This window comes from Canis lupus, chromosome 3 (genome assembly GCF_048164855.1).
Source record: "Canis lupus baileyi chromosome 3, mCanLup2.hap1, whole genome shotgun sequence".
Taxonomy (NCBI): domain Eukaryota; kingdom Metazoa; phylum Chordata; class Mammalia; order Carnivora; family Canidae; genus Canis; species Canis lupus.
The window spans coordinates 46,107,138-46,249,885 of NC_132840.1; the positions used below are offsets into that span (position 1 = coordinate 46,107,138).

General features: G+C 51.1%; 2 protein-coding genes across 13 annotated transcripts; one reads left to right on the forward strand and one right to left on the reverse strand.

Annotated features, from left to right (window-relative positions):
• Positions 1 to 8,532: 8,532 nt before the first annotated feature.
• Positions 8,533 to 72,442, forward strand: LOC140630479 (lysine-rich nucleolar protein 1-like). The gene is given in 11 exon segments (XM_072820764.1): positions 8,533 to 8,785; positions 9,202 to 9,410; positions 9,551 to 9,655; positions 13,553 to 13,711; positions 19,995 to 20,326; positions 23,013 to 23,174; positions 43,824 to 44,058; positions 47,148 to 47,290; positions 53,688 to 64,932; positions 64,935 to 66,560; positions 67,861 to 72,442. Coding segments are annotated over 2 exon segments (1,362 nt in total). The 5' UTR covers positions 8,533 to 8,785; positions 9,202 to 9,410; positions 9,551 to 9,655; positions 13,553 to 13,711; positions 19,995 to 20,326; positions 23,013 to 23,174; positions 43,824 to 44,058; positions 47,148 to 47,290; positions 53,688 to 64,911; the 3' UTR covers positions 66,276 to 66,560; positions 67,861 to 72,442.
• Positions 72,443 to 88,180: 15,738 nt separating this feature from the next.
• KCNJ12 (potassium inwardly rectifying channel subfamily J member 12) lies at positions 88,181 to 131,792 on the reverse strand. 12 transcript variants are annotated; one of them, XM_072820777.1, is made up of 5 exons: positions 110,732 to 110,871; positions 103,952 to 104,125; positions 98,550 to 98,671; positions 96,572 to 96,835; positions 88,181 to 92,088 (listed from the first exon to the last, which is right to left on the reverse strand). In XM_072820777.1, the coding sequence occupies exon 5, from the start codon at positions 92,030 to 92,032 to the stop codon at positions 90,710 to 90,712; it is 1,323 nt and encodes a 440-aa protein (XP_072676878.1). In that variant the 5' UTR covers positions 92,033 to 92,088; positions 96,572 to 96,835; positions 98,550 to 98,671; positions 103,952 to 104,125; positions 110,732 to 110,871; the 3' UTR covers positions 88,181 to 90,709. The 12 variants fall into 12 exon arrangements, with proteins under 12 accessions (XP_072676878.1, XP_072676870.1, XP_072676869.1 ...); XM_072820769.1 differs by lacking the exon at positions 96,572 to 96,835 and adding an exon at positions 103,157 to 103,321; XM_072820768.1 differs by lacking the exons at positions 96,572 to 96,835; positions 110,732 to 110,871 and adding an exon at positions 130,758 to 130,774.
• Between the last annotated feature and the right edge of the window lie 10,956 nt (positions 131,793 to 142,748).

A 142,748-nucleotide genomic window follows, 5' to 3' on the forward strand; every position in this document is an offset into this window, starting at 1 on the left:
GTGCGGGTTTCTCTTATGGGGACTTTTAAAGGACTTGAGTCCCAGAGGGCCCTCCTGCTTCTGAAAGGTGGCGGGGGGCTCCGGGCAGGGGCCTGGGCGTGGAGGAGCGACCCCCTTGGCTGCAGGGCGGTAGCCGCGGCCTGGGCAGGTTCGGGGGCAGGGTCCGGAGCCCCTCGCGGTCGCCCGGCGGTTCTCCAGGACGCGCTCCAGGTTTCCCGGGGCGGCCCTCGCCAGGGGAGGCGCGGAGCCCCCGGGCCGGTGCGGGCTGGGCTGATGGGGACCGGGTTCCCGGGCAGTTCACACGCGGGGGCCTGGGCGCCCGGGAGGGAGCGGGCGGTGAGCCGGACTGGGAAAGGAGCCTCGCCCGCCCTGTCTGTGGCCTGTGGACTTGGGAAAGGTGGGCCTGGGTCCTCTGGGATCTGGGATCTGTGGACAGCAGGGTTAGCGAGGCCTGGCCAAGTTGGGGGGCGGGAGGACGGAGGAATCGTGCCAGGGCCTCCACCGTGGACCTTGTGGCCAGACTCCCACAGGCCACTGGCGGTTCCCTGTTGTGGACCGCCCCCCACCCCACGCACCCGTTCAGATTGTGTGTGGGGGTGGGGTGCAGAGAAAGAGGAGTCCAGGTCCTTTAGAGCCGGTTATCTAGCTGGGTCTTCCATCAGAAGAGAAATCAGAATGAATTGTGGAGGAAAGGGGAGGTTGCATTCTGGTCAGGTTTCATTTTGCAGTGGGTTCAAGCAGTGTGTGTGTGTGTGTGTGTGTGTGTGTGTATTTTTTACCCCTCCCATTTCTTCTTTTATAAACCACCCATTCTGTAGGTTACTGTTTTCCTCCTTGAAATAAAAAAAGTTGAGAATGTATGTGAATTAGGGAAATTGGAATTCACCCCCCCCCCCCCAGAGATATCTTTTATGATGTTAATCGTCCCTAGGCCCAGAATGTTCTACTTGGCCTTCAGCAAGGAATGGAAATTTGTCCCCCCACCCCCCACACCCAAAGAAAAACACCCCTCCAATCACCAACAAACAACCTGGATTAAAACAGCAAATACAAATAAGTAGGTATTTTGTCTATAGAATGCCAGGTCAAGCATTCCAAGTCAGGATGTATGGAAATAGAAGGGTGGGTGCCTGCATTTTCAAAGATACCATTTAGCTGTTTGGTAGTCTGCATTCTGTTTTCTTCGACTCTTTTGAACAGTTCTCCTGTATTTATGGTGCTGAATTGATTGTGAGCCTTGGTATTTGGGATAGAAATGATCTTTTTGGTGTAAAGTAGAATGCAGTGTCTTTTGAGCTGTTCTCAGAGATTTTGGTTATCTTTAGGTTTTCTCACTACTGCTCTTTTAAAATTATTTTGAAATGAACTGTTTTCTTTGCTGTTGATCATCCCTGTTGTTAATTGCAGAGCAGTTTTCCTTTTAACCAGTAAACAAAACCATACGTGGCCATATTCAATTAAGTGTTTTCATTCATATTAATGACAAAATAAATTGAGTTAATGTAAGACTTGATTTGCTGTGTTCTCCCACCCACAGACCTGTATTTAAGAAAATTCAGACAGATGGTGATAGCTGAGATCCACTCAATGTATAAGTTTTGTCTCTGCTGAAAAAGATGTGTAGAGATTTGGAACATCCAGATTTTTACAACATTTTTTATTGTTTTCATCTAAATGTTAGTAAAGACAATCTCTCTTTACCTGTCTTTTGAGATAAAAGCCTGAGCTCAGTAGACTTTCTATACCCTTGAAACATGATCAAATACATATGTAGTGAAGAAATAATATGAAAAAGTCTCAGTTTTCGAAGTCGTGGCCACAATTTGGCTATCATTTTTAGAGCTACGTACAAAGTAAGTTATAGTGTTGTTGGGTGGATAATAGGTAAATATAGTTAAAAACACAAACACACAGAAATTAATTGTGGGAAAATCTGGGATTTAAATCAATACAGTATTTAGTGAGCCCATATTTTATGTCTGTGACGCTGAACTCAGCACTCTAAAGAATCAGAAGTGAATTCAATATATGGTGTTTTGATGTGTTAATTTAAAAAAGTACTTCAAAATGATATTGGCAATGTATTCTATTAAGACATAGGCAACAAATTACTGTGGTTCAGCTGATCTTGTTCTGGGATTATCTAAGAATACTTATAATTTGTTTATACTCGGCATGTAAAAATGCAAAAACAGCTAGTATGTTTTAAAATACGCAAAGTTGCTTATTAGTATTATATTTTAACAAAGTTCTGCAGTTTTGTGATGTTCAGTCCTTCCAGGTGTCAAGGAAATAGAAACGCGTATTTTTAACGTTTCTTTCAGGTGTATGTTCCTGAAAGCTTAAAATACTTAAGGGATACTATTAGAGGATCCCCAATGCCCTTTCTGTCCTAGATAATTCTAGTGACCAATAAATAAATAAGTAAATAAATAAATAGCAATTTGCAAATTCAGTTCTTTAGTTAATAAATAGTCTGGTAGAAATAGGGAGAACATATGTCAACTTTGCATCCAGTAACACCCTTATAGTTAGGAGTCTGTCAAGATTTCCACCATGAAGCCTGGTGTTCGGGGTTAATAACTCACTTGCTTTAAATAGATTCAAGCTTAAATAATAAATAAATAAATAAATAAATAAATAAATAAATAAATAAATAAGTAAATAAATAGCTAGCTAGCTAGCTTCGAGCTGGGGGATCCCTGGGTGGCTCAGCGGTTTGGCGCCTGCTTTCCCTCCAGGGCGTGATCCTGGAGACCTGGGGTCCAGTCCCATGTCGGGCTTCCTGCATGGAGCCTGCTTCTCCCTCTGCCTGGGTCTCTGCCTCTCTTTCTCTATCTTTCTCTCTCTCTCTGTCTGTCTCTCATGAATAAATAGATAAAATATTTTTTTAAAAAACACTAATAAAATAGCTACAAGCTGAAAGAAACACAATGCGGAAATTTTAAGTCCAGATGTATATTTTATATATTTTTTTAAATTTATGTTTTATTGGTGTTCAATTTACTAACATACAGAATAACCCCCAGTGCCCGTCACCCATTCACTCCCACCCCCCGCCCTCCTCCCCTTCTACCACCCCTAGTTCGTTTCCCAGAGTTAGCAGTCTTTACGTTCTGTCTCCCTTTCTGATATTTCCCACACATTTCTTCTCCCTTCCCTTATATTCCCTTTCACTACTATTTATATTCCCCAAATGAATGAGAACATATAATGTTTGTCCTTCTCCGACTGACTTACCAGATGTATATTTTAAAACTAAAAATGGTGCAAGGCTATTGTGCTGTTTTAAGTTAGAGAATACTGGACTATATATTTACTCGTATCATATGTGTTTCTGGCAATGTTAAAGAAAGAACAAACATTTTTAGATATATGATCTATTACTCATAGTTAATTCTGTATGTTTAATGATACCTTTCAGTATTTGTCATAAGTCGGGTTTCAAAATGATAAAGTAAGTCTTATTTGAAAATAATTTTCTCAACATCATTGGCCATTTTTCTCTTCAAAAACAAGTATGTGACTAATAAATATTTGGCATGAGTGAGTTGTATTTTCCTAACATATGTAATGATCAGGTTTTGTGTTTGTGTCTTTTTGAAGGCAATTATTCCTAAACAAAGGAAAATAGATTATTAAACCTATTAAAACTTTATTAGGCCTGCTATGAGTTTTTATGAAAAATTATGTAAATCACAATAGATTTCAAGTTGTGTGAGGACAGATACATTTTTGTGTTATGCCTAAGTGTAAAAAAATTAAAGTTAAAAATTTTAGCATCGAATATATAAAAGGTAGTTGCAACACAGAATTTTAGGTGGAAAATAAATATTTAAAAAATTTTAAGGAAAACTTCTATTTGGAATCAGGCATGGCTAAGATGTCTCTCCTATTCTCCCATTTGACATTGCTGTTTGTCTCCTTTCAGTATTCCAGAACAGGGGATCCCTGGGTGGCGCAGCGGTTTAGCACCTGCCTTTGGCACAGGGCGCGATCCTGGAGACCCGGGATCGAATCCCACGTCTGGCTCCCGGTGCATGGAGCCTGCTTCTCCCTCTGCCTGTGTCTCTGCCTCTCTCTCTCTCTCTCTCTCTCTCTCTGTGTGACTATCATAAATAAATAAAAATTAAAAAAAAAAAAAAAGAAAATCAATATTCCAGAACATCCATTGTTAGATGGTCTAAACCAGGTTGACACATGGCATGTAAATTCCTGGCTTGTATTGAAATAATTTCCATCAAATGATTCTTTGACATATATTTTTTAAATTGTAAAATGGTATTTTTAAAAATATTATATTTATTTATTCATGAGACACACACACACAGAGGCAGAGACACAGGCAGAGGGAGAAGCAGGCTCCAAGCAGGGATCCAACTTGGGACTCGATCCGGGGTCTCCAGGATCAGGCCCTGGGCTGAAGGCGGCGCTAAACCTCTGAGCCACCCAGGATGCCCGTAAAATTGTATTTTATATTACGTTCATTTTTTTTCTTGACAATTCAGTTGGGTTTCCCTAAATTCTAGGTTAAATTCTAAAAATTAGCTATAGCCTTTGTGAAAACTTTTAATAGTTTACTTGAAGTTATCTTTAAATACTTACTGTAGGAATACAATTTTCCCTTTTTGCAATTGTGCCCTTGCATCTTTTTTATCCAAAAATAGATTTGATCAGATTTTATCTTGAAAAGGAATTATATTTCAATTTGCTGCAAGTACAATGTGCCAAATGATATTGATCTGTAAGAGTAATTGATTGGTTAAAATTAGACTTCTGCCCATGGAAATGTCAGAGGCGATTTTAATTTCTATACAATAAGACCACAGAAAGAATTTTAAGGGTCTGAGCTAAATCTGTATTGCTGCTCTTTTAGAGTAATTCACAGATTTAGTCATAAGGAGTCTCATACAAAATTTCAGTAGATTCTAGGGTTAAGTGTCCTTTTACTTAATTTTGTACAAGCTATGCAACATGTGATTTAAATGCTAGTTCTAGTGAGGTGTGCTAAATAAAGGAACTTCTTTCTCTGTTCTGAAATGTTAGAACACAAAATTACTTCCCTCTTCTCCATGAATTTTCTTGAATTGGTAGGCTACATATTTTATTAAAGATGTTTTATTTATTCATGAGAGACACACAGAGACAGGCAGAGAAAACAGGCAGTGAGAGAAGCAGGCTCCATGCAGGGAGCCTAATATGGGGACTGGATCCCGGGTCTCCAGGATCACACCCTGGGCCAAAGGCAGGTGCTAAACCGCTGAGCCACCCAGGGATCCCCGGTAGACTTTATATTTTAAAAACACCTAGAAATGTAATTGTTAAGGTTTCATCACAAACCATTCTTTGCAGAAAGGAACTTTTGTGCTGGATAGTATGGAAACAAATTTTAATGTGTGGTTACTCATAAGTACTTAAACGGTGATTTTTGACTGCTCTCTACCCTTTAAAATGTTTTCCATTGCTTGGGTTTGGTACAGATGAACTGTGTAAAAATTTCTTGATTCTTTTGGTGTTCTTTTAGATAAACACAGTTGGCTTCAGAGATCTACTTAAAAAAAAAACTCTCTGACATATGATTATACTTCTGATTGATATAAAGTCAAATACAGTACTCCCTCTTTTCTTTTCCTCAGAAAAACATTACGCATCTGATTTGGTAGAGTGAATAGTAGAAAAAAGTCAACATGTTTAGTCGTTAAAAATAGAGTTCAACCATAAGAGGAAAAGCTGTCACCACATTGTGTGAGCATTTCATTTTTAGGGTAAGTTCTAAGCCTCCTAGGACACTCACACAATTTGTGATTATCTATTTGTTTTGTTATTAAGTGTAATACATAAAGCATACCAATATTTAACATGGTCAGTATTATGCTCCTTAAGCAAAGAAAGGTGGATTTGTGTATTTCACTCTTAGGGATCTTTTCTTTCATGATTTCCCATATTGAATCGATTTTCCTTTTCTTCTAACAACAACAAAAAAATCCATTATGTTAAAAATATGCAGTAAAATAATGTCCCAGAGCTCTTGAAAATCTTTATATTGGGGCAGATTTCCTTTCTTTTTTCTTTTTTAATTTAGCCAGACAGAAGTGAAACCCATCAGCAGTCATTCTTTATCTCTCAGCAACACCAAAAAAGATCTCAAGTCATGAAGAATTACATGTCCGATTGAACCCTTTCAGGATTCACAGTCAAAGCCCATTTTAGCACACAGCAGACTTGGAACCGAAGGGTTGTTTTTCTTTCAGTTTACTTATTTATTAAATGAAAATCATGTTAAATAATACCCACATTATAGGATTGTACTGACAATTAAATAAAACAGTAAGTAACAAACACATACAGTGCTTAGCATATGCCTGACACTGTTCTAAGTGTTTTCTATATGTAAACTCTAATAAAAATCATCCCGGGAGGTAGGTACCATTCTTATCCCCATTTTCCAGTTGGTGAAAAGGAGGCACAGAAAGGTCAAGTTATTTGCCCCAGTTTATACAGCAAATAGGCAGGGGAGCCAGGACCGAACTCAGGTAGCACGGCTCCAGAGCCTGTGTTTTTGACCACTCTACTAGCATTCTCTTCTTTTTTTTTTTTTCTCTTCTTTTGTTTTCTTCAATTCTTTTTTATTAATGGCTTAATTTTTATGTATATACATATTTTTTGTTTACTTTCATTGTACTTTACTTTTTTTCTCTCTTAGTTGGGGATTTAAAAAAAATTTTTTTATTGGAGTTCAATTTGCCAACATATAGCATAACACCCAGTGCTCATCCCGCCAAGTGCCCCCCTCCCTCGGTGCCCATCACCCAGTCACCCCAACCCCCCGCCCACGTCCCCTTCCACTACCCCTTAGTGAAAGGGGCACTAGTAGATTTCTAATACCCCTATTTTTACGCCTTGTTCAATTCCCAGAGTTAGGTGTCTCTCATGTTTTGTCACCCTCACTGATATTTTCACTCAGTTTCTCTCCTTTCCCTTTATTCACTTTCACTAATTTTTATATTCCTTAAATGAATGAGACCATAGAATGTTTGCCCTTTTCCGATTGACTTATTTCACTCAGCATAATACCCTCCAGTTCCATCCACGTTGAAGCAAATGGTGGGTATTTGTCATTTCTAATGGCTCAGTAATATTTCATTGTATACATAGACCACATCTTTATCCATTCATCTTTCGATGGACACCGAGGCTCCTTCCACAGTTTGGCTATTGTGGACATTGCTGCTAGAAACATCGGGGTGCAGGTGTCCCGGCGTTTCGCTGCATCTGTATCTTTGGGGTAAATCCCTAGCAGTGCAATTGCTGGGTCGTAGGGCAGGTGTATTTTTAACTCTTTGAGGAACCTCCACACAGTTTTCCAGAGTGGCTGCACCAGTTCCCATTTCCCACCAACAGTGCAAGAGGGTTCCCCTTTCTCCACATCCTCTCCAACATTTGTTTCCTGTCTTGTTAATTTTCCCCATTTTCACTGGTGTGAGGTGGTATCTCATTGTGGTTTTGATTTGTATCTCCCTGATGGCCAGTGATGCGGAGCATTTTCTCATGTGCTTGTTGGCCACGTCTGTGTCTTTCAGAGCTGATTGGGACATGTGTAGAAATCAATTATCTTTTAGTTTTTTAAAATGTTCTCTGACCAAGTTTAAGAGAAGAGCACTAATTTTAAGGTCTGGAAGACCCGGGCTCAGACCCTGCTTTTTCCCCTCTTATTACTACTTGTATGGTTGAACTTGTAAGCCTCTGTGGGCTTCGTTTTCCTCATTTGTGAACTGCAGGTGATGAACCTAACTGGATAGGATTAAATGAGATAATATGTATGAAGTGGCTGGCACTAGTAGATTTCCAATATCCATCTTTCCCTGTGTACTCCTCTCCCCTACTTCTTCTGTCTTGCCTTTTTCTTTTCTTTTTTCTTTTCTTTTCTCTTTTCTCTTTTCTTTTCTTTTCTTTTCTTTTCTTTTCTTTTCTTTTTCTTTCTTTCTTTGATACTGGCCATCAAAAAGTATAGCCAAAGGACTTAAAACTATATATACCAAGTAAACAAATGATGTGTGTCTTCTACATATTTTAGGAACTTGCATGATCTGGGTTGAAAAGAAAACCTATTCACTAGATTTGACAAAGACCTTTTCTACATTAAGCCTTATATATAACCTGTTCCATATTAAGCTTTGAAAAGATTGCATTAAACTCTGCATTGCTGCATATTGTTTAAGATTTGTGTTTTGATTTAATACCATCAAGCTTTCAGTACGGGGAATAACAGTCTCTGACCAATAAACAAAGCAGGGATCCCTGGGTGGCTCAGCGGTTTAGTGCCTGCCTTCAGCCCAGGGCATGATCCTGGAGTCCCGGGATCAAATCTTGAATCAGGCTCCCTGCATGGGAGCCTGCTTCTCCCTCTGCCTGTATGTCTGCCCCCCCCCCTCTCTCTCTCATTAATAAATAAAATCTTAAAAAAAAAAAGCTAAACAAAATGAGCTGTTTCAAGGTCTGGTATAGGAGCAGGTGAAGTGCACAGGCTGGCCTGAGATTGCTGAAGGTTTTATTGAGTCACTGGCACCCACCTTTTGCTGTCTTGTTACAGTTTGCAGCTTTGACCTTCTGACCTGACTAACCGTTGCAAATCTAACTGATTCCAACTGTCAGTGAGTCTACTGTGTAACAGTCTGGATCTCCTTCTGGAGAAGGCAAACATCCGAATCTGCTACCAGACTTCTCCCTGTCTTCTTTCCCCCACCTCCCTTCATCACCTTAAGCTCATTAATTTGAAACATCAGATGTAATATTTCAATGAAGTGCACTGTGGGCAAAAAGCATCAATTCCTATTTATGTGGGGAGATGTCATGGACACTTAGCAAGCAATAAGTCACTGTCAGGGAGTTATTTCAAAAAGATTTAACAGCAAGGATGTCTGTTAGGGAAGGTGTGGGCAGGGAGGAGAAGAACTCTGTTCCAGTAGTGATGAAATCATCATACCACAGGCACATTAAGGCCAGGACAGGAGACATGGGCTCCTGTTAAAATGATTCCCATAAGAACCTTACTCTTTCATCCTCTTATTGTAGTGCAGTTAAGCAAACGAAGTGCTAAAGCCATGTGAAGTAAATAACCTAATCAACAGTGATTTACTCTTGTTCTCTCATGGGGTCATGACCTAATCCTAAATAAAGACTTCTAAAATTGTCTGTGTTTAGATGTGTTCCTCATGTTGGAGAAAGCTGGACGGATGAGAATCCTCCTCAAGTGGACCAGAGTTTTTATTTTCATTACCACGGTGGCTACTGAGCAGCTTTTTGGGGGAGTTGGACCTCTCTTGTTTAGCCCTGCAGTGAAGACGAAGATCTGTACGCTCAACAAGTTTAATCACTCCCTAAAGTGGTCATCGGAGGCCTTCTCGTTGAGAGTAAGGAGCCCTGTCTCTTGTCTTTGTTTCATGACCTCCTCAGAGATGCTTGAGAGCAATTTGGAATGTCTCTGCTGCTCTGTTATCTCGGGTGCTGTCTTTTTATATTCACTGTGGATTTTCCCCTTTTACATCTGCAGGCAAGAGTTTCACCTTGACCATAACTGTCTTCACAAATCCTCCCCAAGTGGCCAGCTATCACAGAGCTATTCAAGTTACAGTGGATGGGCCCCAGGAACCCAGAAGTAAGTACTTGCCTTCCTATTAGAGCCAGTAACAGGGTGTGTGGAGACCCTATGAGGAATTTATCCCAGAGCTGTCAGTACTACTTTAGTGAAAACGGTTTCTTTGCAGACTTTGCTACCTACGTGCGTTTTGATCAGGGGACAGTTCACAGAACTTCACACTTAGTAGGAGATCAAATTACATTTTGAACTTTGTCACAAAATCAATAAGGCCTACCCAACTCGGGGGACACAAAGGGATAATTATTGTGCAAAGACATTCTGCTCATCTGCTGGGCACAGCAGACAGGGCAGGCCAGACCCATGAGAGCTGAGGAAGGAAACAGCAGACTGAAAAATCTTGAGTCTAGTCAAAAAGCTTCTGGGTGTGTTTCCCATGGTCAAAGAATGTGTTTTACCTTTGTAGCTCCCCCACTCAATTCCCTTTATAAAGAGCACAGTGGTTAATTACAAAGATTGTATTTTCCAATGATAACTTTCTTGATTGTTACAAGTACACTGTTGTTTGATCATGTTGTGGTAATTGTTATAGTTTCTTTTAACAAACCAGGTGTAAATCCGCCTTTGTGTGTTTGTCTGTCTGGACACCCAGGAGGTTTATGCCCGAGTTGGTGTAAGACAGTACACATAACCCACTGGGGCTGATACGCATTTTCCTCTTAAATCTAAATTGAGATTGATTTTCTCCCCCCCTTCGCTCCCCGCCCCCAAAACCGATTTGATCACATTTGGAAAATCAGCATTTAAATGTATTTGGGGATTAAAGATTCTTTGATACATATGGCATGCAACCTCCTGTGCCAGTGGAAGCATATGGAACTCTACCTTTGATGAGTGACATCAGAGTCCCAGCCATTGTGTTTAGAGTTTTCTTTGGTTTGTGGTAGAGGTACAGCTTGCAGAAATATTTGTTATATGTAATGATACACCTGCCTGGACAGGCCGAGTGGCCTATCTTCTCTTCCCCTAAAACTGAAGGAAAAGGACTGTCAAATTTTCTTCTCCCCAAGTAGCGACATCTTTTAGCAGCGAATGAAGGGTGCCTTGGGTTCCTCTTGCCAGTATCTCTTTTCACAAAGGCTCATTACTTGTCTGAACTGGGGAAGTTTCCTGCCTCAAAAGCCAGTCTTTGAGGCTTTTCTTCTCTCCTCCTTTCATGTGTATGGCTTCTTCTAGGTTCACAGTGCTGGGTCATGGCTGGCTCTGTCAGGTTGAGAATGTTCTACTAGATAGAGGCCACACACGTGTCTCTGGCCGCCCGAGTCTCTGGTCATAAGAGCCAGTGGTCATGCAGTGCAGGTGACTAGAACAGAGCAGGGCTGTCTTGGCTGGTCTGGGGCTTTGGCTGACGTTCTTGGACTTCCATAAATCGGGGAAGATGCCTTGTGATGGAAGCCACATGTTATCTAATTGGTCCTAGAGATCCTGAAAAGGCAGGGACATCCATTTCAGTCCTGCATAAAGCAGGACAGCAGTCTTTTAACATTTAGTATTATTAATACTTCTCGTTTAAAGATGTTTCCTGCTGATCTCGGCAGCTTTTCTCACTTCTTGGAAAAACCATAATTTTGTGTGTGTGTGTGTGTGTGTGTGTGTGTGTGGTGTGTGTGTGTCTTTGTGTGCCTCTGTTTGCATATGTGTCCATTCAGGAGTTGAAGTTCAGAAGTTGATGGTTGGGAAAGGAAACAGGAAATGGTGGCAAAAGATGAGGAAGCAGGGTAGCTTTTTTCACTCCTCTGTCAAGTGACTTTACCTCCTTCCCAAAAGGTTGTTGGCAGAACTAATTAGTTGATAGGCTTACTGCCCTGTAAAGGCAGAGAAATGCTCTGCAAACATGGAGGGTTCAGGGTAGAGGGACAGATGATCTATGTGTGACCTGAGTTCAGGCTCTGGTGTCCAGGGTGGGAGGGGGAGCAGATACAGATCTTGAGTGGCACCACTGAGTAACATTTTTCACCAAACAAAAAGTGTGTGACAATATGATATTATTTCTCTGACTTTGTGAAGTGGCTTGCCAAACTCAATGCCTGGATACAAAGATGGGTATGGTGTCAGGAATATTTTAGTCCTATCACCTTGAGTCTCTCTACTGGATTATTTCCTTCTGTTCTGCTCTTGGGCATCCTGGGCATTGAGGGCATAGCATTCTTCCCAGTATTGTTCTTTAGATTTGAGAGTCCTGGGTGTGAAAGATGCCCGGGATTTTGCATTTTCTTCAACTCTAATAGGATTTAGATTGGTGCATCAACAATGTTAAATGGAGACTCCTCCAGAATGTGGGTTGGCAAACGTTTTCTATGAAGTGCCAAATAGTAAATAATTTCAGCTCTGTGGGCCGTATCTTCCCTGTCATGACGACTCAACTCTGGCGGTGTAGCTCAAAAGCAGCCAAAGCCAATACATCAACGAGCGGTTGTGGCTTTGTTCCAACAAGTCTTTATTTGCAAGAACAGGTGATGGGTCCGATTTGGTATGCAGGTTGCAATTTACCATCCCTTGCTCTAGATTTCCAAATGGCTTATGTTATTAACCCTTAACAGTAGGGGTTGAGAGAAAGGCTTTCCTGACCAGAGAGAAAAAGTCCATATAATTGTTTTCACCTTCTCTCCAGCAGAATTACAGAATTACAATTCTTTAAGTAGTGTTTGTCACAAGATAGTATCTTTGTGTTTATTGTAATGGTTTGATGGGGTTGAAGATTTTATATCATTGATTCCTGTTAATGGCATTTTACTCCCTCCTCCAGAGATCAGAATATATATTGAAAAAGCTACTTTTGGTAGTTTAGCTATTTGGACAAGGACAAGTTCTGGATTAACTGGTTGGTCTTTATTCAGCCAAGCATAGTGATGAAGGGTGTGGGCTTTGGTGTCAGACTGTCTGGATTGAACTCCCAGCTCCACCACTGACTAGTTGTGTGGTGGTAGGCCAGTCACCTGGCTTTCCTTTGCCTCAACTTCCTCATCTGTTAAAGTGAAAATAATAACAGTATTTTCCTCATCAGTTGCTGCAAAGATCTTAAATGATGTAATGTATGTAAAATATGTAACACGGTGACCATCACGTAATAAGTGCTCATTAAGTGTGAGTTGTTACAGCATAAATTCCCTTCAGTGTCAGGAGTTTGCTGTAGCATTTTGCTTACAGTATGCTTCCAGGAAATAGGTATCATCTAGGCTCTGCTCCCTTGTGTATTATTATTTTTAAGTGTTTTATTTACTCATGAGCGACACAGAAAGAAAGAGAGGCAGACACAGGCAGAGAGAGAGGCAGGCTCCATGGAAGGAGCCCGATACGGGACTCGATCCCGGGGCCCCAGGATCACGTCCCAGGCCGAAGGCACGCGCCAAACCGCTGAGCCACCCAGGGATCCCCTATTTTTTTCCTTGCAGATGATTTTATTCATTTTTGCTCATTACTAAATGACAGTAAGAAGTGTTCGAGACCGTGCCTTGAGCAGGTATTCCTGCTGCCTGGGGACAGCTGTGCAGAAGTGATGAACAACATAATTTGTTTGCAGTAAAGAAAAGTCCAGCAGAGGATGCGATGGCACTCGTGCCCCCTCTGAGGCCCTGCATATCAGCACCTCTGCCAAGACTTGCTTTCACTCAGAAAGCAGGAAGGTGTCACCCGTCTATGTTGTCTGTCTCTGGCAGATAAACCTGTGCAGTCACATCACGAACATGATCCTCACTCATTACAAGATTAGAAAGCTCCCTGTGGCATCATTGATGGTTTTTACTTTGGTCTTTTGCAGTTGTGATTCATCTCAGTTATAAAACCTCCCTTTAAAGGAACGTAGCCGAATAGCCGATGACTTCGAGAACCTTCATCTTAAGTAGTGTAAACATGAAAATGCTGCACGTCTTTACAAATGCCATTTGTTTTCTTTGCCAGGTCATCATTTTAAGACATGACATTATACTTAAGATCCCAAATTTGTAAAAGTCCTGTGTTTCGGCAAGGCGTTTTGACCTGTTGGCAAGTGAGCCCTGAAGGACAACTGCCGTAGGTTTGCCAGCAGGAGAAGTCAGTGTAGCAGCGGCAGCAGCAACGGTAATGCATTTGGATGCCTAACTCTTTCAAACATCAGTTTCTATTAGGATCCTCTGTTCCACGTGTGCCCTTAGTTCCAACTGCAGTCTGACTTAAAGAGTTTCTACGGGAAGGTGAACACTTGGTTAGCAGTGTCGTGGTGGTGGTACTGAGTTAGGGAAGAGGACTGATGGAAAAGGTATTATTGGCTGTGCAGAGGATGGAAAAAATAAATCCCCTAATGTAGTCAGGATCCTTTTAACGCTCTTGCTGTTTTTTTTTCAGTTATCTATTGCTAAATAACAAACCATCACAAAACATAATGGCCGAAGACAACGACCAGTTTATTATTCCTCATGATTCGGTTGGGCTGCCTAGGGTTCATCTGGATGGGTTTTCTGTGGCCTTGCTTGGGGTCTTTTGTGTGGCTGCAAGAAGATTGTGGCTGGTGTTGGAACACAGATGATGGTTTCACTCTCATGTCTGCTGCCTTGGTGGGATGGCAGAAAGGTTGGGCTTGGCTGGAACAATGGGACAGCTGGGCCTTTGCCCTTCTCCCTGTCGTCCTAGAGCCTCCCCTCCCGCCCCCCACATGGCCTGTCCATCTGATCTCTCCAGTACGAGCACAGTCTGACTTCTTACATGGCAGGTCAGGGTTCCCAAAGGTGTAATAATGGGAGCTTTTAGGCCTTCTTAAGTCTTCTTAAAACTTAGAACAGCCATGGAATGACTTCTTCCATGTACTGTTGGTTAAAGCAAGATACACTTAGTTGCAGCCTATATTGCAGGAGAAGAAACCCACAGAGACATGAGTGATGGGGGCAGTGGTGCATTGGTTCACCGATACCATCAACTTCCTTAAGTGCTTAGATGGCAAATATCATTTTTGCCACAGGAGAATTGATATTTGTTGAGGTATCGTCTTCTGAAGGGTCTCTTGACTTTTTAATCTGGAGGACATTTAAAGTTCTGCATGGTTTTCTGTCCAAAGTTTACAGAGTGTGTGCAGCACTCAAGAGGGCAGGATATATGAGGCTAGGGGTCAGGTTTGGCCACGGTACTGTGATGCTTTATCATCAAGGGAGGAGGTCAAGTCCTGTCAGCTTCTTATCAGAGTTTTAAGGAGAGAGCTGAGTCTCCAGCCAGTGCCCTCTGGTTACATTAATTCACAATCACAGAGGTCTTCTTCCCTGCTAAGATCCATGCAAAAAGACAACCATCAAAATCACAAAGGCGTAACCCTACTTTCCTACCTACCTCAGTTTCTTTAAAAGAAAAAAAAGTTCTGCAAGGTGACTCTCAGTTTTAATTCTTGTAAGTTCCTTCCAAATGAGGGATATTTGGTAATTATCAGATGAATTAAGGGTGAGTGTTACCTTGGGTACTTGGTATTCACAGGTGAAATGGAGGTGCACCAGACCAATACTCCTATGAGACATGAACATTTAATGTTTGAACATAAAGAGGTTATTAGCCTCGCCTGGCAACATGGCAAGTCTGTAGCAGAAGTATTTTATGAATCCTCAAATGGAAGAGCCTGGAGGTTTTATAGTTTATATCATCCAGCTTTGGAAGTTCTCAATTGCTAGCACATCTGTAAACCTGATAACCTGACAGACAAGAGTGGGTGTCAAGTTTTTGGGTGCTGTGCCCCAGGGAAGCAGATCACAGTTACTCTTTAAGGAGAGACCAAAGCTGTCCTCTGTGTCCTTCCTGCTGGGACACTACTGTTCAGTATTGACCAGCTAGCTCCCTGTCCTAACCCGGTGGGAGAAGGAGGAAGCCCTGAGTCTTCTTTTCCTGGAACACTGCCCTACTTGGCTGCATTGTTTTTAAAGATTTTACTTACTTATATGATAGATTGGGGAGAGAGAGAGAGACAGAGAGCAGAGCTCCAGAGCAGACACATGCATGAGCAGGGGTGGGGCAGGGCTTGGGGGAAGGGCAGCCGGAAAGGGAGAGACTCTCAAGCAGACTGTATGCTGAGTGGGGAGCCCAACTTGGGGCGCGATCTCAGGACCCTGAGATCAGGACCTGAGCCAAAATCAGGAGTCAGATGCCTGACCGACTGAGCCACCCAGGCGCCCGCCTGCTCGGCTGAGTTCTGACTTGGGTAAGGGCTGGCACCTAGGCATGGAAGAGGCTGTCTGGAAGGGCAAGGGAATGGGTCTATTTCTCAGACTGCCTCGGCACCCTGGCTCACTCAGCTTGTCAGGCTCAGGTCCTCAGCCAAACTGGTTACTTTCCTGCTTGCGCATTCTCACCTGTGCATCACAAGATTATAATTCTTTGGAGATAGTTTTATTATTCCATGTTCTTAAGGCACTTCCAGCTGCAGATATGTTACCTTATGAACCTAAGTTAACAGACTTACATGAAACAGGGTGGTTCTGGGCATGGCATCATCTCATTATTCTCTAATTCTGTTGTCCCTAGGTCTGCTTTTTCTAGCCCCGTGGAGGGTGAAGAGATTGGAGGGGTTGGCTTCTTCTCTTCCTCATTCCAGTTGATTTCAGTGGCAGCTCGCCTTCATCCTCCACCACCCTTCATCACAGTTGCGTGAAAGAATAGGCTTATTGTGGTGGTTGGCCCTTCCCTCTGCTTATTATGGACAGTGAAAGCTTGTTTAGAGGTTGACCTAATGTGAAAGGCGGGGAATGTGTAATATGTGTTGGATGGAGGGCTAGCAGAAGAATTATTTAAGGTCACTGGACATCTCTGGATGCAGTTCTTGGCATTCATAATCTTTCTGTCTGTGAAGATAACTTGTGAAAATCTTCATAGGTCTTGTGCCACACTCCTGATGCCACAGTCCTTAGTTCAGAGCCTTAGTAGAAAAGCCGGTTACTTCTTGCCTTGGAGACTTCCCCCGGTTCTTCATGTGTCTCTGAAGCGCCCAAGGAATGCAAATTATGGGTAAATGACATGTTTTGATATTTACAAGTCAGCAAATACAGCCGTGGTTTGGTTGTCATGAATATTAATCATTTGGTCGCTAGTATCTAGAGCATTGTTGAAAATCTTTGACTTAAGGGAATAAGAGCAGGTCAAACAAAACAAAACAAAACTGTCCCCTTTCCTTACGAAGGATGGGGTGGGGGACAGTCAGAAGCGCTGCTACTGCTAGAGGTCATGTCTGGTGGTTGGTGGAATGTGCTCTTGAGAAGAGCAGTTTTAAATCTCTTCCAGTACGTTGTTGTTGTTGACCGACTGTCAGGAGCTGGGAAGATGGCCAAGAAGGAAATGACACATGGAGAGGCATTTTGTGTTGTGCAGCATTCTGTGGAACTGATGCAAGGCTACGTGGCCCGTTGACACATTCCTCTGCTAGCCGACTGCACGGCAGTGAGTTACTGCAGCAGCACATGGCATGCTGTAGCAAGGAGCTATGGCCCTAACATCGTTTCATGGCAAATAAGCACAGCCGTTAAAACATGCTCTTGTCCCTCTTCTGCACTTTTTCCCCCCGGCCTCCCAGTTCTGAGGACTGCTTTCTCACTGCATCGGACTCGTGTTAACAAGAAGGTGTGGTCTTCACAGTAGGAGCACATTTTTCATTTGCACATGTTCCAGTTGATACATTTCCATCTAAGTATGGCATGGCAGGTTTTAGGTGATACGTGTCCTAAAAACACATATATACTTGATCCAGGGTATCAGTGGTCTGTGTTTTGCTACAAGTCAGAAATCGTTCATTCTCAAAATAGTGATAGGGAGGTGAGAGAGAGAAAAAAATTTTTTATATTGATTAATTATTAATTTTTTTTTAAAGTTCGTTCCAATAAAGAAAGCTCCTGATAGATCACTGAACTGTCTTACTTCTATTTTGTTTATGCTATCACAGTTTCTTGTAGAGGAACTAGACCAGATGAGAATGAATAGTTTTCTTAAAGATAATAGAGAAAACAGATTGTGTTGCTGCTCTTTAGGGTCATATATTTGTTCCTACCTAGCATATTTGTAGGATGCATTTGTGATGTGCCTGAAAGCACATCTTGTGGACTTCACATAAAAATCTCAAAATTTTTTATTTTTATTTTTAAGATTTTATTTATTTATTCATGAGAGAGAGAGGGACAGAGACAGAGACACAGGCAGAGGGAGAAGCAGGCTCCCTGCAGGGAGCCCGATGCGGGACTCTATCCAGGACTCCAGGATCGCGCCCTGGCCAAAGGCAGGCGCTAAACCGCTGAGCCACCCAGGGATTCCCCCCCTCCTTTTTTTTTTTTTTTTTAAGATTTTATGTATTTATTCATGAGACACACACACACACACTCGAGTTTTTTATTTTAATCTAGGCAGGTATGGACAATAATTGCTTATGATTTTCATGTACCCTTTGGATATTTGTCCAAATTAATTAGGCCATTTAGGTCTAAGTTAATTCAAGGTCATATGCGACAGTTCAAACAGGAGACTATATTTGGGGCGTGATACTTTAGTAGCAAAGGGAGGGCTCCCTGTTCCTCTCCCCGTTTCTCTGCTGCTGTGCACTGGTGGCTAAAATCTATTTGCTGGGGATCCCTGGGTGGCTCAGCGGTTTAGCGCCTGCCTTTGGCTCAGGGCATGATCAAGTCCCGCATCAGGCTCCCTCCATGGAGCCTGCGTCTCTCTCTCTCTCTCTCTCTCTCTCTCTCTGTCTCTCTCTCTCTCTTTGTCTCTCATGAATAAATAAAATCTTTAAAAAATAAAATAAAATCTATTTGCTAATAGACAAGAGCACTTCATTCAGATTCAGAGCTAAGGCTTAAATCCAAACGTCTGGAAATTGTAACTCAGATTTAAATTCATATTAAGTCAAGAGAAGTGATGTGTAATCCTGTTTTGGGAGCAGGTTTTGGGAGATCAAGGGAGAGTGATTAATGAAGCCCTGAGCCTGAGAAAGTAAACAGTGATTCAAGTGTGCAGGGAGGACCTCAGCCAGCCTTGGAGGTGGCCACTGCCGACTTGACCCATCGTTGCCAGTCAGCATTCGCAACATGGATTTCTGATGCTTTTCAGGTCTGGCGTACTCTTAGCAAATGCAGGATTCTATAATTTTAAGGTGTGAGTTTTTGGTTTTTGTATTTCTGTATTTGCTCTTTTGGCAAGTGTTCCCCTTTTACAGGATATTTCTAAATCAGTTCTGTTCTAGATACGTACTGGCTTTCCTCCTCTACTAGTTTCAAAATTAACATGTAATTTCTTTCCTTCTTTTAGTAGTTACCCTTACCGTTTTAACATATATATCTGTCTTTTTAAAACTTTTTTTATTGGAGATCAATTTGCCAACATAGAGCATAACACCCAGTGCTCATGCCGACAAGTGCCCCCTCAGTGCCCATCACCCAGTCACCCCAACCCCCAACCACCTCCCCTTCCACTACCCCTTGTTCATTTCCAGAGTTAGGTGTCTCTTATGTTTTGTCACCCTCACTGATATTTTCACTCAGTTTCTCTCCTTTCCCTTTATTCCCTTTCACTAATTTTTATATTCCCTAAATGAATGAGACAATATAATGTTTCTCCTTTTTCCAATTGACTTAATCGCTCAGCATAATACCCTCCAGGTCCCTCCACATCGAAGCAAATGGTAGATATTTGTCATTTCTAATGGCTGAGGAATATTCCATTGTATACATAGACCACATCCTCTTTATCCGTTCATCTTTCGATGGACACCGAGGCTCCTTCCACCCTTTGGCTATTATGGACATTGCTGCTATAAACATCGGGGTGCAGGTGTCCCGGCGTTTCCCTGCATCTGTATCTTTGGGGTAATCCTCAGCAATGCAATTGCTGGGTCATAGGGTAGATCTCTTTTTAACTCTTCGACGAACCTCCACTCAGAGTGGCTGCACTAGTTCACATTCCCACTAACAGTGCAAGAGGGTTCCCCTTTCTCCATATCCTCTCCAACATTTGTTGTTTCCTGCCTTGTTAATTATCCCCATTCTCACTGGTGTGAGGTGGTATCTCCTTGTGGTTTTTATTCGTATCCCCTGATGGCAAGTGATGGTGCATTTTCTCATGTGCATGTTGGCCATGTCTATGTCTTCCTCTGTGAGATTTCTGTTCATGTCTTTGCCCATTTCATGATTGGATTGTTCGTTTCTTTGCTGTTGAGTTTAATAAGTTCTTTATAGATCTTGAATACTAACACTTTATCTGACACGTCATTTGCAAATACCTTCTCCCATTCTGTAGGTTGTCTTTTAGTTTTGTTGACTGTCTCTTTTGCTGTGCAAAAGCTTCTTATCTTGATGAAGTCCCGATGGTTCATTTTTGCTTTTGTTTCTCTTGCCTTCATGGATGTATCTTGCAGGAAGTTACTGTGGCCGAGTTCAGAAAGTCCAGAAGCGGACCCTCCACTTTATGGTCAACTAATATTCAACAAAGCAGGAAAGACTATCCACTGGAAAAAAAGTCTCTTCAATAAACGGTGCTGGGAAAATTGGACATCCACATGCAGAAGAATGAAACTGGACCATTCTCTTACACCAGACACAAAGATAAACTCAAAATGGATGAAAGATCTAAATGTGAGACAAGATTCCATCAAAATCCTAGGGGAGAACACAGGCAACAGCCTTAAACATTTTAAAGCACAAAAGTTCATTAAAGACCAAGTCCTCTTTAGACTTCTGAAAGTAAAGTGTATGTTAACCATTTACAGTACTGTACTTTTATTCAAATCACAAACTGATAAATGTTCCCTGACATTGAATTGGATGGAATTTTCCTATGTATCTGTTGATACAGGAAACATCAGACAAATATCCAGATGTATTTAATTATTTTGACTCAGTATTGTCCTACTTAGACAGCCTTTAAATATACTGTTTCTGAATCGAACAAATAAACAAGAAATAGCTGAAGCTGTCTTGATTTATGGAAAAACCAAGAGGCTTTAAAAGAGGAATCATTTCAGAAAGAACCTATGTCTTGTTATCCTCATATTTATTTTTAGAGATAAGCCTACATTGACTATTCAAACATACGGATCGTTTTTAAAAAAATAAGCTTTTCATTTTCAGAGGTTAATAGGTGTTAGGGAAATAATTTTAAATGTGTTCCAAATATATTAGTGCCAAATCAGGTGTGTTTTAACTGGGGACCGCCCTTGTGTCACCAAGAGATTTTTTCTTTTCTTTCCTTTTTTTTTTTTAAGACAAGTATCAGTACTTACTGAGTGCCTCCCTGTACTGGTCCTCTCTTCAAGGTTTTCTAGTGTAATTCTCACATCCCTGTGATTCAGAGATAATTACCCCCACCTCATTAGAGATGGCTCTAGAAGTCTCAGAACTTGAATCTAATTCTGCACATTCAAAAGTCCCTGAATATTCTAATATGCAGTGCTGTCTTGTGACTGGCTGTATTGAAATGTGAGCATCTGCCTTTGGCTCAGGGCATGATCCTGAAATCTGGGATCAAGTCCCACACCGGGCTCCTCCTGGGGAGCTTGCTTTTCTATCTGCCTGTGTCTCTGCCTCTCTCCCTCTGTCTCTCATGAATAAATAAATAAAATCTTTTTTAAAAATGTAGCAAAACATTTTAGAATTAGCAAAAAAAAATTAAGAAATGTGCTTATGATTCTGCTTGATTAGCCCTCTGATGAGAATAAAACAGTTTGAAATATACACTGGAAATATATAGCAAATTTACCTTTTTTTCTTCTGTAGACTGAAGCCCTTTGATAAACTGTAAGTGGCTTTATAACTGGCTTTGAGCTTATGCCTCCCAGAAACCCCATGGAGACACATCAAAAGATACTGTTAATGCTCAGCACTTAACCCTAACAAGCTGGCTGCCCATTATTTTTATTATTACAGTGACTGTAGGTAACACTAGGCTGTATTGCAAACATGTGGCATCTTTAAACCAGATTCCAATAGGATTAAAGACACATCCCTGCTCTACTGTTTTGGGGTTTTTTCTTACTGTCAGAAACTCATATGCTTAACATTGAAACTGGATAGTGATGGAGCTTTTGGGGGTTTTTTTGTTTGTTTTTTTTTTAAGAGAGAGGTGGGGTGGGGGGAGGGCAGAGAGAGAGAGAGAGAGTCTTAAGCAGACTACCCCTCAGTGCAGATCCCAACACAGGGCTCGATCTCACAACCCTGAGATCAAGACCTGAGCCGAAATCAAGAGTCGGACCTTTATTTTATTTTATTTATTTTTTATTTTTTTATTTTAATTTTTTTTAAGAGTCGGACCTTTAACCAATGGAGACAGCTGGGAGCCCTGTAGCTTTTCAGTTCTTAATGGCAGTTGACTTTGAAATTAAATTAGTCTCTTTCTTAAAAGTTATATTTTGGGGTAGCTTTAACACAAGAATCCTAAAACTGGCTGCCCTCCTCCGTGTTCTCACATGCTGCTCCCTCTGTTCTCGTATCTACCCCCAACCTCCTAACCCCATTGGTAGAAAGTGCCATCCATTGACCTCCCTGGAAAGAAAATGAAATCACAGAAACATGTTCTTTATAAACCAAAAAGCACATCTGAAAGATAGTAGCTGGATACACAACAGGGAAAAAGTACAGTCCCCTGTTCTTTTTTTTTTTTTTTAAGATTTATTTATTTATGATAGACAGAGAGAGAGAGAAAGAGGCAGAGACACAGGAGGAGGGAGAAGCAGGCTCCATGCTGGGAGCCCGACCTGGGACTCGGTCCCAGGACTCTAGGATCGTGCCCTGGGCCAAAGGCAGGCGCCAAACCGCTGAGACACCCAGGGATCCCTCCCTATTCTTTAACCAAGTTGATTGTTCAAAGAAATTCTAATTAAAAAAAAAAAGTTGGGGGATCCCTGGGTGGCGCAGCGGTTTGGCGCCTGCCTTTGGCCCAGGGTCCCGGGATCGAATCCCACGTCGGACTCCCGGTGCATGGAGCCTGCTTCTCCCTCTGCCTATGTCTCTGCCTCTCTCTCTGTGTGTGTGTGACTATCATAAATAAATAAAATAAAAAATAAATAAAAAATTATTTAAAAAAGTTGACAGTAACATGTGTTCATTGAAATAATATGAGAAGATACAGAAAATAAATCAAATTCTACTTGGTAAAGAGAACTGGAGCAGATTTTTCAAAATGCTGTTAGACTTTCTAAATAGAAATCCCTATGTGTGAGAGAGAAATAGTCCTTATGCGTGGCCCATGTTGTCACATTCATCGAGCCTGGAAATCTAGCAAGGTTTGTGCCATCCAGGGCCTGAGTGGGTGGGGCACAGGAAATCAGTAGTCCCTATGGATTCTCCTTTTTCTCTTGCTTTATCCTCTCTCAGTTTTGGGCTGCATGTTCTAAGTCCATAGTGGCCAGTACTCTAAAGGTGTTTCTTCTTTTTCCCAGATGCCAGACAGGAGCAGTCTTCCCTGCTGTGGTCCTATGACCAGTCTTATCCATCCTACCTGAGCCAGAGGACATTCCCGTCAATTCACTCCACCACCCCGCTGTCTTCCACGGGGGGCATGGGGTTTCCTGCCATCACCGACGTGCCCAGGTGCATTTCAGGTAAAGACCATACTTTAACTACAGACCCACTCCTGCGCTGGGTGAGGCTGGGGTTGCAGGCTGGGCCGAGGCTCACGGTAACTCTCTATCAGCGGCGTGTGGGCAAGGGGATGACAGCTGGCACACCGCGTCCTCTGGATTACGAGGTTATCAAGTACTTGAACATTTTAAGTGAAAAGACTGAAAGCCTGCCAGAGCTGGCATCATTTCCTTAAGATGAAAGTTAATGCCACCGAGCTTTCGTTCTGCTGAATTGTGTCCCCTTCGGTGGGCGCGGTCTCCACCTTCTACTGAGGTGGGCCTTCTCCTGAGGGTCTTAGGCCAGGCCTTCCTCTGCTTGCGTTCCTTTCTCTTCTTGATGTCGCCTGTAAGCCAGATTACAGACTGAAGGCACGGCCTTCCATTTCTAGAGCCTCTGAAGTCCCACACGTCCGAGCTGACTCGTTTGCGAGAGAACACGTGCGAACTTCAGATCTGTATCAGAAGCTAGTCATTTTAAGTGTGCTGAGGCCTGGACAAATCTTAAAAGATTCTTCTGAGAATCTCTGAGGAATTTCAGTTTCTTTCTGTGCCCATGGACCTCTCTGATGCTTTCGTGAGGTCTCTTAGAGAGGTAAGATACGTGAGTTAGAGATATAAGGGTAGGGTCATATATGTTGTCTGCCTTTTGTTACTCTAAGAGAGGCCAATGCAGGTTGTATGGATGATTTTTTTCTACAATTGTAGGATTGTTTTTTTTTTTAATGTGAGACAGAGAGTTAAGAACTGTAATCTTTTTAAGGTTACATGTTTTTTGTTTGTTTCAGCAAATGGTCTTGAATTTCTTCTTGCAAAATATTTAAATACCAAAAATTCCACTTAATCAACTGCACAGGACTATTAAAGATGTCTCTTTTTATGACTCTTAGTCCCTAAACTATATTTCCAAAGGTCAGCAGAATAGGCGTTAGTCTAATAAATAAAGTGACTAAACATTATTTTACTATTACCACAAACTCTAGAAAGTGCCAGTGGAAAAACCCCAAATGATCAGTCAAGGCCTATCAGGAGGGGTTGCTTCCTTCATGTGATTTCAACCCCAGCTGTCTTTGATGCAGTTCATTTTTAAACATCTCTTCTGACTGAGTTTCTATCAAGTCCCCCAAGTCCGGTTTTGAAACCAGCAGCTTCAATAATGTGCCAAGTATATGTGGACATTTATTTTCACAGGACCACTCGTAACTCACAGGAGGGAGTGACGCCTTAAGAGAGGTTAAAAGGAAAGCTCCAGGAATTAATACTAATAAACCAGAAAGTTAAAGCAACCATAAGAAAGCACTAGAACATCTACTTTTTGCTACAGAACCATTCCTTTATTAAGAGCCACCTGTTTGATAGACACACCTCTGCCACAGCAGCCACAGGCAAGTAATTAAGTTTAATAGGAGCCACTCTTATTTTGAAGAAGTTCTCTGTTGAAATCCACAGAGGGGGCAGTTATTAAATTTAATAGGCCCTAAGCAAAGGCAAGCCCTGTGTTGCCAGTTGAATGTTGTTCAGTTGTCTTCTCTGTGTTCTCTCGACTGTGATTGGTTGCGTTATTTTGGCATAGAATATGCCAAATGTTGAAATGCATCTGGCTTTCTCTAAAGATAGGCTCTCTGCTGACACGAGCAGATGATGTTTTGATCTTATTGTTGGGGAGAAGGGGGTGGGTGTCCCAAGTTCAGGGCATACCTGGACCTTGGCTTACTATGGGTTTTGAGTTGCTGGTGCTGAGGACCCAAGAAATAGCTTCCATTCTGACCCAATCAGTGGGGGTAGTTGGCCTGACTCACAGGATTGACTGAACTTGGCTGTGTGATATTTGCTGTTACTTGTAGTTAGACGGGAGGTACAGAAGCTCAGCAGGAACCTGCCTACGTGGCCCGACTCTGATTTTACACGTGGTTCCTGTCAGCTGTGTTCGTGAACATTTGTTTTTTGATACATGTACAACCACCCACATGTGAAGAAAAGATTGAGTAATGAAGGGGCTTCTGTGTACAGAAGGACGGCAAAACATTGCTACAGATTTTACTGAAAGATTTGCTACAATCCCTTTCATTTCCTAAGAGAAAACTTGGGAGTTTGAACCTCGCCTCACTAAAAGTTATTAAAGTTAATTTTTTTCATGAGACGGTGGCTTCTGTGGTTCACATAGAAGGAGGTGGAGGCAATTTGACTAAGGGAACCTGAGTTTTAGTTTCATTGTCAGTGAAGATTCTGTGCACTATCCTCAGCTGTGTGTGTCCGTTCATTCCTTGTGCCTGTGTGGGCCAAAGGGAACAAACTACCCAGAAGTGCCCGCCAGCATGTGTCAGAATTTTGTGCAAGGAGTGAGATGATCTCTGCCCAGGGGTTTGCTGCTCTTGGGACTTTTAACAAAGTTAGCCTTATCTGATCCATGCTAGTGGAGAAACCACTGAGTCATTGGCTTCAAAATGGTAGAAAGATACTCTCTATATATGTTTTTAAATTGATACTTCATTTTTTTTAGAGGAGGTTTAATTAAAAGCGTTTAGAGAAGTTTTAGATTTGCAGAAAAATTGAGCATAAAGTAGAGCTGGGATCTTAACTACCCCCCCCCTCCACTCCTACCCTACTTGCCCGGCATTTTGTCTTATTATTTACTTCTTGCATTTGTGTCTTACATGTGGTACAATTGATGGACTGATATATTGATATATTATTCCTAACTGAAGTCCGTAGTTTACGTGAGCATTCACTCTCAGTGTTGTGCACTTCTCTGGGTTTTGTCAAATGCATAATGCCAAGTATCCACCACTACAAAGTCCTTCTGTAATATTTTAACAATAATTTCGTTGCCCTAAAAATTCCCTGGACTGTACCTGTCGGTCCCTCCACCCCTGGCCCCATAGCCCCCAGGCTGTGATCTTTTACCTCTCTCAATATTTTTGCCTTTTTCAGAATGTTGTACAATTGGAATCATACAGTCTGTAGCCTTTTCAGCCCGGCTTCTTTCCCTTACTTTGCCATGTGCATTTAAGGTCCCTCTATATCTTTCCATTGCTTTGTAGCTCACTTCTTTGTACCACTGGGGACTGTTCTATTTTAAGGATGTTATTTTTTAAAACATCAAATCTGCCCTCCCTGTGCGTGGGAATACCCCACCCACCCACCCCAGGGCCCATTTCCTTTCGTCACTGACTGTCAATGATACCTTCTTTTTAAGAAAGCATTTCATGCATTCACTCCTGGAGAAACACTTCCTCTGTCAGAGCAGTTGTCACAAAACATGACTCAATTCATGGTTTCTGTACTTCTGGGCCAATTTTTAATAAATATTTTTCTTTGGTTTTGTCTATAGACTGCTTACTAAACAGTACATTTAGGTGATGATGCTTTTCAATTCAAGTACAGAAGAGACCTAGCTTAAAAATACCAGCCCAATTTATCTGGCCACTTTGCTGCCCTCCCAGGTAAAGGATGCTCCTTTTCCCTAAGGATGGCTGGCGTTCCATAAGTACACTTACCACTTCCATGCCAGCCGCCAACCCTTTTTGCCACTATGTGTCTCTGCCTCTGTGTGTGTGTGTGTCTCTCTCATTAATAAATAAATAAAATCTTGATGAAAAATACAATGCATGATTTTGGTGCTGAGCTATCAGGTTGCAGCTGTGCATGCTTCTATTAGAAAAAAAAAGAGATGTAAATCACTTATCTACGTTTCTTTTGAAGGAGCTAGAAAACTAGACACCAAGGTGGCTCAGCGGTTGAGCGTCTGCCTTCAGCTCAGGCCAAGAACCTAGAGTTCCAGGATCATGTCCCATGCATTGGGATCCCCAAAGGGAGCCTGCAACTCTCTCTGTCTATGTCTCAGTCTCTCTCTCTCTCTCTCTCTGTGTCTCTCATGGATAAATGAATAAAATCTTTAAAAAAGGGAAAAGGAGCTGGAAAAGTTATCAAGCAAATAAAACCCAAGTAGGTAAACTGAGGAAAAAGAGCAGAAATCAAGTAAATAGAAAATAGTTAAACCACGGAGAAAAAAATCAAAACACTGACTTGGTGAAAAATGCATAAGCTGGGTAAAGCCCAGTGGGTTTGGGGATCTGGAGGTGGCTCAGCAGTTTAGCACCTGCCTTTGGCCCAGGGATGGTCCTGGAGTCCCCGGATCTAGTCCCACATCGGGCTGCCTGCATGGAGCCTGCTTCTCCCTCTGCCTGTGTCTCTGCCTCTCTCCTTTCTCTCTCTCTCATTCTCTCTCTCATGAATGAATACATACAATCTTAAAAGACACACACAAAAAAAGAGCCCAGTACATTCATAGCGAAAAAAGAAAAGTGGAGTCATGAGCACCCTGCAGAGTGCCAAGGTACCCGCCCTACCCCCTTTTCAGAGATCCTTCCCTCTGCAAGGGATCTGGGAAAAGCTGAGGGTGGCGGTCGCGGGGTGGCCACACGTCAGCAGGATCATTGCCATCGCGGTCCCAGGGCTCGGGGGCCCTCCCGCAGAATCCCTGCGCCCCCGGGGCCTCGTGCCCGCGCCCCACTCTGAGGCGCCCCGGGTTCCAAAGCCGTATCCTGGCGACGGGCCAAACGCTGCTCTGGGCCTTGGGCCCCCACGTTGGCACCTGAAGGAGAGCGCCGGGAGCCCAGCTCTGCACCCACGGCCTCCGCCCGGAGCCAAGCGCTCGATGGGCACCTCCCCGGGCAGGCTGCGCCCCTCAGGCACGGCCCGGCCCCGCGGGGTCGGCCCCTGGCAGCAGGGCTCGGCCGCCTGCAGCCCGCGCCCGGCGCCCCCCGACCAGCCTTGGCCCGCAGGGGGGCCCGGCGGTCCCCGCGCCGGCGTCAACCCCGAGGCCATCCTCCAAGCGTCCCGCGACCCGGTCTGGGCGCTCGTCCCTGGCTGCCGCCGCAGGGCACTCCGTGATCCTGTGGACCCTGCGCTCTCTTCTGGGGCTCATCGCCTGGGTCCGCAGGCGCGGCGGCCTGCACAGGGCGAAGCTGTCAGCCCCCCAGGCCCAGGCGTCCCTCACCTGCGCATCCGTCCCGGGCAGACTCCCTGCCTATGTGCCGCAGCTGCGGCTTGTCACCCCGGGGCCAACGTCAGCACCCAGCTGTGCCCAAGATGTCTCCGCAGGGAAGACGGCGTGGAGGGCCCGGGAGGAGCAGGAGGACCCCGCACTCACGGGGCCCCCAGACGCCCGGAGAAGGTGCGCTAAAGGCTCCGGGGCAGCACAGCCAGCATTCGGGCCCTTCAGGGTGGACACAAGCCCCCGTTCCTTTGTGCCCAGGCCTGGGCCTCTGCACAGAAGCCTCCCCGCACAGGGATCAGACGACGCAGCTGACAAGGAGTCCCACCCGGCCGGCAGGAGCTCCTGCCGCCACCGAAATGCCATCAGCAGCTCCTACAGCTCCACCAGGGAGGTCCCCTCAGCGCAGAGGAGGAGGGCTCCAGCCACAAGACAGGGCTGGCCGCCCCCCACGCCCCCAGACAAAGTCAGCCCAGACAGCCCCTGGCGTCCCGCGGCGCCTTCTGTGCCTTGCCAGATGGAGAACCAGCGCCAGGAGGAGGCGGGTGCCACCACCGGGCAGAAAGAAACCTGCAGGAACCGCTCACCCACGTCTCACTGCTCCAGGCCCCGAAGACGCAAGATGCCTCTGCTGCCACACAGGCCAGGGGATCCTGTGCGGCTGCCGCCAGCCCCTGTGCTCGGCTTTCGAGTCACCGCCCAGGACCTAGACGCGGAGAAGAGAGCCGCCCTCCAGCGCATCGACCTCGCTTTGCGATGAGGGGACATGGAGGGCATCTCGAGGGGCGACCTCACGTGCCCTTGCAGTGCCTTGCCCTGGCCTGCTGCACGGGCTGTTGTACTGCCAGCTGTCCCCCCAGCCCCTGGCCTAAGTGCACAGCGGGCGGAGCAGGACTCCCCGCGTCCCCTGGCTGTCCTGCCGCCTGGTGGAGGGGCTGTCTCTGTGCCGCCTCTGTCTCAGGGGGAGCCCAGCTCCCCTGGCGCCCCCTCCTCCCTGTCACAGTCCCTGCCCCCAGCCCCACGCACCTTGCTGGCCTCTGCGTCCTGCCCGGGATCGGGCAGGGCTGACCTGTCAGCCGAGGGCCGGGACCCGTCCAGGCCTGCTCCCTGCTCTGCATCAGGCCTGGCGTGTGCACTGAGCAGCCCAGCTCCTGGCCGGCCCATTCCCGCAGCTGCTGCAGAGTCCCTGCCCCCCTCCAGGGTGAAGCCCGGCGCGGACTCCCCTGCGATGGGAGGCGAGGGAGGGGGATCTCTGCCAACCAAGCACTGGGTCAGTGGTTTCACAGCTGCCAGCTGTGCCTTCCCCACTGCTACCAGCACGGACTGCTCCAAAACAGACTGCCCTAGCCCCATGTATGTCGACTGTCCAGCGTTCAGCTCCCAGAGCTCCCCTCCCACCGTGGGTTCTCGTGTCCCCCCTTCCAGGAGCCTGCCGGTCACTTGCGCCGTCCCTTCCAGCCCCTCGAGCAGCACATCCGTAGGCTTGGCTCACCAGCCAGCCTCTGACGTCCAGGTCACCCCCATGGACTGCACTCCCCCTTGCATGCCTCTGCTCTTGGGTCCCCGTGGCTCAAGTGGGAGCTTCTATCCACCTGCCCAGGCCCTTCCGATGCCCTCCAGGGACAGCATGGGCTCAGTCACAGCCAGCACTGGCCTGCACGCACTGGGGCTCTGGAGCCCCAGCACACCTGTGAACCGTCCCTGTGGGAACCCAGGAACCCCAGCTCAGTCCACACTCGGGGCCACGGATGGGCAGTGTCAGGGAGCCACCACCCTTTGCAGCCCTGTCCCCTACGGACCACGGGCAGCTCGAGCCTCAACCACGGCCCGGGCCCTGACCTCTGCTCTAGGCCAGCTCTCCTTGGGCAGCGCCACACAGGAGGCTTTGGGGGGTTCCTCACCCACATCCTGCACCTCGGGCACCCATGCTGGCACCCAGCCAGGCTGTGCTGCCACCCCAGCTGTCGTGCCCCCTGGCACGGCCACCGCCCCTGGCTCTGTGACCAATGCTGGGCCCGGCAGCTGGCAGCCCTGCCCAATAGCCGGCGCCACAAGCTCAGCCCCGTTGACCTTCGGGGTTGCGGCAGCCCCCGCAGGCCTGGGGAGGCGACAGGCTGCCCCGGATCAGAGGCGCAGCTTTGGCGCTCACAGCGTTACACCACAAACCAGCAGGTCCCCGAGCAGCACACACCGCTCCGGGGACAGCTTGGGCCTGAACACCCGGGGCCACCCTCGCGGCAGCACCCCCAACACCACCGCCCGAGCCAGCACCAAACACAACCCTGTGTCTGGAGGCCCGAACGCCCCTCCTGTTAGTCCCAGCCCGAGGGACCTAGCCGCTCAGAGGCCCCCGAGGCCCAGCCCAGAGCCCAGCAGCACTGCCAGCAAGGCCACCTGCAGGGTCGCGGGGCTCCTGGGCCCTACTCCTCGTGGCGCTGCCTCTGTGCTGAGCACAGCCAGGAGCAGCCCTGCCAGGTCGAGCCCCTCGTCAGCTGCCCCGGGCTCGGGGAGTCGCAAAAGAGCTGCGCCGGGCCACAAGTCATTTCCCGACACCTCGCAATCCACTCTTTTGGGGTCTAGGACGACTGACTCAACCCCTCAGCTGACCCTGATCATGCTTAACCCATCCCCAGATATTTTTTTCTCTTCCCAACATTTTATGTATTTCTTGGTGAGAGACATGGAGAGAGGCAGAACCCTAGTCACAGGGAGAAATAGGCTCCTCGCACGGAGCCCGATGCGGGACCGAACCCAGGACCGGGATGACAATCCCAGCTGAAGGCAGATGCCCAACCGCTGAGCCACCCAGGCATCTCTAGTCCACCCCTCCTACACCCCATTGCCACCCATGGTCTTTCATGTTCCTCTGCTTCCGGCCCACAACCTTGTGCTCTTTGTTTCTTTCTTTGTTTCTTTCTTTTTTTTTACTTATTTAAAGATTTTATTTATTCATCAGAGAGAGAGAGAGGAAGAGACACAGGCAGAGAAAGAAGCAGGCTCCTTGCGGGACTTGATCCTGGGACTCCAAGACCATGCCTGGGGCTGAAGGGAGGCGATCAAATGCCAAGCCACCCAGGCGTCCTTACATGTATTTTTTTTAAACGTGAAATTATTCATGAGAGACAGAGAGAGCTGCAGGTACATGGGGGGCAGGGAGAAGCAGGCTCCGTGCAGGGAGCCTGATGTGGGACTTGATCCCAGGATCCGGGATCTCACCCTGAGCCAAAGGTGGACGCTCAACCTCAGAGCCACCCCGGGCGTCCCCAGTCCACACCTTGCTCCCCATTGCCACCCACGGTCTTGCGTGTTCCTCTGCTTCCCACACACGACCACATGCTCTACTTCTATCTCTAGACACACCCGACCATACCCGTCTAGGAAATAGGCTAAGACAGGACAGATTCTCATTTGACAGTTCTGGTACTGAGGACCGTCCTTGTTTGCTGTGGTGGTGGTGGCGACACGAAGGCTCTCTGTCCACAAACGGTGCCAGGTCATGGGGAGATGACGCAGGAAGGAAAGGACCGGTTTCAGTTTGCAGACATTTGTACATCTGATCAGGAACGTCTCCCACCAGTCAGTGACCCGGGTGTTTGGGGGTGAGGGCGGCAGGACGCCTCGGATGAGATTTCCAGTGTGCCCTTGCCTGGCTGGAACCTGAACCGGAACCGGTGCAGCCTGGGTGGTTCCAAAAGCGCTGTGGGGGGGAGGGGGGGCGAGCGGGTGTCCCCTAAGGGGCAGATATCCTCGTCCCACGGAAGAGGAGAAAAACATTCCCAAGGCCCCTGTTTGGCGCCCGTCCTGAGTCGGGAAACGCTACTGACCCAGGTGGATCCGGAGCAGGCTGCATTGCAGCCGCCCTGCGGTCCCATATTCCTCACACACGACTCACGGGGGTGCCGGTTTCCGGCCCTGCCTGCTGCCTGCCTATCTCTGCATCCAACTTGCAACTTTAAGTCTGTGAGGTTGGAAGCTTCGGCTCTCTGGGTCTTGCTAGAACCCAAACATAGAAGGACGCTTGCCATACGATACCACGTTCAATCAAGCATCTGTGAAATGAATGTCAGGAAGGAAATTCTCAGCCTTGAACGTTTCTGGGCCCTGCTCCCACGGCTTTCACACCGACCCAGGTCCAAAGGCCTCGGAAAACCTCAGCACGAGGGCTCTATTTCTGTCCCTTTGAACACAGGTTGCCTGTCTGCTTCCCTTGACACTAAAGAAGCAGGGAGCCCGGGTGGCTCCGTGTTGAGCATCTGCCTTGGAGTCACGTCGTGATCCTGGGGTCCTGGGGCCTGGGCTCCAACATCGGGCTTCCAGCGGGGAGCCTGCTTCTCCCTCTCCCTTTGTCACTGCCTGTTTCTCATGAATAAATAAATCCATGATCCGGGATGAAATTCGAGACTCCTGGATGGCTCAGCGGTTGAGTGTATGTCTTTGGCTCAGGGTGTGATCCCATGATCCGGGATCCAGCCCCACATTGAGCTCCTTGCATGGAGCCTGCTTCTCCCTCTGCCTAGATATCTGCCTAGGTCTCTGCCTCTCTCTCTCTCTCTCTCAAAAATAAAATCTGAGAAAAAAAAAAGAAATTCCCTACATTTGGACTTGTAGGTCACCTGATCAGAAAGATGCCTTGTAGGACAAGACCCAAGAGGTAGTCCAGAGAAATAAGGATGGACCAAAATTTTACACACCTGACCCAACCCCCCACTTCCCAATAGTCAAAATCATGAAGAAGGGGAAAGCAGGCCAGGTGGCCACCAGAAATTCAAAATCCACTTCTCCTCTCCAAGCACAAGCGCCAAAACCAATGCTCAACTCACTGCCAGCTCTTCCACCTCTTTCAGAGGCTGAAAGGCAACCACAGATGAAGCTGTTTGCAGGAGGAAAAGACAGGAGCAGGCAGACGTGGGGGCAGAAGGGTGGAAGGTGATGGATAAGAAAAAGGAAAAGAGGGGCACCTGGGTCACTCCGTGGTTGAGCGTCTGCCTCAGGCTCAAGGTGTGATGCTGGGGTCCTGGGGTTGAGTCCCACATCGGGTCCCTGTGGGGATCCTGCTTCTCCCTCTCCCTGTGTCTCAGCCTCTCTCTGTGTCTCTCATGAATAAATAAAGAAATCTTTAAAAATCAAAGAACACAAAGTTTAACTCTGCCTTGGGCCTTGTGGGCAGCTCCCCTGGGGCCTCTGCCTGAGCCCCACCATCCCCCAGGCTCCTCCTCCCCCTCCCCTCTCTTCCCCCCCTTCCCCCCAGTTTCTACAGCACTACAGTGGCTGGAGTGGTCAACTCCTCTGCCATCTCTGGTGCCTCCACTGCCATCACACCCCCACCTCCCCACTTCAGGCAAGGAGCAATAATCACCCTAAGCCATTGGGCCACCTTCTTCTGAGGTTCACGTTGCAGTACCTCCCAAATCAGTAGGCAGGAAGGAGGCCCGAGGGCTCCCTTGGACTTCAACCACCCGCTTCAGATTTTCCCACGGGAGCCTGACAGTGGGAGTGGGGAAGGAACATCGATTGACTTTTTAGAGGACATAGGGGCATTAGAGGACATTATACAGCTTTCAAGCCAATTCAAGGTTGTTGGTTGATTTTTCAAAGACATGTCCTTGGAGCTATCAAGGTCACATATCATACAGATAACCAGCTTTATCTCCCCCACCCCCACCCCACCGTTGGGGTGGGCAGTGGGATATGCTATGCTCCCGTCACAGTTTGTGAGCCTGTAATGGGGCGGTCAAAATAGACCCCTCCATCACCATTAGACAAAGAAACCACATTTGCTGTCTTACTAGAAAACAGGCAGAGAAAAGATGAGAACTACTTATGCCCTTGTTCCACCCAGACTGACCTGGATGCTGGAGGGTCTAGGCCCAAGGGACAGCCCTACTCAACTTTGCTGTAACACCTCAATGGATTAGTTAAATTGTGCCTGTTATGATTTGTCCACTGAAACTACTTAAAATGGTCGATTTTGTCTGTCTCGTATACTTTTCATTGTTAAGAGCAAATAGGTTTTAAAAAATGGTTTATAGGTTAAACCTTTACAGGAGTTTCCAAAATCTTTGGTGACCTGAAACTTTGAAGGTGTGCTAGGTTAATTAATAACTTGGGTTAAATTCATCGGATACCTATGTCTGTCTTTTCAACAGAAGGTAAAATACTAAAGCATAAGTCCCTAAGACATCGAAGGTGGTTTTTGGTTTTGTTTCCTTCTGTTTTCCTTCCCCCCTACCCTTTTCTTTTCTCTCCCCCACCAATTTTTCTTTTTGTTTTATTCAGGAAAACTGGAGATACCTGGGTATGTTAGTAAGCATGTCTCATGCTTTCTTAAAAATTGTGTTATAAACACATACACACACACACTGTGTTTCTAAAAACTATGACATGAAGTCATACATTTGCCAAGCTAAAGAATTCTGGTAAGATAGACAGTGTACTGCTGGTTCTTACTGACTTTTCACCAGAGACTGAGGTTTCTAGGAGTTAACAGTCTGCCACATGAGACGCCTGGGTGGCTCAGCGGTTGAGCATCTGCCTTGGGCTCAGGGCCTGATCACGGAGTTCCGGATTCATTCCTGCATTTGGCTCCTTTTGGGGAGCCTACTTCTGCCTATGTCTCTGCCTCTCTGTCTCTGTCTCTCTCCCTCCCCTCCTCTCCCTTCTCCTCCCTCTCTCTCCTCCTTTCCCCCTCACACAGTGCTCTCTCTAAAAAAAAGTAAATAAGTACAATTTAAAAGAAGTCTGCCACATGGAATCAAGACTCCTGGAAAATGATAAGGAAAGGAACTTCGTGTGTGAGAAGGTAGGAGATGTGTAGAAGAGGTACAAGGCATGAGAATACATTTTTTGTTGAGGGAAAAGAAAGTAATCCTGTCCCAAAAGGAGCCTGGCTATTTTTTTTATATATGTTTTAAGCTTTTATTTACTTATTCATGAGAGACACAGAGAGAGGCAAAGAGAGAGGCAGAGATAGGAGAAGCAGGCTCCATGCAAGGAGCCCGATATGGGACTCGATCCCGGGACTCCAGGATCATACCCTGGCCTGAAGGCAGACAGACGGTCAACCGCTGAGCCCCCCCAGGCATCCTAGAACCTGGCCATTTAGAGAAAGAAAGCTCAAGACTGACTCTGAATGGAACAGGACATCGTAGAAGGTGTTTCTGAAGCCCTCTTTTTGAGATTTTAAAAAAAGGCTTTATGTATTCATGAGATACACCGAGAGAGAGAGAGGCAGAGACACAGGCAGAGGGAGAAGCAGGCTGCACAGGAGAGCTCCGATGTGGGACTCGATCCCAGGACCCTGGGATCACACCCTGAGCAGAAGGCGGACGCTCAAAGGCTGAGCCACCCAGGCATCCCTGAAGGAGAGCTCTTGAAAAGGAATTGATTGTATGCATGGTCAGGACAGACTGAGATTGGGAGAAGTGAGTTTTACAAGGACACTGGCATAACATCGAGATTTGGCTCTTCTCTCTGTCAACATGACTAGGTTTTCTTGCATTGGTAGTCTACTCTTGAGAAAAGATTGTGAACAGAGAAATAAAGACTAGGTTTGTTAGTTTGTTTACTCGTCCAGAACAGGAAGCTTTTAAGATTCGTTTTTATCTGGTCTTTACCTACGTAACAGAGTGAAAACTTCTCAAAAGTAAAGGAGCTGCATTTTGGGGAAACTCTATAACCTGCTGTAGAATCTCCTAGGGCCACCTTGGCGAAACAGATACTGAAGTTTTCAGTTTTGTAATGATCCGTGATTCTTTGTAGGCACCTGCCTTGAAAATTCTGAGATGTTGGTTGGTTTGACCGGCTGGGTGGCTGACTGTGTGGCTGGCTGTTTGCTTGTTTGTTCATTCATTCATTGATTTTCAACAGATTCCCAAAAGTCAGACCCTAAATAGAGTCTCTTGACTAATATATATATAGTTTACCTGCTATGTGAAGTCACATGAGAAGCATTGTCAAACAGATAATAATAAGCCCTCTTTGATTCTATTGGGTGTGTGAATGCGGTCAGTGTTCCAAAAGCAAAATGAAATTCCTAAAATTGTAACATGTCCTGGTACAGTGCCATTGCTCGACGTTCGAATTGTTAAAATGCTGTGTGTGATAGAAAATGATCAAATTTTCTTCTCAACTGCATTATAATGAACTCTCATCGGGTCATTCACCATGTCCATTGTTGACCGCCCTGTCCTTTACAGGTGTGGTTCTGATGTTCTTGCAAAAATATGGTCCACCTGAGAGGGAGGGGCAATATGGCGGAAGAGTAGGGTCCCCAAGTCACCTGTCCCCACCAAATTACCTAGATAACCTTCAAACCATCCTGAAAATCTACAAATTCGGCCTGAGATTTAAAGACGGCAGCCCTGGTGGCCCAGCGGTTTAGTGCCGCCTGCAGGCCGGGGTGTGATCCTGGAGACCCTGGATGTAGCCCCACATCGGGCTCCCCGCATGGAGCCTGCTTCTCCCTCTCCCTCTGCCTGTGTCTCTGCCTCTCTCTCTCGCTCTGTGTCTCTCATGAATAAATAAAAAATAAAATTAAAAAAATGAATAAAGAGAACAGCTGGAATGCTACAGTCATCAGAGTTCGCGCTTCTATCAAGGTAGGAAGACGGGAAAAAAGGAATAAAGGAACAAAGGCCTCCGAGGGGGAGGGGCCCCGCGAGGAGCCGGGCTGAGGCCGGGGCGAGTGTCCCCAGGACAGGAGAGCCCCGTCCCGGAGGAGCAGGAGCTGCACCATCTCCCCGGGCGGAAAGGGGCTCGCGGGGAGGTGGAGCAGGACCCAGGAGGGCGGGGATGCCCTCGGGCTCCCGGGGACACTAACAGACACCTGCGCCCCGGGGAGAGCCCCACACTCCGCGGCCGAGCTCCCTAAGGGCTGCAGCGCGGGCGGCGGGACCCGGAGCAGCTCGGAGGGGCTCGGGCAGAGGAAGAGGCTCCGGGCGGAGGGGGCTGCGCGGTTCCAGGAGCAGCTCGGGGGGCTCGGGCGGCGGCTCCGCGGAGGGGGCTGCGGGGCAGGAGCGCGAATCCAACAGCGCAGGCCCCGGAGCACAGGGCGCCGGGACACAGCCCAGGATCCCGCCTCCCCCGGGACAGGGAGAGGCCGAGGGCCCAGGACAGCGAGGACGCTCCTTTCCCAGCTGAGCAGATCAGCGGCCCCGCCCCGGAGCCTCCAGGCCCTGCAGACGGAGTAGTTCCTGCGGGGGCTGAATCCAGGTTTCCAGAGCTGCCGCAGCCACTAGAGTTGTTCCTCCTGGGGCCTCACGGGGTAAACAACCCCCACGGAGCCCCCACCAGGCAGGGGCACAGCAGCTCCCCCAAGTGCTAACACCTGAAAATCAGCACAGAAGGCCCCTCCCCCAGAAGACCAGCTAGACGGACAAGGGAAAAAGAAATTATTGACCAAGCAGCACCGGAAAGTTCCAGGGGAAGTCAAGGGACTTACAGTATACAGAATCAGAAGATACTCCCCCTTGTTTTTTTGTTTTGTTTTGTTGTTTTGTTTTGTTTTTTGCTGTTTGATTTCCGTTTGCTTCCCTCCTTTTTTTCTTTTTCTTTTTTTTCTCGTTGTCTTCTTTATTCCTTTCTTTTTCACTTTTTCTTCCTTTTTTCTTTTTCTTTCCTTCTTTCTCTTCTTTCTTTTTCTCCTTTTCCCAGTACAACTTGTTTTTGGCCACTCTGCACTGATCAAAATGACTAGAAGGAAAACCTCACGTCAAAAGAAAGAATCAGAAACAGTCCTCTCACCCACTGAGTTAAAAAATTTGGATTACAATTCAATGTCAGAAAGCCAATTCAGAAACACAATTATAAAGCTACTGGTGGCTCTAGAAAAAAGCATAAAGGACTCAAGAGACTTCATGACTGCAGAATTTAGATCTAATCAGGCAGAAATTTAAAATCAATGGAATGAGATGCAATCCAAACTAGAAGTCCAAACAACGAGGGTTAACGAGGTGGAAGAACGAGTGAGTGACATAGAAGACAAGGTGATGGCAAAGAGGGAAACTGAGGAAAATAGAGACAAACAAAAGATCATGAGGATAGATTAAGGGAAATAAGTGACAGCCTGAGGAAGAAAAATCTACCTTTAATGGCGGTTCCCGAGGGCGCCAAAAGGGCCAGAAGGCCAGAATATGTATTTGAACAAATCATAGCTGAAAACTTTCCTAATCTAGGAAGGGAAACAGGCATTCAGATCCAGGAAATAGAGAGATCCCCCCCCCAAAAAATCAATAAAAAACATTCAACACCTGGACATTTAATAGTGAAGCTTGCAAATGCCAAAGATAAAGAGAAGATCCTTAAAGCAGCAAGAGACAAGAAATCCCTGACTTTTATGGAGAGGAGTATTAGGGTAACAGCAGACCTCTCCACAGAGACCTGGCAGGCCAGAAAGGGCTGGCAGGACATATTCAGGATCCTAAATGAGAATAACATGCAACCAAGAATACTTTATCCAGCAAGGCTCTCATTCAAAATGGAAGGAGAGATAAAGAGCTTCCAAGACAGGCAGGAACTGAAAGAATATGTGATCTCCAAACCAGCTCTGCAAGAAATTTTATGGGGGACTCTCAAAATTCCCATTTAAGAAGAAGTTCAGTGGAACAATCCACAAAAACAAGGACTGAATAGATATCATGATGACACTAAACTCATATCTTTCAATAGTAACTCTGAACGTGAACGGACTTAATGACCCCATCAAAAGGCGCAGGGTTTCAGACTGGATAAAAAAGCAGGACCCATCTATTTACTGTCTACAAGAGACTCATTTTAGACAGAAGGACACCTACAGCCTGAAAATAAAAGTTTGGAGAACCATTTACCATTCAAATGGCCCTCAAAAGAAAGCAGGGGTAGCCATCCTTATATCAGATAAACTAAAATTTACCCCGAAGACTGTAGTGAGAGATGAAGAGGGACACTATATCATACTTAAAGAATCTATCCAAAAAGAGGACTTAACAATCCTCAATATATATGCCCCGAATGTGGGAGCTGCCAAATATATCAATCAATTAATAACCAAAGTTAAGACACACTTAGAGAATAATACACTTACACTTGGTGACTTCAATCTAGTGCTTTCTACACTCGATAGGTCTTCTAAACACAACATCTCCAAAGAAACGAGAGCTTTAAATGATACACTGGACCAGATGGATTTCACAGATATCTACAGAACTTTACATTGAAACTCAACTGAATACACATTCTTCTCAAGTGCACATGGAACTTTCTCCAGAATAGAACACATACTGGGTCACAAATCAGGTCTGAACCGATGCCAAAAGGTTGGGATCGTCCCCTGCATATTGTCAGATAATAATGCCTTGAAATTGGAACTAAATCACAACAAGAAGTTTGGAAGGACCTCAAACACGTGGAGGTTAAGGACCATCCTGCTAAAAGAATGAAAGGGTCAACCAGGAAATTAAGGAAGAATTAACAGATTCATGGAAACAAATGAGAATGAAGAGACAACCGTTCAAAATCTTTGGGATGCAGCAAAAGCAGTCTGGAGGGGGAAATACATCGCAATACAAGCATCCATTCAAAAACTGGAAAGAACTCAAATATAAAAGCTAACCTTACACATAAAGGAGCTAGAGAAAAAACAGCAAATAGATCCTACACCCAGCAGAAGAGACTTAATAAAGATATGAGCAGAACTCAACGAAATCGATACCAGAAGAACTGTGGAACAGATCAATAGAACCAGGAGTTGGTTCTTTGAAAGAATTAATAAGGTAGATAAACCATTAGCCAGCCTTATTAAAAAGAAGGGAGAGAAGACTCAAATTAATAAAATCATGAATGTGAAAGGAGAGATCACTACCAACACCAAGGAAATACAAACGATTTTAAAAACATATTATGAGCAGCTATACGCCAATAAATTAGGCAATCTAGAAGAAATGAACGCATTTCTGGAAAGCCACAAACTATCAAAACTGGAACAGGAAGAAATAGAAAACCTGAACAGGCCAATAACCAGGGAGGAAATTGAAGCAGTCATCAAAAACCTCCTAAGACACAAAAGTCCAGGGCCAGATGGCTTCCCTGGGGAATTCTATGAAACGTTTTAAGAAGAAACCATACCTATTCTACTAAAGCTGTTTGGAAAGATAGAAAGAGATGGAGTACTTCCAAATTCGTTCTATGAGGCCAGCATCACCTTAATTCCATAACCAGACAAAGACCCCACCAAAAAAGAGAATTACAGACCAATATCCCTGATGAACAGGGATGCAAAAATTCTCAACAAGATAATAGCCAATAGGATCCAACAGCACATTAAGAAAATTATTCACCAGGACCAAGTGGTATATATTCCTGGGACACAAGGCTGGTTCAACACTCGAAAAACAAACAATGTGATTCATTGTATCAGCAAGAGAAAAACCAAGAACCATACGATCCTCTCATTAGATGCAGAGAAAGCATTTGACAAAATACAGCATCCATTCCTGATCAAAACTCTTCAGAGTGTAGGGATAGAGGGAACATTCCTCAACATCTTAAAAGCCATCTACGAAAAGCCCACGCAAATATCATTCTCAATGGGGATGCACTGGGAGCCTTTCCCCTAAGATCAGGAACAAGTCAGGGATGTCCACTCTCACCACTGCTATTCAACATAGTCCTAGAAGTCCTAGCCTCAGCAATCAGACAACAAAAAGACATTAAAGGCATTCGAATTGGCAAAGAAGTCAAACTCTCCCTCTTCGCTGATGACATGAAACTCTACATAGAAAACCCAAAACCCTCCCCCCCAAGATTGCTAGAACTCATACAGCAATTCGGCAGTGTGGCAGGATACAAAATCAATGCCCAGAAGTCAGTGGCATTTCTATACACTAACAATGAGACTGAAGAAAGAGAAATTAAGGAGTCAATCCCATTTACAATTGCACCCAAAAGCATAAGATACCTATGAATAAACCTAACCAAAGAGGTAAAGGATCTATACCCTAAAAACTACAGAACACTTCTGAAAGAATTTGAGGAAGACACAAAGAGATGGAAAAATATTCCATGCTCATGGATTGGCAGAATGAATATTGTGAAAATGTCAATGTTACCCAGGGCAATATACACATTTAATGCAATCACTATCAAAATACCATGGACTTTCTTCAGAGAGTTGGAACAAATAATCTTAAGATTTGTGTGGAATCAGAAAAGACCCCGAATAGCCAGGGGAATTTTAAAAAAGAAAACCATAGCTGGGGGCATCACAATGCCAGACTTCAGGTTGTACTACAAAGCTGTGGTCATCAAGACAGTGTGGTACTGGCACAAAAACAGACACAGAGATCAATGGAACAGAATAGAGAACCCAGAAGTCTACCCTCAACTTTATGGTCAACTAATATTCGATAAAGGAGGAAAGACTATCCATTGGAAGGAAGACAGTCTCTTCAGTAAATGGTGCTGGGGAAATTGGACATCCACATGCAGAAGAATGAAACTAGACCACTCTCTTTCACCATACACAAAGATAAATTCAAAATGGATGAAAGATCCATTGTGAGACAAGGTTCCATCAAAATCCTAGAGGAGAACACAGGCAACACCCTTTTTGAACTTGGCCTCAGTAACTTCTTGCAAGATACATCCATGAAGGCAAAAGAAACAAAAGCAAAAATGAACTATTGGGACTTCATCAAGATAAGAAGCTTTTGCACAGCAAAGGATACAGTCAACAAAACTAAAAGACAACCTCCAGAATGGGAGAAGATAGTTGCAAATGACGTATCAGATAAAGGGCTAGTATCCAAGATCTATAAAGAACTTATTAAACTCAACAGCAAAGAAACAAACAATCCAATCATGAAATGGGCAAAAGACATGAAGAGAAATCTCACAGAGGAAGACACAGACATGGCCAACATGCACATGAGAAAATGCTCCGCATCACTTGCCATCAGGGAAATACAAATCAAAACCACAATGATATACCACCTCACAACAGTGAGAATGAGGAAAATTATTCACAAGGCAGGAAATCTCAAATGTTATAGAGGATGCGGAGAAAAGGGAACCCTCTTGCACTGTTGGTGGGAATGTGAACTGGTGCAGCCACTCTGGAAAACTATGTGCAGGTTCCTCAAAGGGTTAAAAATAGACCTGCCCTACGACCCAGCCATTGCACTGCTGGGGATTTACCCAGAGATACAGATGCAATGAAACGCCGGGACACCTGCACCCCGATGTTTCTAGCAGCAATGGCCACAATAGCCAAACTGTGGAAGGAGCCTCGGTGTCCATCGAAAGATGAATGGATAAAGAAGATGTGGTCTATGTATACAATGGAATATTCCTCAGCCATTAGAAATGACAAATTCCCACCATTTGCTTCAACGTGGATGGAACTGGAGGGTATTATGCTGAGTGAAATAAGTCAATCGGAGAAGGACAAATATTATATGGTCTCATTCATTTGGGGAATATAAATAGTAGTGAAAGGGAATAGAGGGGAAGGGAGAAGAAATGGGTAGGAAATATCAGAAAGGGAGAAAGAACATGAGAGACTCCTAACTCTGGGAAAGGAAGTGGTGGAAGGGGAAGAGGGCAGGGGGTGGAGGTGACTGGGTGGCAGGTACTTAGGGAGACACTTGACAGGATGATCACTGGGTGTTATTCTGTATGTTGGCAAATTGAACACCAATAAAAAATAAATGTATTATTAAAAGAAAAAAAAAGCAACAACAACAAATAAATATGGTCCATCTTCCAGAGGATTCACGGAAAGGACTTTTGACAAATACCGGTTTCTGGTCACCTTGAGATCATAAAAACTCCAGTATGAATTGCCAGAACTAATGAAGAAGCTGCATTTAAACAGAACAGAAAGGAACAACATGGAACTGAATGAGCAAAGGACAATGATGACCGGTTTTTAATGACTCTTGTTTCAAATATTGTTGATCCCCTCTTGTGCTCTTCCAGTTTGAAGGAAACGTTGTCTCTAGAGATATCTATAACTTACAGAAATTTTAGGAAAATGTTTTGTGAACAAATTAAGATAGTTATCTTTCCTCCCTCCCTGTGACCCTCCAGAGTTCAGAAACTCAGTGAGTATTCTTTCTCTTATGGCAATTGTAAATCATCTGTGTAAGTTCCATGGGAATCTGCTCTCATTGTAACCAGACACCATTAGAAGGATTGGTTGTGTTACCAAGGCCTTCCTTGAGTAGGATGGCATCTGTTTTTCTTTTTCTTCCTTTCCCACCCCTCTCCCCCCCACCCCCATTTTGTTTTTCAAAGTAATCTCTACTCCCAATATGGGGCTCGAACTCACAACCTTGAGGTCAAGAGTCATGCTCTCTAATAACTGAGCAGGCCAGGTGCCCCTGGAATGTCATCCCTTAAGACACAGGCATAGACTCAGATAGGATCAGACAGCTTTGAGAAACTCAGATCAACTCTCTGGAGCCAGTCAAGCCCCTTGGAAACTGTTGGCCTGACACCTTCCTTACAGAGGTCCCCACAGCCTTACCAGGTGAGTCAAGAGTGCCACCTCCTGGCAGGTGAAACCAAGAGTCAGCTGCTTACCGGGACTGAGCCTCCCAGGTGCCCCTAAAAGGTGCTTTGAAATGCTGAAGTTCTTCCTTCTTGCCTTGCCTTTACAGGGATGACATCGGTGACCACATCTGTCTACCTGGAGAGGAAGAAAATATTCCAGATTGCTGAAGCCTGGTTTTCCACACTGCAGATGACAGGACATGCCCTCCAACCTGACCCCGGAATTCCCTCACTCTGAGCCAAGGCCAGGGGGTCTTGTTGTTTTAAGTTGTGGTGAAAAATAGACATGACCTACAATGGAGCATTTTAGCCGTTTCTAAGCCTAGAGTTCAGCAGTATTAGGTACGTTCACATCCTCCTCGCCACATTAACTTCCATTCCGTTTTTTAAATTTAATTTTTTTTAAATTTTAAATACATTTAAAAATGTATTTATTGGGGATCCCTGGGTGGCTCAGCGGTTTGGCACCTGCCTTTGGCCCAGGGCGCGATCCTGGAGTCCCGGGATCGAGTTCCGCGTCAGGCTCCCGGCATGGAGCCGGCTTCTCCCTCCTCCTGTATCTCTGCCTCTCTTTCTCTCTATGTCTATCATAAATAAATAAATAAATCTTTTTAAAAAATGTATTTATTCATGAGAGACACAGAGAGAGAGGCAGAGACACAGGCAGAGGGAGAAGCAGGCTCCCCGCAGGGAACTGGATTCGGGACTCGATCCCAGGACCCCGGTATGATGCCTGGAGCCAAAAGAAGACGCTCAACCCCTGAGCCACCCAGGTGCCCCATACATTCTTAATTTTTTAAAAGTTCATTCATTCATTTTTTCATTATCTCTAGATCCAACATAGAGCTTGAACTCTCGACCCTGAGTGAGATCAAGAGTTGAGTGCTGTTCTGATTGAGCCGGCCAGGTGCTCCTGCCATTTCATTTTTTCAAGAACCCTAGGAAGGTGGCTCAGAGTCACCATTTGTCCGCCCCCCACCCCTCCATGTGGAGGTGCCATCTGTCGGGCTAGTTCATGTTTGTCCATCTTCCCTCCTCCTTTTACTAGACAGAAGGTGGCTTGTGAAACAGCTGGTGACTATATCAAATGAGACTGAGGATTTCCCTTGGGAAGTGGGTGCGAGAGGGAGGACAGGTCAAGGGAGAACCAGGAACGTGTTGGTGTTGCTTTAGAGGAAAGAGTGTGCTTGCTGGGCCCTCACCCAGGGTGGATGAGTCAGAACTATCCCGGGCCAGGCCTCCCTTAGTCCTTCACCCTTATCACTCCATGCCTTAGTTTGGTCTCTGAACCCTAAGATATCATCATGTGTTTAAGTCCCCCTCAGACTCAGCAGACGCTCCCAGATGGACCCCACCCCTGGAAGGCATTAGAGTGAGATGCCAACCTCCACATCCAGGATTGATTCCCAAAGGGTGTAATGGGGTTTCCTGGGTTAGGAAACCAGGAGGGGACACTTTAGGCTGCCAAGAGGAGGTGAGGTCTTCACACATCCTCTTTCCCCTTCCCTTTCCCCTTCCCCTTTCCTAAACCTAACTCTCCCCGTCCTCTCCTCCTCTCTGTGGGATTTGCTTAAACTAGAATCTTTGTATCATGTAGTAGATTTCCCATTCTCCACTTAATGAAAGGTACATTCTAAAAAAAAAAAAATCAGGGTGCTGTTGTCCTGACATTTCCCTGCATCAGTATCTTTGGGGTAAACCCCCAGCAGTGCAACGGCTGGGTCGTAGGGTAGTTCTTTTTCTTAACTCTTTGAGGAAATGTCCACATAGTTTTCCAGAGTGGCTGTACCAGTTCCCGTTGCCACCAACAGTGCAAGAGGGTTCCCCTTTCTCCACAGCTTCTCCAACATTTGTTGTTTCCCCTCTTGTTCATTTCCGCCATCCTCACTGGTGTGAGGTGGTATCTCGTTGTGGTTTGGATTTGTATCTCCCTGATGGCCAGTGGTGCGGAGCATTTTCTCATGTGCTTGTTGGCCACGTCTGTGTCTTCCATTTGGAAGTTTCTGTTCCTGTTTTTTGCCCATTTCATGATTGGATTGTTTGTTTCTTTGCTGTTGAGTTTAATCAGTTCTTTATAGGTCTTGGATACCAGCCCCTTGATCTCATAGGTCACTTGCAAATGTCTTCTCCTATTCTGCAGGTTGTCTTTTGGCGCCGTTGACTCTTTCTTTGGCTGTGCGGAAGCGGTTTATCTCGATGAAGTCCCAAGAGTTCATTTTTGCTTTTGCTTCCCTTGCCTTCAGAGATGTGTCTTGCAAGAAGTTGCTGTGGCCAAGTTCAAAAAGCACAGTTGCCTGTGCTCTCCTCCAGGATTTTGATGGATTCTTGTCTCACGTCTAGATCTTTCGTCCATTTTGAGTTTCTCTTTGTGTCTGGTGTAAGAGAATGGTCTAGTTTCATTCTTCTGCACGTGGCTGTCCAATGTTCCCAGCACCGTTTATTGAAGAGACTGTCCTTTTCCCAGTGGGTAGTCTTTCCTGCTTTGTCAAATACTAGTGGACCATAGAGGTGAGGGACCGTTTCTGGGTTCTCTATTCTGTTCCGTTGATCTCTGTGTCTGTTTCTGCCAGTACCACACCGTCTAGAGGGCCACGGCTTTGCAGTACAACCTGAAATCCGGCATTGTGATGCCCCCGACTCCGATTTTCTTTTCCAATATTCCCCTGGCTATTCGGGGTCTTTTCTGAATCCACACAAATCATAAGGCCATTTGTTCCAACTCTCTGAAGGACGTCCATGGGATTTTGATTAGGGATTTCCCTGAAAGCGAAAATTGCCCTGGGTAGCACTGACATTTTCACAATCTTAATTCTTGCGATCCACGAGCATGGAATATTTTTCCGTGCCTTTATGTGTCTTGCTCAGTTTCTTTCAGAAGAGTTCTGTAGTGTTCAAGGTATAGATCCTTTACCTCTTTGGTGAGGTTTATTCCTAGGTGTCTTCTGCTTTTGGGTGCAGTTGAAAATGGGACTGACTCCTGAATTTCTCTTCCTTCAGTCTCATTGTTAGTGTATAGGATGGCCACTGATTTTGGGGCTTTGATTTTTTATGCCGCCACACTGTCGAATTGCTGTATGATTTCTCGCAAGCTTGGGGCATTGTCTTTTGGGTTTTCTCCATACAGTGTCTCGTCATCTGCAAAGTGCAAGAGTCTGTTGACGTCTTCTTTGCCAATTTGAATGCCTTTTATTTCCTTTTGTTGCCTGATTGCTGAGGCTAGGACTTCTAGTACTAAGCGCGGGGTCTCTGATCCACCCGTCTCCCCAGTTTCTGTGGTGACAGGGGGCCCAGGACCTCCTTCCCTGATGGATCAGAGAACTGGTGCTGTTCAGCGGGTCAGCTTTCCTCTGCTGATGGCAGGAGTGAGGATCTCTAAAGTCCATCCATGTCGGGCCACAACCTGCAATTCTTTTCATCTTTTATAATGACAGTGAATGGATTTTAGCCTGTTCCGATGCCAAGAGGGCCCTCTCACCCCAATGTCTGGCAAAGGGAAGAGATGGATTGAGGAAGTCCTTGTGCTGCGGTGAAGTGGGATGTCACCCGTCGCTCAGGGATATGTCCCATCGTCAAGGTAAAGCTGCCCTGGTTTGCCGTCGCCCACAATCCTTGATACCACCCCATTTCCCCAGGGAGATGAGGAAGAGGGGGATTTTCCCAGGACTTCCAAGCGAAAAGGGGGAAAAGAAAAAAAAAAGACTAAAAAGAAATGACTACCTGGGAAAAAGATGTAACACGTAGAGTGTGGACACCTGGTGTCCACTCGGGATGATGCAGCCTGGTCCAGGCCAGAGAAGTGGGTGAGAAGCAGCCATTCCCATAGGCGAGGCTGAGTCCCCCTGTTTATCCCTCCCCCGGGCCGCTGCTGTATACCAGGCTGCGTCACTGAAACTGAACACCCTGTTCCTCCTCAGGAGTCAGCCCTACCAGCCCTTCTGCCCCCACTCCCCACCATCCAGGACCCCCCGCACCCCCCGCCACACACACACACACACACACACACACACACACACCCGCCGCCCCCAGCCAGGCCAAAGGAACCTGGAAACTGTGCGATCTGGCTCCCCATGCCCGCATCCATCCAGGCTGGAGCTTTTCCCCCCGTGACCCCCAGAGCACAGACTCAGGAGATGTATGCAAACAAAGTGGAACGAGGCTTTATTTTCAGCTATGGAGGAAACTCGTAGAACATGGGAAGGACATGGGGAGGGCAGGAGTCCAGTGTGGGTCGAGGAGGAGTCCTGTGCGCTGCAGGACTGGAGGCAGATGGGACACGGGCCTCCGCGCACTGTCCTGGGGCCTGTAGCCACTGGGATCTGACACAGCCTCGAGCCACCCACCTTTGGGCAAAACTGCGGGCCAAGGCTTGGGAATATTCCAGATGCTGGCTTTCGGGATGCCCAGTGTCGCTCCGGGACCACAGAGGTCAGGGCTAGACTAGGGGCCCCCACGGACCTGAGGTCCATCCACATGTAGCCTAGAGGGAAGGGGCACGCTGGTGACTTGCCAGGAAGCTACGGACTCAGGCCCGCATTTTCCTCCTAGACCCCAAAAGAGTGGATTGCGAGGTGTCGGGAAATGACTTGTGGCCCGGCGCAGCTCTTTTGCGACTCCCCGAGCCCGGGGCAGCTGACGAGGGGCTCGACCTGGCAGGGCTGCTCCTGGCTGTGCTCAGCACAGAGGCAGCGCCACGAGGAGTAGGGCCCAGGAGCCCCGCGACCCTGCAGGTGGCCTCGCGGGCAGTGCTGCTGGGCTCTGGGCTGGGCCTCGGGGGCCTCTGAGCGGCTAGGTCCCTCGGGCTGGGACTAACAGGAGGGGCGTTCGGGCCTCCAGACACAGGGTTGTGTTTGGTGCTGGCTCGGGCGGTGGTGTTGGGGGTGCTGCCGCGAGGGTGGCCCCGGGTGTTCAGGCCCAAGCTGTCCCCAGAGCGGTGTGTGCTGCTCGGGGCCCCGCTGGTTTGTGGTGTAACGCTGAGAGCTCCAAAGCTGCGCCTCTGATCCGGGGCAGCCTGTCGCCTCCCCAGGCCTGCGGGGCCTGCCGCAACCCCGAAGTTCAAGGGGGCTGGGCTTGTGGCGCCGGCTATTGGGCAGGGCTGCCAGCTGCCAGCTGCCAGGCCCAGCATTGGTCACAGAGCCAGGGGCGGTGGCCGTGCCAGGGGGCACGACAGCTGGGGTGGCAGCACAGCCTGGCTGGGTGCCAGCATGGGTGCCCGAGGTGCAGGACGTGGGCGAGGAACCCCCCAAAGCCACCTGTGTGGCGCTGCCCAAGGAGAGCTGGCCTAGAGCAGAGGTCAGGGCCCGGGCTGCGGTTGAGGCTCGAGCTGCCCGTGGTCCATAGGGGAAAAGGCTGCGAAGGGTGGTGGCTCCCTGACACTGCCCATCCGTGGCCCCGAGTGTGGGTTGAGCTGGGGTTCCTGGGTTCCCACAGGGACGGTTCACAGGTGTGCTGGGGCTCCAGAGCCCCAGTGCGTGCAGGCCAGTGCTGGCTGTGACTGAGCCCATGCTGTCCCTGGAGGGCATCGGAAGGGCCTGGGCAGGTGGATAGAAGCTCCCACTTGAGCCACGGGGACCCAAGAGCAGAGGCATGCAAGGGGGAGTGCAGTCCATGGGGGTGACCTGGACGTCAGAGGCTGGCTGGGGAGCCAAGCCTGTGGATGTGCCGCTCGAGGGGCTGGAAGGGACGGCGCAAGTGACCGGCAGACTCCTGGAAGGGGGGACACGAGGACCTACGGCGGGAGGGGAGCTCTGGGAGCTGAACGCTGGACAGTCAATACATATGGGGCTAGGGCAGTCCTTCTGGAGCAGTCCGTGCTGGTAGCAGTGGGGAAGGCACAGCTGGCAGCTGTGAAACCGCTGACCCAGTGCTTGGTTGGCAGAGAGCCCCCTCCCTCGCCTCCCATCTCAGGGGAGTCCGCACCGGGCTTCACCCTGGAGGGGGGCAGGGACTCTGCAGCAGCTGCGGGAATGGGCCGGCCAGGAGCTGGGCTGCTCAGTGCACACGTCAGGCCTGATGCAGAGCAGGGAGCAGGCCTGGACGGGTCCCGGCCCTCGGCAGACAGGTCAGCCCTGCCCGATCCCGGGCAGGACGCAGAGGCCAGCAAGGTGCGTGGGGCTGGGGGCAGGGACCGTGACAGGGAGGAGGGGGCGCCAGGGGAGCTGGGCTCCCCCTGAGACAGAGGCGGCACAGAGACAGCCCCTCCACCAGGCGGCAGGACAGCCAGGGGACGCGGGGAGTCCTGCTCCGCCCGCTGTGCACTTAGGCCAGGGGCTGGGGGGACAGCTGGCAGTACAACAGCCCGTGCAGCAGGCCAGGGCAAGGCACTGCAAGGGCACGTGAGGTCGCCCCTCGAGATGCCCTCCATGTCCCCTCATCGCAAAGCGAGGTCGATGCGCTGGAGGGCGGCTCTCTTCTCCGCGTCTAGGTCCTGGGCGGTGACTCGAAAGCCGAGCACAGGGGCTGGCGGCAGCCGCACAGGATCCCCTGGCCTGTGTGGCAGCAGAGGCATCTTGCGTCTTCGGGGCCTGGAGCAGTGAGACGTGGGTGAGCGGTTCCTGCAGGTTTCTTTCTGCCCGGTGGTGGCACCCGCCTCCTCCTGGCGCTGGTTCTCCATCTGGCAAGGCACAGAAGGCGCCGCGGGACGCCAGGGGCTGTCTGGGCTGACTTTGTCTGGGGGCGTGGGGGGCGGCCAGCCCTGTCTTGTGGCTGGAGCCCTCCTCCTCTGCGCTGAGGGGACCTCCCTGGTGGAGCTGTAGGAGCTGCTGATGGCATTTCGGTGGCGGCAGGAGCTCCTGCCGGCCGGGTGGGACTCCTTGTCAGCTGCGTCGTCTGATCCCTGTGCGGGGAGGCTTCTGTGCAGAGGCCCAGGCCTGGGCACAAAGGAACGGGGGCTTGTGTCCACCCTGAAGGGCCCGAATGCCGGCTGTGCTGCCCCGGAGCCTTTAGCGCACCTTCTCCGGGCGTCTGGGGGCCCCGTGAGTGCGGGGTCCTCCTGCTCCTCCCGGGCCCTCCACGCCGTCTTCCCTGCGGAGACATCTTGGGCACAGCTGGGTGCTGACGTTGGCCCCGGGGTGACAAGCCGCAGCTGCGGCACATAGGCAGGGAGTCTGCCCGGGACGGACGCGCAGGTGAGGGACGCCTGGGCCTGGGGGGCTGACAGCTTCGCCCTGTGCAGGCCGCCGCGCCTGCGGACCCAGGCGATGAGCCCCAGAAGAGAGCGCAGGGTCCACAGGATCACGGAGTGCCCTGCGGCGGCAGCCAGGGACGAGCGCCCAGACCGGGTCGCGGGACGCTTGGAGGATGGCCTCGGGGTTGACGCCGGCGCGGGGACCGCCGGGCCCCCCTGCGGGCCAAGGCTGGTCGGGGGGCGCCGGGCGCGGGCTGCAGGCGGCCGAGCCCTGCTGCCAGGGGCCGACCCCGCGGGGCCGGGCCGTGCCTGAGGGGCGCAGCCTGCCCGGGGAGGTGCCCATCGAGCGCTTGGCTCCGGGCGGAGGCCGTGGGTGCAGAGCTGGGCTCCCGGCGCTCTCCTTCAGGTGCCAACGTGGGGGCCCAAGGCCCAGAGCAGCGTTTGGCCCGTCGCCAGGATACGGCTTTGGAACCCGGGGCGCCTCAGAGTGGGGCGCGGGCACGAGGCCCCGGGGGCGCAGGGATTCTGCGGGAGGGCCCCCGAGCCCTGGGACCGCGATGGCAATGATCCTGCCGACGTGTGGCCACCCCGCGACCGCCACCCTCAGCCTTTCCCAGATCTCCTGCGGTGATGCTTGAGCTGAGGCACGGGAATCGCCCGGCGGTCAGGGGTCCTTGTCCCTCGGCAGGGCCCCGGGGACCCTCCCTGAGGGTCTCTGCCGTGATCCCCGCACACCTGCTAAGCCTTCAGGTGGCCTTTGCAGGGCTGGAGGCACTGTCTTTGCCCTCAGAAGTGCTCCCCTTTGCTTCTTCCTTGGGTGTTGTGCTGTGTGTGCCTTTGGATGCGACCCAAATCCGTCGGTTGCGTGGGCCGTCGTCTGAATGGTGCTGCGAGACTGTGGCCCCTCTTAGCGAGCTCTGAGGAACGTTTCTCTTTCTCTTTCTGTTGTTTTATTAATCAAGCAACACATGTGTTCAGCTCAGGGTGCACGTCCTGTGTCTCCTTTTGTCCGCGACACATTCCCAGCACCTTGTCCTGCCCTTGCTGTGCTTTTTGTGTCCACCTGGCCCCATGACCACTCAGGGGTTCATCTGAGGGTTGGCTCTCCCGTCTAGCCACCCACACCCCCCACCCCGGTAGATACAATGCAAAAGATACTATTGACAAAACTCTCCTTAGTTTCTGAGGGTACCCGGGGATCATCACCCAAAGCACCCGCTGAAACCCAAACAGGAAATAGTTTCTTTCTAACACCCTGTGACAGAGACACCCAGGGGTCCTCTGGTTTGCGTGGGTCCCCACAGAAACGGGTAGGAAACCCCAGCTTGTCAGCTGCACGTGTGGTCCTGGGTGGCCCTGGCCTTTACCTCCTGACGATGATGACGATGATGGGCCCTCACTCTCTGGTTGTGCCAGGCACTGCGCCACGTTGTTCACGTATGTTAATCTGTATCCAGTCCTCGCAACCACGTTAAGAAGCAGGTAGCCTTATCTACCGTGTTGTGCAAATGGGGAAGCTGAGACCTGCAGAGGATGAACCGCCTACACCAGGTCACCCAGCTGGGAGGCTGTTGCCCGCTTGAGTCCTTGTTCTGAGCGGGTCACACAGGCTTTAAGGCCTGGTTAGAGCTCAGGCCCTAAACTGCCCTCAGTGGTGTAGATCTTAGAGCTGACTGGAGAAGGGTGGTGAGCTGGAGAGCATGCTGGGCAGCCTCCGCATCAGGCCTGTGTGCAGGAGCCTTTCTTCTTTGTGCCGTGGCCCTGACCCGGGTCATCCCATTTAGAGTGTGGCCGATGGGGAGAGCTGGACCCCCGACCCCCATGGGGCCTGCTCCTGCCCTTCTCCCAGGAAGTAGGACTTGGGGTTTAGGGACACTGGCCTCAGTGTGCAGGAAAGGTGCACCGGGATGTGTACACTCAGGGGCTGAGAGATGATATTTTCTGCCCTGGACACAGTGGCAGGTGGTTGGGAAGGATGGGGCAGCAAGCAGACACAGAAGCAGAGAAGGGAGAGCTGTGCAGGGGGAGGGGTGGCACAGCCGGGGAGGGGAGAGGAAGACAATCACACACACACACACACACACACACACACACACACACACACACCCCAGAGGTAGGAAGGAGGGAAGAAGAGAGCCCCAGGGATGCAGTGACGCCGTCTAGACCCTGCCCTTTCCGGCTAGCTGCTCATCCCCATCAGCAGGTCACACGTGGTCCACCAGAGTCAGTCCCCTCTGGACCTGCATGTTAGTCTGGGGGAGTCTCTGCTCCACTGGAGAAGTGGGTAGCATCTACCCACCCCTGTGCCCAGGGGTGGCACAGATGGGCGCCAAAAATGGGCTCTTTCAGGGACTCAGGGCCCAGCCCACACCAGGGCCATGCACAGGAACTACAGGCAGTGGTTGCTGCCAAAGAAGCTATTGGGGGCTGAGGATGGTGCAAACGTGGCCTGGGAATAGAATTTCTTTCACCGGTGGTTTGCTCCTAAAATAATCCCTCCGACCCAGGCCGGTAGCGAACCGTCCCCTTGCTGGCTTGTCTGCCATCGTTGTCTCAGGCTTTCCAGATTGCATTTCGGAAGGTCCTTGTGACACTGTCAGTCTTGCTTCTACCCTGCTGTGGGCTGCTTGCTCTACCTCCATCTAATACAACCATCATTTCCGATTCCTGGAATCCTAGCATGGATGAGCCAGAGAAGTGATCTACGCAGACGTCATATTCCAGAAGGTGACAAAGACTGAAGGGTTTAGCAGGGCTCCTTGACAATATCAACACCAATGGCTCGAACTGGTCAGGCACTCACCATGTTCCCATCTCTACTATCTGATCAGCTGCTTAATCCCCACAGGACCCTATGATGCAAGTTCCTATCCTACATGGGAAGAAATGGAGTCTCTGGGAGATGGTGTGACCTGTGCACAGTCATCTAGCCCAGGACAGGACAGGCTGTTCTTGGAACCCAGTTTCCCAGATTCCAAATGCCAGACACTTGACTACTACATTGTGAAGAAGAGGAAGAAGAGGAGGAGGAGGAAGAAGAAGAGGAGGAGGAGCAGTGGGATTAGGAGGAAGATGCAGAGGAAAAGGAAAGAAGAAGAAGGAAAAGAAGAAGGAGACGAAGAAGAAGGAGATCAGAAGGAAAAGACTCCTCCTGAGCGGATGTAGAGTTGACAATTAAGTATAGATCTGTTTTAATTATATGAGATTTTGTGGACGCCTGGGTGACTCAGCGGTTGAGCGTCTGCCTTTGGCTCAGGGCGTGATCCTGGAGGTCTGGATCCAGCCTGCTTCTCTCTCTGCCTATGTCTCTGTCTCTCTCTGTGTGTCTCTAACAAATAAATAGATAAAATATTAAAAAAAAGAAAAGGAGCTGGAAAACTTACCAAACAAATAAAACCCAAGTAGGTGAAACTAAGGACAAAGAGCAGGTATCAAGTAAATAGAAAATACTAAATCACAGAGAAAATAATAAAATCAGCACTCTGTGAAAAAAAAATGCACAAGCTGGATAAAGCCCTGTATGACTGATGGGGGAAAAAAGAAAAGAGGAGTCATGAGCACCCTGCAGAGTGCCCAAGTACCCACCCCACCCCCACTCCAACCCCAGTCCCCCCACAGTCCCTTGTCAGAGAAACTTCAGACTCTTTCTCTTTCTTTTTTTTTTTTTTTAAGATTTTAATTATTTTTTCATAGAGACCCACAGAGAGAGAGGCAGAGACACAGGCAGAGGGAGAAGCAGGCTCCATGCAGGGAGCCCTACCTGGGACTCGATCCCGGGTCTCCAGGATCACACCCCGGGGTACAGGTGGCGCTAAACCGCTGCACCACTGGGGCTGCCCTCTTTTTCTTTTTTTAAGATTTTATTTATTCATTCATAAGAGACACAGAGCAGCAGAGACATAGGCAGAGGGAAAGGCAGGCTCCCTGCAAGCAGCCTGAAGCCAAACTTGAGCCCGGGAGCCTGGGATCTCGCCCTGAGCCGAAAGCAGGTGCTCAACCACTTAGCCACCCGGGGTCCCCAAAACTTTCCAGGTTCCACAGAACTTTCTGCTTCCATAATACCTCCTGAGTAGGCCAAGCTAGTTGAACAAGTGATCTAGAGGGAGCGATTGGCTCACCCTGGTGATTTCATGTTCACTTTCAAGGGAGAACGGTGGGGGAGCAGTCTCCTCACCACCCCACTGCCCTCCACTTCTCCCCACAGAGGGAGGAACCCGTGGTTGGGGGGCGAGGCTGAAGGCCACTGCTGAGGCTCTTGAGGGGCTCCAGCTGTTGGCTCTCTGCCTCGATCTGTGTGTTATGCCCTCTCATTGTCTTCCCTGCTCTGTCAGTTTATCTTGGAGGCCTTAGCAGCCCACAGTCTTCCAGGTAGCCCAGGAAGGGAACGGGGGTGTCTGCTCCAACCTGGAGACACAGTGAGTGCTGATCACACTGAATCAAACACAGGTCATGTCCAGGGAATTCGCTGGAACACGGGGACTCTAATTCCTCTCTTTTCAGCACGTGGAGTTGAAGCTTAAATGTAGTCATAGAAGACTATCCCAGCTGGAATGAACTAGTTTTGGTTTTTTTTTTAACATTTATTTATTTATAAGAGAGAGAGAGAGAGCACGTACACTGGGGAGTGCGGAGGGAGAGAAATTCAACCAGATACCATGCTGAGGGAAGAGCCCAACATGGGTTTCCAGTCAGGACCCTGAGATGATCTATGCCACAATCAGGAGTCAGAAGCTTGGGGGGAAAAAAAAAGTCAGAAGCTAGAGAGACTGAAACATCAAGGCTCTCCAGAAATGGATTAGCTTTTAAGTGTAGGTTACCAAATGGACTTCCCTAGAACTTCATATACACAAAATAGGAATTTTGGCCATAAATGTATTCACAGAGATTCAGTATAATATACAAATCTTAACGAGAGAGAGTCAGAAAGTATCTATCTGTATGGAGAACAAGCCGAAAACTGAGGCACAGAAACGATGGCCTAAGAAAGGAAAGGGGACCGCAATGAATAGTCGAGTTTTTTGTCCAGGCACTGTGTAGACCCAGGGAGAAGTCCTGCCCTTGAGATATTCACATAAATGTTTCCATCTTGATTATATGCAATTCAACTGAGTTCTCTTACTGTAACCAATAACCACTGTTCAAGAGAAGCAGAACGTCAAATGCTTAATTGCACACACGGGACACTTGTCATCCCCACAGATTCCAGGGAAAAGCCCACCCCGCCATGCAGAAGACATTGTAAGATTCTCCTCTCTGCCTTAGGATCTGATTCAAAAATCAGTGGGCTCCCTTTCTTCAGCCCACCCTGCAGTCCTCTCTCCCTGTGTCTCAGTCTTCTGTGGCAATCGTGCACAGGCGTACTAAGCTAGGGAAACAAGCTAGTCTCCGCTGAGGCCACAGACCCAGTCTGTGCGGTCCCCTCAACTCCGTCTCTCCACTGGTCCCTCTGACAATCCAGCTTGGAATCTCAGGGAAGGAGGCCCTCCTCAGCAGAAGGCAGCCCAGATACTACCTGAGAGCAAAGATCATAAAAGATTGGCCAAATAAACAATCCAGATGAGCGTGGTCATCTCCAGCAGAGGTTTCTCACAGCTTAGCTCTGCCTGCTAAGACAGGAGCACCACTGTATCTCCTCTTGATTTTCATCAAAGTTCTTCTCTCCTGGGAGTGAAATGGAGCAGCGGACAGGGATCCTTTAACTTCCCTTATGGTTGAGATGGTGCCACTGACATTGGCCTACTGGGAAGAAGTCTGTGAATTCTATGTAAGAAGATCCAGTGTGTGGTTAAAATCGGATCATTCCATTTACTTAAAACAAGCAGGCGAAAGATCCCCAAAGGAAAGCATATAAGCCCCCCCCCCATTCCCCACACATATGGAAGCTTACAAAGCATAGAACACAGTTCGACATCCATGTGAGATTTAGGCCCAGAGTCCCGGATGACCTGAGTGTCAGGTGGGATTGCAGGGAATTTGTGGGCTGAATTCTGATACTGATGACATATAAACACCATGAAGGAGGATTCCCTCCTAGAAACAGTGGGGTCCGCTCAGAGTGGGAAGCAGTGAGAAGAGCACGGGCGATGGGAGAGTAAGACTGAAAGGGCTCAGAAAGGGCTGTGGAGTGGGTGTAGCAGAGCATCTGTGGCCAGCACCAATGATAAGGAGGCAGTGAGGCTGTAGAAGGGAGCAGGTGATCTTTGGATGCTTGTGGGAAAAGCAAAGGATACCGCAGAAGTTGCGACTGGTGGAGCCCAAGACCAAGTGACAAGGATCCGGAAGACAGCAGGAAGAGAAGGGGTGCCAGGAATGAAGAAGCTCTCCTCCACCGTGGCAGCTCTAACAGGCGCTACATCGATAAGAATCCAGAGACCACGCTAATGCCCCTGGACACCTCCTCCCTTACGAGGTCACAGGTACGTGGGTGGATGGGACTGGATTTCACATCCAAGTGGATACGGTTCACATAGCAGGGATCCAAGTGGCCAATACATGCTTTGGGAAGAGCCCCAAACCAGCTGGGTCCTTTTTCTAGATCTGCCAAGAAACAGTTATAACTTCTGGGTGATGTTGACCTTGGACTCAGCTCTCGTGACCAGTCACCCTTCTACAAAGTGCATTCGTACTCTCTCTCAAGGCAGCCATACTAAAAATGTAAGCCACTCATATGTCCTCAGAGGTCCATGGAACTGGAACAAGTCAACACACATGGTCATTCACCGCATAGTTCCTTTGCCTGCGTTGATCACGACCACTACACGAGTCACACATGACCCATTTCATCAGCCTTACTCTGCAAATATGGGGTGGAAGTCCCGTTTTGAGACACCCAGGCATCCCGAATGTTCTCTCTGTGAGGGTGGATGAGGAGAAATGGATCCTTTACTATTATTTACTGATATTCTTCAAACCCTGAAGGATATTACCTGTGCACCTTGGTTTGGATAATATATTTCTTCTCAAAAATCATGCCATACATCCATATACATTCCAAGTGGGATTAAATATAAACTTCAATATCATAAACTTCAAGGAGAAATCGGAAACACACCTGTGACCCTGAGATGGGGAAGACCTTCAGACCTGTTATGGATTGAATTGGGTCCCCCCAGATTCCTATGTTGAATACCCAATCCCTACAACCTTACTGCTATGTGACTATTGTGCAGATAGGGCCTTTACGTATGTCACAAAATTCAAGTAAGGCTGTTCAGCTGTGCTCTCACTCAGGATGACTCCCACCCCAATAAGAAGAGGAAACTTGGACACAGAAACAAAAACTAGAGACACCCGCACAGGATGAAGGCTGTGAGGACACAGGGAGAAGACGGCCATCTGCACAGCACGGAGAGAGACCTCCTGAGAAACCAGCCGTGACCACACCTTGATCTTTGCTTCCAGGCTCCGTGGATGGGAGAAGACACATTTCTATTTCTGAAGCAGTCTGTGGCAATTTCTCTTCCTCCTCCTCCTCCTCTTCCTCCTATTCCTCCTCCTCCCTCCTCATTTTTCTTTACTTTAAAGATTTTATTTATTTATTCATGAGAGACACACACACAGAGAGGCAGAGACATAGGCAGAGGGAGAAGTAGGCTCCGATGCGGGAGCCCGATGTGGGACTCGATCCCAGGATCACGACCCAAGCCGAAAGCAGACGCTCAACCTCTGAGCCACCCAGGCGCCCTCATGCAATTTCTTGAGGCAGCCCTGACCATCTAATATGGAAGCCTGACCCTGAAGGCCAAACTACAGAGAAAAACGTTAGTGGGCTTTGCTACACGACATTGTTAAAGGTGTATGCACGAAAGCATAAAGGGGAACTACAAAACAGAATGGCTATTTGTAACCTGCTTCACAGAGTCTGGTGTTCCTAATCCGTACGACCTGCAAACCTATGATAAAGTACACAAGTCCGCAGGAGAGTTGGCCCACTGCGTACCGACAAAGTACATATAAAGAAATACGAATGGCGGCTAGAAACTTAAGAACAAACATACGAGCTGCCAACTCTCTGAAAAACAGAAACTGAGATACTATTTTCTCTTCCAGAGACAAAAATCTTTTAACATAATAGGCTACACAGTTAACAGAGACTGGAGCATTTGTCCACTGCAGATCTATATACTCTCCCTGCCTTCCCCGTAGCCCTTTGGTGGCACCAGTCACACCGGCTTAGACATGATTTCAGTTTCACCTAGACATGCAAATCCTCGATTCTGGACATTTGTACTAGAGGTATTACTATATTAAATATAAGAATGTTTACTCTGTTTGCCACCATACAGAATAACACCCAGTGCTCATCCCGTCAAGCGCCGAAAGCAAGGAAGTCTCCTTATTACTCTGCGCTAAGAATATGGATAAACAGGGACACCTGTGTGGCAGAGGGGTTGAGCGTCTGCTTTTGCTCAGGGCGTGACCCCGGGTCCTGGGATCCAGTCCCACATCAGGGTCCCCGCGGGGAGCCTGTGTTTCCCTCTGCCTATGTCTCTGCGTCTCTCTCTGTCGCTCATAAATAAAGAGTCTTTAAAAAATGAGAATTAGGATAAACAAAGCCTCTAGTAGCTTTTATATCATGAAAATATTAAAACAGAAAGGAAACAACAAAATATGAGCAAAGATCATGTCTGGCAGGTAGATGTTTCTGAGTTGTTGAACTACAGGTGACTTTAAATTTTTCCTTCCCACATACTGATAACTTCAAAGTTTGCTGCATTAAATACATAATACTTTGGTAACAAGAGAAATGTATCAAAGCAGGTGCAGTAGACCCAGGAATACGAGGGCCAGGTTCTGGGTCGAGGCAGGAGCTGAGCGCAGCCTGAGGTGAACTTCGTGTGGGCGTGAGGGCCCAGGAATCAGACCCGCCTCAGGGTGACTCTTGGTCCGTCACTTCTTCCATCTGTGATGGGGCCACGTACTAAAAGCACCCTGTCTCAGATTTGTCATCGAAAAAGCAGGGACAGTGGGGGAGCAGGAGAAAGAGTAGAAACATGTCTATAGGATTGGTCCCAAAGGGGCAGTACTTAGTTCTGCTTTCCTGTTTTTGCATTTTATTGTTTCCTTAGGATAGAAGTGAACATTTTGAAAAAGTCAAACATGTACAAAACACTTCTTTTCATCCCTGGTCCAAAGCACCCACTTGTCCCCTGTATACTTAACCTTTGCTCAGAAACAGGTAGGAATGTAGAGGAAGCATTATTTTGAATTAAGAGGGGACCATGTGAGGTGGAGTAAACTTGAGAACTTTGGAGCCATTTTTGAAGGACATTTTTGGAGAGACCAAACCCTCGAGACGCTTCTGTTACCCTGTGAGCAGGGAGACAGGATGGAGCTCTAAGACAGGCAAGAGTAAGTGAGGATGTGAAGTCGCAGAGAGGCTCGGAGGCAGAGAGAGACGTCATTTCACAGGAAGGCCCTGGACGTCTCCAGTCCAGCGGACCCAGGAGACCCCGGCCTGTGCGGCTACACTGTCCGTCCTCACGCTTGGTGGTGAGCCCCTGATCCTGTTGAGGTGGGACACGCAGCACCTACCGACTCCCAGTTCTGCAGAAAGTCCGCTCAGTCATGCACAGTGGTGACCGCGCCTCAAGCTTCTCTGACATCTTAACGGATAACACCCCCGGGGCATTTATGTATTGTTTCTTTCGGTCTTTCTATATAAGAAGCACCTTGTCCAGTAGCTCACTTCATCACTCAACATCCTCAAGAGTTATCCGACCACTTCCCACACAAGAGTGGGGTTCACAAGGGGTGATGCTTTGCCATAGTCCCAGCTGGGAAGGGGCCGACCCTGGACTTTGCGAGCCTTGTGGTTAGTTTGTAGGTTTAACTGACCTTGGAGGGAGAGCAGTTTCCTTACGAAGCCCCAAGCAAAACGTGTATCATTGCTGACCTGGGAGTCAGAATTAAGCTCCTGTCCTGCAGCGTCCAATTCGTCCAATTATTTCACACCACGCCTCAGGTGATCTTGTTCACACCGAAGTTACTGTATATTCAGAGGTGTGTTTCTGTGATGCATCTGAAAGGCATGTGCCAAAGCAGCTCCGAGGCCCATGTGACTGCACCTCCAACACGATCTGAGCTTTGGGTACACACAGCTGCTTTCCACGGTGCCGACAGCCACCACCACCGCCGCCGGAGCTTGTTGGGGATGGCCCAAGCCAAGCCAGAGTGCCCACCAGGTTTTTAGGAATCCGTGACCTTCCAGGAGGTGGCGGTGGACCTCACCCGAGAAAAGTGGGTCCAGCCAGCCACATCCCAGAGGAAGCTGTACAGAGGTATGACGCTAGACCACATCGGTCATTAGGTCCACGCGTGAGTCTGTCAACATTTACTTATTTGACAAAAAGCTCTTCAGAGCAGCTTTCACTTTGCCCTCTACCCTGCCTCTTACACACTCACGGGCCATTTACAACTCCCTGAAGAGAGTCTGCTTCTGTACTCACTTCTGTCTACTTGGTCCTTGCGTGAGGACGTAGAGACCTGACCACAATATCTTTCTTGCTGCTCTGTCTCTCTCAGGCAGAGTGGTGCTGAGCACTCCCTGCATGCATCTGGCCGGGAAGTGAAGAGGTGTGCTCCAGAGTCTCGAAGCAGCTTTTCTGCACCGCAGCCACAGTGGATGGGGCACCACGGCAGGAGGCCTGGTAAACACTGTCCCTCTGAAACAGAGTGTTGGGGTCCTGACTGAGCACCAGCACACACCCGCCGAATGTCTCTAGCCCAGGAGAGGTGTTCCTCCAGCTTGGAGGAAGGAACCTCCGGACTTCCAGGGTTGAACATGTTCTTCCCGCGCTCAAACGTCCACCTTGTTCCTCCTCCTGCCCTGAAGTGGAAGATCATGCACAGGTCTCAGCACCGAACTCAGAATCCGTGGGCGCTGTTCTCCACAAGCAGGTTATCAGCTCTACGGGTCAGACGTGCTTCCCCGTCTGAAGCCAAGAGGAGACGTGTGCAGGGAAGGAGGAGCATTGCTCAGAGTCTTGAGTCCACGCGGGCTCCTGGCTTCTGGCGTCAGTGTAGAGAGGGGCCTGGCCAGTGAGAAGACCGGACCAGGGTGACATGCATAGACTTCCTTGAGGGAATGGTTCTTCTGTCATCTGGTTGAGGCCCATGGGTATATCCCACCCTCCCACTAGTGTCAAAAGTCTTTGACCACTTGAGCCTCTTGGTCTAACCTCCTGTATGGTCTTGAGCATCCTATATGGCAACCTAGAAAGGGAGGGACTGAATGGGAAGTGCTATGTGAACGTCTCATTCCACTATTAACAGAAGGAGCCTTTCTCTGTGAAAGGGAACCACAGAAGTGTCACCACACATATACAAGGAAGCCTTCAGTCAAATATCCTAAGTTTAGATGACATGAGAGAACTGACACTTGGGCAGAGCCTATAAATCGTAGAAATGATGAAAGAATTTGGCCAGAACCTTCCCATACATACAACAAATACCTAATGCTGGAGAGGAATCTTAGAAGAAATGTGGGAGATCCTTCAGCCAGAGAGCTTGTCTATTCCTAACAACCTGGCGCACAAGAGAGAAGCACTAATTCCAGAATCGCTGACGAAGAGAGCTCAGTGAACATCCGTCCCTTCAACCACATGGGCTCAGTAACACAAGAGAGAAACCATATGAATGGCATCTATGTGGGAAACTGTTCAGAGCCATGTCCTTCGGTGGCAAACGAGTATTCACTCTGGTGAGAAAGCCTATAGGACAACGGGGAGCCTTGATGTGCTTTTCTAAAGATTTTATTTATTTATTCTTGAGAGACCCAGAGAAAGAGGCAGAGACACAGAGGGAGAAGCAGGCTCCATGTGGGGAGCCCGATGTGGGGTTGGATCCCAGGACCCCAGGATCACGCCCTGAGCTGAAGGCAGATGCTGAACAACTGAGCCACCCAAGTGTCCCTCTTTAATGTTTGAACATAGCTTCTGCAAAGTGTGAAATTACATAGGTGGCTGATAGGATGTTTTTATTTAATGGAATTTGCTGCTCTAGAGAAACCATTATGTGATTAAAAGTATGGCTTTGGAAAACCCTGCCCTCCTAAACTCTCTATACGGAGACAGGAGGCAGAGGACAGCCAGCCAGTTTGAAAGAAATAGTGAACAATTGAGGGGGAAAAAGAAGGTAGAAAGGTGCTTGACTTGCTCATATTTCAGTATAGTGCCACTGTCCTCTGTCCTTTCCTTCCATGTTTTGTTTTCACCATAGCATAGAAGACATTTGTGGGATGCACAACACAAAAGAGCCAGATAACTGGATTTTTACTGAGCACTAGTTTTAAAGATTTTTTTTATGTATGTATAAATACGTGTATTTGAGAGAGAGGGAGAGAACGCAGAAGCAAGGGGCGGGGGAAGGGGTCATCGGAGAGCAGGAAGCAGATTCCCTGCTGAGCAGAGAGAGCCCCACGTGGGGCTGGATCCCAGGGCCCTGGGATCATGACCTGAGTGGAAGGCAGGTACTTAAGCAACTGAGCCACCCAGGTACCCCAAGCACTGGATTCAGAATAGAGAGTAATGTCCTCTCCCAAATGACTCATTCCAAGGAGAAATGTGGAGGGTTGTCGCCCTTCAAGTCCAGTATTGGTCTGTGCCGACCACCACAAATGTGGGTCCATGTGGGCCCCTCTGAACCTGAGGTACTGACCCGGCTTCCCTTCTGGGAGAAACTTGTCAGTGGCTGAAGTTGTCTCACTTTTCTTACATTCACCAGCTTGGAGGTACAGACTATTTTGCCTTTCACAAAAGAAAACTAACATAAGGCTAGCTCATGTTACAAGTAAGTGATTAGTGTGCCTGCGTAGGTGCACATAGACTCTTCTATAGGAGATTCGGAAAGGGGCTTTAAAAGCTTTATTTTATTCAGGGATTTTTAATCCATGACTATCTATCTATTTGTGACATTCCAGCTGTCCCAGATTTAGCCAGTGGAATGCCCTGCAAGCTTCCTCCTTGTCCTTTTGACAGGTTCCCATTGTGCTCTGAGCAGTTTCTACTTTCTGACAGTATGCTCCAGAATCATCTAGGACATCGCTTGCCCCAGATCTTTCATTTCTCTCAGGTGCTCTGGTATCTTTCGGTGGGGGAAGGGTACGCTCACTGCTCCCAGGATGCCATTGCTTGTAGGTCCTTTCAACGCATGAGTTAGGAAATTAGTATGAGTGTGTGCGTGTAATTTTTTAAAATCATGGGTTTATACTAATCCTCCAATTTCAATCAAACACCAGCAGGCTCATCTTCACTTTTCCCCATTCCACTGTGCATTCTCCTCCTCTCATGGAGACAGCCCTGGCTACCCCAGAAACATTAAGAAAGGTATGCATTTATGCAACGCTATAACCCCCCAAAATAGTTTCAGAATCTCCATACCCATTGTATAAAACAAAACAAAACTATCAACCAAAGTTTAAGATTTCTTTATAGATCTTTTTGTCTTTAGAGTATCTTCCACTGTGTAAGAACATATATTCAGTCTTGTTTTTGAAAGTCGCTTGAATTATTTATTTTTACTGTGTTCAGTTGTGTTACCATTGTGATACACAGGTTCATATTCTGTATCCAATTTTTATAGTTTGCTTGTTATACAACTTTATGTTTAGCTTTATTTTCAAACTGGTAAAAATGTTTACTTTGTCCATAATCAAAATTACATTTCTTAAAGTGTAGTCTAAGAATTGCCTTCCAATCCCTATCTTATCCACACTATTCATCTACCCTTTATGGCAAAATGTTTTCATTAATTTCTCTTGTGTTTTTCCTGGATTTCTTTTTGAAAAAGTAAACAAATACATATTCATGTATACACACATATCTGTATCTATATATTCTTAATCTCCTTATTTGCTCAAAATGCACAATACATGGTGAGGCCTGGGGAAGTCCAAGTCAGCAGATCTCATAGACTGAACCCTAGGCCAGATGTAATGGATAAATGTTAATAAAGAGAAATGTGAAGTGCAAAAAAAAAAAATACACAATACATTTTGTATCACTTAACAGTATATCCTTAAAAAGTATTCCATTGGGCTTTCACGTGGAGGCGGGGAAGATTGGCCTACAGAAATGATCACCAAAACCCACAAAGGAGACCTGACCTTGGGCTCCCAGAGAAAAAGAAGAAAAAGAAGAAGGTGGTCAAAGAACCAGAGACTCAATACTCAGTTTTAAACAGTGATACTTATTTCAGTGAGATCTGTTCCACAAGAGCCACATCCCCTTCAAAGAGTGTGGTCCTAGAGCAGGCATCTGAGATGCCTCTAGTGAAGAAAAAGAAGGGCCACAGCACCCTCTGTGAGGAGTGCCTAGAACCTGAGACTGTGTTACGTGCTGGACGGACAGGGAAGTTGTCTAGCTCCAGCAGGCAGGCTCTTGGTTCATCTGAGTTTCAAGGTGGGAAGAAGAAAAAGAAGAGAAAGTCCTTATGGCCTCTGGCCATGCCCCCTGCCTCAAGAGTGAAGACCTCCCCAGACCCCAAAGAGGACGAGGAGGTGACCAGAGTTGGCAAGAAACCCAAAAAGCACAAGAAGGAGAAAAAGACCCAGGAGGCTACAGCCTCCTCAGCCAAGGACCCTTGGTTCTGTGAGTCTGGGGATGCTCTATACACTTGTTCAGTGGGGAAGGATGGCGAGGAACAGGCAACCTCAGGGCAGAAACGAAAGCAGGGGAGCCCCAGAGAATGCAATGTGAAGATGAAGAAGAAAAAGAAAATCCACCAGAAGGGAGATACTTCTCTAGGGCACCGTGAGTGCTCTAAGTCTGTAGAGAGAAGCCCTAGGAAAGGAAGTAAGAAGCCAGTCAAAATTGAGGCTCCAGAATATATCCCAATAGGACATAACCCCAAACCCCCTGCCAAGAAGAAAATGAAGTCCAAGAAAAAGACAGAGCAGCCAGGGATTGAGGAACCAGCTCTGAAGAGGAATAAAAAGAAGCGGAAAGAGAGCAGAGTAGCGGGAGAATCTTGGGAAGAGGAGCCTGACACAGACTTAGAGGTGGTGTTGGAAAAGAAAGGCACCATGGATGAGGCGCACATAGACCAGGTGAGGCGAAAGGCCTTGCAAGAAGAGATCGATCATGAGTCAGGCAAAACAGAAGTTTCTGAACCAAAGAAGTGGACAGGAACTCAGTTTGGCCAGTGGGATACTGCTGGTTTTGAAAACGAGGAACAGAAATTGAAATTTCTCAAACTTATGGGTGGCTTTAAAAACGTGTCCCCTTCATCCAGCCACCCCTCTAACACATTTGGAAGCCCCAACATGACTCTCAACAAGAAGGCAGCCGACACCCTGCAGCAGAACCTGCAGCAGGACTATGACCGGGCCATGAGCTGGAAGTACAAGCGTGGTGCTGGCCTCGGCTTCTCCTCTGCTCCAGACAAAATCTTTTATATTGACAGGAATGCTTCCAAGTCCATCAAGTTTGAAGATTAAAGTCTACTGTCTAGTCCTTCAAAACAGCCAAAATTGCTTTTATTATTCAGTTATGCAGTTGGAAGCCATCTGACAACTGTCTCAAATCACACCTCTGCAGAGATTAAGGAAAACTATGCCCATGTGCTCGGATGAACTGGGGTCAGGGAGCTCATGTTTCAGAAGCCGAGAGGACATATGAGTGGCTGACACCTCCTGTTTTCTGTATTAAGATTCCATCCCTGTTTGAAGACATCAGCATATATAAATAATAGCTGAATTTGCTGAGTGCTTAGTATGTGCCAGGTACGTACTACTGTGTTTCCCTTGCACTAATGTAATTAGTAATTATGAAATAGGTGCAATTATCCCCATCTTACTGATGAGGAAATTGAGGTTCAGGGATAAAGTAATAAAATTGCCTGGGTTCACTCAAAAAAAAAAAAAAGTATTCCATTGCGGGTATGCAGATGGCTTTCATTCCTTTTCACACATGCATGGTTTTCATTTTTTTAGATATAGCGTATTTTATTCAACAAGACTTCTCAGCATGGACATTTTGGCTGTTTCAATATTTTGCTGTTGGAAACAATGCCGTTGTCATATGGTCCTACGCGGATTGTGGTTTTGGAGGTTTTTCGTTTTGTTCTGTTTTTCATTTTTGTCTTTGCTTTTTTTATCCTTTGAGGTATAGTTTCGGGCTTATTCCTAGCAGTACAGTTGCTGGATCAAAAGGTAAATGCATTTGTGGTTTGATTAAATAGTGCCAAATCTTCCCCATGGCTGCTGCCCTGCTTTGCATTCCCAACAGCCATGTGTGAGAGCAATTGTTGTACACATGTCACCAACAAAGGGTGTTGGGAAAGTCTGAGAGTGTTTGCCCATCTGAGAGGTGAGAAATGAGATTTTAGTATAGTTTTATTTTACATTCATAGTATTTTGAATGAATTCCAATTCTTTAAGAGCTGCTTTTATTCACTGTTCCCCCCCCCCTTTCTTTTAATGTCAGTTTTAAGAGCTGTTTTACATTAAGTAGATTAACCTATTTAAGCTACTGGCCGCAAATATTCTTTCAATTTTATTTGTATATTGACTTAGCTTATGGTGCTTTTTGCCCATATAAGAGTTTTTTTTTAATTTATTTTTTATTGGTGTTCAATTTACTAACATACAGAATAACCCCCAGTGCCCGTCACCCATTCACTCCCACCCCCCGCCCTTCTCCCCTTCTACCACCCCTAGTTCGTTTCCCAGAGTTAGCAGTCTTTACGTTCTGTCTCCCTTTCTGATATTTCCCACACATTTCTTCTCCCTTCCCTTATATTCCCTTTCACTATTATTTATACTCCCCAAATGAATGAGAACATGTAATGTTTGTCCTTCTCCAACTGACTTACTTCACTCAGCATAATACCCTCCAGTTCCATCCACGTTGAAGCAAATGGTGGGTATTTGTCATTTCTAATAGCTGAGAAAGATGAATGGATAAAGAAGATGTGGTTTATGTATATAAGAGTTTTTTTTATTAGCACTTGTGCATTACTTTATCAATTTCTTGTTGATTCTGAATTGTTTTTTTGTTTTGTTTTGTTTTGTTTTGTTTTAGGGGGTAGAAGGGTAGAGGGAGAATCTTAAGCAGGCTTCAAAGCCAGCGTGGAGTTGAAGGTGGACTCAATCTCATGACCCCGAGATCCTGTCCTGAGCGGAAATTAAGAGTAGGATACTTGGGGGATCCCTGGGTGGCACAGCGGTTTGGCGCCTGCCTTTGGCCCAGGGCGCGATCCTGGAGACCCGGGATGGAGTCCCACATCGGGCTCCTGGTGCATGGAGCCTGCTTCTCCCTCTGCCTATGTCTCTGCCTCTCTCTCTGTGTGACTATCATAAAATAAAATTTAAAAAAAAATTTTTTTTAAAAGAGTAGGATACTTAATCAACCAAGCCACCCAGGAGCCCTCTGAATCAGAATTTTGTTTTAAAGATTTTATTTATTTATTCGTGGGAGACACAGAGAGAGAGGCAGAGACATAGGCAGAGGGAGAAGCAGGCTCCTTGCAGGGAGCCTGATGTGGGACTCGATCCCAGGATCCTGGGATCAGGCCCTGAATCAAAGGTAGATGCTCAACCACTGAGCCACCCAGGCGTCCCTGAATCAGAATTTCTGGAGCATGCTTATGAAAGCCTTCTCCACACACAGGTTACAATGGAATTACACAGATTTTCTTCTAGTTCTTAAATAGTTTCAGTGTCAATATTCATATCTCTGGTCAACGTGTAGTTTATTCTTACATAATGTATAGGATACAGACACCACTTCATTGGGGTTGAGGCAGGGTTGCTCACCACCCATCCAGAGTGGAAAGAAGTCATGTTTCCCTCCCAATCACTGCAAATACACTCTTTACTATGCCCCCTCCCTTGCTCCCACATCTGCTGTGACTCCCTACTGTCTGCAGAGACATGTTATTTGGGCTTCATTGTGAGCTAACACAGAACTCCTAGGATCCTGCTGAATCAGTCCACGCACTGTCACACACACGTAAAGCATACCTGCCTTCCCTCCACTGTCCCTGTCTTCCAGAATTCCACTAGCCCAGACCTCTCTCCATGGTCTTCAGAGATCAATTTACTCCTTCTCTGCCTCCTTCCTGCTTCAGTAGCCCGGGTTCAATTCTTTTCCTCCTCTAAACCCTCCTAGAATAAGTTTCTATAAAACAAAGTTTAATGTGGTCTTCAAATCCTATATGAATTTTCCTCCTCAGATCACAGGCCAAGCGACATTCCCTTGGGTCCCCTCCTGATAGTGTCCCAGGAAAGTCTTGGCTTCCTGAGTCAATCTTCAGGGCTGGTGGCTGTGGGATTCTAACCACCAGTCAGTGGCTGGTGCCTGGGTGGGAAGAAGCTTCCAAGAGATGGATGCGGCCAGGGAGGGAAGGAACCTTCTGGAGAGGCAGGCAGGACCAGCCACTGAGGCCTCCAGGAGAAGCGCAGTGTCAGGAATGCAAGGATTCAGCCCCCGTGAGAGTGAGGAGCAAGGAGGAAGAATGCAAGGAAGAGAAGGGAGAGTGAAGAAGGGAGTCCCTCGCACTTGCCCTTTCCCTGGAATCCATCTGTTGGTTTGCAACCCTCCCCCATACTTCCGAGATGAAATCTGAACTTGGCCCCTGTACTCAGAGGGTAGGAAGAGGCTGAAGGAAGCAACAGGCCATTCCAGGTGGGTAGGCAGCAATTTTAATAGTAACAAAGGGAACTTACCTACGAGGGTTGCCTTGGGTGGCAGAAAGATGAAAGATCTCCGTACTCACCCTCCAAATCTTAGAAGCTTGTAGGAGGCCCTAATTGGGCTCAGCCACATATACTGTGTTTTCAACACCACATCACCCTTTGGAAGCTATGTCCTTGGAGCAGCCCCTGGGGACAAGAAAGGCAGGCAGAACCCACATTCCAAGGACAAGGGAAGCGGTGGGGTGCCTCTGAGTGCAGGTCAGGCTCACAGGTCAATCAGCATTGGCATCTTTTTGATCACATCCCCCAGCACTGTCCTGCCTCCACTCTTGAAATTCCACTTCTCCAACCTCAGCCCTCATACCCCTCCCCCCAGGAGGCCACCGGGTAAGTTGTATGGTTGGCGCTCTGTCACCATACCCTGACCCAGTGGAACAACCGCTCTGGTCCCTGCGATTTTGTCCCTGCTGACATTCCTCAGGCAGCAGAGGCAATGCCATCAGGGCAGTTGCCTAACTCTGACTGGCCAGTGTCTTTTTAAATTTTGGGTTTCCATGCCTCTCATACACCTTGAAGGTCATTCTGTAGACCCTGAAGAATTTTCTAAGCCTATAGGGGAGCCCAGGAGCCTGAGGACTGCTCTGATAGGCTAGGGGGCCAGGCATGGAGACTCCAGCCCAGTCAAGTCATCCTAGCTAGTACCTTGAGGTTCTTTTTTTTTTTTTTTTAAGATTTTATTTATTTATTCGTGACAGACACACAGAAAGAGAAAAAGAGAGAGAGAGGGAGAGAGGCAGGGACACAGGCAGAGGGAGAAGCAGACTCCATGCAGGGAGCCCGTGGGACTGGATCTCGGGTCTCCAGGATCACACCCAGGGCTGCAGGTGGCGCTAAACCGCTGAGCCACCCGGGCTGCCCCCTTGAGGTTCTTTATACATTCTGATACCAGCCCTTGGTTGGATATATGTTTGGTAAATATTTTTTCTCTGTCTGTATTTTGTCAGTTCTTCCTCTCTTAAGGATCTTTCACAGAGCATAAGGTTTTCATTTGCTGACTTCTAGTTTATCCAGTTCTTTCTATGGACCACGGTTTTGATGCCAATGTCAAATCTCTGGCCTGGGATCCTAAACTCTTCTTTTAGAATTTTCCCCTTTAAAGCATGTTCTGGTTTTCTGTTTTACATAGAAGCATGTGATCCATTTTGAGTTCGTGTTTGTATGAGATGTGAGGTGTGGGTGTTTAGGTAAGAGGTTTCTATTTCCTGACTCGCCTGCGTGTTTTGCCTGTGGATGCCCAACTTGCCTTTGATGGAGAGGCCATCTCTCCCTGGAATGGCTTTTGCACATTTGCCAAAAATCAGTTGGGCTTGGGCATATTTTGGGGTTCCTCTGTTCTGTCCCATTAATCAACATGTCTCTCCACCTGCCGACATCACATAGTCTCTATCAGCTCCATAATAAGTGCTACATTAGGGGCAACTCTATTCTTGGTCGTCCAGATTTCTATAGTCCTAGTTTCTTTGCCTGTTTGTATACATTTTTTTTAAGATAAATGTTTACTTTTTTAAAACACCAAAGGAAGTTCTACAACTTGCTTTTTCCCCCTATTTAACTGTTCATTGTGAACATTTATCTCATTAAAAAAGAAACTCACAAATTTATAGTACTACGTTGTATGGATATACTGGGATTTATTTAACCTCGCCCCTCTGAATGAATGTCTATTGTTTCCCTCATTTTTTGTTTTACTGAAAGTAATGCTGAAATTAATATTCCTATCACACATGTATTGGCACAAATGTTCCCATACCTATTTTTAGGTCCCACACTCTTGAAGTAGAGGCTACATGGAGGTAAGGTTGGACTTCTGAGGAGGAGCCAACCCCTAGCTGATACCTCTAGGGCTGGCAGGAAGAGAACTGCTCTGAGCTGGGACCCAGACCTCTGGAGGAAGATCCTGATGAGAGGTAGAACAATAAACTTACTACAAGAAAACATAGGAATGTATCTTCTCTATGTTGTGGCATTTAAGAATTTGGTGTAAGAGTGCTTTCTTAAATGGGACCCCCAAAATGCCATAACCATAAAATAAAAGATCGTTAGGGGCATCTAGCTGGCCCAGTCTGTAGAGCATCTGACTCTTGGTCTCGGGGTCATGAGTTCAAGCCCCATATTGGGTGTAGAGATGAACGTAAAAAAAAAAATAATAAGAGAGAAAAGAATCTTTAAAAAAAATAAAAGATTGTTAAATTGGACTTCATCAAGATTAAGAATTTTGAGTAAAAAACAATAGCCATGGACTGAAAGGATGTATTTGCAATACATTACTCCAATAGAGGATTCCATATCCAAGATGTCTAAAGAGCTGATATAAATGAATTTTTTGAAAGAGATAGCCCTTATAAAGGCATTCAAAAGTTTAAATAGGCCCTTCAAAATTTTATTTATTTGCAAGAGAGAGAGAGAGAGAGAGAGAGAGAGAGAGAGAGAGAGAGCAGGAGTGAGGGGAGGGAAAGAGGGAGAAGAAAAGTGGACTCCTCACTGAATGGGAGCCAAAATGAGACTCAATCCTGGAGCTCCAGGTTCATGACCTGAACTGAAGGCAGGAGCTCACCCGACTGAGCCACCCAGGTGCCCCTGAATAGGCCCTTCAAAAAAGATTTCCAAATGGCTAAGAAACCTTGGAAAGCTGGTTCTACATCATTACTATTGAGGACATACAAATGAAAATGTGTATGTCATACACAGCACACCCATCTGGATGGCTAAAATTAAAAAGGATAACTCAAAAGTTTACAAGACTAGTAAGACAAGTATTGCTGTTGGGAATGTAAATAAGTTCAGCAACTTTGGAAGATGGCTTGGAAGATTCTGTAAGTCTAAGCATACATAGCACCTCCTATGTATGACACAGCCCAACAGAAATTATTGCTTATGTCCACTGAAAGAAGTGCAAGTAATTAAAAGCTAGAAAAGACAGACACGAAGCAATGGCACATCAATAATAGAGTAGATATGTATGGTTTGATATATTCAAACAACAGTAGCGCCAAGCAATGAACAAATGAGCTATTGCTACATGCAGTAATACGGACGAATTTCACAGACCTGACCTTGAGTGACAAGCTGGAAATAGAAAAGTACCTAAGGGATGTTTAGAGCAAGAGCATCCCTGTTCTTGCTCCTGTTTGTTTCCTGCCTTTCCATTCATGGGCACTCCAGCAAATAACCTTGGTGAAAACAGACATCATTGCCCCTTAGCTAATTTTAAAGGAAACGCTTTTGCTTTGTAATTTCTCCATTTAAAGAGAAGCAGCAGGAGAGCCTGGGTGGCTCACTCGTTGATCTGGTTCAGCTCAGGTGGTGATCTCAGGGTCCCCGGATGGAGCCACTTTAATCTGTGTGCTCCCACTTCTCTCCCTCCCTCTCTGGCCACTCCCCCCCCACCCCCCATGGCCCCCCATCCCCCTCCTGCTTGTGCTTGCATACACACATGCCTGCTTGCTCTCTCTCAAATAAATGAATAAAATACTTAAAAAAAAAAAAGAAACACAATTGACTTTCTTCATATGGGTCGGTCTATTCCTACTTATTCTGGAGTCTTAAAGTTTTAAAGATGTATTATAACTATCTCACAGTACATTTGAGAAGACAGTTTCATTTCTGCATGTTCAGTGCTGATAGATGTTGAATTGTTGCCTGCAGGGGATGAAGAAGCCATGTTCCCGGTGGCACTGTCAACTGTAGTAACTAGTGTGGACAAGCTTTGATCACTTACCTTCCAAACATCATTCTCTCTGAACACCACATATCTTTTTGTGAATGCAGAATTTAGTAAATAATGCAATATAAAGGAAAAAGGATAGCTTAAAATTGGTGATCTCAGTAAGATATCCATTCTGTATTGTTATTTATACTGTTCAATCTGAATCCATTGGATCTTTCATATATTAATTTTGGGTAGTTTGTTGCTATTTTTCCTCTCTGGTTTGAATAACTTAGCCATGTCCTTGGGTATCTCATTGTTCAGAAATACCAGAAAGTCTGAGGCCTGGTAAAAATAAGACTTGGTGTGTTCATTAAAGATGTGTGGACCTGCTGCAGGTCCTGGAGTGATGTTAATTAACCAAATGCACAAGAACCAAAGAGGCCAGAAACCTTGAAGTTTCTTTCCTGTCCCCAGACCAAACACACAGTCTAATGACTAACGTTTTGCTGCCCTCTGCTGGTTCCAGTTGGAGGTCCTTGTGCAGATCTATTCCAAGAAAACAGCTTTAGAGTCCAATTTTTACTAAAGTTTCCCTACACATAAAACCAGCAAAAATAAAATAAATAAAAATATGAAAACCTTGACATATATGCACTTAACCAAATATTCCAAATCAGAAAGTCTTCTGATCCCTTAGGAGATTTCAGGTCCACATTGTTTTGCTTTTTATGCCATTTGATCAAAATTGTGCAACATTTTACCCAGAATATACAATTCTCAACTAATAGTGTCTCATTTTGTGAAAGTAGCTTCCCCAGACCATTGCCTGAATGGATTGCCTCAGTTGCAAGCCCTGATAGAGTAACTCTTTTCAAAGGCAGTAAACATGCAACACGGGACATATCCAAACCTAAATCAAACTGACAGAGTCATAATATTCCAAATGCTTTTTATATGATCTTGTCCATATAGGCACTGAGATTTTCACCACTGGAACCAGAGGACTTCCACCTGGTTCAGGCAAAAATATATGCACAGGGGGACATGCTCAAGAATACACAAATAGAAGCACACACACACACACATACACAGGATGACAGAGAAGCTGCTGGACCAGATAGCCCAAACTCTTCCAGAACTCATGCATGGCCCAAACACAGTTACCGGTTTCCACCTGAACAATCAAAGCAGCATTGGCTCTGAGTTTCCTTCTCTTTCTCTCTTTTCTGCGCCGCCCCCACCCCGCCCGGGGCAGGATGTTCTCCCACACTGGACATTTCTCCATAGGGTCGGGGTGTCTGTAAGCAGATGTGCTAGTCACAGTGCCCAGGACCCACAGCCAGCCTTCATTCTCCAGGTACCACCAAAGCAGCGCATGGAGATAACAGACGGTTGTACAGCAAATGGATACAGAGCTGCTGAGAGATGCCCAGGCCAATAACCCAAACCCTGATTTTTTGTTTAAGTGTAAATTCCATTAAAAATTTTTTTTTTATTATTGAGAAAGAGAGAGAGAGAGAGAGCAGGAGAGAGGGAGAAGCAAGCTCTCCGCTGAGCACGGAGCCCGATGTGGGACTTGATCCTAGGATCCCGGGAACATGATCTGAGCAGATGCCTAACCGACTGAGCCACCCGGGCGCCCCTAAATGCACACTCTTTGCCCTTGTCGATAAGAGTATGCCCAGCTCTTTTCTGGTTCATCTCCCCAAAGCCCATGAGTCTAGACATAGGAGTTATCATCCTTGAGCCATTTCAGCCAAAAGTCAATTAACGTCTTCTAGGAGATTCCAAGGGTGTCGGGAGGAGATTATTACTGACAAGTTCGCTCTATCTAACTCAAGTTTAACAAGCAGGAATCAAAATGTTCCTTAAGTCAGATGTCCTGCCAGTTCAATTTTTAGAATAATTATGCATTTGAATGAAAATATAGACTATAGAAGCCTTAATTCATAATCTATGCGCATGTTTCTTCCTCCTAGAGCCTTGAAGTATATGCTCTACTTTTTCTGTAATCATCCACTCTGCTCCCACATGTGCACACCCCACTCCAGATAATAACCACAAACAGGATTTCAATGTATCCACACTTCTGCTTTATTTTCTATGTATCTACACCCGCCTGGAGGGCCCCTCATCCAGCTCTGGAAAAGGGTCCTGCCCAAGGCCCTGGGCACACCGGCCCACTCTGCTCTCATGGGTCCATTCCAGGAGAGATTCCTGCTGAAATGTGACCAGTACTTGCCGGAGCGAGGACACATAGTTTGGAGCAGGTAGTGACTTAGAGGGGGCCTCTGTGGTGCCAACTGTGGCTTTAAAGAGGAGACAAGCCAATACCGGGAGGGGTTGAAACAGATCCAGGATCAAGAAGAGTGTTGGAGAAAAAGTCAGGACGTGCTTTAATGCATTCTTGACTCTTCTGACTGCCTGCTTGTCTGTCCTGTGCCTCTGTCTGTCTGCCTCTACATCTGCCTGATGGGCTGTCTCTCTTGCTATTTATCTACCTTTTTATTTTTATGTCTGTCTGTCAACCTGTCGCTTAGTTTCTGTTTGTCTCTCTGACTGCCTGACATTTTGTCTGCATATCTGTCAATATGTCACTCTGTCTCTGAGTTTCTATGTCTCTCTGTCTGCCTTTCTGATAATTTCTCTTTCTATTTGTCTGTCTGTCTGTCTACCTACCTGTCTGTAGACGTGTCTTTCTGTCTGTATCACTGTCTGTCTATCCACTTATTTATCTTTGTAAATGTATTCATCTGTATGTCAATCTTTCCAGCTGTCTCTTTTTGTATATTTGTCTCCCTGCTGTCCATTTGTCATTCTCTCAGCCCGTCTCTTTACCTGTCTTATTGTCATTCTATCTGCCTGTTTGACTATCTGTCCATCTGCCCATCCACCTATTTTTCACTTTTTGTCTGTCCATCTTTCCATCTGTATTTCTGACCATGACTTTATCTGCCCACCTACCAGTCTGTTGGGCTGTGTATCTGACTTTCTTCCCTTAAGTCTACTGCTGTCTACCTACCTAGCTCTATGACTCCACTCTGTCTTTCCATCTGTCCATCTGTCTCTTTTTCTGTATGTCTATTTGACTTTTTATCTGTCATTCTGCCTTTGTACCCATATATCTATATTTCTGCCATCTTGCTCTGTCTCAGTAGATACGTGGTTCATCCATCCATAGTGGATAGATGATGGATGGATGATGGATGGATGATGGATAGATGATACATAGAAGATGGCTAGACAGACATATGTCTCTTTGAAAGGCTATGCATCTATTTTCTCTGACTACATGTACATGTGAATGTTGGTATGTCTATCAATTTTTCTGTGTGTCTGTCTCTATAGTTGTCTGTTTACATGTACCTCTCTATTCATTTTCCTGTCTATGTATTTTCCAGCTGTATTTCTATCTGTTACCGTGTCTGTCTTATATCCATTATATCTATGTCATTCAGGCCACCTGTTACTTTATCTGACATCTCTGTGTCTGTCTGTTTTACTGTCTATCTATCTATCTATCTATCTATCTATCTATCATCTGTCTCTCTGTCTCTATTTTGTTTTCTCTGTATATCTCTGTGTATACATAGGTATGAAATCTGTTTGTGTTTTTGTTTCTGAGTATCTGTTTTATGTATATATGTGTATCAGTCTCTCCTAGTGTCTCTGTTTGCCACTTTAACATGTTTGTGAGGAGCTGTGTGTTGCGATGTGTCTACTTGAGACACCATGCTTACTGGAGTTGGTGTGTGTGTGAGAGACAGAGAGAGAGAGAGCTGAGTCGCTAGTGTGAGTGTGGCAAACTCTTCCCTGACACGCATGTGGCACTGTGTTCAGGGATGCACGCGAGAGACTGTGCTTAGCAGAGTGAGTGTGTGAGATGCTGCGTGCAGAAGTATATGGGTGAACACCTAACCTGGATGCATTGACTGAGGGTGATGCTACCTTTAAAAAGCCTTCCTTTTGGGATCCCTGGGTGGCTCAGCGGTTTAGCACCTGCTTTCAGCCCAGGGCATGACCCTAGAGTCCCAGGATCGAGTCCTACGTCAGGCTCCCTGCATGGAGCCTGCTTCTCCCTGTGCCTGTGTCTCTGCCTCTCTCTTTCTCTCTCCCTCTCTCTGTGTCTCTCATGAATAGATAACAAAATAAAATCTTTTTTTTTTAATTTTATTTATTTATGGTAGTCACAGAGAGAGAGAGAGAGAGAGAAAGAGAGAGAGAGAGGCAGAGACATAGGCAGAGGGACAAACAGGCTCCATGCACCGGGAGCCTGACGTGGGACTCGATCCCGGGTCTCCAGGATTGCGCCCCGGGCCAAAGGCAGGCGCTAAACTGCTGCGCCACCCAGGGATCCCCAAAATAAAATCTTGAAAAAAAAAAGCCTTCCTTTTGAAACCTCAAGCCTGTAGAGGTCTCTGAGCATTTTGATCCAATGCCCCCATTTATAGATGGACCATGGAGGCTGGACCAAGCCCTGAGCTGAAGTGATAGGAATCTCCTCTCTTCATGCTCACATCCGGGTCCCTTGGGGGTGGGAGGGTGGGGTCGCCGTGCCCCCCACAGGGATGGTGTGGCTGCAGGAGGAGGAGGGCTGAGGCTGAGGATGCCCTACCCCTGCCTGGACAATCTCTGTATGGGATCTAGCTGGTCTGCCTGAATGCACCCCATTTTACTCCTATGTGCCCCATGTACTTATTAGTAATCATGCCTCCTTCTATTAGCAAAAAGGTTCTGGCTTGGACAATAAATTAAAGGTCACCTTTGACCTTCAGTCACTTTGAAAGTGTGCTGGGGGACTCTAGGCTGGAGCGGAGCCCCTGCTCCTTGGCTGCTCCTCTCGGAAGTCCAGATGCCCTGGAGGGTCCTTGCCTGTCCAAAGCTACTGGGGCCCATTTTGCTCCGGCAGCACCACCTCTCTTGACTTTGGGATGCGACACAGATGGCATCATCCTGGTGACGTACTGTGCAGCAGAAGCCCTGGTCATCCTCAGCACCTCCCTCCCACCCACCACATTGTGCTCCAAGATCCACGTCTCTGCTGTCTCGTGGTCATTTGATCCCCTCCACATGCCAGTGAGTCCCCAGTCTCAACCTTCAGGCCTGATCTCTTCTCCGAAATCTGACACATTGATGTCTCTGTGCACAAGTTTTGTGGGCAACTGCTTTTTCTTCCCTTTATTTATTTATTTTTTTTAGTAAGGTGTAATTGCTGTACATTTATGCTTCATTGTGCGGAGTCCTGCGAGTCTTGACAAATTGCACACATCTGTGACCATCATTGCAATCAAGATACATGGCATTTTCATCACCTCTCAAAATCCCCTCCCATCCCTTTGTAGCCCTGCCTCCTTGACCCTCCCTGTACCGCCTCCAACCCCCCCTCGCCCCCCGGCCCCAAGGCACTGGCAACCACTGGTGTGTTCCCCATCCCTAGTAGTATGGGCTTTTCCAGAATGCCACATGAATAGTATGCTTCTGAGTCTGGCTTCCGTCACTCAGCATGCCTTTGGATGCATCATGTCACACCAGGGATCAACAGCTGTACCTTCTCATTGCTCAAGAGGATTCCATCATGGGGACAGGCCAAAGTCTGCTCACTCTGTCTTATGGGTGAGAGATATTTGGGTGTCTTCCTGGTTTTGGCAATTACAAACAAAGCTCTTATAAACATCCACTGATAGGTTTTTGTGCGAAAATGAGTTTTCATTTCTCTTGAGCAGCATGCAGAAGAGGAATGGCTGGATCTTACACTAAGTGTATGTTTAACTATATAAGAAACTGCCAAACTGCCTTCCAAAGTGGCTGTGCCATTTGTTGACAATGTAAAGTGTCCAGGGATGCCCTCCCTCTGTCCAAGGTCTGCTCCTCCCCCAGCTCCAACCTGTCCACCTGGTGGCTCACATGAACATCAACCGGGTCAGCTAGATACCTCAGTGTCCCCACGGGCCCTCTCAGCCCAACTGCCAGGAAGTCTCCTACGCCTGGCCTGAGTCCCGTCCTCTCTTTTCTGCCACCACCATTGCCTCTCTTGCTACTTCCTACATGGCAGCTGGAGTCCTCTTCTTTTTTTTTTTTTTTTTTTTTTATTTATTTATGATAGTCACACACACAGAGAGAGACAGAGACATAGGCAGAGGGAGAAGCAGGCTCCATGCACCGGGAGCCCGACGTGGGATTCGATCCCGGGTCTCCAGGATCACGCCCTGGGCCAAAGGCAGGTGCCAAACCGCTGCACCACCCAGGGATCCCTGGAGTCCTCTTCTTAAGAAGACTCCCATTTCACAGGCCTTTCTTGCTCCCACCACACCCAGCAGACCCCACCCCAGCTGATCCTTCCTCCTGTTCAAACTCTGTCCTTGGCTCTAACTGGTCCAGACACCCTTGCCTCCCTCCTGCTCCCCTGGCCCATGGAGCACCATGCCCAAGGTCGCGCCCACTGGGGATGCTCATCCCCAGATAATGGCCACAACAGAGAGAGCCCATTCTTCCGTGGCCCCTCTGTGCATGCTGCTGGTTCTTATTCATTACATCTCCATGCTACTTTGTGATTATCAACCCCATTTTACAGAGGAGAAAACTGAGGCACAAAGAAATAAGCTGGCTGGGGGCACAGAATTAGAGAGAGGTGAAGACAGGTTCATGCCCAGAGAGTTGGACTTTATTTTTTTTTTTAAGATTTTATTTATTCATGATAGACACAGAGAGAGAAAGAGAGGCAGAGACACAGGCAGAGGGAGAAGCAGGCTCCATGCCGGGAGCCCGATGTGGGACTCGATCCCGGGTCTCCAGGATCGCGCCCTGGGCCGAAGGCAGGCGCTAAACCGCTGAGCCACCCAGGGATCCCGAGAGTTGGACTTTAGAGCCCGTTCATGCTCTCTGGGCAATTTCAGGGCCAGTGTGAAGGTCATCGCTCCAAGGGTCATCCCAACTGCACTTCTCGGCCACCCATTTGGTTTGCAGCATCCTTGGCATTTATTGCTTTCTAGGCCAGACACGGATGCACTCATCTGCTGAATAAACAGAAGCCACACTTCATTGTGCCTGCCTCTAAGTGGGTCCTGGGGAGAGGTCCCAGCCACCTGAACTTTCCCAGGGCTCCACTGGGGGTCCCTGGCTGGGCAGATGGAGGGACAGAGGTAGCAAAAAGTTCAAGAAATGACCAAAGCCCACTCCACCCTCTATGAATGGAACTCTATGAGCTGGGACTTCATGGTTATTTGTGGTACTTGTCTTGGAACTGGGACCCAGGGGACCCTCCCTGGGAGGAGCTGGGCTCACTGACTCCACTCCACCAAACAAGGCTGTTTAGCAGAGTTCACTAATGCACCCTTCATCACCTGCCCATCTGGCCACAGCAGCTGAGGCCAGCTGTTCTTCCAAGGGAATAGGGCAAGTGGGGCTGGTTCTGAGGGGCCAGGGTAAGGGTGGAGGCACCTGTTTGTGCTGAGTGACTCCCGGGAGGGTCAGAGGCCGTGGAAAGCAGCCTGTCAGAGGCACTGAATGTCATGTGTTCCTTGCCTCACACCCGCCCTAGTGAGGGGCTCATCATACACCATTACCCCCCCAACTCACCCCTCTGACCACCAGCTTACTTTCTTCCACAGCCAGCACAGCCCACCCCATCCCCCAGGCTCCCCTCTTCTCTCTGCCCCTCTGGCTCTGCCTCCAGGGTGACTGTTGTCAGCAGCAGCCAGCTACAAGGGCAAGAAAATGTGGCCTTGGGCAAGTCATTCACCTCCAAACTTCAACTGTGAAACTTGCTCTCTCCTGAGCAGGACACATGGACACAGGACCTCCCCTTGTCAGACCCCTCTTCCCTATCCAAGACCTGCCTGTCCTCTGAGCCCAAAACCAGCCCCCTGATCCAACAGGAAAGTCAGCACCCCCCATACTCGGTCACTGGCCCACCTGCTCCTGTAGGCAACCACTATCCTGATGTCCAGCACCATCGATTAATGCCTCTTGTAGAATTTCATATGAACTAACTTAAACAACATGTGCCCTTTTGTGTCTGGATCCTTTCATTCGACATTAGGACTGCGAGATTTGTCCCCATTGTTCCATGTATCAGGAGGCCGGCCACTCTTGTTCATGGCCATGTGATACTCCATACATGGTTACATGTGTGTATGTACTTCATGTGTGCATGGATTTGTGTGCATTTTGGTGTGTGTGCACATGTGCTATGTGTGGTTGTGTATATGTGTGTGTGTGTGTGTGTGTGTCTGTATCTGTGGGTCTGCATGTTGGTATGAGGCTACATCACCTTTCAAACATTTTCTAACTAGTCAGTGGGTTCACAAAACAACCTTTTGGTACCTGTAGAAGCAACCCCCACCTGTGCCCCCCATCCCCGCCATCCCATATGGCATGTTCCACGTGTGCTGTGGATCTCACCCTGTCAAGCCCACAGGCAGCTCCTCCCTGGAGCCCAGAGGCCGTGAGGAGAGGTAAAAGGCCTCGGAGATTGTGTGCCTGTATCAGTTGTGAATGGCACCGCTGGGTTTGTGTCGTATACCACCTGTGCAACTGCACTGTTCCAGAACCTGCCCTGGGGCCTTGCCTTGGCCCAAAGCTGAGGTCTCAGAGTTCCTGCTCAACCTCCGTATCGAGCCTCAGCTGGGAGGAAGAATGGTCCCAGGACTTAGCAATGATCTCATCATTGATCCAGGGAGGAGAAGGAAGCATTCTGCAGCACCTGGGCCAGCAGCGCCAGCACCGCTCTCAGGGCCATCAGTCCTGATATGGCAGCTTGCAGGTGGAGCTCAGGGCAGGGCTGCAGCTGGCAGAGTCACGGAGGACGAAACCAGGTACCAGTTCACTGATTTCCTCCGTTTGGTCCAGCCTAACTCTCTGCCTGCTGGAGCATCCCCCCTGCAGTGCCTCAGGGGACCCATGGGGGTCAGGGGGCCTGGTTCTCCCAGGCCCAGGGTCGAGGGACCCTAAAGGATTGCCCAGGTGAAGTAGAGCAAGAGGGGCCTCAAGGGCAGAGAGGAGACGACCAGTCATCCAAGAAGGGATGATGGGGGCCTGGACCAGGCAGCAGCAGCAGGACAGAGAAACAGGCTAAACAAATTTTCAAGATTCAACAGGTCATCATCTGACACTAGAGCAGAGTGAGGAGAGACAAGGGACATCAAAACCCTGGCCTGAGCCACAGGACAAATAGGCTGTTGGCCCATTCATCTGCTCCTTGCACCTCAGTTCCTCATCTGTGAAACAGTTTTGAGATGCAAAGCATCCTTTGGAATCACTCATCCCGGACTTCTCCCCTATGTGTGTATGGTGCTCGGGTTAATGACTTCCTCTTTGTGTGTCTGTCGTCACTCGTCTTTTGTCCATCTCATTTGGAGGCCAACAGGTAGAGAACCTAAGAGGACAGAAAGAAGGAGCAATTTCCTCTCCCACATTGCAGAGGGGCATCTCTGTAGGGAATGCCAGGCTCCCCACACTCCCACCTGGAGAGGGATGAGAGCCTAGGTTAGGAGTTTAACTCCCCAACCTCTAGGGCTCCATCCAGAGTCGGAGAGCGAGGCCCAGCCATGGGAGCATGAAGCAGCTCTCTGGGCGCCTGTAACGTGCCTGCAGCCTGCAGCCCTGCATGGCCCTCCATCCAGCTCAGAGTGGGAATTGCACCTCTCAGTGATGGAGGAAGGGATCAAAAGAACAGTAATATTTCATGCCATGTGACAATCACATGAAATTCAAATTTCAGGGTGCATGAATGAGTTTTTATTGGAACCGAGTCCCTAATAACTACTGGATTTTCTTGGAACCCATTCGCGTGTATAACCATCTACGGCAGATTTTGTATGACAGCAGCAGAGCCAGCAGCTCTGGGCCTGTACGTTTCTGAGGCATTTACTAGTGGGTCCTTTGCAGACAGTTTGGCTGCCCTGCCTCCTGGCAGCAAACCGGCCCCCAAACTGACATCACGGGGGCCTGAGCCAGGACCTGCACCCTTTCAAGGGCCCATGGGTGAAATTAAGACCACGTGCACTTGGATGTGAAGATGTTACGTGTCCACGTTGCTTCACTTCAAACAGAAATTTTGTGTTCTCTTCCTTTGAGGATGGAGGCAAGCAACGGTGGCAGGGCTGGGACTCTGCCCCTGCAGGATGGGAGGCACTGCCCCCCCCCAGTGCCGCGGGGCCCGGCCCAGGGGCTGTGCTCAGCCCCGGGAAGATGGCAGCAGCGTAGCCACCACGGCGCGACCTCGCTCACGGGTGCTTAGCGAGGAGACACCGCCACTGGCTGACCCCAGATGCGTGTGTCCACGTTGGGATACCTGTATTCCCATGAAGTGCGGTTCCTGTGCGACCCTGTATCTTGTATGTCATGCATTTCAAGATTTTTCTTGATAAACTCCTATTTTGTAGCACAGAAGAGTGTAAGAGCCTCTGCGCGGTGGCTTCCTGCAATCCACGCCTGGAGATTTGCCCGAGCAGGGATGAGGCTGACCCCAGCTCTCCTGACCTCTGGCTTCTGTGGTTCTCTCAGCTGCGGGAGAGCCGACGGTTGGCTGAGCACCCACCCAACGGCCGAGCGCTTCCTGGGTGCCGGGTCTCGACGTTCTGGGTGCTGGGCACAGCCGTGACCCAGGCAGAGCAACAGTTCCCGCTCTCCAGAGGCTGCCATGCCAGGGGGGAGAGGCACCGAGGCTGGCACACAGGCCCAAGGGAGGCTGAGCAATAGGAATGGGGGCTGCTGGGACCTTCCTCACACCCGCCTCCACCCACCTGCTTCCTTTTCCTTCTTCTTGTGCTCTCTCCCATCTCAGGGCCTTTGCTTGTGCCACCCCTCTCCCTGGGAGCTCCTCCTCGCATGCTTGGCAAAGGCTGACTCATCCCTTAGATCTCAGACGAAATGTCAATTCCTGGGGGACCCACTCTAGTCCCTCTAACCAGGTCTCCCCTTGCTTTTCCTCCCATGGCACACTGTGTTCCATTACCACCCAGGGATCACTCTAGTTTGTCATTGCTCGGTGCAGTAGGCTCTGTCCAAGCTGGGTCAGTGGGAAGACGTGAGGGCTGTAGGTTGGTTGAGACTTGCAGACCTCTCTCTGGGCAGGAAGCCCACAGGACCTGTACTCCATTCAGGAGACAAATATACATGAAGTACATACTGTACCCTGCACGGGAGACCCAGCAGTGGATGAAAGAGATGACAATCCCTGCCTTCACGATGTCTCTTACAGGTCAGGGCAGGCATAGGTTGGAAGAATAAGAAGGTATCTCTGAAGGAAAATTGTTCTGGGCAGAGGAATAGCATGTGCAAAGGTCCTGGGGTGAAGAGAAGAATGTAGTGTTCTTAAGGCACTGAAAGGAGGGTCAGGGGAAAGGGAGATGAGGATGAGCTGGGTGAGGTCAGGGCAAGATGAGACAGGACTTCAGAGGCTGGACAAGCACTTGGGATTTTACTGTCAGTGTAGCAGGAAGCCAGAAAGGGGTCATAAGGCCTGATTCTGGCTCTAAGACCACTCTGGTGCTTGGTGGATGGTGGGCTGTAGTGGGATGGGGGTATATATCCTTTGAAGCCCTCACTATCTCTGGGTTGCAAACAGGTCTCATCTGGGCCCCTCCACACTGATGGAAACCCATTTGTGTTTCTTCCTGAGCCACTGGGGCCCTCCACTGCAGGAGGTGGATTTTTGGAAAGATAAACTGAGTCCAGGGCAGGCCCACTGGCTGGGCTGTCATCCCTCTAGAGGCCGCTGGTAGGCAGCAGAGGGGTCCAGCGCCATGAGGGCAGTGATGTCAGGGTCAAATGAAGGCCGCAGGAGCACCTGGGGACCCAAGGCCCGATCCAATCCCGGCTCAGACAGCTACCCTCCCTTGAAAATCCCTTTGTGTCCCTGGGCTGATTACCTCTCAAACAGGTAAACCTGGGCCTCAAACATCAAAGGAGTAATGCCTGTAAACATTCGTCACCCAATCCCCCACCCCACACCCCATTTCTTTGTTCTTTAAAGCAGATCCAAGCTGGACTCACCTCATCCTTGGGGAGACAGGAAAGTGCAGGGCAAGCCTGTGGCCTCTGCCGCACACGCACTGGCGCTGCTGCAAAGACGAGCCGTGTGCATGCTCCTTCCAGCTCGGGCGCCGGCCCCACTTCGTGCCCACCTCAGTCCCCACCTCGTGCCTACCTCGTGCCCACTTGGTGTCCACCTTGAGGGCTGGTGCTAAGCACAGGTGCAAGGCGTCGGCTAAATCCACATTCTCTTTCTTCCTCTCGTTCTTTCCACGAGGGTACGAGCTAGCATTTATTATGAACACTCTTTTTTTTACGTAGACAGGGAGACTGAGGCCACAGGGGGAAAGGAATTCAATATAGGTCATAAGCAAGAGAGTGGCCTGGGTCTGAGTGAGGGTCACAGCCAGGACAGAGCATAACTGAACTGAAGACTCCTGAACTCCAGTGCCACCAAGTTTGGGTCACAGGTATGTATCAAGCGCTGACAGGGGCCCCGTAGCTATCTGTGGGAACTCGTGCTTGGGGGTGGGGAAGCCAGAGTTTGGTGGCCCCAACTGGCTTAGATTCTAGTACTAGGGTACTGAGGAGGGCTCCGGGGCTAGGGGAGTCCCACCCACACCCCCGAACCAACCACCTTTAGGGCCTGTCCTTTCTCCAGGTTCAACCCATAGGACCAACCTCCAAGAATCCTTCGTGACCTGCCCCCCGTCCCTCCTGACCTCCTGTCCTTCATCATTGCCTGTCACCACTACCCTTGCTTCTAATCCTGTGGTGTGGAATCATCATCTGAATCCCACAGAATGAAGGTTCCGGCTCCTTCAATGATGCAGAGAAGACCTCCAAGTATGGAACTAGTTTGGGCAAAGGAAAGAATTTTCTCCCAGTGGGCCTCTCCCAGATGGCCACTGAAATCCCAGAGACTGGGCCCTTGGTACAGAGAAAATTCTGCTTTCCCCAGAATGGGCCTTGCCTGTCTTCCTCCCTCCCTGTGCTCCTCCCCCTGCCGGTGGCACCTATCTGCCCTCTGGCCCTTGTCATCCCAACCTCACTGAGCAGGACACCCCTCCAATTCCTGTCACCAGGCCAGGCTGGCGTAGGGCTCTTAGGGCTGCCCTACCCACCCGAGCTTCGTCTGCTGTCACCGTGGTGAGAACCAGGGCTGCTGGTTCTGTTCTCTTGCAGGGGTTCCCCCACTACCAAGTCCCAGGAAAGAGCAGCTGCCCTCCTCCCCTCAGCACATGCCCATGTGGGCATGCGCTCACCAAATCCTTGCAGAAGGGATGAGCAGTGGGCAGGTGTGCCCCCAGGGAGGCCAGGGCAGCGGCTCTGGGTCACACGGCTGGGGAAGTGTAGAATCCAGCTGCAGTGGGTGGTACAGCGCACCCGGAGGCCCGTGCGGGAGAGGGTGTGTGGTCCCAGGTTGTGAGGGTGTGTGCGCCAGCTGGAAGAGCACCCTGGCCTGCAAGCACGGGGTGTTCTGTGCTTTCTCCCAGAGCTCCTGTGCTGACCCACCCCCACCCCTGCCCCCCAGGCCCCTGGGGAGTCCCATGGCCCCAGGCTACGGTGGGCTGAGTGAATCCCAGAAGGCCAGGCAGGGATTTTCAAACACACATCTCCACACGGTGGCACTCAAAGAGATCAAAATGCATTTAATGTGGTCTAGTCTCGTGGCCTATGTCTTTAGATACCGCTATGTATTGAAAATAACATGAAAATTCTCCAGTTTCACCATTTAAAATAGATTTGACATTCTATGACCTCACGCAGGGCAGACACCCCTGTGCAGGGCCTCCTTCCCATCAGGCCCGCTCCCGCCCCCGGCCCCTCCCAGGACCCTCGGGCAGGCAGGGACCGGGCAGCACAGCACCAGCAGGCACGGGGGGGCGGCCACCGTGTTCGAGGCAGCACGCGCAGGCGTGCACACGGACACACCGTTTCCACTGACGTTTCTGTGTACACAGCCCTGGGACCTGCACACGCTCGTGCACTCCCATACACACTGCCCCCAGCAGGCAGGCACCAGCCCTACTCACAGAATCCGGCACAACTGCCACACACAAACGCACCACACGCACGACGTCTTCACTGGGCCAAACACACACACACATACGCCATCCATATGCAAGCACTCACCTCGGATGCCATGTGCTCACACACATGGGAAGATATTACCTCATGCCCAAGTACACAAAAGCCTCACACTGGCACACACATTCCATGCATTCCCATATGGATGTAATCCGGGCAGAGGGCAGTGGGGCTACTGAGTTCCGCTGTGCCGATGTCCCCAGCCGGCATCCATCCTGAGTGGTGTGTGCCCAGCCTTGCAGCCTGGCAAACATTTAAACCAATGCCCGCGTGTAAAACACACACTCACAAACATACCTGTGGGTAAATATACATACAACTCTGAGTCTGTGTGTATATGCACACACGGACATCCCACGTGTGTACATCATCAGCCCAGATTCACACACATATGGAGATCATCGTGGGCACACATTGGTACAGCATGCCCACGAACGGTGAATCCACACGCTCATGCACTCAGGCAAAGCCACAATTGCACATATTTCCTTGAACAGCAATGAGATGATTGCCCATGCAAATGCACGCACTTGGGTGTTCACACACTCACACTCACACACACGCTGCCAGCACGGCCCCTTTCCCACATAAGCAGTTCCATGTCTCAGGGAGGAGGGCACCCAGGCCACCTTGGCTGGCTCCAACAGCCACACCTCTCGGTTCAGGTTGTTAAACTTCCTGGAAATCCCATTGCCTGAAAGGGCGAGGGTGGGAGTAGATTGGAACACACACCTGCACAGCACACAGACCACACTCCATGTACACACAGATGCACACGCAACCAAACACACACCACACACTCAAGTGCACAAATGCTCCCTACTCGCCTGTGCTCGGCACACGCACCGCACGTGGCATGTGGCACACTCAGAGGGCTAACATGCACACACACACACACACACACACACACACACGGGCACCCCGCCCCCCCCCCCCCCCCCCCCCGGCACACACTCCCCAGGGACGACGTAATCCTTGCTCTGCGAGCACACACGGCTCCTCCCATCCACCCTCCCGTTTCAAGTGCACTAAAGAGGGAGACTATTTTGGTCTTTAGCACAAGCAATAAATAAATAAATAAATACAGGGAAGGAAAAAAAAAACGGGCAGAAGAGTCTGAAAACGCAGCATCTGCCTTTGGCGAGAGATGAAAGGCAGCCCAGGGCTGCTCTCCCGCAGGGTCTGGGGCTAAACCATCCAGCCTGGGCCTGAGAGGAGGTGCACCAAGTCACCCAACGTCCCTGGGCTCTGCTCTGCATGGTGGCAGTGGAAGCCTGGCTCACCAGCCCTGGAAGGATCTCCAGCTGCTGGGCAGAGCAGGACACAGGCCCCTCTGCCAGCCTCAAGTGACTGGGGTCCCCTCATCCCTCCCTGGCTCAGCCTGACAATCTAGGGGGTGGGCAGGGAAGCCGTCCCACATCAACTCTACCCTTGCCCCTCCCACCCCCCCAGAGCTAAGATGGAGAAAGGCAGCCAGGCTCAGGGCTGGGAAGCCAGGCCCCGGGCTGGGAAGGACTAAGGCCCCTCCAGCAGATCCTGAGAGGAAAGAGCTGACTCCACTGCTGGAATTCCCCCAGCCAGAAATGAGGGTGGAGTCTGAGGCTAGGGCACAATGCTGAGAGTCTGACACCACTCAGGGCACGGTCCCAGGGCGCCTGTGTGTGTGTGGAGGGGGGGCGGGACTGATGGCTCATGCCCAGACCCTCGAGGTCCTCTGGCCTCAGACCAGGTCTCCAGCTGCCCTGGGGGTTGGTGGAGGAGGAGGGGAGAGGTAACAGCCCCCACCCCAGGCCCCTGGCTTCTCCCTGCCTCCCAAGACCCACCACTCACTTCGTGACCTTGAAGTCTCCTTCCATTTCCCCGTTTGTGCGAGAGTCCTTGGTGCCTAGCTGTCTCAGAGAGGGCACAGGTTGGAGTGGCCTAGGCAGGCAGGCTGAGGAGACATGTATGGGCTTTCTAATTAAGGACTTCCTTACAGGCCTGGTCATTGGAGAAGACAGAAATCTTAGCTGTCCTGGGAAAGGCCTGGCCAGCTCCACCCCTGCCAGCTGTGTCCTCTGCCAAGAACAAGCCCATGTTGGGCAGTTCCTGGTCCAGGGCCCTGCTTTGGGGCCAGCAGAGCCAACAGCTCCGAACTTCCTCCTGACGAGGGGGCCTGGAAGCAAGTGCCACTCCCAGTCATCTCAGCTGACAATTCCACACCTCTTCTAAGATCCTCTGCCATTCAACAGCGGAGAAGAGCCTGGCTGGGACCTACCTGGGCTCCCTTGTGCTGTCCCAGGTGCAAGGAGGATAGCCCAGCCTCTGCAGACAGGCTGGTGGGGACTTCATGGTGGAATCGGGGGCAGCTGGGAGGACGAGCGAGTCCGATAACAACAGAAACAGCTGGAGCTGGCCCACCTGAGGTCTCTAAGGCACGACTCACACTGGGGTCCCGTGGGAATGGGGCTGATCTGCTTCCTTGTCGTCCGGGAACCGGCCCTCCCTTCCCACAGAGCCATCTACTCCAACATTTTCCAAGTGTCCCTCACTATGGAAGGGTGGAGGCTATGAGGCAGAAAAGGAGAGAGAAGTAAAACAGGAAAATCTGGTGGATGGGGGGAGAGCGGGCCCTCCACGGCAGGCAGGTCCCATTTCCAGCCCTGAGACGCACCTCTAAGGTACAAAAGTCAAACCCGAAAAGCTCAAAGTAGTTTTTTCCCAGCCCCCACCCCCCACCTCTATGACTCTGGAAAGCTTTTATGATGATCATTAACATGGTCTTGGTTTTTCTAGCGCAAATATCACCTGGTCCGCCGTGAGCATAAGGAACCACGGATGAGCACCGTGCTTGCGCTTGCGGACTGTGCCACCTGGCACGCGCGCGGCCTCCACAGAGGAGAGGCCTGTCCAGCCTCGGGGAGCCTCGTGGGGCCTCCATCTACCTGCCTGCATCTCGGAAGACCAACGGAATTCTAACTGTCCTTTTTTTTTTATAACCCCCACAAATCAAATTTTTTTAAATCACATGTTAAATTTTTTTTTTTTTTTTTTTTGTAAACAGTCTTACTCAAGCTAAGGTTGAGAAAGCCAAAACTGGTGTTTCTCCCCAAGTTAAAAACCAGTGAGGTGCACTGCAGCCTGCCAGCATTGACCCACAGAGGCTGGATGGCTGTCCAGCCACTTCTGGGCAGGCTGCTGTTCTGTCATCAGGCAGAAGCCCCTGGCTCCTGGCCCGGACCCCCAGAGGTCACCTCTCTGCCCCTGCACCTGCTCCGGCCTCTGAGGCCAGGGGCGGCCCACTTTGGCCGCCCACTCTCCCGCCAACCTTTCCAGGCCACTGTGAAGGAACATAAAACATCTAAAACGCTACTGAGTCTGCAACCGGGGCACCAGGCCCATTCTGCTCAAACCCAGGGCCCTCGTGGGACGCCGGGCCTCTCCCTGGCGGGGCGGATGCTGCACCTTGGCCCATGGTGGCTCAGATCTCTGACTCCCGTCTGTAAGGCCGCTGCTCAAGGACACCGACACCACCACCACCACCACCACCGCCACTACCACCACCACTGGCCTGGGGTCTGTCAAAGTCATGCCGAGCCTGGGGGCTACGGCCATCCTGGCCTCCATCGGCCTCGTCTTCCTCATCGCGGCTCAGGAAGGCTAGCTCGTTCTCATAACAGAAGGAGTTGGCACTGGGCAGCAGGAATTTGTTCTCCACCAGGTCCTTGGCGCTACAGCGGGGTGTGGAGGGCACCTCGTAGGTCTTGTGGAAGTGGGAGTAGTCGATCTTGTACTGGTTCTTCTCCTCGAAGAGGACAGGCTCGAAGCGATGGCCCCACAGGATCTCGTTGGCCAGGTAGGAGCTGCGGGCCTGCGTGGTCATGGCCGTGGCCTCCACCATGCCCTCCAGGATGACCACGATCTCGAAGTCGTCGGTCTCCAGGTCCTGCCGGCTGATGCCAAACAGCGGGCTGGCCTCATCAATCTCATGCAGGATGGTGATGGGGGACACGAGGAAGATGCGATCGAGGCCCTTGTCGAAGCCAACGTCGATGTCGATCTGGTCCAGTGGGATGTACTCGCCCTCCTCGGTGACCCTCGGCTTGATGAGCTGGGCACGCACGTGGGCCTCCACAATGTGGCTCTTCCTCAGGTTGCCCACTCGCCACATGAGGCAGAGCTTGCCGTCGCGCAGCGCCACCACGGCGTTGTGGCTGAACAGCAGGGTCTGCGCCCGCTTCTTGGGCCGGGCCATCTTGGCCATGATGGCGCCGATCATGAAGGAGTCGATGATGCAGCCCACTATGGACTGCGCCACCACCATGAAGACGGCCACCGGGCACTCCTCTGTCACGCAGCGCAGCCCGTAGCCGATGGTGGTCTGCGTCTCAATGGAGAAGAGGAAGGCGGCCATGAAGCCGTGGACCTGCATCACGCAGGGCGTGCGGCCGCGGCCCTCGGCCGGCTCCAGGTCGCCGTGGGCCACCGCGATCACCCAGAAGATGATGCCGAACAGGAGCCAGGAGGCGAGGAAGGCCAGCGAGAAGATGAGCAGCATGTAGCGCCAGCGGATGTCCACGCAGGTGGTGAACATGTCGGCCAGGTAGCGCTGCGACTTCTCGTCCATGTTGGCAAACTCGATGTTGCACTGGCCGTTCTTCTTGACGAAGCGGTTTCGGCATCGGCGCCGCGTGTGCACCTTGCCGTTGCCGAAGCCGTTGGCACCCGACATGGTGACCAGGTGCAGCCCGTCCTCCTCCGATGACACGATACTGTAGGGGTTGGCCCTGCCGGCCGAGGTCATCCCGGGGCTGAGGGGGCCCTGGCTCGCCCCCGGGCCGGCTCTGCGGGGGGCGGCTCCTGCAACAGGGACGACAGCGGGGCTGGCAAAGCAGGACACAGGCCCCCGCCTCCGCCCCCACCCAGAGCCCTCCGACGTCTTCACCCTAACTCGCCCCCCACCGAGCTCTCCATCTTCCCTCCCCAGCCAGCAACTCACCCTCCTTCTCGGTGTGGAAAAGTGACACTCGGTCCCCCCGGGAGCTCTGGCCGCGAAACCCCAAAAGCTCTGCTTTCAAAGTACATTTAGGATCCTACCTCTTCTCCCACTGTCACTGCCTGAGTCCCCGTCATCACCCACCTGGACCAGCATGGCGGCCACCTCGCCAACCACTATGCTCCCGCCCCAACCCCGGTCCAGAGGCAGCCAGGGGGAGCCTGCCATCCTCGGCTCGAGGCCAGAGTCCCTGCTGGCACCCACGAGGCCTGCATGAGTAGAGTCCAGGCCCCTCAGATCTCAGTTCCCAGGCTCTTCCTCACTCGTGCTGTTGCAGCCCACCGTCTCCACGCTGTTCCTCCAGCCTGTCCTGCATGCTCCCCACCCAGATGTCCTCCCATTGCCTCACCTCCCTCAGTCCTTGGCCACAAGGCCCCAAAAGCATCTCCAGAGGCCTTCCTGCACCTTCCGGAGACTAACCCCTCACCCAGTTCCTCACCCCAAATCATCGACTTCTGACCTAATAATAGGAATAGGAATGACATGTACTGGGCGGGTTGCGCTTACCCACCACTCCCACCATGAGACACACCACTGGCTACCTGAGCATAGTGAGTTTGCTGTTTTGTTCACTGCAGTCTCATCCCCAGAGCCTAGAACACCAAGGACACCCTCCTAATGTTCATGTGCTATGCTCCGAGGCACCCAACTCTCGGCACTCATACACCATGCCCTCTGCCTCCCCATCAGAAGCTAGGAGGCCGTCCACAAATCAGCATCCAGAAGGATCACTGACTAACTGCAGCCCAGGGGCCTTCCCCATGCCTGCCTTTCTCAGCTCTACAGGACAGAGCATAGGGAGCACTCAGAAGCGTCACTATCCTCGGCCCACTCAGGGGAGCACTTGGTTGGCTTGCTGCACACACGTATACACACACTCATGCACACCAAGAAGTCTCAGACACGCCCCAGGGCATAACACCCATAGTTGGACAAACACTGCTCTCGTGGCCACTAGCACACATTCAGCCCTCAGAGAGGCTGGCAGCTGCCCCTCCCCCACTGCCCCACTGGCTCTGGGCTGGCCTGTCGGTGCCAGGCTGAGGCATCTACTGTGGGCGCTGAGGCCATCTGGCCATTAGCATTAGGGCTGCAAGTGCTCAGGCCCTCAGCCTGGCTCAGCCGGGGCTGGGCTGGAAGGAGGGGGAGAACCCTGGCTAGCTGGCCTGGCTAGCGTGTTGAGGAGTTAGGCATATTCCTCCCCACCAATGGGGACCCCATCCACCCCCAGTGCCCACCTGGTCATACTAGGACAAGGTGACAAGGCAGGGAGCCCTAGAGTACCCAGAAGACAGTAGGCCTCAGTTAAGAAGGTCCCAGGACAGCCTGGCCACAAGCAGACAGGCAGGTGGCTGGGCACCCACCAGAGACCCAGAAACTGGAAGTGACATGGCCAGGAAGAAGCAACACTGATTTAGCCCTGGTCTGTGTAACCGGGTGCAGCTAGAGCCTCAGAGGGAGCGTGACATCTGACTTCTGCTTCAAACACCTGGGAGACAGGTGAGGGAGAAGCCCACATGACCAGCCAGCCTGCAGACCCCTCCTAGAATCTGTCTCTGTTGCCATGGGCTTCTGGATCCCCAGAGCGGGCACGTATACAACTCTCATGGCTATTCCTGCCCACTCCTCAAGCTGCAGAGAGAGCAGGCCAGACATATTAGCAAATGGTCTTAGCTTATCCTCTCAAAACCCCAAGAAGGGGGGATCCCTGGGTGGCTCAGCGGTTTGGCGCCTGCCTTTGGCCCAGGGCGCGATCCTGGAGTCCTGGGATCAAGTCCCGCATCGGGCTCCCGACATGGAGCCTGCTTCTCCCTCTGCCTGTGTCTCTGCCTCTCTCTCTATGTCTATCATGAATAAATAAATAAATAAATAAATAAATCTTAAAAAAAAAAACAACAAGAAGGTGACTGCTATTGTTATTTCTACTCTGAATGGAGATTCAGAGAGGTTAGGTGACTTCCCCAAAGCCACACAGCCAATAAGCAGGAGAGCTGATATTCGAACCAGTTCATCTAATGCGAGGTCTCCTGCTGTGGGGCCTTCAGGCTCTGCGGGGGCCTCTTCTCACCCTGCCATCCTCCCCCCAGGGCTACTCCAGCTGACCACCTCACCACGGGTCTAAGGAGCTGAGGCCCGGGGCTGTAACGGTGGACGCTGCTTCCGCCCAGGCCAGGAGGCAGGGAGCTGGTGGCTGTGGGGACCCCAGGTACTGTGCCGATGGCTCAGCCCCAGATTCCTGGACCCTCGGGAAAGAAGTGTTCAGGGCTGGGGTACTTAGATGCTGGCGGGAGGCCACCAGACCGCAGGGGGCAGGTTTATGTGACCTGGAGGCCTTGAGGGATGTCCAGCGGGTCATGGCTGCTCCAACTGGAGCTCTAAGCAGCTGGAGGCCTGCAAGGGACAGAATTGGAAGAATCAAAGGCCGGAGAGCCCAGCCTGGCACGTTGCTCCCATCCGCTGGGGAGCCTCGCACCCGGCCAGATTCCAGGCAGGTGAGGGAGCTGCAGTGATTCCTGGTGTCTGTGCCTGGGCTGGGCAACTGGGACCCACCCAGACCGTGTCACACAGGCTTGGGAACCCCCTCTTCCATTGGTGTTCCTCCTCAAACCACACAGAAAATCAACAAAGTCACGTTCACACTCTGCTCTGCTGTTTCTCAGCTAGAAACTGAGAATATGAGCAGTCATTGTCCAAAGGCACCCAGAAACTAAGGATTACAGCGACTTGGCAGTTCCCTGTGTAGATCCAGTCCTCAGCTTCCTGTAGCCCCACTCTGCCGTGCGTGTGTGTGTGTGCGCGCGCGCGCGCGCGTGTGTGTGCGTGTGTGTGTGCGTGTATGTGGGTGTGGGTGTGGGTGTGTTGCTAGGGGTATGAGGAGCCCCTCCCAGGCTCTTGGTGAGTGCAGCACCACAAAGAAATACCCAGAAGAGGGCCCATAAGTAGAAACCCCAGCACTACAAACTTGCCAAACGTCCCAAGGACACTCCATGCACACAAACGCAGATGTGGCAGGAAGTTCACACAGCTGTGGAATCTTTAAAGATTCGGTTTAAGAAATGTGGGACAACATCCTCAACCAGGGACATGCAGGCCTCTTTGGCTCTTGCTCAATGGATGCATACGGTTAGATCAGGTAAGAAATATTGTTAGATTTGTTTTGCTAGAAGAGGCCTCAGCAAGTTAGGAGGCCAACTTCCCATTTCCTAGATCTGAGAACCTGTCCCAGGTCACACAGCAGCTCATGGGCTTGGATAAGACATTAAAGATGACAGCTAGGATCACTGTTGGCAGATGCCTGGCTTGGCCAGAGGGGATCCCAGGCCTTCTCTGGAAGGGAACAGGAGAGGCGCCCCAGGGTCTGCTACCTGAACTAGACGATGTGACTTCCGCACTGGAGATAGGGAGCGAAGTGAGTCCGGCAGGCAGAGAAGGGGTGGTGAAGAGCGTGGACCCAGATACCTCTGAGTGATGGAGAAGCTGTCCCCAGCCTGGCTGTCCCTTGAGCCCACTGCCCTGTTGGCCACGGCATCTGTGGACACCGACTCCGAGCCACCAGGGTGTTCAGAGCACGACACAGCTTGGGCTGGGAGCTTTTAGAGAGGCAGCTCCCACATGACCCAAGGTGGGGCCCAAGAATCACCAGGAGGTGCCTCCGGATGGAGCAGAACACCCCATGCCCTGTCCCCTGAGGCTCTGGGCACCTCAGGTTTCAGTGACATCCGGGAGGGAATGAGGGCCAGGCCTGGGCCCACATTCTCAGATGTCAAGAAGCACTAACTGGAAGAGCCAATGGAGGGAGCCCAGAGCAGGAGGGGCTTAAGCACCCTAGGTCCCGGGCCTTTCAGTTGGCCAGAGTACGTTGAGAGGCAGGAGTGTAGTGATCAATACAGACCAAGTGCTCACTACAGGCCAGGTCAGCTTCTAAGAGCTCTAATTATCTCCCTTAATCCCTTCGACAACGTTATGACTATGAGCTCCATTTTCCAGATGAAGAAACTGAAGCTCAGAAACACTGAGTCACTTGCCCAGGATCACATGGCCATGAAGCAGCAAGTTTCCAGACTAGAGGGTGGGAGAGAAGCCAACCCCCACCACCCCCAGGGCCGGACTGTAGGCGGGACATGAATTCCCATCGCAGGCCTCCAGGCCCTTGCCACACCGCGTGGTGAGAAGACACACAAGCAGCCCCCAGCCTCGGCACTAAAAGCAGACGGAAGCCTGTCAGCAGCAGCCCTGACCCCGGGCCACTCTGCCCTCGCTTCGAATGTCCAGGGATGGGGCACTCACCGCCTCCTGCTCAAAGCTGATGACCAGAACGAATCCCTGGAGATCACCTGGCTCAGGGAAAGCCAGCGTGTGACCCACATGCACTTGGCACCTCCTCGTCTAGCCCGTCCGTGCCCGTGGCAGACGTCGCTAACCCGCCAGAGAACCTCTCGCATGTCCTGGGAAGGCCTCCGAGCCTGTCCTCATCTAGTACATACCCAGCAGGTTTCGCAAAAGCGCCTGAAGGCTCCCATCTTTACTTTGTAGACAGGAAGAAGGGCTCCCCTGTTAGGTCACATAGCAGGACATGAGAGGCAGGCCCGGCCCGGAGAGCGCACCGCAGCGGGGCAAGCACCTCACCGGCAGTGGGGAGCCCCGAATCCCCCTCCCCTCCCCAATGCACAGACCGCTTTTGCCCACAGCACACCGCACAGCCTACACGCATTCGGGGTCAGCACCGCACAGCTTTTCTGTGCCAAACCCATGCTAGGTGCAAGGACAGAAACAGTCACAATAAGTTAGCGTGACGCCGGACGTGGTGGGTGTGCCGCCCGCGGCCCAGGCCTTCCCCACTCCTGGGTGCTCATTTCCAGCCACTACTAACCCTAGTCTCTGCCCGAAAGCTCTCTCTGGCCACTGGTATACACTCTGCTCATGCACTGGACAGGCAGGGAACTAATGCCCCCAGAGCAACCTTCCTGGAGGGGGCAGCTCCCTGCCCCTGACAGCCATACTCTGGGGTGCCTGTTCTATCCTACCTCCCCAGACCCTAGCCTTGCCTCCGGGATGTCCCACAGCACCATGTGGCCAACATGGCTCCTCTTCTCCCAAGCCTCTTCACCTCCCCCTCCTTCCCCTCATCCTCGCCTTTCTCACTCTCTTCTTCCTTTCTTCCTTGTCCCTCCTTCCATCCCCCTCCTCTGACCTCCTCCTCCCCCTTTCCCTCCTCATAGAGTCTTTTGGTAACCTGTCACTTCCCCAGTTGCCTGAGCTGCCAGAAACCTGGTCTTCTCTCTCTCCTTCAGCCTTCATATCCACTCCGTCACCAGGTCCTGCCTGTGTGGTTTGTCTCCTGAACTGCCAAAGCTGTCCACCATTTGCTCGCCCACATCCTCCTTCCAGTTCAGGCCACTCCTGTCTGGACATACCAACAGGCCTCTAAGGGCTTGTGCTGTGGCAACCCTCTGCCGCATGTGGTCCAACTCCCAAATCATACCTAAAATGAATGCTTAGAATCCTCCCACTTGTCAGGGATCATCTGAAGGCCACCATTGCCACAGAGCCCTTTTGGATCCTCTGGCCCTGGGCTTTTCCTGTTATGACCAGAAGGCCCTTCTACCTGGTATAAGAGTTGACCTTGCCCAGGCCGCATTTCTGGCCAACCTCAGAGGCCTACACGGCTGGTACAGGCCTAGCCCAGAGGGGACACCCAGGAAACGCTCATTGTCCAGATAAAAGGCTGAGGGAATATGCAGCGGAATAGCAGATGGATGAGGAGCACGATGGAACAGTGCATGAGGTGACACATATAAATACAGATGGGTGGTGGTACACATGATGAAGACATGGCAGATGGATGAGTGGATGGGTGGGAACCAGAAAGATGAATGGCTTAAGTCGACAGAAAATCATTCGATGGTTTGGGTGCATGAAGAGATGGATAGATAGATGGACAGGTGGGTGGGCAGACAGATGGATGACTAGATGGATGGCTGGGGGAGGGAAGGACAGATGGGTACTTGGGTGCATGGATGAATGGCTGGGATGGTGAGTGAATGGTTGGGAAATGTGTGAATATGTGGAAGTGAAGATGGCTAGGTGGGTTGGGGAAATGAGTGGACAGGTAGATGGCAGACACATGGGAGGATATGTGGAACTAGTGTACGGACAATGGGTGAATGAGAGGCTGGGGAGGTAAATGGACAGAGGAGTATTTAGTTGAGTGGATGGCTAGATGGGTAGTAGATGGGTAGATGCACATCAGTGACCTTCATCTTACCTCTTGAATCCTATCTTCTAAGTAACGGTGCTGAGCAGGCAAGTGGCTGTCTTCAAGGCTGTGTCAGCAGCAGCTTCCATTTCCTGCACCCCAGCTGGAGAGGAATCGGTCACTAGAAGACCCTAAAGTCAACAGAACAAAGCCAAATTACTATAGATGGTACTGCTCTCCTCAAAAGCAAGGGTTCAAAAGTCTGAAATTTCCAGCTGAACCCCCACTTCTGCAGCTTCCCTCAGGGTCCCATGGGAGGTAGAAGAGGCCTCCAGCCCACACCTCTGATACCCACACCTTCGCAACTTGGAGTACCTACCAATTGTCAGCCACTGTGGTGGGTGTTTTACAGAGATTAGCTCACGTCATCTTCACAAAAACCCCACTTGGTTGGAACTATTGTTGGTCTCATTCCAGAGAGGTGGGTAATGCGGCAGAGGAACTCAGGTCTCTATCATACCATACTCCTAGCCACCACCTGCAGAGCCCTCCCAATGCAAACCCCAGGGTTCAAGTGTGGATGGACAGAAGGACAGACAGACAGATGGATGAATTATGGATGGAGGGTGGGTGGATTATGGGTAGGGGAGTGGGTGTGTGGTTGGGTGAGTGGGTGGATTACCAATGGGTGGGTGGGTGGATTATGGATGGATGGATGATGGATGGATGGGTGGGTGGGTGTGTGGATGGATGGGTGATGGATAGTGGGTAGAGAGATGAGCAGGTAAATGGATGGATGGATGAAGTGGTTGAGTGAGCGGGAGAGATGAATAGACAGATGAGTGGACAGGTGGGTAAATGGCTATATGGATGAGTGCATGTCAGTAGCTTCTCAGAGACTTGCCTTGGGCATTCGTGCATCCTGGGTGGTCCCAGCAACCCACAAACGTCATTTTCCCACTGTCAAAGGAGCCCCCTACTTTTCCCCCAGTATGCTGTGTGGCGGGAAGGGGCTCCATGAATTCCCAGAGGCAAGCCAACTTGCCTGGCCCTTCTCACCTTCCCCCACCTCCCAGCCACTGAGGTCACGGGCCCCACCCCGTCACAGCTGAGCTGGCTGTAATCCACAGTCGCACTGGCTTTTCTGGCTGGGATCAAGGAACTGTGGGTGAGTCAGCCCCACATCATAAGCCTCCTGGGGCAGGTGACAGCAGTGGGTTTAGAGGCACACAGACCTAGGTTCAAGTCCACTGCCTGTCACAAGCTGTGTGACCTTGACTGACTCACTTCTCCCTACTGGGCGTCTGCTTACTCCATAAGGGAATGTCCTGCTGGTCCTTCTTCACCTTCCAGACTCTCATCTCAACTGGGACAGAGTCCCCGTTCTCAGCCCCCCACTTCCCTGTCCCTCATCATGCCCTGAGCAGATGCCATAGGTCTGCAGGGTGCATCTCTTAGCCCTCATAATTTTAAAGTGGTGGGGAGATTGAGCCTTAGGGCAGCTCCACTGTAGAAGCACGTCACACAGCTGGGAATCTCCATGGCTAGGACCTGTGCCCAAGTCCTTGATCTTATGCCCTGCCCCTGGAATGGGCTTACACCGTGCCCAGCCCTGAGGGCTTAGCTCCTGGCTTCGTTTATTCCAGCCCTCACAGCCCCACTTTGAAGGAGCGATGCCTCTCCTGGCTGGCCACACAGGGAAATCGGGGCTCAGGGAAGCTAAGTCACTTGCCCTAGGTCACCCTGAGCTGGAATTCCAAAAAAGGAGATGTCATAGGGAGATGGGAGCCAAAGAAGTTTATAGGGAGAAGGAAGTGAGACAGCCTGCCCTCCCCACTTCCTGTTGGTCACCTGTCACCTGACCTGCCCCAGGCTCTCTTCCCCTTGCTCCTGATGCCCTAGCCCCTAAAGGGGCCTCTCCAGACCACAAATCCAGCCACATTTGTTCTCACCTGCGAGGTGGGCAAAATCAGCTCCACTCTACAAGGAAACAGAGGCTCAGAGCAGAGGAGTGACTTGCCCAAGGTCACAAAGCTGCACTGGAGTGAGTGGCAGCTGGGACACAAGAACCCAGGTCTCTGGACACCCCGTCCAATACTGCCCCCCCCCCACCCCGGGATGGCCACAGCAGCCCATGATGTGAATTCAAACCCCTGAAGATCACCAAATGCCTTCCTGGGGCACGGGGCACAGTCCTGCCTGGGAGAGGTGGGGTGGGGGCTCGAGGCTGCCACATAACGCGGGAGCGGCCGAGCCCAGACAGGCCAGACTGGCCCTCAGACTCCCGGCAAGCGAGGGCAGGGCCGGGGGACACCGAGGCTCCCGACCAGCCCTGCCGGTGCCCGTGCCCGACCGTCAGCCAGCGCCGGGGCCGACACCGCCGGGGCCAGGGCCAGGCATTTCCCCTTCCTGAGGCCCCGCTTCCTCCTCCACAAAGCGGCGGATGCGGAGGCTCAGGCTCCGGGCACAGGGCCTGGACCCGAAGGGCCCTGCGGGGGGGCAGCCGGCGCGCACAGGCCTCCTGGAGGGGGCTCCGAGGGGGGCAGCGAGCCCCGAGCCCTCGTCAAGGGCCTGGCTGACCCCGCGCACGAAGGGCCCTTCCCGGGCCTCAGCCTCGTTTCCAAGGTCCGAAGAGCCCGCGACCTCGGGGAGCCCGCCCGGGAGTGAAGGCAGGGCCCGTCCGCGCGGCCGGGGCGATGCCGGGCCTCTGGGCGTCCCCGGGCGGCTTCTCCCCGGTTCGGAGCGCCCAAGTGGGGCTCCGGCAGGACTGAAACGCGGCACACACCCCTGCGGGCCCCCGCGGCCCACGTGATCCTCCCGAACGCCTCCCAACAGGCACCGAAGGGGAGCGGGGAGCGCGGCCCTGGCGCACACGGAGCGGAGCCTGCCGCCGCTCCTCTGGCCTGGGGTGCCCGGGGCGGGCTGACAGCCACTAGCCGCCGCGGCCCAGTGACGGGCCGGGACACACGGCTCCCGGGCACAGGCTGTGCCACATGCCCAGGAAGAGTGCACATCTGCCTTCTGGGCCCCAAGGTGAAGCTGGGGCAGGAGGTTCTGGCCCCCAGGACGGACGACAGTTCGTGCCAGGCACTGGGGAATGTTTCAGAGGGTATTTTTATCTTGAGAACATCCTTCTACAGCAGGTGAGGACTGGAGGGAGACAGGGTGTCCTTGGCCCCGAGCCCCTAGGAGCAGCAGAGGACAGAGGCCCCTGGGCACTCTCTCCTAGAGTGGCCATTATAGACACTGCTCCATCTCCAGTGTCCTGTCCCAGGGGCACGCAGAACCTAGAAGGTCTTAGGGGCTTCACAGGCCCCCAGCTCTGCTCCCACCCACTGTGTGACCTGGGGCAGGTGTCTGGCCCTCTCTGGGCCTCCCTCTTGCCACCAATCTTTGCTGAGGGCCTGCCACAGGCAGAGTCCTTGGACCCCAGGGGAGAGTCAACCCAGTCAGGGTGCAGGGGGGCTTCCTAGAGGAAGCAGCAGGAGAAATCCCGGGGGGAGCACTCAAGAGTCCCACTGAGGCTCTGCTCCTTACACACTGCGGTTTGGACAAGGCTCTCTCCATCTTTGAGCCTCCCCGTTCCTATCTAAAACCCCGGGGGCCAGCCCTTCCTAACCCAACATTCCAGATCCTGTGTGACTGAGATGTTGGGGCCACGCTGTGACACAGAAGACACGGAGGACCTGAGAGGTGCCAGGTATCATATTAACGACCTTGGACTGGATCTGAGGGCAATGAGGTGCCAGAAGGATATGTGAAAGTATGAGCTCTGGGGAAATATGGCCTGGGTTCAAATCCTATCTCTGTGCCTTCCTGTGTGACCTGGGGCAAGTCCTATAACCTCTCTGAGCCCATTTTCTCACCTGTAAAATGGTGGTAATAGTTTCCACCTCATACAAGTATTCAGCAAGTGAATACAGGGAGGCTGCCCAGCTGGAAATTTCCTGGTCCCCCACCACCCCCCACTGCCATCATCACATTATCTGAGCCCCAACTCACTTTAGAGAGGGGGCATAGGCTCCAGGCAGGCAAGAAGGAATAGAGGGAAAGAATGGGAAGGAACCCCAGGGGGAGGATCCCAGTGAGCAAAGGCACCATGGCCTCTATTCTTACAGCTGTAATTTTTCAACTTTCAACTTAATTGGACTCTCAGAGATTTCTTTTTTAAATTTTTATAAAGTTTTTTTTTAATTTTTATTTACTTGAGAGAGAAAGTGGGTGAGAGAGACAACGTAAGGGGAGAAGCAGAGGGAAAGGGAGAAGCAGACTCTCCGCTGAGCAGGGGGCCCTATGCGAGACTCCATCCCAGGATCCTGGGATCATGACCTGAGCCAAAGGCAGATGCTCAACCACTGAGCCACCCAGGCATCCCTTAGACATTGCTTAAGCACTCAGCATATGACAAGAAACAGCCTGGGACAAAGAAGACCACGAAAGAAAAGGCAGAAAATTCACCAACACAAACATATTTATGATGTTGCTTATCAAAACCTATCACAAGCAAAAAGGTAAATGAAAATGTGTTATAAAAAGGACTGTTGTGCTTAATATAGAAAGAGTTCTTATAAATCAACAAGAGAAAAGGGCGCGATAGGAATATTAGAGTGTAGAGTTGGGCTCTCCGCTGAGGATCATGTGACCCCCGGTGACTGATGACTCAGGAATGTGCATACCTCACAACCTCAATGTGAGATGGCCCCTCCCAGTGGAATGCCTTGAGCTGCCTTCCAGAACTCAATGCATCCTTCAAGCTCCAAGGATACTTCCTCTATAAAGCCTTCCAAGATTTCCCCGGGGTCCCCTGTTGCTCCTTGCTGAGTCTTCCAATGTCACGGGCCCTGGAACAGAGTGCCTGACTTTGGCTGAATACCTGGCATCGCATTAGAGAATGTTCCAGGTGGAATAACACAAACATTTTTGACAGAGGAGTAAATAAGGCACAGAGAGAGCATGGCCATGTCCAAGGTTACCATCCACGAGCTGAGCCAGGTGTCTTGCCTCTGGTCCCTCTGTGCTCCAGCCACCTCTTCCCTGATGAGCCCTCCAGACCTGCCTTGTCCCCATCAGGGAAAAGGCTCCACCTTGGGAGCCATATTTCTTCCTAACAGGCTGAGCCCCATGTGACGCCTGTCCAGGATAAAGCTGGGCAAATCAGAGCCTGAGACCCTGGCCTCAGTCCCCCAGTGACCCTAACGATCTGCTGAGGGGCACACAGAGACAGTTGTCTTTCTTCCCTCTTTTTTGCCTCCTTATTTGGTAAATGTAGCTTTATTTGGGGAATAGAAAATGCCCTGGGGGCGGGGGTGCTGATAGACCTCTGAGGGGCCTGGGGTTCCTTCTGGCATGGGCAGGAGGCTGAGCTCTAAGAGGAGGAGTCCAGAAAATAGAGGGCTTTCTAGAGGGACCAGCATTTCACACCAGCTTAGGCCTGGGAGCACTACCAAGGCCCCAGGCCTTCACATGCTCACCACAATGGCGCTTAACAGTTATGCACTCAGTCAGTCGGCAGGTATCTGCTGAGCCTCTGCGAGATGCAGATAGGGTGCCTGGGGCAATCCCCAGTGATTCCAGAGGCAGGGTGGGCAGTATCCTGGAGGTTTTTCAGCTTGCCTGAAGGACAACTGTGACACTTGACTTGAGACCTGCAGAAGGAGAGCATCTGTGAACTCCTGGAAGTGGGAAGAGCAACTGTGAAGACACGTAGTCTGGAATGTTGCTCCACGTGTTCAAGGACCCAGAGGGAGAGTGGCAGGGCTGGATTGAGTGTGCCAGGGAGAGGGCAGGAAGTAAGAGGGGACAGGATCAACTCAGAAAGAGAGAGCACCTGGTGGGGACACATAGCCCTCTGGATGCATGAGAGCCCCTGGGCCCCTTCTTCCTCACTGCCAGTGGCAGTAATAGCCCATGTCCCAGAAATGGTGCACAGAGGAAATGCTTCCCACCTCCTTGCCTTGCCACATGCCAGACCCTCTGCCCAATGTCTTCTCTTCCTTACCTTCCCTCAAACTCCTACACATCCTTCAACACTCACTTCAAAGTCTCTACCCCTTGTGCTTCCCTCTATCTTCAATCAGACCATGCTGGGTGGCAATTACGTACCCCTCTCAGTCTCCCCCACCAGGCCAGGGGCCCCCTGAGGCCAGGGCCCGGGTCTGACTGCCCCGAGCATGGGGCCAGGTTCTGGAAAAGACTAAGGAGGGCAATGGGGACTGAGCCTCAGGAGGCCCCTCCTGAATCTGCCACTGTGACCCAGGAGTACCCTTGAGCCAGCACTGCAAGACAGCAGGCAATATCTGCAGTCCATCCCAAGACCACTTCCGTCGGAACTTGTCATGGGATATTGCCCGGTCTGGCCTCAGTTTCCCCATCTGCCAAACGAGAGGTTCTTCTGGGTCTTATTCATTTTGTCTCAGGGAGAAGGCTGTGGCCTGAATGGGAGTCGCCCACCTCCTTCCCCATTAACTGCTCCAAGCAGTGAGGCCCTGCAGGGAGCAGGTGTCTGGCTGTCATCATCAGAGCCCCCTCTGAGCTCCAGGCAAGCCAACAGAACAGGAAATAGCAGCTCTCTGCCATGTCAGCATGGGGGCTCCAGGCCAAGCCTTGGGGTGCTGGGGGGTCCTCCCACCCCTCATGAGACCCTGCTGGGAAACATCACAATGCCTGCCTCCCCAGAACAGCCAGGTAGGTGGGGCTGAAGATGCAGGGACCCCTTTCTCCCTGCCACGGCCACGTAAACTGAAGCAGAGATCACAACATAGGCCACCTGTGTTGCTCCCCAAACCCTCATGAGGCCTGCCCAAGGACATGAGAAACAAAACAAATGACGGGAAAGACGGGGGTCGAGGGGTCTGGAGGACTCTGCGGGGCGGGGGCAGGGCTGTGTGGTCCCTGCCACACCAAGCACATTCTGGTAAGTTCCATGTTGTGGCCCCAAACTGAAATCCAGGGCTCTCCGAACTTGATGGGAGAAACACTTTTCCCCTTTTCTCTCTGCAAAGTGTACGGCTCCCTCTGTGACAAGTGGAGGCAGCAGAGCACAGCTGCCTGGCGCCCTGCGCAGGGGGTACTCGGGTCTCCCTCCGCTAGGTCTTGCTATCCAAGGTGTTATTAGGCAACAGCATGCTAGTTGCTGTAGCACCCGTTCCAACATCACGCGTCAATCAATAGTTCAGGTTTCGGGTTTCCTCTGTGGTCCTGTGTGGGTTCGCTCATGCATACAAATATATTATCCTGAGCGAGTGGGCGTCAAGGCACCCCGAGCCAGCCAGACCGTGACTGGGGCCTCATCTGGAAATGGTGGGGTTGCCTGGGCCATCTCGTTCATTCGTTCGTTCATTCATCCCTTCCACCAGCATGTCCTCAGCGAGCACCAACTCCAGAGACGCCCTGGACAAGGTGTGGTGTGAACAGGGTGAAAACTCTCGACCCCCTGGGTGTTCATAACAAGCAGGAGGAGAGACAGACATTCCAGAAGCAAAGGAACAAATGAAGAAGATTCGGGCTGCACTTGAGGGCTGTCCAGCCACCTGGGGAGGTGCGGTCTGGCCACCAGGGAGGAGGAAGCCAGGGCTTGTGAAATGGGGCCCCAGCAGGGAAGGCAAGTGCACAGGCCAGAGGCAAGGAGGGCTGGGCGCCTGCCTGAGGGAGGAGGGCCAGCAAGAGGAAGGGGGGCAAGATGAAGTATGAGAGGGCATGTGCGGAGCCTCCGCCTATGAGCCACCTAGGATGGCCCTGGTCAAACCCAGAGTTGCTGGGGAGTCCTTCCCAGGCCAGGAGCATGAACCTGAGGAATTTGAGGAATTCTCTGGAACACAGGGAACAGTACGGACAGCATCTTCTTCCATGCATTTTCTCACCTAGTCCTGGGTGAGGTACAGCTTGGCCCAATGTCACAATGAGACTGAAGCTCAAGATGGGAAGGGACCCATAAGCTAGAGGGCAACGGACGACGTTTTAACCCCACGGCTGCCTCATCCTGATCTCACCATCACACACGCTTTTGCAACCCCAACAAACTGAACTGCACACCCACCGTGCATCAGGCACACCCAACACTGTGACATACGCTACTATAATGCATCGGGTCAGTCCTCTTGACAGAGGCCAGAGATGGGCTCAAAGAGGGCAAGCACCTTGCCCATGGCCACACAGCTGGCCCGAGCAGAGGGGATGGGAATCCAGGATTTCCAGGGACATGGGAACAGAGAGTCTGGACTTGACCACACCAGCCTGGCCCTAAAGTCTCTAGGAGAAACCACAGTGTCCCAAGGGTCTCAGGACCGCCTCCCACAGTGAAACTTCCCTGGCCGTGTGCTGCTGTCTGCCTCTCCCTCATAGCCAACTAGTGCTGCGGGGAGGCAGGGGCTGCGGGGAGGCAGGGCTGCTGCTGGTGCCCAACCCATTAGGCTCTGGCTGTGCTATGTGACCTTGAGCCACTGGTCCTCTCCTCGCCTGTGTCCAAGAGGATAAAGTATGTTTGCGGGCATTTGTCTTGGAGCAGGATGTGTGAACATCAGGTTTCTGTCCAAGGGCAGGTGGGACAGCCACTGAGAACTCCAGGAAAAGCTTTCTCATATCTGAAGCTTTTATTTAGCACCTACTGTATGTGCCTCTCAACACTACTTGGAGACACTGCCTGGATCAGGCAGAAGAATCAGAGTCAGCACACCAAAGCCACAGGCCAGCCATTCCTGGAAGGCTGTCTCCTCCTCAGGCTAGGTATCCTGGAGAGGTCATGTGTATCCAGTGGGGGAGGTGGGGTATGCGGCCAGAAGCAAGGAGGATGATGAAGCTACTTCGTACCTCCATTCTCACGTCAGCATCTGACAGCTGGAGGGAGATTTTGGGGGGCTATAGATTCTTCCCACACTCTGCCCCTGCCCGTTCCAGCTTGCCCTGCCTCCAGCTTTAAGATACATAATTATAGGATTAATCCTTGCCTCCATTTCCATATCAGTTAAACAGGCCTAATTTTACTGCCTGCCTGATACAACTGGTGGGGAATTAATAGAGTTAAACTGTGCACAGGGCCCAGATCAGGGGTCCAGCACCCAGTAGGTGCTCACATGAGGCACATCCTTACATGGACATAAGGTTTGGGGTATGGGTGCATGTTTTTCTAGAAGGATCAGTGATGTGTAGGCACCTGACCTCCCTTTACATTTCCCCTTGAGTGAAGGATTTGGGAGCAGGAAATTTATTTGGGAAGTGATCCTGGGAGTGAGGAAACACAGGGGAAGGACGGCAGCAAGTCGGAGGGGTGCTGATGATCGAGTCCCTGCCAAGGGAACCCAGGCTCCAGCCCGCTGGTGCCTTGGCTATCCCCCCCAGGGGGCAAAGATGATCCCAGAGGGGTCTGTAGTGTTGTGGGAAGGAGGAGTTGCAGTGGCCTGACGGTGTCTACCCCACCAAGGGGTACAGGGCCTGGGAGGCAAGGGGGGCTGGGGGAGGAGTGACTAGGAGGTGTTAATTCCCAGGGCTGCAACTGCAGGCAGCTCTGGTGACCAGAGGAGGCACTCCTGCAGAGTTAGCGTGTGCACAGAAGAGGGAGATAGGAAGTGGACAGTCCCGGGAGCTTGTGTCTCACGCACGGCACAGCACACATGCGTGTAGCGTGCACGGCTCTGTGTGCCCCTGCTCCTCTGCAGGGGCACACGGGTCCCTGTGCAGTCTACTGTGTGTCGTGCACTGCACACACACACACGGGGCTGTGCTTTCCCAAGGACAGATCTGTGCTGCTGTTTGTGCTGGGGTTGGACACCACAGTATAGGTTCCTGTGTGTCTGCTCTTGCACACAGCTGTGTGTGTGTGTGTGTGTGTGTGTGTGTATTTTATATATAATGTTTAAGCTTTGTGAGGCATGTCTGCTCAGGGCAGGTGCACATGCACGCACTACAGTCCGTCACCCAACCCTGGTTGGCAGTGGTCATGGGATGGCAGAGATGGCCTGGTCACCTTGGCAACAGGGCAGGAGCCTGCTAAGCTGGGACAGCTTTGGTTCAAAGGAAAAAAAAAAAAAAAAAAAAACCCAAACCCCTGAACACAAAGAGGCTGGGGGAAAGAAAAGGAGGTGGAGGGCTGGGAGGGGGCAACGCTCAGCCCCTACCCCCTGGCTCTGCTCACGGCCCCCCCACCCCCACTGGGTGGTCCAGGGTCCCGTCGCTGAGCTAGCTGAGCGCTGCCGGGAGCCGAGGCTCAGGTCCACGGTCCCAGACGTGGCCCAGCTTGCTAAGTATCCCCCATGTAGGGCCCGTTTAGAATCCCAAGAGCCTCCCCCACCCCAGGAAGCAAGCAGGGACCAGGTGGGGCCATAGGCCCTGAGGGCCAGAAATGGGAGCCCACGCCCAGATTCACCGAGCCCCAGAAGAGGGCGCCCGAGGGAGACACTAGGCACTTTGTAAACCGGGGGACGCTGGGCCGGGCCCACACACAAGTCACCCTCTCTGGACAATTAGTGCGCTATCTGCACGCGCTGCCCCCCGGCCAGGCCATTAGCCCAGATCCTGCGATGGCTTATTCATGAGCCCCTCGCTGCGGCCCCGCCCCGCCCCGCCCCGCCCCGCCAAGCGCCGCTGCCCGCGGCTATAAATACCCCCAGAAGCCGCGCCCATCTGCTCCGCCGCCCCCAGGCCCAACCGAACCCCCACAGCGGCGGCCAACGGGGCCCTCAGGCAGGGCAAGTCCCACGTCCCCTTCACCCCGCCTTGTGAGCCCGGGCAGGACGGGGCTTTATCCTGCCCCCCCGCTGTGTCCTCACCAGGCCTCACCGGAAAGAGCCGCTCTTATCCTCATGTGACCGGTGAGGAAAGGGACAGTGAAGTCGCTTACCTGGGCCACACTCTGTCGGAGGCACAGGGGGGCCCCCCACTGGCAGGCAGCCCCGGCCCGACCTTTGGCCTCCCTGGGTCCAGAGCACCCCTGAGCAGCCTGTGCCGAGACCTCGGGCGGGGGACCCAGCACTCTGCACCTCGGCAGACCCTGACACAAGCGACCCTTACGAACCTACACAGAAGCCAGTAGGCGAGGTAGGTACTCGCATGAGCCCTGTTCTACACGCAAGGACACGGGGCTCAGAGAAGTGACGTGACTTGCTCAGGGTCAATGGCCGGGAATGGAAGCCAGGTGACCTTGAATGATCACGGGCTCTAATCCAGGCCTTGGGTGAGCCCACTGAGGTGTCTGGGGAGCAGCCCCTGGGAAAATGAGGATGGCCCAGTACAGTCAGTGCCCGCTGCGATCTGAAGCCACAGCCATGCAGGGTCCCCTCACCTGCCAGGGGGTGGCCCTACCTCAACGCCCAGAAGCCAAGGGGAGGCCTAGGTTGGCTGGCTCTCCTAACTCCAGCTGTCAACACAACGGCAGGTGTGAAGGACACTCGAATCAGAGTGCTACCCTCTTGTCATCGTCCTCATAGAGAAGGAGCCCCCATGCAGCCAGATAGGCCAGGCCTCATCAACGTTGGGCTGGGGAATTCTGGAAACCCCCTGACCACTCCCAGGGCATCCCCTAACCCCCAGCTTTCCCGGAGACCCGCGGGAGCGGAGCTGGCTAGAATCCCAAATCCTGCCAGACAGATTGGCCCCCTTTTCGGGCCTCTCAGCATCCTCATCTGTAAGATGGGCTCTGACGTGCCTCTGAGGCCTGAAGTGGGCATGTGAGGACTTGGTAGACAGCACAAGGCCCGCCTGCAGTGATCACCCAGCAAGTGGCCACCGTGCATTCACATTATTTGCAAAGCCCAAGGTAGTGCACCTGTTTGAATCCAGACTGCACAAGCTTTCCAGTGGGCCAGCTCTGGGTTCAAATTCCAGCTCTGTGACTCCCTGGCTACGTATCTGGGGCACCTAGCTGCCACTCTCTGAGCCTCAGTTTCCTGCCTGTCAACTGAGGATGTCACTCCTTCCCCATAGGACCGTGGGCACAAAGCAAGCCCAGGTGTGTACAGCACTCATCTCTGACCTTGGCAAGCACTTGGGAGGCAACCAGCCCCTCACTCCCATTTCAACTCCAAGGCCAGGGCAGCAGGCACCTCCGAGCAACCCCTGGCCATTATCTGCCTGTTAGGGACCCAGTGAGGCCAGCATGCCAGGCTCAGAAGGGACAAAGGACAAAGGACAGCAAGACTGTGGCCCAACTGGGGAGCAGAAGGAGTCCCAGGCTGGCCATGGACATCCAGGGCCCAGAGAGGGCAGGCTGTGTGTGGGCCACACACAGGACAATGCAGGGGTAGCAGGAGAGTCCCACTCACCCTGCCCAAACTGAAGCCAGAACACCCCTGCTCGCTCCCTGGTCCAGTCCATGGCCCCTGCCCGCGCACTGACCATGTTCAAACTGCTCTGTCCCTCAGATGTGGTGAGGCCTTGGCCAGGTGATTCAGCACTCTGGGCCTCAGTTTCCCCCTCTGTAACACAGAGGTAACAAGAGGGGATTGCTGTGATGACAAATGAGTTCATAGAGAAGCATTATTATCACTATCACCATGATTAGCAGCAGCAGCAGCATTTCTGTGCCAGGCACTGGGGGTATGGAGGGAAGAGGCCCATGGACCCCAGCACTGATCACACTGTGTTCATGGCCTCTGTGCCCGCTGGCCAGTTCCAGGGGTCCTCAAGCATCTTCAGGCATCCCTTGGCTATGGCCCCAGCAGGGCCAAGAAAGAGTTTCTGGAAACAAAATGACTTGACATTTTCTGACAGTTGATCTCTGGACATAGTGAACCCCCAGCAGGTCCCATCTCCATAGGCCTTTACCCAGGCTGTCCCCCTAACCCTCAGAGTGCCCACCTCCTGGCTGACCTCCGGCTTGTCCCTCAGGCTCCCGGACTGGGTTTGGGGACTCCCCTAACCCTCTGCAGTTCTTGGGTTTCTCTTTGAGATAGCCCTGACCACACCAGGCACCCCTTCCCTTATCCTCAGACTCAAGCTGACCTTCTAGTCCTTGATGCATCTCTGGAACCACCCAGCACAGGGCCAGGCATGGAGCAAGGGCTCCATGTCTGCATTCAGAACAACAATGATCTACAATGAGAGTTCATGTTTACTGAGCATGTACAACCCCCCAGACCCTCTCTGCGTGGACAAGCACAACAGAGTCCTCTGAGGTAGATACTATAATTTTCCAGAAGAGAAACTGAGACCCAGGGAGATGGCCTGGGAACACTGGAGACTTTATGCGGGCCACAGCCCGGATCCAGACTCCCCTCTCTGCTCCAGCCCATGGGGTGGCAAGAGAGACCAGCACTCATGACCAGCAGTGCCCCTTGGTGACCCCTCGGAGCCTACAGAAGCATCCTTCTGCAAAGACGGGCCTTTGGCACTCAGTGTGGGGATGGGACAGAGGAGGAGTAGGGCACACGGGCTGGCCTCAGACCCGAGAGGCCGACCTGTGGAGGCCAGGCCTCTGTGGCCTCATCTGAGACAAGTCTGGTGTGGGAGGCAGAGTAGGCACTTGGCAATCAGCTGGTGAAGGAGAGGGTGGAGGGGCCTCACGGCCTCAGACCTGCTGGCCTCCCTCCACTCCAGCTTCCACCAGCCAGGGGCAGGTCAACCCAGATGGGAGTTCCCAAAGGCAAGGAGCGACTCGGGCTCCTGGACACGAGGCAGGGCAGCATGGGGCGGGGCAAGCAGGCCTGGCCCTGGGAGCAACCCACAACAAAAGGGTGGGCCGTTTGCACCCTTGACGCTGGGCTTCGGAGGGCTGCTCTGTGAGCCAGGGCCAGACCCTGAGACTGGGGCTCGGAGGAGCACTGGGCACCCCAGAAACTCCCTTCAACCTCTCTGAACCTCACGTCCTCATCCAGAAACGGGGACGACAAGGGTAAGGCATCCTCTGGGGTTATCATGTGAAAGCAGAGTGTCAACACCCGTAAAGCTCTGAGGCAGGAGAAGCTTCTAGGAGACGGCCTTTCCAGAGACCCACGAGCCTGCAGCTTCCCTCCAGCTGCCGGTGGAGGGTGGGCGACAGGTGAGCAGAGAACCCAGGAGGTGGGGCGCTGCGGGTACCAGGACACAGGGAGCAGTGGCAGAGTGATGGCCCGGGGGACAATAACAACCCAGCCCTGGCCTGGAGGCAGCCTCAGCCCCTCTCCAGAAAGCAGGGGGGCTGGGCAAGAGGGGCAGAAGTTATGGAGGGTCAGAGCAGGTGGGATGGGACCCCAGGCAGGGCCGTGAGCCATGCCCACCCATGCTGTCCCCATGAGGTCACACCCTCTTCACTCATCACAGCACACACATCTCTCACATCTGCTTACAAACCGCAGGCATCCGCCCTCTACGTGCTCAGGGCCCCCACAGCGCACGCACAGTCTTGCACCCCCCATCTCTTACGCCCACAGCCACTGCCCCAAAACTGGCCCCATCACTGTGGGCCACAACCATCTCTACTGTCTGCCACTTGGGCAGTCTGGCCTCGTCGACACAGCTGGTCCCAGGTCCCACGCTCAGAGCCCCTTGCCTGGGATTCATCTCCCGAGGATGACGGGTTGTAAGGAGGGGAAGCAGAGAGGTGGGTAGGGGCCCGTGAACTCCCCCAATCCCAACAGTCCCAGCAGCCCAAGCCAAGGGGAGCCAGGTGGCTGGGACCCCCTCCAAACCCAGCCTCCAGGCACAGGCCTGGTGGGGGGCTCCTGCCGGATCCTCAGCACTGACAGGCTGATTAAGGGGTGGGAGATCAGCTGGGCCTGTGCCTCCTGCCTCAGCAGCTGCAGCCTGGGGAGGAGGCAGGCAGCCGGAGGGGGCTCCCCCTGGGAGGTGGTCTCCATCTCCTGCCTGCCTTTCCATCCCCACATCGGCAGGCAGAGCCACCCTCCACCAGGGAGCCCTGCTTGCGGGACTAGGCACTGCCGAGCCCTCATGTGTCCCCGACCCCCAAGTGGGCATAGGCTGAGCGCCTACTGTATGCAAGGCCTGTGGGAACTCCTGGACACAGGGCCCTGCTAGGACCTTGAACTTATTGTTCCCATTTTGCACACAGGGTGACTGAGGCTCCAAAAAGTGGCATGCCTGGACTGTTTCCTGCAGAAGGCGCTCTCTCAGGAAGAGAGGGGATGGGCAGCTGCTTCGGGACACGCTCCCCCCCTCCCCATGCAGGCCACACACCTGGCATTCTCCACAAACTGCCCTGGGACACCCTAAGGACAGCCCTGAGGCGAGACCAGCATGCCTGCACCTGTTCACCTCTGATGAGGAGCCCGGACTGTGGCTGAGACAGGAAGCAGTCCTGCCAGAAGGTGGAGCGGTGGCTGGCCCTCCCCTCCTAAGGCCACCACCAGCCCTGCCTGGAGTTGTGGGGGCTCGTCTGCAGCAGGGTGGGGCAGGGGCAAAGGTTCAGGAGAAGGTAGGAGCTGGATTCTGGGGTTCTGGCTGTGGGGAGTCGGAGGTGCCCACAGACACGCAGGGCAGATGCTGTTGGACAGGGAAGTGGCTGAGCCTGGCCGTGGATGGCAGGCGGGGACTAGAGACAAAACCGGGAGCTGGCTGCAGGGACAGCTGAGGCCCGTGGGGGGAAGAAGAGCGCATCCTAGCAAGTGGACTTCGAGTGCTGGGGTAGGTGTTGAGCCACACAAGCCTTTCCAGGGGGAGTAGGGGCTCTGGACCCAGACGGCACTGATGGTGAGCAGGACAGACTGTGGAGGTACCCATGGGGGACACAGGTGACCTGAACCTGAGTAGTTTTCACTACCATCATAGGTATAAAGATCCGAGATGAAGGCCAAGAGGTAAAGCTGGGGAAAGCAACTGGGGACATAACCTGTGAGGAATTCTAGGGTTATAGAGAGCAGAAAAATGAGCTGAAGCTAGTGTGGTGGGGGTGGAGGGCAATGGCAGTCGAACGAGGGTGTTTTTAATGTTGGAAGATACTACATCCTCAGAAACTTAAACACAGGGTTGCCATCTGACCCAGCAGTTCCGCTCCTAGGTAGGAACTGAAAACCAGTGTTCACACAAGCATGACTGTTCACAGCAGCACTACTCACAATAGCCAAAGGTAGACACAGCCCAAACACCCACCAACCGCTGAAGGACACAAAAACTGTGGTAGATCCATCAATGGAATGTCATTCAGCCATAAAACGAATCAAGTCCCAATCCAAGACACGGATGAGCCTCAGAAACAGTTTGCTAAGTGCACGAAGCCAGACAGAGAAGGCAGCATATGCTGTATGATTCTACGTGTATGAGTGTCCAGAGTCAGTACACACGCAGAGAGAGACAGTAGACCCGTGGTCACCAGGGCTGGGAGGCTGGAGAGCAAGTTCATGGGCATGGAGCTTCCTCTTGCCATGAGAATGTTTTGCAACAAGATGAGATACTAGTTGCACAACAGTGTGAAGGTACCAGGTGCCACTGAATGGCTCACTTTAAACGGTTGACTTTAGGTCATGTGAATTCTACTTCAAAAAAAAAAATTGTCAGGCTTTTAGTTGGGCTCAAGTCTCTTTCGTGTGACTCTTCAAAAACAGAGGCAGGCCTAACTCCTCACACCCACTCAGTGGGGCCACGGCCACGGACCAGAGAGTGGGAAAGAAACACTCACTGTCGTAAGAAAGGAAGAAACAGTACCAGAACTCTGCATGGACGCCCGGCCACCCACAAGGCCCTCTCACTCATGCTGCTCCAGCCACGCTGGTCCTCGAACCTGGTAAGCATCAGCCACCTTTGGCCTCTCTCTGGGCCCCCTTCCCTCAGATATCCTCCTGGCCCCTCCCTGACTCCAGGAAGGTCCTGATCAGATGTCCCCCTCCTTCTCATATGTTCCATGGCCCATGCTCAGTTGCCCATGGACTTGTGAGGGCAGGACCTTGGCATCTAAGACTCTTTTCCATGACTATTTTTAAGAGAAGTTTTAGGTTCACAATAAAATTGAGCAGAAGGTACAGAGATTTCCCCCATACACCCCGTGTACCCACACATGCACAGTTTCCCCATTACTCACTCACCAGAGTGGGGCATTTGTTATAACTGAGGAACTTCCGCCGACACATCATAATCATCTAAAGTCCACAGTTTACCTAAGGCTAACTTCTGCCACTGTCCTTTCTGCAGGTTTGGACCATGTATAATGGCTTGTATCCATCATCATGGTATCATACGGAATAGTTTCACTGTCCGAAAAATCCTCTGCCCTCTGCCTATTCATCTCCCTTCTCTACTCAGGAGAAGACAACCACTGACCTTTTTACTGTCCCCATGCTTTTGCCTTTTCCAGAATGTCACGTAGTTGGAACCATACAGCACATAGCTTTTTTCAGACTGCCTTCTTTCACTCAGGAATCTGCACTTAAAGTTCCTCCGTAGACATGGCTTGAGAGCTAATTTCTTTTTATTGCTGAGTAGACATGGCTTGAGAGCTAATTTCTTTTTATTGCTGAATAATATTCCATTGTCTGGGTGGACCAGACTTGATTTATCCATTCGCCTACTGAAGAACATCTTGGTCGCTTCCAAGTTTTGGCAATCATGAATAAAGTGATCATGAATAAAACAACGGCATACAAGTTTTTGTGCAGAGTTAGTTTTGAACTTTGGTGGGTAAATACCAGTAAGTGTGGTATGGTGATAGTATGTTTTGTGTTTAAGAAACCATCAAACTGGGATCCCTGGGTGGCGCAGCGGTTTGGCGCCTGCCTTTGGCCCAGGGCGCGATCCTGGAGACCCGGGATCGAATCCCACATCGGGCTCCCGGTGCATGGAGCCTGCTTCTCCCTCTGCCTGTGTCTCTGCGCCTCTCTCTCTCTCTGTGACTATCATAAATAAATAAAAATTAAAAAAAAATTAAAAACCGCCTCCTAATCCAAAGTCACGAAGATTCAAATCTACATTTAAAAAAAAAAAAAAAAAAAAAAAGAAACCATCAAACTGCCTTCCAAAGAGACTGTGCTGGGTTTGCATTCCCACCAGCAATTAAAATTCCTGTTGCTCCTTGTCCTCGCCTGCTTTTGGTGTTGCCAGTGTCCTGGATTTTGGCCATTCTAAGAGGTCTGTAGCGGCATCTCATTGGTTTAATTTGCATGTCCCTAACAACATATAATGTGGAGTGTCTTCTCACATGTTACTTGCCATCCATACATCTTTGCTGAGGTGTCCGTTTGGGTCTTTGGCCCATTTTTTGATTAGGTTGTTTCCTACTGCTGAGTTTTAAGACTTCTTTGTACATTTTGGAGAACAGCCCTTCATCAAATGTGTCTTTTGCCAATATTTTCTCCCAATCCATGGCTTGTCTTCTCATTCTCTGGATAGTCTTTCCCAGAGCATAAGGTTTTCATTTTAATGAAGTCCAGCTTGTCAATCATGGATCGTGTCATGGATGGTGTATCTAAGAAGGCATCACCAGACCCAAAGTCATCTAGGTTTTCTCTTATGTTACCTGCCAGGAGTTTAATAGTTTCGCATTTTACATTTAGATCTATGATCCAATGTGAGTTAATTTTTGTGAAGGGTGTTAAGTGAGGTTGGTGTCTAGATTCATATATATATGTGAATATATAGATTCATACAGCTATGTATCTATATAGCTATATGGATGTCCAGTTCTTCCACTACCATTTATTAAAAAGACTATCTTTGCTCCATCGTATGGCCTTTGTTCCTTTGTCAAAGATGGGTTGACAATATTTATAGGGGACTATTTCTGGGTTCCCTATTCTGTTCCATTGATCCATTCATCTCATCTTGTGTCAATACCACACTCTCTTGATATCTGTAGTTTTACAGATAGTCTTGAAGTCATGTAGTGTCAATCCTCCAACGCTGTTCGTCTTCAATATTATGTGACCTCATCAGGGTCTTTTGCTTCTCCATATAACTTTTTTTTTTTAAGATTTTATTTATTCATTCATAGAGATGCAGAGAGAGAGAGAGGCAGAGACACAGGCAGAGGCAGAAGCGGGTTCCATGCAGAGAGCCCGACACGGGACCTGATCCAGGGTCTCCAGGATCATGCCCCGGGCTACAGGCGGCGCTAAACCGCTGAGCCACCGGGGCTGCCCTCCATATAACTTTAATTAGTTTGTTGACATCCATAAATTGACTTGGTATTTTGATTGAGACTGCACTGATTCTATAGATCAGATGGGGGAAGAAATGACATCCTGACAATATTGAGACATAGAATATCTCTCCATTTATGTGGTTCTTTGGTTTCCTTCATCAGGGTGTTGTAGTTCCCCTGGTAAAGAGGTTGTATATATCTTGTTAGACTTATACCTAAGTACTTCATTTTGGGGAGGGCTAATGGCATTGTTGGGGGGATTTTTGTTGTTGCTGTTGTTGTTTTTAGTAGACTCCTCACCCAGCATGGAGTCCAATGCTGGGCTTGAATTCATGACCTTGAGATCAAGACCTGAGCTGGGATCAAGAGTCAGACACTGAACCAACTGAGCAACCTAGGCCCCCTAATGCTGTTGTTGTTGCTTTAAGATTTTATTTGAGAGAGAAAAAGAGAGCAATGGGGAAGGGCAGAGGGAGAGGGAGAAGCAGACTTCCCATTGAGAGGAGAATCTGACACAGGGCTTTATCCCAGGATCACGACCTGAGCCACATGCAGATGCTCAACTGACTGAGCCACCCAGGCACCCAGTTTGTGTTTTTAATCTCAAATTCCACTTGTTCATTGCTGGTATACAAGAAAGCAATTGACATTTGTACATTAACTTTCTATCCTGCAACATTGCTAACATTGCGTATTTGTTCCAGTTTTTTTCCGTTCTTTCAGATTTTCTAAATACACAAGCATGTCATCTGTGAACAAAGAGTTTCATCTTTCTTCCCAATTTGTAGATCTTTTTATTTCCTTTTCTCACCTAATTGCATTAACAAGGACTTCCAGTATGATGCTAAAAAGCAGTGGTGAAACGGGATATCCTTGCCTTGTACCTGATCTTAGTGGGAAAGCTCAAAGTTTCTCATCGTTAAGTACGATGTTAGCTATAGGGTTTTGTTTTGTTTTGTTTTAGCTAGTCTTTATCAAGTCGAGAAAGCTCCCCTCTATTCCTAGTTTGCTGAGGGTTTTGGTTTTTTTTTTTTAAGATTTTATTTATTTATTCATAGAGACAGAGAGAGAGAGGCAGAGACACAGGCAGAGGGAGAAGCAGGCTCCATGCAGAGAGCTTGATGTGGGACTCGATCCAGGGTCTCCAGGATCACGCCCTGGGCTGCAGGCAGCTCTAAACCACTGCGCCACCGGGGCTGCTGAGAATTGTTACCATGAATGGGTGCTGTCAGGAATTTGTTCTGTCCCCGGGAGTGTCCTAGTACTTGGAGAAAGTGCTGGCCTATAGTGGGCCAGTCATGACTGCCTTTGGAAGACACAGGTGCAGAGTGTGGAAAAGTGTCTAGCAGAGGGAGATTCACCACAGTAAGAGATCTTGGGTAGGTGAGAGGGGTGGGGGCCCAGTGGACAAGGCAGGATAACGCTCCATCTACAGAAAAGAGAGGAGGGCATGCTAAGGGCCACCGGTGCCAGGACATGGCTAGCTGTGGGGGGGAAGCAAGTAGAAGTTCTCTTCTTAGATGGCTGAAGTTCCAAGACCTCGGAGTGGAAGGCAGGATCCCAGACGGAGAAGAAAGGTTCTGGAACAGAGAGGATGGGGATAGGGCCTAGGAGGCTAATTGGCCACCCCAAGCAACAGAGGGCTGAAACTGGACTCAGGGCTTTGTGTCCTTTCAGTTTTTCTCCCTGTGAGTCTAGAAAGGGTAGGACAGGCCCAAGAGGCAGGTGGCAAGAGACCTCTCTGCCCTTGCCCATGCCTAGGGCCCCAGGGATGTCTCTGAAGGGCTCTCTAAAGTCTCACCGGCTGGAAACTCACCGTGGGAGGCCCTGGTGCCACTGCAGTCTCCTGTGGGGCCTGGAGCTAGAGACCCCTCCCTTGGTGCCTGTTCTGCTCTGTCACCCCCAGCATCCCCACGCTCTGCAGAAACTCCTACTCGGACCACATGGATTAATTTCTCTCTCAATCCACAGTTAAATGAATGAGCAAATGAATGAACGAATGATCGACAGCTGCCTTCATCTGCACAAGTGGCAAACCCGCTGCCATCACCCCCCTGGGGCATCAAACAATATTTATGGCCAGGTCTGCGGACAGCCTGATGCGCCCACCCTCCACATCCACACACGCACAAAACTCAGCCATGGGCAAGGGGCAGGGCTCCAGGGCTATGGGGCCGTGAGCGGATAGAAGTTCCATCTCTGTCTAAAAAATGGATCAAGGGGAGGAACCCCCACCCTGAGATCTTTAGCAATACCTTGACCTAAATCTTTCCCCTGAGTGAGCCTCCCAACACACAGTAGGTGCTCAAACAATGATCTTATTCCAGTCTCGTGGGGCCTAACAATGGGGGAGACTGGGCCAGCCCCATATTCTGTGGTTGAGGTTACAAGGGATGGACAACAGGTCACTCAGTGTGGGCGTCTGCTCTGGGAGTCCCTCGCCCTCTTTGGGTCTCCATTTCTCCACCTGCAAAATGGACAGAACTCTAGGAACCTTCCATCATCTAGAATTCTGAAATAGTTTTAATATGTGGCACACACATTCATAGTTTAAGTGGGGTAGACTTTGCCCCATTTCTCAGAGTAAGGGGCTGAAGCTCAGAGAGGTGAAGCTGCTTGCCTCGAGACACACAGGGGGATGGGCGCATGTGAATTCAGGCTAACCTGGCTCATGCCCAGCCCAGCATTTCCCAGATCCTTGGCCCAGGGCATCTCCGCCCCCTCAGGGGAACCCGGGAGGGCCTGTGCCACTCCTAAAGGACTTCATGCCTTTGGAGAGAAACTGAGGCCCACTCATAGGACTTCTCAGTCTGGGCTCAGATGCTGTTTGGCCATGCACCACGTCCGTGGCCCATCTCTCAAGCCCTCCTCCCACCGCCTGGCCAGGACATTTTGAGAATTAAATGAGATAATGTTCGGGAAAGCACTGAGCACAGCGCCTGGCACCAGAAGACACTGGGTAAACAGTCATTTTCATTATTATTTTTGGGTGCCAAGTCTCAGTGAAACGTCATGCCACTTCCTGAGAAATAAAGGCACCCAGTAACACCATGGGCTGCTGCTTCCACCACCACGGCAGGCGTTTTGCTAAAGCCCCTCCAGATATCCTGAGGACCACCAGAAACCAAGGGAGGGGGCCGAGGACACCCAGGCTCTCCAGGCCACGAGGCATCGGGCCAGGACATTGCAGCGGTTCGTCCATGCCCTGGCCATCTCCACAGGGACACCGGCTAGTGGCCTGCCATGGCGGGTAGGGAGGGAGAGTGGCAGGACTAAAATGCAGTCCCCTCTCTCTCCGGGGACTTCAAGCTCTCAGGGAAAACCGGACCCCTGAGAAGCCCTCCCCTGGGGCTCGGCTGCAGCCTGGGCTGTCAGAGCCACAATGGGCTGCCCCACAGCCTCTCCCAGCCTCAATTCTGGCATCTGTGAAATGAGGCAGCTGCTTTCCATCCCTGGGGTTAGCTGTGAGGAGCCCCTGGGCTGAGAAAGGGCTCCCCATGTGGCAGGAGCACTCCCCCTGACTCCCAGAGCCCTCAACCTGGGGGCAGAATGAAGGTCAGGAATATAACCTCTTGGCAGGAGCTGGGAGCGGCAGGAAAACCTACAAGAAGGTGTTCTGACGTGGAAAGCTGCTCCACCTAACTCCAGAACAAGCAAAAGATAAACGGAGCATCTGAAGTGGAAGCCCCGCTCCTCACGTCCAAGACTGGCAGGGTCTGGGTGATAGGTGACACTGGTGGCCGTGGGCACGGGGGGGGCGGGGGCAGGCGCACCTAACTCTGCTGAGAGGTGGGCGCAATGGGATGACCGGTGGAGGGCCCAGCACCAACTGTTCTCAAAGTCACGGAGACACGGGCCCTCTCTGGAACTTTCTGCTTGGACAACCCAGGCATAAGGACCTAGGTACCTGGGTATTTGGTTGGGTGGAGACAGACGTGCATCAGAATGAAGCAGGCTAACTGAAGGGAAAATCAGCCTCATGTGGGAAATGCCAGTTAGATTTCCAAACCATTTCACTGATTGATATACTAACAAAGGGTGTCATCTTCCATGCCCACCCCATCTTCAGGCTGCGTGTCTCCCCTCATTGTTCCCAACAGCCTGATGGGAGGGAGGACCATGAATATCCCCATTTTGCAGATGGACAAACTGAGACACAGAATGGTCGAATAAAATTCATCCATGGACACACGGCTGGGATGTAGCAGAGACAAAGCATGTAACCCCAATGCTCTCTGTCTCCAAAGTACACTGCTAAAAGAGAGTATTTTTCTTAAAGAAAAAATAAAATGTTAAGATACAGGACAGCAAACCCCGGTTGACGGTGTGCAGCGGGTCAAACAAATGACAGCCCCCATCAAAAACGTGTCCACTTAGAACCTGTGAATGTGACCTTCTTTAGATAATTTTTGCAAATATAATTAAATTACGGATCCAGAAATGAGATCATTCTAGATTAGGATGGGCCCTAAATCCAATGACAAGTGTCTCTAGAAAAGAAGACATGACAAGACCAGACACAGGCAGAGATTGGAGGGATGTGTCGATAAGGCAAAGAACACCGAGGTTTGCCAGCAGCTCCAGAAGCCGGGAGAGACATGGAACATTTCTCCCTCAGAGGCTCCAGAAGGAAGCAACTCGGCCGACATCTTGATTTCAGACTTCTGGCCTCCAAAATTGGGATATGATAAATCGGTGTCATTTTAAGCTGCTCTGCTTTGTGGTAATTTGTTATGGCAGCTATGGGAAACTAATACTGGGTGCAATTTGCTCCCCACTGTCCCTGCGTCCATTTTCTTTTCTGGACGTGGCTGACTGTCCCCCCGGGCTGCTGCCCCTGTGCTCCTTCCACAGCTCCAGTGTGATTCCAAGTGTACAGATTCAGTCAACCCATTTTCCCTACTGTTCCCATTTCACAGATAAGGAAACTGAGACCACCAGCTTGGGTCATAGTTCCAGAGGACCCTTGGAGCCCACTGGGCCACAGCTAGTCCTGTGACCACCGGGAAGGCAGCCGGGTCAGGACAGGGCCCAAAGCCTGGTCACTTGGCCCTGGAGCTTCAGGGCTCAGACACTCTGCTCCAGGACAAGGGCCAGGCCCCATGGGTACCTGTGAGGCTGTGGCTGGCAGGGCCAGCAGAGGAAAGGAAGAGGGCTGCCAGGGTGTCCTCATCACACAGCCCCTAGGGAGGGGTGAGACCACTCTGCAGCTTCCCCATGGACTGCTGGGGCACCCCCTCCAGTGGTCCTGAAGGCTCCCAGGGCCCAACAGGGGGCCTGGCCGCCCCAGGCAGGCAGGTGCTGCCGACAGCTTGAAGCTCAGCAGGCCAAGAAAATGGGCATAGCTGAGCCTCCGGCCCGAATGGCAAAGGGCGGGGGAGCAGAGAAAGAGAGGGCTGCCCTGCCCTGCCCTGCCGTGACCGCAGTGCCGAAGCCAAGAGGGGATGAAGAAGTGGAGGCCTAGATGCAGGCACAGTATTCCTGTCCATTCTGTGAATGAGGAAACTGAGTCTTGGGGTGGAAGAGCAGCAAGGGTGATCCACACTTCTCTCAGACTCAGACTAGCAGATCCTCTCCAGCAGGGGCCCTCAGGAACAAGGCGGCCACTCTCCTTCAGATTCGGCTCAAACCAGGTGACAGGAAGGACAGGGCTGGCCCAGCAGGTGGGGGACCCTGAGATGGACAAGCTCAGAGATGACTCGGCGGGGCGGGGCAGGGTGGGGGTACCAGTTTCCAGAACAGAGGCCCTTCCCCTCAACCCCAAACCCCATAGTACTGTGAAGAAGCCAGTGATGGCAGGGAACACCTTCCCCGTGATGCTCAGGCTGTGCTGAGTGAGAGCTGGGTTGATGCAGAGGGGGTGGGATCCGGCCCTGGGGCTGCACCATTGGGAAGACTGCAAAATGCAGATCCCAGGCTCTGCCCCAGATCCTCCAAACCAGAATTTCTGGGGATGGAGCCAGGAGATCTGGATTCTCCCAATGCTCCCAGAGAGTTCTGAGGAAGGAGGTACCCCATTGAGGATTCGGCACCTCTTCCAGGGCTCAAATGTGCCAATTCTGCAATTCTAGGTTCTCTGTCTCAAAGAGGCTACAACTTCACAACTCAAAGAATCCATGACCTGTGCACTTGGGTGGCTCTGTACATTCAAAGACTCCACAGCTAAGATCTGGAGACTCTGTGACTCAGCCCTCAACCCAGTGCCCATCAAAGGAGAGAGGACGACATCCCTGGGTCTGGAGCACCAGGGCACCAGCAGGGACAGGAGGCGTGTTTATATAACTACATTCCCGAGTTTGCGTAAGCACTCAGACAATCCAGAAAGTTCTCTAATAATGGTCACATCAAGAACATAAAGCTTTGGGGCGGGATGAGGTGGAGACAGGGTTTGAGGAGGAGCAGCTCACTTTCCACCCTTACGCTGGTTTCATACTTTACCACGAGCATATAACACTCAGGTAGTTAAAAACTAGAATTGAGTAATACAAAAATATGACGCAGTCGATGCTGACTTCCGTGTTCGTTCACTTATTCTTTTCATCCCCTTCCACCCCCCAGACGTCGGCCACCAGCACAGGTACAGGGCACAGTGCCCGACTCGGGAGCCAGAGGTGGCAAGCATGAATGGCACCCACACTCCGACTGGCCGGAGCCTGTGCGCTACCATCCTGCCCGGCTCCGAGACCTGTCGGAGAGGTGCAGGCAGAAGAGATGCCAGCAGCTGGTCCAAAGGTGTCATGTTGAGGGGGTTCCCAGGCCCTGTCCGTGCCCTGCCTCCACAAGGCCACAGCCAAGGCCTCTGCGAAGCCCTGCACCCTGGGCACCCCCAACGGCACATTCGCCTCTGGCTGTAACGTGACCCAGGTGACCCGGACGGCCCCGTGCTCTCCGGGCCTCGCCGAGTACTAGTCCCGGGAAGGGACAGGGCCAGGTCCCCTCAGGCCTCTCCGGTCCTCCTCAGGCCCCCCACGGGCCTGGTCTTGGCCTGGAACCAAGAGACCAGAGGCGCAGGGTCGGGGGCAGGAGGGAGGCGGCCGCTACCACCCAGAACGGCAGCTGCTGGCAGTGATTTATTTTTGCTTTAAGTGCCGGAGAATTGCAGGGCTGGAGCAGCCAGCTCAGGGGGCTCAGGCTGCAGCTGGGAGGAGAGGGAGGTGGGCAGGAGGTGCGGGCTGCCCAGCCCCTCCCTGACCTCTCTTGTCCCCGGCCTCTGAGCCTCCCCATAACACACACACACACACACACACACACACACACACACAGCTCTCTACCCGCTTCCTCCTCCTGGCCCCAGTTCTCCTAAGTGAGTCTCCAAACAGCTGCAAGGAGCTCTTGCGGGACAGTCTCGACCACTACCCCTCCCCCACCTTGCTTCTAAGTCGCTGTAGCACCTCCAGCTGGAGTCCTCTCTCTCTGGGCATCAGCCTGCCTGCTCCCACGGGTGGAATGTCAGGTCGCCCCCTTTGCCTAGGACACCCACTCGCAGAGCAGGGGCGGGTCAGAGGTGGAGGACGGTCACAGACACTCTGGCGAGAGCTCTGATTCTCATTACGAGACATGTTCCCTTTTCTGCCCCAGAGGAGAGCCTCCGGAGCCAGTGCCCCGCCCTGGCACATCTGGCCAAACAGCCTGGCCCCCCCACATCCCCACCCCCACCCCACCCCACCGCCACCCCAGTGCTGAAGCTCAGCAGCCCTGGCCGAGGCCCAGCGCCTTGTAACCTGTCCACTCATCCACAGAAGAGGTGTAAGGCCGAGCTTGTCAGAGGTGACGGGATGATCACGGGGAATGGAAGGGGCGGTGCTTTGCCAAGTAGAATGCTTGTAGGTTCTTTTTACAACTGGGAAGCTGTTAAAGTTGATAATGGCAAATCTTGAAACAAAAAAATTTTAAAACCTGGGTGTTATACTCAAGAACAGAGACTGGGCAAAGGAGGTGAAACACACTGACAAAACACGAATGGCCAATGGGCATGTGAAAATGCTTAACTGGGCAAGAAATGGAGACACTGTTCCTTCCACCACCCGAACCCCTGTATCCCGGCCTCCCCACATTTTATTGAAGGAAAGCAGAGATTTACCAACGAGAAGAGAAGCGCTGAGGACCGAAGGGCCCTGACTCTCTGCACCTCAGTTTGCTTAGATCTGCAATGAGAATGGCTCCTGCCTCCCTCCCAGGGTTGGGGTGGGAGATATCCTAAGCTGGAAGCAGGCCAAGGGGCAGGGATGTGGCAAGGTTCAGAGCTCGAAGCAGGTGAGGTCAGGCAAAAAGAGCTCAGAGTCGGGGCCTGAAATAAATGCCAACTCCCTCCTTCTCACATAGAAAGATGGCAGACCAAGGGCTCAGAGGAAAGGTCTAAAAGCTGGCTCTGCCCCCCATGAACCCCACAATTCCAGGATAGTGATGTCATCTCTCTGAGGCCTGGTTTTCTCATCTGCAGAATGGGACAGTAATTCTGGCTACCGCTGCTATGAAGCCCTGACCAGATATCAAGGACAATGCATGGATGACCCTACCCACCCATTCCCCACGTGTTTGCTGAGCACCGTTGTAGGCACTGAGGACATAGCTGTGAACAAACTGGACCAAAACCTCTGCACTTCAGGAGCTTCCATTCCAGCAGGAGAGACAGGCAATACACAAGATAAGCAAATTAAACATCATGAGGCAGCTGGCTTTACATTCTACAGTGGAAAAAAAGCAGGAGAGGGGACCCTGGGAAAAGGTATGGCCATGGTATGATCCAGGAGCGGCCTCACAGAGGAAGTGGCATTTGGACAAGACTTGAAGGTGGTGAGGGAGGAAGCTGTGTGGACATCGGGGAGGAGTGTTTTGAGCAGAGGGAGCAGCAAGTGCAAAGGCCCGGGGGCAGGAGGAGGCCACCTATGTTGGAGACACAGCAAGGACAGAGGCAGGAAGGCAGCAGTAGAAAGAGAGGGCAGTCGTGGAGACCAGACTGTGTGGGGCCCTGTGGACCACAGTGAGGACTGTGGCTTTTACTCTGAGTTGGGGCAGGAAAGAAAAGGACCCCAGGAAGATCCTGAGCCCAAGGCTGAGATGAAAGGACACAGACTATGTCAGGTACACAGTAGGTGTTTAAGCAGCCATGCCACTCTGAAGGCTTTATTTTGTGCTCCCTGGGCCCTCGCCAAGCCTGAGTCCTCCAGAGAGATCCAGACCTCAGTCCAAGATGATTGAGAGGGACAGGTCCCCAGCAGGAGCCAAGAGGCTGGGCCCACTGATCCTAGGACAGCATTAAGGCACAGCCAGGGCAGACCTGCTCCCTGGGAGCGATGAGAGAGGGGCTCCTGTTCCTATCTGGCCATGCAGACAGTACTCCATCTGGTGTGGAGGACTGAAAGCCGTTAGGGGGCTGGCCCAGGGGTCCCCAAGGTGTCCTCAGCTTCATGCTGCCTCTGCAGGTGCCACTCAAGCACCTGCGCAGGAAGATCTGAGTTGTGGCACATCAGTGAGGGTGGATGGAGAGAAGGGAGGAGGGGTACAGAGGACACAGTGGGAGCAGGAGGCCTGCATCTGAGGCCATCTCCTTCTGCGGCCCTCCATGGGCCTCAGTTTCCCCACGTGTCCCAGGGAAAGCTACCCTGGAATGACAGATTTCAAGGCTCTAGCACCACAAATGCTCACATTCCCCTCCTTCGTGGGTTCCCTTTCCAAGCCGCCATTTCTATACAGATCCCCCCTCCATCCAGAAGCTCCCTCTTCTACTCTCCCCTCACAGGTGTTCTCAGGGGCCTCCCCAGCAGAGGCTTTGATCCCACTTCACAGATGACAGGCTAAATAGTAAGAGAAGTGACTCAGCCACAGTCACACCACAGGCCTCACTCGCCTTGGCCATCTGCCCCAGAGCCTCCTCCCAAACAGTGAGATGCTCGAGGGAAGGGGCCGGGTCTCCACCCATTCCACCGCAGTTTATTAAGCACCTTCTGTATGCCAGACACAGCACATGGTGCCAGGGTCTCTGCCCCCAGAGCTGGCAGCCTGCCATAGATCACGGCACCCCACAGAGGAAGGAGCCCCCATCGACGCTTCCACGGCCACACAGAGCGGCCCAGACACAGGCCCACCAAACATCTCCCGAGCACTGACGGCAGGCCCAGGCCTTCGCGAGGGGCACGTGGCAGGGCACTCGGAGGGCACTCAGGCACAGCGCGGCCGGCCTGGCACACAAAGGCAGCCGGGCCGAGTGTCTGCGGTGTGAAGGAAGGTGCGGCTCTGGCCCTGGGGCGGCACCAGGGCTTGGCATCGGAGGGACACAGGTTCCAGTCCTCCCAGGGCCTCCCTGGGCCTCAGATCTCCTGTCTGTACAATGGAGCTAGTGCCACCCTCCGTACTGGCAGACCATTAGGAAATTAAATCAGGTGGCGGAGTGCTGGGCCCTCAGCCAGTGCCCAGTGAGGGCTCCAGCCCTGCCTGCGGCCCCAACTCCTCTGGAAAATCCGCCTGCCTCAGCCTGGCACCCCACCATGCCACCCCCACCCCCAACGGCTCCTCTGAAGCCTCCAACCTCCCTGCCCTGCCCGCGGCCCAGTTTCCAGCCGGCTGTCTTTCTTTCATCTTCGGCCTTGGCTGTCTTCCTATCACGCAGCCAATTCCCCTGGTGCAGCCAGCTCGTGAGAAGGAGCCCACGCCCACCACACCTTCGAGTGGCCGGCCCAGCCTCCACCCCTCCTGCTGCCCCTGCGCTGCCTCCCTCTCGGCCTCTTTTCCCTGCCAGCCCGTGGCAGGGCTCCAGCTGCAGGCCCCAGGGGAGGGGCAGGTGTGCCCATGTGTCACTCACAGCAAAGCCCTGGAGGGGGGCCCAGTGGCACATACCAGGTGCACCTGTCAGAAGGCAGGCCCGGCCCAGAGCCAGGCCTGGGAGCAGCGAGAGAAGGGTGGACATCAGGTGGGCTCTGGGGGGCACCAGCAGCCCGCAGCCCTGGGGCTCGGCAAGGGCCACAGAGGTTGCCGGGAGTGACGACGCAGTTGCTTCTGCCCCAGGCGTGTGCCAAGGCATCTGGGTGCCATGCCCGGTGCCACCGACTGTGGCCCAGGGCACTGGAGGGCTGGCTGGCCCAGAGGAAAGTGCCTGCAAGCAGAGTCCGCCCCAGCACCGCAAAACCGCAGGGCAATGCTGATGTTATTACTATTACTCCTCTCGTCGCTGCTGTCAGTACCAGTCCCCTGCCTCAGGGCCACCAGTGCTACCTTGGTCTGCTTCAGGAAAGCTGTGGCCCCAGGACAAGAAGCCTGACAGGGGCAGCCTCCCCGGCTCAGGAAGACCGAGATGGAGGAGTCTGCTCAAACCCCTGACTCGCTGTCTGGCTTTGGGCAAGATCTTGCCCCTCTCTGGGCATATCCTTCTCCCAGCACAGCACAGCTCACTGAACATCCCTCCTCCACCAGGCACCGACCTGCACCTTCCTGAGCAACTGGAAGCCGTACGGCAGTCTGGTGTGGCATGTGGGCATGGTGGGGAGGGGGCTCCAGGGAAAGGCCAATAAAGTCAGAGCTGTGCCAACTCCTAGCCTTTACACGGTACCCTCTATATGCATTCAGTGGTGCACTAGGGGAGAAGGGGGGGTCCTTCCTGTTGTCTGGCACACCGGTGCACCCGATGCCATCCCCAGGAATGTGCAAGCAGCTCTCTCCTCCCGAAGGAGTCTTGGCCCCACCTGAAGGGAGTCCTTCCAAGGTCCCCTTCTTGGAGATGCCAACCTCCGGTCCCCTGGCTGTAGGGAAGGGACCAACAGAAAGCTGAGGGCAGACTACTGAGGATTCTCTTTGGGGTCCCAGCGGGAGGAGAGGGGTGATTTTCTCAGAACAGAGGAGAGTGCATTCTACAAAAAAAGACCATAGGCCTCCAGTGGCCCCAGGGCAGGGAACTCCTCCCTGACCCTCTCTGACCCTCTCTGGCTACCTGGCAGCGGCCCAGGGAGGAGGCCACATCCTGGGGTCACAAAGGAGCAACCTAGCACAAAGTGAGCTTGGAGTCTGAGGCAAGGTAGCGGGAATGGCCGTCCTTCGGAACCTAAGGGAGGAGTGAGGGGTAGGCCGGAGGCTAACGCCTTCTGGGTTCTACCTTCGAGGAGGCGGCTGCTGCTTTCAGCGGCGAGTGGGCGCCTCCACGCTCCTGGGAGACAGAGCCTGTGAACCTGGTTTCCGGGTGATAGGTATGGGGGACAGGAGGTGCCCAGCACTTTGTCCCAGGGCTCCCATCTGGGTACAGGGAGCATAGGATAAAGTAGAAACCATCACGGGCCGCACAGTGCTCCTAGATGGGTACACCCCCTAGGAAATGGGAAACAGGATGGCTCCAAGTCCCAGCAAGTCCAAGCTCTGAGGAGGGAGGAGAACCTCCCAGAACAGACCACATCCAAACACTTTCCTGTGACCTCACATGCCAAACACAGGTTTTAAAATATTCACATGACTGGTGCACACTCAAACAGAACAGGCAGCACAGACATGCGCTCCGGCCTCAACTCACGCCCGAAGCGCCCCCACCGCCCCCAGCAGCTCCCCACCCCAGGTGTCACTCCACAGAGCCCCCCCCCCCCCCCCCGCCCGGTTCCGACCCAGGTTCCTCACAGGGCATCCAGAGCAGAGCTGAGCACATAGGGAGGACTCCTATCCTGAAACCCTGGGGGCTTCTCAGCTGAGGGGTCATCCTCTCCGGATCAAGGCTGACTTCTAAAACCAAAAAGGTGCGGCTGGAGTTGCCCACTCGCTGGCTAGCAGAAAACACCATTTCCAGAATGTTTTTACTCCATTAAAGCGCAGGAGGTGGGAAAGAGAAACGAATCCAAGGACCCCGAGGTCTGGGGCCTGAGGGCATCTTCAGGCCGCTCCTAGATTGTGTCCCCCTCTGCACCCCCACTCCCATCCCGGGGTCTCCGGGAAGGTCACGCGTAGGACTGATGCCGCACGCGAAAGTGCCTCCCCACGCTCCCTCCCGAGCCCCCGTGTGCAAGTCGGCCAGAGGGGGGCCGAGGGTGCCTCAAAGTTTCCCGGAGCGCCCCCAGGACGAAGGTTAGCAAGGAACAAAGTTCCCTGGTGGCATCAGCCGGAGACATGGCAGGGGAAGAAAAGCTCGCAGTCAGCATTTCCTCCGATGGCTCACCAAGGGAGGAAAAAAAAAAAAAAAAGGGAGGAAGAAAAAAACCCTCGCGCCCCACCTTCCCTGTTGCAGCACCACCTCGTGCTCGCTCCGGGCCGGGGAGAGACCTCCGGGGAGCTGGAGTCGGGCCCGCGGGGGTCCGGGCGCCCGGCGGCCGCGCACTTACCTGGGTCAGCGCCCCGGGCGCGGCGCGCTCCGCGTCCTCCGAGCTCCGGGCGGCCGTTCCTGGCCCTGGCAGCCGCCGCGCTGGCTGCATCGCGGCCGCTGCCTCAGGGCAGCCCCCGGGGGCGCTCCATGCCGAGGCGCGCGTGGGTCTGGGGCGCCGATCCCCCAGGTCGGCCGCGGGGCGGGGGCGCGCGCCTGGACGGCGCCCCCGGCCGCGGGGCGCTAGCTCTGGGCGGCGCGGCGGGCGGGCGTCCCTCGGTCCGGCTGGGAGCGCGGCCGGCCCACCCCCTCCCCCGCCGGCTGTTATCTGATCCCGGGCAGGGCCGGGCGCGCTCCCCTCTACGCCCCGGCGCCCCGCGCCTCCCCGCCCCTCCGGCCGCGCCAGCCCCTCGCCCCCGGCTACCGTTCCCAGGGAGGCGGTGGCAGCGGCGAGGCCCGGGGAAGGCGGGGAGAGAGGAATGGAGGGCGAGGAGGCGGCTGGAGCAGAAGCTCGGCGCGCACCCAGCTCCGCGCCCGCTGCCACCCGAGCCCGGCTCGGCAACTCCTCTAACTCTCCGCCGAGAGCACGCCCGCCCCGCGTCGCACCGCCGCTGCCCCCGCCCACCCGGGTCCTAGCCTGGCACAGAGCGCCCCCAGCCCCGGGCGGCCCCCGACACACACCGCCAGCCACTTGCGCAACGGGGCGCGCGCGCGCACACATAGACACACACACAGAGGCATGTCCTCCAGGGACACGCGCACACACAGGTGCATGGCCGGCGCACACGCAGGCAGGGAAATCTTGCACACACGCGGGCACACGGCGGGTACAGCAGCTCAGGCGTCGGCATGCAAGCACGCAAAACACACGCCCTGACATGCATGATGGTGCAGGTGCACAGGTGCATCCACACTCAGACGTGTGAGTGCAGAGTGGTATCTGCACGTGTGCATATGTGCGCACAGATCCGGGCTTGTACATCATTCCCATGGAATCCTTTCTCTTTGCACCCCAGACATGCACACTCGTATACATACATCATTTCCCCCTCTGTCATAGCATCTCTCCTCCCCATCTTGTGGTGTTTGGCTTCTCTCATCTCCTGCTTTCTCCTCAGTGCTCCTCCCCCCTACTCTCTTTCTCTTTCTCTCTCTCTTTCTCTCTCTCTTTCTCTCTCTCTGCTGACTTGACCCCCATGTGACCCTCTTCTCTAGCCACCCCTGCAAGGCTCAGGCTTTCTTCCTAGCCTGTCCCCACTCGCCCTACCCTCCCAGCCTCCTGGGGCCTATTGTCTGAGCTTCAGATCTCTCAGCCTCCCGCCAGGCCCAGGCCTTTCATCCTGGCAGACAGACCTGCCCAGCTGGGCCTTGGCCCAGGAAGACCCCATTTTATCACCAGTCTGACCCCTTGCTCAGCCTTGGGGCCACAGAATTGGGCCAAGGAGGCAGGTCTGTGCCCGGAGCACAAGCCTCAAAGGGCTCCCTGGCCCCTTTGGCTTCCAGCTTCCCTTTAATGTGAAATATAATTATGTGTCTGCACAGCAGGGCGACTGGCTGCAGGATTCTAACCAAGGAGGATGGCTCTCTGGCCACCGCCCAGATTGCTGGCGGCTCAGACAGAGAGGTCTGCAGGCCCCACCAGCCCTAGGCTCCCAGCCCCAGGCTCCGGGCCCCTGGCAGCTGGTAGGTACCACCTGGCCCAAGCCACCCAGAGAACTCACTCACCTCAGGCCGTCCAGGGTTTGAATTCCACCAGTCCCATTGACCAGCTGTGGAGGCAGGTCATTTCACTTCTCTGGGCCTCCCTATCCTCACATCGTCAAATGCGAAGAGTAACAATTCCTACCTCATGGAGCCGCAGTGAGGATTAAATGGATAGGAAGCATACCTAAGGCACTTAGTACAGCTTCTGGCTGGGGAACAGCTACACTGGTTGCACACTCGAGATGCCTGAGGCTCTCTTTGCTGAGGACCCCGCTGGGATTATTTCTGCATCACTACAATGATGGGCTACATCCGCTCACTGGCCCCATTTTGCAGGTAAAGAAGCTGAGACACAGAGCTGTTGAAGGTAGAGCCAGGACTCAGAGCCAGGCCTGTCCCCAGAACAAGAGCCCTTGCCCCCTCTCCTTGACAGCTGCTAAGGGCTGCAGTGGAGAGAAGGGGCATCGCAGGAGATCCCAGCCCTACGCCCCACTCTGCCCCTGACTCGTACACAGTGTCCTGGTTTCTGTTTCCTCCTCAGAGACCAGTCTCCCAGAGGACCAAAAACTCTCAGGAAACTTCCTCCTTCTCCCTGGAAGTGACCCAGCTTCCCACTGTCCCCTGCCCAGTTTCACCGAAGATAGAGGCCACAGTTCCACCCCACGAGGAATGGGCCCCAAGGCACTCCTCCCAGGAGGCTCCTCCGTGGGTCACCAAAGGAGCCAGGATGCCCCTCAGCTGGAAGACAGTCCCAGCAAAAGGTCCTGGCGAGGGACTGGACCGGAACACCTTGGGGGGATCTCTGTGTCTAGGATTCTGACAGTTCCTGGGACAAGGGTTACCAGCAGGGCATCCTCAATCCTAGAATGCTCCCTACCCACCTAGATGTTCATCAAGCAGGGTCTTGTCCCTGGGCCTCAAGTTTTCCCAAGAGCTGCTATCGGATCCATTTCACAGAGACAGCAAGTGTCTTTTGCCCAGGGTCATCCAGGAAAGAATGTCCAGCAAAGGCGAAAGCCTGACCCCCCAGGCCACTGCTTTTGGGGTCTATATCGCACCCTCCCCACCAACCTCCTGGAATGGAACTCAGTTCTCAATCATATCCTAGAAGCAGCTGTCCTGCACCTGACCCAGGCATTTGCTGGGCAATGTGGGGCAGCAGCCTCCTTAGGGCATATACAACCATGATCCAGGTGCAGGGACTGAGACACAGAGGAACAGGGGTGCGGGGGAGTGTCTCTCCAACCAGCTCCCACACCTGCCCCAGAGCTTCCTTCTGTATGAGCAGAGCGGCTCCTGGCTCTAGGAGGCACCGCCCCCCCCGTAGCTGAGGGGGGGTGGGAATTGGGGGGGTGTGGATCATGCCATGCCTCCCTCTAGTGTTGAAGGGAGCCAGGCAGAGCTGCGGAGAGGGACTCTGGACTCCTCCCTTGCTGAGGTCTTTATCAAATCACCCCCTTTCAAGTGGCCGTGAGAGAAGCCAATGAGACGAATGGAGACTGGTGCCCCGCACACAGTAGGAGTTCTAGCAGCGTGCGTAACACCCTGTGCGTGTGCCCTGCTTGCCTTATTCTGAAGGTCTGTGTTTCCGGTGGGTGGGGCAGCTCCTGCCAGCCCTGGGCGTGCCACATAGTAACTGCTCAACAAATATTTGCTTATCTGGGCATCCGAGGAGCCTCAGTCCAGGAGGCCAAAGAAACCCTTGGCCCATTTGGAATCACTCCTACGTTTGACGAAAGTGAGGCGCACAGAGGCGAGGTTGATTCCGAGGCCACAGAGCTGTGGGAGGGGTGGTGGCAGCAGGAGGCCCCCCACTGGCTGGGTTTTACTGGTCTGAGTGGGCAGCAGGCTCAGAACTGCCAGCTCTTGTAATATTCACGTCTTAATATAACAACGTTGATGCATTTGCGTCAGGCATAAATTGATCATTGATTGAGATGTGAAAACCAGACTGTCCCTCAGCAGTGCAGCTGCACCAGCGCTCCCCAGAATCCTCTGAGCATCTTTGCCTTTTGAGGGCTGCCTCCTCCCAGGAGCCTGCCCAGCTTTCTCCTACTACACCTAGACCTCCGCCCTGCCCCAACCCTCAAGTCCAGAGACCCTTGAAACGTGAAATGGACATACTGCATGCACAGTTTAAGCCCTTCCGGGGCAACTGTGAGGACAGAAGCCTAGAGGCCCAGGACCTGCCACCTTCATCTCACCCACGCCCCTCAGCCTCCTTGTTCCAGACAATGTCTGCCTGGCATGTTCATAGCCCAGGGCCTGGCACAGAGTGGGTATGCAGTAAATGTCTGCAAAATGAGAATGAATGGACAAGAATGGAGAGACCCAGATGATCACAGGCTGGCTTTCAGCAGTAAGCCTTGCCTCCTCCTCCAGGCAGGTGGCCAGGGTCCGGGGCTCATCCTGCCTCTCACTCCAACCTCTGAGAAGGGTGAGAGACCTGGGCCCAGCAGGTCTAGGATCTGCGTTTCTTATGGGATAGATAAGGCCCTGCTGGAGGTCAAGAGCCACAAGATTGCATCCTGATGGAGCCAACGGAGAAGGAGAGGCCCCCGACCACCTAGGCAGTGAACAGCAGGGCAGGACCAGGACCTGGGCAGGACCAGGACCTGGGAGTCCTGCCTTCAGCTCAGTCTCTTCCCTCAGTGCCAGTTTCCCTATGACATCCCTGTACTAATGACAATGATGGTGACAATGGCTGCCACTGATTATACTCTTGGCATGTGCCATGCTTTGGGTTAAATGCCCATGTGCATGGACATTTAACCCTAGTTGTGGGGCATATGGATGCCACCCCAGTCGGTGGATGCAGAAATGATGCCCAGATAAGTCAGAAGGAGGGACTGCCTGGGGTGGCCGTGAGCTGCTCATGCTGGAGGTGTGTAGGCCAATGCTGGTGTCAGGGGTTCTGGGGAGGGGTGGAGGTGCCTGCCAGAGAGGTTGAGAAGTGACTGCCCTGTGCCCTCACAGCCACACGGCCCTCCCAGTCCCCAGGCACCTGCAGGCCCTGGGCTGACCCTGCAGCATTGATTTGAGGAAAACAGAACTTCAGGAACGGATGGCAGCCCTGGAAACAGGACACTGAGTCGCTCCCACCCGTCAGGAAGCAGGCATTGATCCACTCAGCCTGGCTGACTTATTCCCCTCTTGCACAGGCTCTGATACTCGCCTTGGCCACCTCAGCCGGCCCCTCCCCTCTGCCTCCCATGGAGCTGCAGCTGTCAGGAGGATGCACTAATGAAGTCCAGGGAGATAGGGCCAGTGACTCTGGCCCTGCTCACCCAGCATCTTCTGGGCATGAGGCTGTTTGGGTCTTGGCCACGAGACTTTAGAGGCCTCCGTGGCCCACACCGTGGTCCACACCCACCCATGATTTGGGTCCCTCTCCTGGGAACCTTGTTCTTGGGGGACCCAGCCACCCATGCCCCATATTCTCTTCCCCGTGCTTCTGGGAGGCCCAAGGGTAGCAAGGGACCTGGCCCTGGCTGGGAGCTTTACTATGATTGGTTGAGGACAGACATGTGATAGAAGTCAACCAATGAGAACTGGCCCTAGGATTTTGGCAGGATAAGCTGGAGAAAGAGCTCTACTTCCCAGGGGCTCCTTGGGATGACTTTGCCAGAAGTGGGTGAGCCACCTGAAAGGAGACCCACCCAGAGGAAAGCAGAGGTGAGATACTGACAGGGAAAAGATTCCAGACATGCCCCTTTGGGGCCCTTAGATCCACCCCTGGACTTCTGAGTTCTGAACTGTTTTTGAAATAATCATTTTTCTAATTAGGGAGATTTTTGAGGTAGATTCTAATACTCCTCTCCATGCCCTCAAGGGGGGCTGCTAGTGGAGGTGGTGGGTTGAAAGACCAGCAATGCCTCCTAAATGTCCTCCAACTTTCTAACCCTCTTTCCTCATCTCTAGCGTGGGGTGCTTGAGAGCCACCTGATAGAAGCACGTGGGGGTTAGGCATGCAGGTGCAGGCCGCGTGTTTTCTCCCTCCCTTCCTGTTCACTGTCTCCCTTGCCTGAAAGGGATGGGAGGGCGGACGAGGCCTGCAGGCCCCAGTATGGCAAGAATAAAGGGCAATAAAGGGAGGGAGGGAAGTCGCTTCAGCCTCTCAGAATTAAAAATAGCTTCCTCCAAGGAGGCCTCCCTGCTGGGATAATCCGGCCAATTACTGGCCCCCTCCACCCTGGTGGGCTCAGCCTGCCTCTTCCCTATGTGCCCCCCCCAACCATCACCATCCCCACGGGGCCATCACTTCCCACCCCCATGACCAGCCCCCTTGCCCTCAGCAAGGGAGCAGGGCCTGAGTCCCCGGGAGTCAGTTTCCTTTTCTCTGAATAGGGCCTGACTCCAAAACCGAAAGAGATCTGTAGGGGCCGACAATGGAGAACTTATTGGCCACGACGTACTGTCTCCCCTCGCCACCATGTCAGGGAAGGAATCAAGAGGCAGTAGAGGGTCTAGTACATGATCCTATTTATGTCAAAAAAAAAAAACAAAAACCTACAGATATTTTTGCGTTCACAAAGCAAACAATCTGGAAGCTTGGAGGTAAAACTGCTGGCAGGGTGCCCTCCTAGGAGAGGGCTGTGTTCCTCATTCACTGTCATGTGGAGGCAAATGTCTGTATCTCCTTCCTAAGGGCTCTGCACTCAGGCCCCCCTGGAGGGGTCCCTGACTCAGCAGGAGCTCAGCCTCCATTCTGAGGAATGAGAATAGTTTGCACGCCTGGGACATGTGGGCTATTGTACAACATCAGGTCTATTTGGTTCAAATTTTGTACAGAAAACACTGATTACTTGAACCATTTTTTTTTTAAGTTAAATTATCTGTCAGTGTAATAAAGCCTGACTACTCAGCAACAGGGAGGACAACCTTCCTGGTGTCCTGAGGTCCATTCCCGGGAATCAGCTAGGCCAGACGTTCCGATTTAAAGAGCATCCACAACCTGGGCCATTCTCAGGGACGGGGCGGGAAGTGAGAGTGGATTCCTGGAGCCTCAGCTCCTGCCTCCTCCCCCCGAGCCACAGTTTCCTCAGCTGTAGAATAGGCAGGACGTTCCCCTAGTACCGTGCCCAGCAGTGTACCTAGGAGGTACCCTGGTTATTCATTGGATAAGTGATGTACATCTCCAAGAGGATAACTCCCGAGAAGGGTCCAGCACTGCAATAGACACGCAGCAAGTGCTCAGTGAAAAGACCTCCTCCCCGATGCCCCAGCCTGTGAGGCCAGGCCCCATGCCAACTCTAGGCACCCACAGCCTCCCAGGCTTCCCTGTCACAGCTCTCCTGCACCCTTAGGCCCCACCAGGCCTGCTTCTCCCTCCAACAGGGGACTTCTTGAAGGCAGAAGGGGCTTCTCTCCTCTCCTTCCCCAGGCACATCCCACCTCTGGCCCCCAAGTCTCTCTATCAGCATCAGCACCACATCCTTAAACCCTGAGATTTCAACCACCACCTGGTGATAACTGGCCAAGTTAAGAAGATCCATCCCTTTATCCCAGGAATTCCATGTCTAAAAATTTATCCCCACTGATATGCTTGCACTGGGGTACCAAGATGTATTTCCACAGTTCCTCACCGGGTGACAGTGACAGGCTGCATGACATCCTCACGGAGGGAAAACACAACATGGCATGGCAGTGTGGCAGAGCAGTGCACAACTACGGGAAAGCCAGGCCCCAGCCCCACGAGGACACACAAGAGCACTTAGCTCAAGAAATATTTGCCCAATGGATCTAATGGGAAAAGGTCTTTAAAACAGAGTGGAAAGCATGATATAGAAGAGAGAGGATGGATGACATCGCTGGGAATTTTATTTTTATAAGTAGATTATACACACATACACACACACACACACACAGGTGTTTGGTAGAATGTTCTGGAAAGAGATACCAGAAACTGGTGATTGGGAGGAGAACTAGGGGCTGGTGAGGGGGCAGGAAGGAGGTGAACAGTTCTCTTCAAGTCTGCTGTATCATGTTCAAGGATTTTATGTGCCTCCCCAGAGTAATGAATTTTTAAAATAGCCCAAAGCTGAGGGGAAAGGGACACTTCCCCCTTCTGGGACTCCCCATTGCTCTGGGAGGCTGGTCCAGAAGGCTGTCCTGAACAACAACTCCCTTCCTTTTTTCTATGATGACGAGCTCCTTCCGGCTCCGGACTCCCCATGGAGCTGCCCGACCCCATCCTGTCTGCAGTGATTAATAAACACTCTGTGATGACCTGAATCTCACAGAAGCTCCTCGGGGACAGCCTTGCCTTGTGCCCGTGGGCCCAGAGGACTTGCAGGGATGCGACGTTTGCCTGGATCCCCCCCAGAGGTGCGTAGGGTCCTGCCACCACACCCACACTGTTTCTTCGGCCCGGATTGCCCTCCCTGCTTCCATGGTGGCCCATTTCAATCCTCGCCCCAGGTTTGGTGCTGTTTGATGTTAAGGAATGTGGTCCTAGAGCTGGAGGGAACCCTCCCCCCAGGCAGGCCCATCCACAGCACGGGGGCAATTAGTATCGACTCCATTTAAAATCCATTAACCTGCCTAGGGATAGGGATGATAAATATAGAACCAACTGGAAGTCCAGGGAGCCCAGCCTAGCCCCAGGGAGCAACCCTCCTGATCACAGAGGATTCAGCAACCACCCTTCCAATGAGCCAAACATCTGTTAACCCCCAAGTGTTTGCCAGGCATTCTTCTGGCTGGCAGGGTGGACAGCCTGGAGGGGGAGACAGACTGGGGTTCAAATCCTGACACCAGCACTCACGAGCTGTGTGACTCTGAGCAAACCCCTTAGCTTCTTTGTGTGTCACTGTATTCCCTGCACACTGGGGACTTGCTGGTACCTGCCTTGCGGGTGATAAGGATCAGACATGCGGAAGGTCTTCACCCAGTGTGTAGCACAGAGCAAGGCCTCCCCGAAGAGCACTCGTCGCCCTTTGTCACCGCTATTCGTGGACCGAAGCTTTATGGGCGTTGCTGCTGTCATCTTTCCTGGTGGAATGCAGGAGCAGGTGAGATGAGGGGGTCACCCCGTCCAGGCATTGGAATTGGGGGAAAGTATCACTACTTTTAAGAACGTCCAGTTGAAATTTAGTGTGTCCTTTAACTATACATCGAGCCAGCAAACCCTGGTATCACCAGCAGGGCCTGGGATTTTTGTCCTCAGGGAAAGTCTCAGATGTTTTCAAATCCCTCTCTCAGTCTTGCAGACCTTTCCAAATATCATGTATGCTCATTTCTGGCCTGAAAGTATGGTTGGGATTTAACGAGTCATTCAACTTTATCATCCATGCATTCATAAAGAAACAAGCATTTACTGAGTGAAATAAGTCAATCGGAGAAGGACAGACATTATATGGTCTCATTCACTTGGGGAATATAAATAATAGTGAAAGGGAATAAGGGGAAAGGAGAAAAAATAAGTGGGAAATATCAGAAAGGGAGACAGAACATGGAAGACTCCTAACTCTGGGAAACGAACTAGGGGTGGTGGAAGGGGAGGAGGGCAGGGCGTGGGGGTGACTGAGTGTCGGGCACTGAGGTGGGCACTTGAGGGTATGAGCCCTGGGTGTTATTCTGTATGTTGGCAAATTGAACACCAATAAAAAATAAATTTATTATTAAAAAAAAAAGAAGCATGCATTTACCATACCACAAAACTGCTTTTAATATTTATTTATTTATTTATTTATTTATTTATTTATTTATTTATTTATGACACACAGAGGCAGAGGGAGAAGCAGGCTCCCTGCGAGGAGCCCACTGCGGGACTCAACCCCAGGACCCAGGATTACGACCTGAGCCAAAGTTACACGCTTCACCAACCGAGCCCCCAGGGGCCCTTGATGCACAGAAGGCCAGAATTCTGAGGTAGGGCCCAGGCACAGAAAAGGGCCAGAGGCCCCAGGGTAATGACACTGTGGTGGTGGTAGACCCAGCGACCTGTGGCCCCTCCGGCAAGACCCTATGACCCCCACCTGGACCTATCAGCACATGCCGTGGGTCCCCACACCAGCTCTTCTTCATTCTGGGTCGTGCACGTCCATCTGCACAAACTCTGGTGTCTTACAACCCCTTAGGGGGATCAGACCAAGAAGGGGATATCTGAGCTCAGGGCCAGGGATCTGAAAAAGAGTGTTGTAGTTGGGGGTGCCTCCACTCCTGTGTGCCCTGAGAGGCCTCATATGTTCACAGCCGGAGGCTTGATTCGCAAATCTGCCTAGAGAGCCCAGCCACTGCGATCTACAGGCCTCAATCCCTCCCTAGAACCCAGGCTGGGTCTTCTGCAGTCTCTGACCTCTGAAAATGGCCCTCAGAAGATGGGGAGGAGGTGACAAGAAGAACTGGCTGGGGTCAGCACTCTCCCAACCAGGAGGCTGGAAGGGCAGGGTGGGGCAGCGAGGGGTCATCCACAACAAGGGGCTCTCACATGGGGAAGTAGGTCGCAGGAGAAAGCAGCCATTCCTCGCATCCCCAAAGCTGGGAGCTTTGCTGAACTTGGTGGCAGGAACCCCCAGCTCTTCAGGGTGGATCAACAACCTCAGGGACCAATGCACTGCAGGCTCCAGGCCTCTTTTCTGTCCACACCTCCATGCCCATTAGAGCATTTTTGCCATTTTACAGATGAAGGAACAGAGTCACAGAACGCTTTAGTCTGAGGTCACTTAGCCATGGAGTGGCTGACCCTGGAGTAGATGCTCATAACTGCAGCACTGTGCTCCCTTCACTTTTGCTGCCTGAGGATCCAGCATTACAGTAAGCAGGGAGCAGGGAGGACAAAGCGCTGGTGGTCGGACCCAGGGCTGCGTGTGGCCAGGGCGACCCAGGTTCCTTGGAGGCCAAAGCTCAGCCTCTCTCTGCACTGACGCAGAAGAAAAAAATAACTTTTCCTACCATCCCAGCAGCTCAAAGCCAAACCCAGCTGCTCTGGGAGGTAGGGAGCACGGCATCACAAGAGGTGTCCAAGTACCAGAATGCTTCTGTCCCCCGGTCGCAGGCCTGGGATGTCTGGGCAGGGGCTCTGGTCAGCTTGTCCTGTGTGTGAGGTTGGGGGTGGGGGGCCAGAGATCAGGCCCGTCCAGCCATTGGCCCTGAGGTCAGTGCCCAGAGCTGGGCCACCATTGTCCCCGGATCCCTCCCGGGCCTTCGGCCTAGCCAGGGCTTAGGCACAAAATGGGTGCAGTGAGGGAAGCAAGATGGGGAATTCGGGGCTTTGTGTCAGCACATAGCTCATGCTGGGAGAGGCAGGCGCTGCCCCTCCTGCCCCCTGTCCCTGGGTGGGGCCCCTTTCAGCCTCTCCAGTCTCAGGGACTCTGAAGGTTAGATGCACTGCCATCCCCAGCATTATTTGGGGAACACAGGGGGAGACTGAGGAAGGATTTTTATCATTTTGCTTTTGCAACAATTTCAGTGTATGACAGGGTATGCTGTGCACATCCTTAGGGGCTCCTGCCTTGGGGAACATGTGGACCACAACCTGCCTCCAATTGGAAAAGATCAAGCTTCTAAAAGTGATGTGGGCAGTGCTGTGGGCGTGGTGCTGAGTTCAGTGGAGCCGCTTTCTGGCACATGCCTTGGTACCCACATTCAGTAGCCCTCTTCCTTTTGGAACTGGGAGCCTGGGTTTGGGATCTCAGGTCCCAAGCTGGGTGTCAATGAGGGAGCTGTCTACCTGCTTGAGCCTCACGTGCTCTTGGGGGTCTAATGCCAGCTCCTGCCCGGGTCCCAGGAGAAGGAAGTCACCGGCTCCCTGCAGTCTCAGGGAGTCTCAGGGGCAACCAGGCGGCAGGATGGAGTGGGGGCTCTGGGGGGCTAGGGCTCAGCCACTAAAGGGCCCAGGAGAGGCTCTGCTCTGGGGATGATACCATATGTGCCCCTTCCTTACACAGCACAGTTTGGGGAGCCCCCCAAACCTTCCCAAGCCCCCCAGCTGAGCCACAGCTTCAAGGCTCCCCCTTGCCCTTCACCTTATCTCCTATCCTCCTCAGCCTCCTTGCTGTGCCTCAAACACACCAGGTCCTGCCCACCCCGGGTGCCTGCACTTGCCTCTCCCTTCACCAGAATGCTCTTCCTCTAGATCTCTGCAAGGCTCACTTTTTCACTAACGTTGGGTCTTTGTTCAAAGATCTCTTCTCAGAAATATCCTTTTCTGAATAGCTTATTTTAAATTGTGCCCTTCTCTCATGCATCGTCCTTTTCCCAGATTTACTTTTCTCTCTACAGTTATCCTCACTTGATAGGGTCTGTAATTTACGTATTTGTTATGTTAATTGTCCCTCCCAGAAGACAGGACTGTTTGTCTGTTTCA

Excerpts from the sequence above, each read along its gene's own strand:
- KCNJ12 (XM_072820774.1), bottom strand. The coding sequence starts at position 92,032 with ATGACCTCGGCCGGCAGGGCCAACCCCTACAGTATCGTGTCATCGGAG.